Here is a 144179-nt window from a genome sequence, read left to right on the forward strand (position 1 = left end):
TGTTCTGCAGCTCATATGTTTGTAGTTAAGATGAGAAATGTCTCTGGACCACATGTGAAGCTGCGACACAAGTCTAGCATGGGAGGACTGAGGGGAGGGGAGGAAGGATGGATGGAGCAAGGGAGGGAGGGAGGGAGAAGGATAGACGATAGAGAAGATGAATTCCAACGACTTTGCATCATTCATGCTCACACTCACTCTCTTTTTCTCTCCGCACCATTCAACTGCCTTCACAGCACACACCTACACATTGTTCCACACCTACTACAGCACTGAAGACTTTTGACATGTAGTAATCACAAACACACACACACACACACAGACACACACACACACACACACACACACACACACACACACACACACACACACAAACACACAGACTGTGAGGCGCCAGATGAAAGAACACCTACATCAATGGCAGGACTGTGGAAGCGTGTGTTGTAGAGATAAAAGCATTATGCAACACAAGCAAGCCTGTAAGGGCGTCCCACCCGTGGGGGATGTGTATGATGCGACACCCTCACTTAAACAGAAACACAATTTCAGCCATCCCTACTTTTTCCCGTTGTAGATCGATTAATCAGAGAGTACCCCATACACAAAAACCTTTTGGTCAAGTTACATCAATTAAACAGCCTTTCAACCAATCACAGCCATTTGACCAACAGGTCAGGGAAAAATCAGGAATAAATGTTCTAAAATGGTCAGTTCTAGTTCTTCATTATAATTGGCTGGTGTGTGTTCAAAACCGTTGTTTGATACACCACACACCTATGACTGCATTCCCAATTCAGTATCATGCCGTGTCCGAGAAAACCCTCTCACATTAGCTGTTCTCGCTAACGTTGCCCTGAAGCTGCTAACATAGGCAGCTCACTGTCTTGTTAAATTTTACTGCTGTGGTTTAATTTCTGTTGGACAAATATCTAAGTCTACATCAAGACTGAGCTAACTAAGAACTATGGTGTTTGGAGAGGCAGTATGTTTTTAGCTCAACGGTTAGCTTGAAGATGAAGTGTTTCACCGAACCAATGTTAAGAACATACGACTTGGGTAATTTAACGGTAATGCGGCTCTTAGTCTTAAAATTACATGTTTGAACAAAAGTTATTGATTTGGGAACAATGACATGTCTGGATAGTGCTATCGTAAAGTTAGCTAACGTTAGCTCTCCGGTTCATTTGTCAGAGCAATTCTCAGCAATCCTGTCACTCGTCTGAATTCATGTCTATAATACGTTATTTATAATAGAATAAGTTAGGCCTATTTACATAAATGCTCAACACTTATCTTTTTAGGAAAGCTGCTGTGTTCTTATCAACTTCATAACGTACAATGAACAATGTAGCTCAATTTAAATCGTGTGTACCATGCAAATAAGAGAAAAATATGAGAATTAGTGATATTCTTATATGGTATGTGAAAGCTAGCAAATATGGTATATTGGGTGAACACATGGTGCTACACTGTACATTTTTAAAATAATATAGAAATGCATGCTAGTCATTTTGTAAATAGTATGAAAAGTCATATAGAAGACATGCAGTAAAGAACATTAAATGTGACAGTTCTGATAGATTGAAATGGCCTGTAGGTGTTTCCTGAGATGATGGGCAGAAAGACAGTTATTGGCTAAGACGACGCTCAGACTACATCATGATGTAACTAACATATAATGTTGACTAAATATGAGCAAAGAAGTAGGAAAAGAGGAAGAAAAAGGAAATAAAAATAATGCAAAAATAAAGATGTTTACTGTTTTTATCATGAAACAAAATCACTTGATGTTATGCTTGCCGAAGAAGTAAGATGCCACTTTCCACAGCGTGTGAAATGGCGGCCTACAGGTTGACTGACAGTTGTTTTAAACTTTCATTTATCCAAGTCAATGCAGCACAGTTGACCTTTTCCAGCGAGCAGTCTTGCACTGTTGCCCACTGACTGTACAGAGATATTACAGGATACAAGCCCCAGAGCTTAAAGTGAAGCATCATTCTGTCAGAGCCGCATGTCATCTACCCTCCTATGTCACATCAGCCAGCAGTAAATAGAGTGGATAATGAGAAGTAAATCTCCTGGGACAACGTTAGGTCTTGCCTGCAATGACAGTTCCCACTCTGTGTGCTGTGCTATGTGGAGCAAATAAATATTTTTTGCATCATATTGAATAATTTTCTCTGTTTGTATTTGTTTTTTGAGCGGTGGTGGGAGTTGGGGAGTGTTCTGTTCCCTATGCAAATGTGAAAAATACATAAAATATGAAAATAATTATGGCAATAAATCCAAAACTGCTGCCATGCAAGTGCATGCAACATTTCTGTAAAATGTAGCATTCTTTTACAATAAATGTATACTATGTATACTGCCCTACAAAGCCTAACTACAGTAACTACACAAGGGGTGAAACCAGTCTATGGGTGAAACTAAGAAAAACTGCTTTAAATTTTTTCATGACGATTTATTCGACCTTTGACCCAAAAAATGTAGTTACTACTGCAATGGTTTTGCATTGCTGTAAAAACAGAGTGCAGTAACTACAATGTTCTTGTCTTCTTTCAGCTTTTATACTTTGTTTTCAGTAAATAAACATTTTTAAAGTTTTAAGAGTTTAACAAGTCTATTCAAATATTTGTTTATTTTAGACGTAATATTATAAAGTTATGTTATATTTTAGTCTATATATCATTTTTATCTCCCTTTTTTCTGGATTTTGTAGTGAGTACTCTCTCGAGCTCTCAATTACATCACTTTTACCCCTTTGTGACCAATGCGAACCTAGTTCTCATGGTGGGCTGGTGCTGGTTCACAGCTGGTTCATCACCTCAGAACTTGTTTGCTTTTCCACAGGCTAAAGAGCCACATCATTACGTCACTGTATACGGCTCTGCTCTCCACAAGTATAATAACAACTCATCCGGACTACATTTTCTCTTTAGAAATGTTGCTTCTGGCTAATGAGCCTACATTAGCATTCAAAAACAACTGGTACACACATTTGTGCTTCTCTTCTTGAATGCTATGGACGGCGACTACATTCTGATTAACACTGAAAGTAAGATGTTACTGTTACCCTTTGTTATAAGCTAGCCCGCTCCTTATATTTACATAATAGTAGTGGATGGAAACAAGCATTCTTTCACATTTTCTTCTGCTGATTTATAAGAATTTCAGTTAGCATTTGCTATACATTTGGATGGAAACCTGACTAGTGCCACTATTTACCATGAAAAGCAAATTTTCCAAAATGTTGAACTGTTCCTTAAATATAGATTAAGTGCATGAGACAAAATGACCAATCAAAAAAAACAAAAAATATTTTATGCTTAAAGGAGGCGAGCCTGCTTTTGATTCAAGGTCAACTTCAGCCCACTTTGGAGTGTGTCATACAAATCCTCAACTATGTGTGGGACATTTTTGTAGGGAAAAATAGCTTTGGCCTTTAAGGGAGGAAGGAGGAAAAACTCTACTTCACGGGTTTTTAAATAGAAATGATGTTTACATCTGGTGACTGGGGAGGCATGAAGGACACGCAGCATCACTCTGGTGTTTAAATGAATTGTTGAACAGTGTGTGGGGGAATATTATCAGCAAGAATATGCAAACATCTAACTGGCTCCCTAAAATAGTTTGAAGTTCTTGAGCCATTATGCAGAACAATCAAATACATGACAGCTGGCAGACAGAGTGCTGGAGCTGTAAATGTGTCGAGTGTGGAATGATAGATAGGTGAGTCATGAGACCATATTACTGTTTTTAATTGCTCAAGGGTTCAGGTCTGCATCCTTCACATCCATGGATTGATGTATGAACAAGTCTACGAGGCACACATCAGAGGCCCTAGGGGTCAAGGGGCCCCTATAAGTAAGAAACTGTGTGTGAAGTGACTCTTAAGATTTCTCACTGCACAGTGAAATGCCAAAAAGTCCTTCTGGCCCAAACATTCACTTTGAAGTTGTCACAAGAAAGAAGTCATCATGACACCTTCAAAGCGACTGTTTATCCCCTCAGGTTTTCTGTTGGACATTTAGGACTAGTGCTGACATCATAACATATTGGTCCTCCAAGCCGGCAGGGAGAAATCAAGAACCGGTCCTTTTATAATACATGCTCACATCAAAATACATGTTTTTCTAGGAGGAAGATCCAAAAAGCCAGTGGTAGTGTGAGCATTTTGGTTTCTCTATTGAAACTCAACAGAGGCTCAGAGAAATGGCGGAGAATTACACCTCCACAAGAATAGCAATATTGTTATAAAATAGCATCTGTGAGTGTCTATGCAAGAGGGGGAGAATACATCAAGTAAACACCTGATTCAGCGTCTGCCTTTTTGGGGGACTAATGAATGAGTGTTACTGTGATTCCCTTTTTATTGGATTATCAAAAAAAGTCTCAAATAAAACTATAGTTAATTAAAAAGGCTACAGACAAAGTCATAACCAGTCTCTTAGACTGATATAAAGTTATTTTACTTGTTTTTAAAGTTTTTAATGATCTTGCTTCTCCATACATCATCAAGATATTGTTTGAATTGTATCTTGCAGCTAGATCACTTAGTTCCTTTGGTTTTGTTATCATGCCTCGATATTACTCTCTTTGTATTTCTTAAAAGGAAAAGGAAATTAAATTTTTTCTGTCTTTTTATTTGAAATAATATTAAAGCCCCCTTTCAGTTTGAATCATTTGCTTTTATGTTATTTTTATTTTGCCATTTGCTTTATTTAATCCTATTGACTTTTATTCATTAATTTGTATTATTTGATATTTTTGCTGTAATTTTCTTAGTCTTGCAAAATTTGACTTATCTTTTTAATCTGGCTTTTAATTTGAAGAAACAAAGCCTTTGGTTTCAAGTTTTAATCATTTGCTCTACCATTATTGTTATTGGTCTTTGTTTTAATTTATTCTAATGACTTTTATTCATTCATTTATACTCCTTAACATAATTGTTGGAACTTTTTAGGCTTGCAAAATTGTATTTATTGTTGTTTTTTGTCTGTGTTGTTTCAGCTTTGCTCTGTGACGCACTTAGGCTGCGTGGTTGTATGAGAAGTGGTATATAAAGTTGAGTTGGAGTGACATTCTTGACATTCAACTGAGAGGCTTTTCTGTGTGAACACCTTCAAACATGCAAGTGTTTTTTATAGAGGCTTTGAATAAAACACAGTTGTGCTGGGAGACCCTGTATTGTCTGCCACTCACATATTTTTCATATATTGTTGAGAACCAGTTAGAGAAGATGAGTTAGTTTTGAAGTTATGCTTTGTGTGGCTTTAAGAAATGATTCTTTTTCTGTGGGTTATTTGCCCTGATCCACCTTGTAAATGTGTTTTTCGGACTTGTTCAGTGGTTTTTCCACTCTGCACATTAAAGATGTTTTTCCTGAAAGAAACCTATTTGACCTCTTTTGACCTCTTCTTCTTGCCTCACATTGCTTCAGCTCCCATATAAATGTGGTCACATCAGGCCCCCTTTGAAGTCAAAACGTGCCTCTAATTGAAATTTAACTTTGAAGTCAAATTTGGTGTTTGTGCTTTTTATAAACTGTTTCAACATTTAGTTACGCCATACAAATCCATTCAGCACCTCTGGGTCTACTGTCCAAATTAAACATGTGACTATTACTAATTTAATTTATTTGTTGTTACCGGATTAATCAACTGGTTTCATGTTTTCAGAACGTTAATTTTTCTAAAATACAGCCACATAATTCAGTATGATCCATGACAAAATTGTAAACACTGCCCATATTTGTTTATTTTAATTAATGCTAGAGGAAAAGAAAGCCATCTGCCATGTTTTCTTCTTCTGGCAACTGCCACGTTTTAATGACCTCAAAGGACACACAGCTTATATTGTAAAAAAAGAAAAGAAAAAAAAGAAATAAAGAAAATCCACCCTTTTTTTGTCATCTGAGGAATTTAAGGATAAATTCTTTAGCAAAGAGGTGTATAGTCCCGCTGAGGAACAAAAATTACAAAAGCAGGCAGTATTATAATCCCTGTGTATGACAGTGTTTTTTTGAAGTGAATTCATTCCCACAATGCAATCCTCCTCCTGTCTGTCTTTAGGAAGAAAAATGTATAAATCCCCTGCTTTGTCTAAGGAGCGGAGCAGTGCCAAAAAATTCCAAGCTTCCATCAATACACACAAACACACAACACCCAAAACAGCTCCACTCAGTAGCAGAGCACACAGACTCCTGTACAAACTGCCAAGGCTTTTAGCTGCAGGCTAACCAGCAGCTCAATGCCCCCCACCTCCCTCCATGGTGATGATGATGATGATGTGTGTGTGAGCGAAAGACAGAATGAGAAAACAGAGAGACTGACATAGGAAGGGCAAGGATGAAACAAAACAGTATCACAGTGAAAGTGATATGAAGAGAGAGCGTAAGGAAGTGTGTGTTATGTAAACCCCAGGTGGTGCTTGTTGTCCTGGATAGAAGTATCTCCAGGGGGACGACTGCTCCAGCTTAGCAGGTCTCTACACACCTCTCTCTTTCCTTCACAAACACACACACACACCAATAGGATTCAGGAAGAAGGGAATTAAATAAAAGAGGGCAAGGTGAAGGGAGGAGATTATTGAAGGGAAGGGGGAAAAACGATTTAGGGGAGAATATAAGCAGGAGACAGTGGAAATGCATTAAAAAAGCATTTCAGAAATGTCAGTGTGTAGTTTGGGAAAGCACAAACCCTCCACCTGCAGCTGGTTGTTATTCTGTCACGTGTGCAGCTTGGGAGGGTACAATCCATCCCCTCCCTGTGCTGTGTTTTATTTTTTATCTGTTTACTGGTGGTTTCTCTGTACGAAAATGAGCACAATCATGGGAAGAGTCTTTCCGGAGATGCATCTGCATATATCACACACATTTCCACACCCACACAAACACATCTCCCCGAGGAGCTGTTGTCGATAACAGCCTGTACTCCACACCTGATGCATCTGCAGGGATGGTCGTCTTCGTGCTGAAACAGCAGGAAAAGTAGTTGAGCAGAGATGTTTTATGATCCCTGTCTGACTGCTGACTTCAGATGGGCTTCACTGGTCCAAATCCTGACCTCTACTACTGCTGTGGAAATCCCAACTCTGACCCCAGATCAGCACTTAAGACTGAGCAGCAGTGGGAATAGGAAACAGACAACAGGGGTCCAGATCCGGGGCAACACTGCCCCCTAATGGTGCAGGCATGGAGGTGTATCTATTAGAGATGACGTAAGGCCGGGCTGTTAGTGAGCTAACTGGCAAGATGAATGGGTCTGGGGTTTAACTGTGAGCACATGGGACAATTCATTCATTCATTTATTTGATTTTTAAAAAATGTGTTGCATGAAACACTAGTAAATCAAACATGTGACATAATCAAAGGGTCAGTTCAACCTAAAATAGGAACATTTTGGAGTGCACTTACTAACATTTTATTACCTGACCTGTTTGAAAGTAGAATTTTTGTGGAATTACTTTGGAAACTGGCCATAAGTCATACATTATGTATTGCTTAGGCAGGGAAAATGGATTTTTATGAGGGCTAAGAGAGTAGTTAAAAGTCCCTTGTATAATGGCAGCCAACTCTATGGAAGAAGCTGTTTTAAAAAATAAAAAAAAGTCTGTCTAAATATAGATATAAAGTTTGAAAGAGCATGTAGGACATTTTAAGGGTGTATTTGATTTGCAAAGCAAATAGATTTCCAATTTTTACTGACCCAATTTATAGCTATTGATGCTGAAGCAATAACGTTTGGTCATTGCTCAGGGAGGGGAAGATGTTACCACAGTGCCTGAAGGCAGCTCTGCTCCAGGCAGATCTTGCTCGCTAACAACCCCCAGTAGACAGAGAGCACGGAGCTGCAGGAAGATTTATACATCCAGGAAACACTGGAGCTAATGCACACATAAGTAATACATTGCTGACCTTATTACCACCATGGCCATCTGGAGCTTACCGTATGTTACAGCTGTCATAAAACTTACATAAATGTATTTTTACTTTGAGTCAGCACTGATATAGAGCACATTCTTGTAAACTGCTTTTTTTTTTTTACCATCACAGATACTGTAGTTTTTCATGTTACTGATCTGTGCCAGTGTGCTGTTTTTTTATTATTCTATTAAAATGTGAATATTATTATTATTATTATTTTAAACATGGTTTTCAGTTGGGAAATTATGAATTGCAAAATGCATGTTTGTTTGCCGATGTTTCTTTGATGTGCGTAGGTACACAGCAGAGGCTGTTCTTTGTGTTCTGAGTGTGAATTCAAAATGTCCACAGTGGGACATAAACTGGTAGGTGAAATCCCCCACAATGCAAATGCAAAGCAGAGTGGATTGGTCTCACTAAAGCTAGCAGCATTGATATGTGTTTGCTTGTATGAGGCAAGGAATATCATCAGGAATAATCTTTCATTATTGCGGATCATCTTTAAGAGACAATATTGTGTCACACTCCGTCCGTCTTTAAATGATTGTTGATTCAAGATGAGGGCTTCCAATATATTCAAAAACCAACAACAAAATAATCATATAAGAGAAGAAGTGCAGTGATCTAAAAATTCATGCAGCAAATGAACGCTGCAGTGTACTGTACAGTATGTACAATTCGATTATATTTTATTATTCACATCCCTCGATACTGAAGCCATTTTTGCTCTTTCCCCATTTCATTTGTAGCGGCTGGCAGGTAGGGTACCACATCCGTAAGAGTTAACAAATTACATGTTGCCCTTTGAGGACCGCATCTGCTTTGTGTAGAAATAACATTTTCCGCGTCCGCTCCTGCTGGTTGGCATTTGGAGTTCAGGGAACCACGGCAATCAGAACCGGATAAATAATATAATTGAATGCCCGAGGTGAAGTTGGGAGTCAAAGGATAAAAGAATATCAGAAATTTGAAAATAGGCTTTATCATAAGACTGTACTTGAAGTGTTGGCTGTAATCAGAGCTACGTTGCAGCCTGTTTCCTGGGTAATCAGACAAGTGGCTGTGCATACTGAATGGGCTGGCACGCTTGTTTCATCCCACACACTGAACTAAATAAAACTCAACACTACTGAGGGTTGCTTAAGAAAGCAAATGACTGCTCTGTCAAGCTGAGCTGATTAGGCTTTTCTCTGCTTCTCCGGCTTCACTTAGATCTATTAAATGTGATGCAGGAAATGAGATTTGTTAGTTGGATTTGTAGATATTATCCTTAATGCTGAGTTATGTCCCTATTTTACAATTTGTGCCTTGAGGTCTACACAGTTTTATGTTTCCCCTCTTCATCTTCCTTTTGTGTCTGAGAGGGACTGGGCACAATGTCTGTTGACCTTTGGGAGAGAAAAATTTAAAAGGGACTGTTCACCCAATTCACTTTTCTCACATTATCTCGACCGCTTTCTGTCAAATAAATTTTCCCGATTGTCCCATTAAATATCCAGAACACAGGGGACACTGCATTTGGAAATATATTTTGCTCCTCAGTTTTTCAAATCATATTTTCATTGTTTTGAGCAGAATAAATAAACATTTACCTCCATTACACTGAGGTCGCCGCAGAGGGTTCTGAAGCTGATATTTTATTACCACCGCCATAGAGGTTATGTTTTTGGTTCTATTTGTGTATGTGTGCGTGTTTGTCAGAGGGATTATGGAAAAACTTCAGACCCGATTTTCATGAAACTTTGTGGAAGGGTGTAGCGTGGGCCAAAGAAGATACCAATTACATTTTGGAGCAGATCTGAATATACAGATTGTCTGAATAACCAAAAATATTGCCTCATGATCATAATTTATGGCTCACCAGATGTGTTTCTTTTGCTCTTGAACTATAACTTGTTGTTTTAAACACTGACTGAAAAATACAGCACACACTCTCTGTGGCATTAATGTTATTGATTTCTAAAGCTCATAAACACACCATAGTCAGAAGAACAACTTCCCAATTCAGGAAATAGGACATTCAAAGAAGCATGTGAATGGACCCTTGGCCTTGGTTGAGGTCTGCATGTTCTGAGTGTTCTAGTTTCAAATTCAAACCAAGTTTATACCAAGACCTTTTAAAGAAATCTGTCAATCGTGCCTCAAGGACTCAAAAGGCTCAACAATATTCTAAAATATTAATAAATATTCAATTATGGCTGTATCCTAATTAGATGACCAAAAAAGCTACTTCTATTTCAGTGTTTGGGATACAAGCTTTTGGGGTTAAGACAGAATTGTGTGCATAGAAACCTTTTCATGATTAAATTATTTCATGATTTTTGAAAGTTTCTGGTGTCTGACTGAGTGTTGTACCAGATGTTTAGGTCTGTCTGCTGACAGCGAAAGTCACTGAAACCAAATAAGCGTGCATCTTGCCACCTGTTTTCACCCAATTCAAAATGTAGTTGATGAGCTCTTGCCTCTGCAAGAATAACAGAATATTGTTACCAAGTTTATTTATAATATCCTCCAAAGAGAGGTCCAACAGAAGTTTAAAGGTAGCTTTCAGTTAATAAAAACCTCTGAGGCTGTTTTAAGCCCCACACTCTGATTCAGACTTTACAGCTGTGATACTTTTGGCTGTTTATGCGATTTATCAAAGTTCATCCTCTCCGGTCTTCTTTGAATCTTGTAGGAAAGGTTTGATTCATTGTGTGAGGCATCCCTGGGAGGATTTAAAACTTTATAGTATTGATTTTTGTTGCTATTTATACAGTAATCACAGTTGACCCTCGCCAGTCTGTGTTGCATTTTAAAAGTACTGGCTTCATTAACTGTCTCGGGTTTCTTCAGGAGCTTTCGAGGGCAGTGGACACATGATAGGTCTGTGTCTTCATCCTCCTCTTCATCTCTCTTATCATCTGACATACAGCCAGAGGGTAACAGCAGTACACTGTGGTCCAGTCCTCACACACACTTCCCTGTGGATGCAGAGGCAGACAGGCACACACATACATGCACAAACATATACGTAAAAAGCACAAGTACAGACAAAACAAGCAGCAGAAACACGACCACAACAATGAGGTAAAAGCATAAGAAAATATAAACACAGGAAGCCAACCTGTTATTTTATTCTGTAATGTTTTTAAGTTGATTATTTGCTTCCCTGGCAGCTATTGGTGTGTTCAAGAATACTCTAACAATAAATCTTCACTTGCTATTGACAAAAAATGTTTTAGCACTTGAGTGCACACACTTACCCGTATCTTGTACCGCTCCCTGACCCCAACTCGCATTGCAAAGGTGGATCCTGGTAGCAGAGGCAGACACAGACACTCACCATACTGGTGAGCTAAACTCAGGTCTAAACAGCACGGCACAAGAGCCCCGAGAACACCTGCAAGCACAGAGAAGCACAATGTTTGAGCGTTTGAGTGATGTGTGTTAGCTTGTGACAGATAAAAAGATCATATTTAAATATTTCTGTCAGATGCAAGACATAACTTTAAATTATTACATTTTGTGAAAACATTTCATATTATGTTAAGTAAGTTCAAAAGGTGTGTGCTAGCCCTGTGTTTATAAAAATACAGTTCTATTTGTGTTTTCATGTTACATGTAGTCTTGTCTCTGCAGACATCAAACAGGCCGGTGCTCCAGTCTCCTCCCGTCTGTGTGATGGTGGTGATGGTTGTCGTGGTGACTCCGAGGCCGGGCTGTGTGAGTACTGGTTCCGTCGCTGCAGGGACACTGTTTGACCTCACATCTTCTTCACTTCCTGCAGTGAAGCCCCCCATTTCCTCTTCTTGAAACGCTGATGCTGAGGCTTCTGCAACTGACAGCCTTGGTCTGAAATTAGATATTTTTTTCATGAATCCGTTTTTAGATAGTTGGTTAATGAATTCACCACATGCCTACCAGTCAGAGTCGAACTAATACTTAACTGCAGGCTTAATATTAAAGAGTAAATTTAGAAAATGAGCCTCTTTTTTTCCTTTAGAGAAATTTGATTAATTCATTCATTGAGCTAATTTAATTTTTTCTAGAAAAACATGTTTTGTACTCAGCAAGCCTAATGTGAGATTTTAACAGCACGCCACCACAATTACACTAATATCTCACTAATATTATCCCACCACTTTATGTGATACATTTATTCTTGCGTTCAAGTGATTAAAGCCTTTAGCACTGCAAATTTTAGTGAAGGCAAAATGAAAATAAGATAAATATTTAGTAGGAAGAATAGATTTATGAAATGTTCCTGTTTAATTTGTATAATCATATATCATGAAGAGACATAAAAGAAGATTAAGAAGGAACACAGCAGCATAAAAAAGCTGAGTTAGATAAGTGAGCAGTTTGCTGTAATTGTATTGTGCTCTGTGGTGACAACACTGTGCTGGTAGGGCTGAAAGAAAACACTTACTGTTGTGTGACTGTCGTCTGCTCCATGACTAGAAGCTACTGGCACCCAGGGAGGGGTGAGGCGAGGAGACGGGAGAGGAGAGGGTGAGCAGGGAGTCAGCAGGAATGAGGAGGTGGAGGGGGGGCGCAGAGTGACACTTCCCCAGTGAGAGGGTGTGTGTCGGAGCAGATAAACCAGCAGTTGGATGGCTCGGCCAGAAGCTGTGTGACAGAGATAAGTCTTGTAGTTGTCTTCTGTTTGAGACTTTACTGCACCCCCTGCTAATACAGCAAATGCAGAGAGCGCAGATACACATCAGGGTGCATGGACATGAATGTCTGGCCAAAAATAATCAGATGCGAATGAATTCATGTAGTTAACACAAACACACCAGCAGGTCAGAACAGGCTGACATCTTGTAAAAAAAGTCATTATTTATTTACATGATTACTGAGAGTATAATAGATATAAACACCGCACATCCACACATATTAGAAATTAAGCAAACAAAGCAGGATCTATGACACAATGATGGATGCTAAACATAAATCCATGCTCATTATATCAATTCAAAAAGTTTGTTTGACCCATGACATTTAATTACATTATGTATTCAGAAAGAAGTTACACTTACCCGTAAGGCAGAGACACATGCAGTGAAGAGCTGTGAAGTGTAAGATGCATTTAAGAGTCAAAGAAATACTAGTGGTTCATGCATTTCCTGTGCTCTGACATTGACCTTTAAATTTAGACAGATGTACATTGCGTGTGGGTTACCAAAAGAGAGAAGTGAGGGGAGCTTTACGTGGTGAAAAGACATGTAATGAAACTATCGTGGGTTTGGAGGCTCAGACAGTTCACTCACATGCACAATGGGTGCAAGAGAAATATGCAACAGTTCATAGGAAAAGTGGATACTTTTCTCTTGGTTTGGCTCCTTCTTCAAGAAAATGTATCCTTGTCATATTAATTCTTAGTATCACAGTAATATGGCATCAATACAGTTGAATGGGATCTTTGAAATGAAAAGAAATGTTTTTCTGAAAATGTAGCTGTTTTGCGTTTGATTTTTTGCAGTTGTTTGACTAATAGTGATCCCTAATGGAAAAACGTTCTCCAAAAAAGGCTTTGAAGCAGAAAACCACCAGAGACCAACTGGCAGAGCCTAATTCCTCAAACAGAACAGAAAATATAACTGTTTAATTAGAAGTAAAATAAAATATAAATATAATTTAAAGCCTATTTTCAGCTTTAATATCATTAAAAGTTTGGTAGATACATCTGCAACTTAAAATGTAACCTAGCTAACACTAACAACAACTAAAGTGATGGTTTGTGTTAATCCTTTGTGCCAGCATCAAAGCTTACTGAAATATGAGGATTTGATTCACTTACTTGTCAGTTTAGCTCAAGCAAAGGTCCTTTTCTCCGTGTAGTCTAAGTTTTACAGTGTGTTGGTTTCAGCTCTTAGCTCTGTTATCTTTCGGTTTAAAAAAAAATTGTATTTATTTTTTGCTTTCCTGTCGTAAACTAACATTCTCTAGCTAACGTTAGATATACTGGCCAAAACCAGTTGCTAGGCAACCAACCGATTCCGGTAGCTAACTACTTAGAGATAGTTAGATTTTTGTTTATTGTTACTTGCACAAAGGCTATTCGGCAAACTGCATGTCGTCACCCTAATCACCATAATCACCATAATCGCCTAACTCATTTTTTCAAGTTTTGCAGGAAACACAAAAAAACTTCACCAAAAGTGTAGCATATGACAATTATTGATAATTTCACTCAAAAAGGATGTAACAAAGGATGGCTATTGGCATAGTAATAACGTTGTGTGTAAATTATGTAACTTAAGAGACATGACATGACAAGTATCATGAGCATTAATGTTACTTCAATGTGTCATTAATGTTCATGACGCATCCCATGTCATCTTTCTGACAGGCTTGTGTGACTCTTAGGTAGACACATTCAAAATAAAGTGTTACCATATCTTGCTTAAGTCACATTTTATTTTTGACTTAGGCATAATAAAACCACTTAAGTCTCACACTTGACATAGGCCATTATCTTAAAGGGGTAAAATCATATGATCTGATCAACTGAGGATGTATGTGATTTTACCAGAGGTGGCCGGCATCACGAGGAGATGCTTAAGCAAAAAAAAAACAAAAAAACAATTTTGGCAAAAAATGATTTAGGCGATTATTTAAACAGTGTGCCGATGTGTTAATATGTAAGCTTTATCAGGTGCTGGTAGGTTACCTTTGGAAAGAGCAAGGCTAGCTGTTTGCACTGTTTCCACTCTTCGTGCTAAGCTAAGTTAGCAGGCTGCTACTAAGTAGCTTCATATTTTAGCTACATGTGGGCAATATCAATATTCTCATCCAATACTCACCAACAGAGCAAATAAATATATTTCCCCTAAAAACTTATTTTCTATCTTGACTCAAATGATAAGAATTTAACTATGCTAATAATTAATTTATTCACTCAACTAAATAAAGTGTTTGGCTATTCAATCATGTTTGATTAGCACAACTCCAAGTCCCCAATAAAAATAAAAAGTCAACTTAAAGACAACTACAGACATTTTGTTATAAATACGGTCTGTAGGCATCTCGGTGGTTTTCCAACAACCCCTCACAGCTACACATTGTGCCCTCTTCCTCATCAGAGGACTGCTGAGACTGCAGGATTGACCTCACTATTATATACTATAGGGGCAAAGATCCATTGGCTTCACCAAAACCACAACAAACAACTTTTATTCATGTGGGTTACAGTTGTCTTATTATGTCCATCGAAAAAACAAAAAAACACGGAGAGGATAGCGAAAAACAATAAACAAGGAGGCTGAATATTTCATAGGTTTTATTGTTTCTCTGGAAAGCACAAGTCAGACGAGCACCATCCACCGCTAGAAAATAGGAAAGCTGTCTGACAGGCTGACAAAACATGAGGGAATGAAATGCCTCACCTTCAATGTATAAAACACCGCAGACACCATCTATATGAAACAACAGGCATTCCGGAGGATGCAGGAGCAGTCTCACAATGTAATAAAATAAGTAGCTGGGCATTGACAAATAAGACATGTGGCAGATGTTTGTTTGCCACCTACAGAAAAAAAAAAACGATTTAAAAGCTTCATTATACAGATAGTTTATTATTTATTGTGTTTCATATCAAACAGGAAAAAGAGTGGCCCTATAAAGAAAGACTCACGTCAAACAGATGACGAAAAGACAGACAGAATACAAGTTCTGGTGTTATCCTCCCAATCCAAGTCCTTGAGTAAAATGTATATTTTAATAGAGGAATCTAATTAAGTAACAAAGACCCAATAGTCTCAGATTTTTATCAGTGGGATTAAGTTATGAAGACCCTGAACCATCTCGGTTTTGTGCAGACCAGACCTGAAAGTACAGAAACTGTATGTTTTTTGTTTAGACAGAGGAGAGAAGGTCCTAGAAGCTTTTAAGGTCCTATTATTTTCAGATATTCCCTTAGGTTGCATTTAGCAGAGAAAAGGTCCAAAACAATGAGAACCTGCTTGTGTGTCAAATCTAACACCATCTGCAGTAGCAAAAAGGTGCAATACAGAACTATGAATTATAAAAAAATACATCATTTGTGGCATTTTCTTTGCAACATTTCCTGGTGCATTTGAACCTCAAATAATTCACTACTGAATGTGTCCATATGTCTGTCTGTGTGGGAGAATGAATGTTGTACTACTGAACCAGATAAACCAGCGTGTCCCCGATGTCAGCAGTGAGGCCGTTGTCGGCCAGAGTGACCCTCTTCTCCTCTAGATTGACGTTAAACACTGATTTGTTGGAGACAGGCAGTTTGCCCTGTTCCTCCTGTCCCAGGACGGGTACCCGGCGAGGCCCCAGCAGAGGGTCTTCGTACCTCATTAACTTGACTCTGGACAGATCTGGTGGAGGAGAGGCAGGCAGAGTCAGAGGGATCAGAGGTGAGGTGTGTGAGAGAGAAAACAAAAATAGGAAGGAGGGAAAATAAGAGGGGAAGCAGTTGAAGTGAGACACATAGGAGGGATGAAATGACGGCAGGGAAAAAGTGCAGAGAATGTTCAATGTGAGGAGGAGGAGGGAGTGAGGAGCATGGAGGAAGAGGTTAGTTATAGGCAGAAAGGAGAGGAGTAAACAGGCTACAGGAGCAACATGGCTCACATCGTACTGCTCTTACATAAGCTAATGTAAATCATTATTTCAAAGTCTGCCAGCATCTTAAAAAACACAAAAACTGAAAACAAAACACATGAAAAACAATAGATAGCAGCTGAGAAACAACCGCTCAGAGCACCTGGTGTTCTTATAATCTGAGTGGAATTTTTTTTATGAAGTTTCTTATGTTCCTTCTTTCCAATATGACAATGGGTGGGCTTCAATTGTCATTGCATAAAGCACTTAGCTTGGTTTTGGATTTAATGATGATGCTATAACTGCAATATGTAAAGACCTGGGGCCTGTTGAAATTGCTCAAAGAGAGGCACTGAAGACAATAGTGGTAAGTGGCACTTACATTTAAATCACATGATTATAACATACTGGTCTTAATTTTAAGCCGTGCTGCCCAGCTCCAAATATTATGTCAACCACTTTTTGTGAGCGGATCAATAAAAAATGGAAAGATTTCAGTTTCACTGCATCAAGGCCGCTTTATAGACCTATAGACTTTTTCTGGTCCTGTTCACAGCCACTCTGTTCCCCAGTCATTGTGCACAATGATGGCAGATGGGGAAGAATGGAAAAGGATGGAAAGGATAATAATATCAGACAATCGCCCCAGACAAGATTAGACTGTTGGACATCAATTGCATAATTGTCTTAGTTAGCTAAGCCACCAGGACACGTGATATAATTTCTTTAATTAGAAAGATAAATAATCTGAATCTACCCATGTAAACTTTGTTTTCATGAAAAGAGCTCTGAATTGTTGACTAGGTTTGATTGTCATCTATGTATATAAACAGGCCTGTTCGGAGTTCCTCACCATAGTTTATGAATTTCTGCTGGACATCCATTTATCTTACTAACCTTTAATGAGTCTGTTGACCTTGGCTAGGCGACGGATGATGCTGTCTCCGCTGTCCCCCTGCCGGATGTCAACCTTTGTAGAAAACTGGCCGTTGCATGGCTGAGGGTTGACAAGGGTCACACACACTCCCGGCTACAGAAACAGATGCACGACACAAAGGCAAAAATGTAAATGTCAAATTGAGTGAAAAACAAACATTTTTGGAGGGACACGCTTTGACAGAAGGGATGCATCCAATCAAACATCAATATAGAGACAAACACACAACAAACACATAAAAGCTGCTGGTGTCTGACAAATAGGTGAAAAAGAAGCGTGCACCTGTCACACACACACACATGCAGCCTGCTATAAGAGCAGTCAACATGCAGGCACAAGCATTTACCTCGGATCTGAAAACACTAAACGGTTTCCCTGGGCAACAATCCTCTTTCACTTTGTCATCAGCCTCAGATGCAAACAAGACATCGATCTGCTCCAACTGCAAAGGATTGGAAAAAGAAAGATTATAAGCTGATCGGGCCAGATAGTGTGTATACAGGTGTGTTTGATATGCACCCTGGCATACGCTGGTGGTGTTAACCAGGATCCTGCAGAGATCAGAGGTGTTACATCTGGCTTCACGCTAATCTGTCACACATTCCAAATCAGGGATGGTATTTCAGTTTGAGATTGCACAGACTAACAGGATTGTAGACTAGTTAAAAACAAGTAAGAAAAAGTAACAAAGAAGAAAATTGTAACTTTTCAAACTACATCTGCAGCAAAAAGCACTTCTCTGCGGACACTCCAAACCTGCAGTATTGCTTTGTCACAAAAACACATTTAAGATGGAGTATCATTCAAATCAGTTGAACACTGTGAGAGTGTGAGGTAAGTAATACATCAGTCTTTTTCAATCCTACATGATGATGCAAATTCTCCATCATTTTGTCTTTTGTGTGGCAGCTTATTTTTAGCTATGATCTTTCAGAAAACTGGGAATTGGATTCAGGGAATTAGTTTGACGTATAATATGTACAGTTTTCTTTCCGTTGCTAAATCTGTGCTGGTTTCACAAAAGTATCTTAGGGACTTGGGTTTTACTTTTCAACTGGGCTAAGCTTTTGTGCAGACAAAAGTATTAAGGGCTTTTCTGACTGACAACTCAGCTCAGGATTGTCTCAGCTGAGTTTTGCAGAGGTAGCGAAACTCGGCTTTAAAGCTGAGGAAATTTTTGAGGAAACCAAAATGCTGCAACTGCATGATACAGCTTGACATTGTAAAGACAAACAGAGCCTTATCAAGTGAACTTGTTTACTTTATTGTTCACATTTGAGAAAATGCTGAATTATAATATACTTCTATACTTCTTTTTTTGCTGTTCGGGGTTGTTACCTAATCGCAGCAAATTTAGTATTTATACTGCCAGTTTTTAACCCTGGACTCAAAAATGTAGACACCTCAGGTGTGTTTTCAGCTGGACCAGACAGTTTTTGAGTGGGGTCATCTAAAATGTTCCATTTGATTTTAGAAGTGTTGGATAACACAACGTACCTCGAGAGAATTGGTTAAGTAGACCAGATTTTCCATCACAACTGCCCGCTCATCATACTCCAGCTCCAGATCCAAGACCCTGGCCCCGTTCTTCTCAAGGTTCTCCTACAGGACACAAAGTACAACTCAAATAGTCAGAATTCTCTCTCTAATAAGCTCTCTCTAAAAGGTTTCAGTTTGCTGAAATGTAACATCTCTCTTTCTTCGTCTCTTCTTGAAGGTCCTGTAGTGAGCAGCAGTGGGTGGGCTGTCCAGCATGCAGTTAGGCGGTTTAACAGTTAATATGGTTCAACTCTCAATGCACTACAATACAAACAAAACAGGGCCAAGTGTGAAATCGATTGAGAATTATCGAGAAGATTGAAGGAAGGACAGACATGCGGGGCGGCTGTGGCTCAGTCGGTAGAGTCGGTTGGCCTTCAACCGAAGGGTTGGTGGTTCGATCCCTGACCGTCGCAGCCTACATGCCGAAGTATCCTTGAGCAAGATACTGAACCCCGAATTGCTCCCGATGCTGTGTTCATCGGTGTGTGAATGAATTCCCAATGGTGGCAGGTGGGACCGTTTAGGGTAGCCTCTGCCACCAGTATGAATGTGTGTGTGAACGGATGAATGAGCACAGTCTGTACTGCCCTACAAAGTCTAACTGCAGTAACTACGCAAAAGGTAAAACTGACAAAAACTGCTTTAAAGTTTTTTAACTTGTTTTAACTAGCCAGCCAAATGGGTCATAGGTAGATAAGTGATATGACACTTATTTCTACATGTATTAATGATGTCATTTTTATGCTCAAAAATCATGATGATTTATTTGACCTTTGACCCCAAAAATGTAGTTACTGCATTGCTATAAAAGGTATTTTAGACTTAATATTACAAAGAAATGTTATATTTTAGTCTTAATATAATTTTATCTCACTTTTTTACTTCATCACTATCTAGATAATAATTGCCTTTCAAACAAACTTATTATTTATTATTTTATGTTTAAATTAGTATATATATAAGCGTCTTTGTGTATTTTGAAAAGCGCTATATAAAACTGATGCATTATTATTATTATTATTATTATTATATATCCAAATCAGACCATGGTAAGTTACAATTACTGCTTGGTTTTGAGTTAGATTTTGTGGTTTTTATATAATTATTTCTCTGAAATGAAGCAAAATTGAAATCTAAAACTTTTTCACAAGATAAAACAGACATCAAGGAGTTCATTTTTAGTTATAACTCAATTTTGACCAAAAATGTAGTTACTGCAGTTAGACTTTGTAGGGCAGTGTAGTGTAAAGCGCTTTGAGTGGTCGCAAAGCGACTAGAAAAGCGCTATATAAGTGCAGGTCCATTTACCATTTACATGCAGAGACTCTTCCCATTATAGTGAGATAAAAGCGTTGAGGTCTGGAGACCAAGAATTCCACACATTGCTTTGAAATTTCATTGTAGCACTGTTGCTCGAACGCTATTGGCTACAGTTTTGTCATTGTTCAAAACAAAGAGGAATAAAAATGATTAAAAAATAAAAGAGGTTTGGCAAATGGGGACTCCAATCTTTCAACAGAAGCAGAGCTGTGCACAAAACAACAGATAAGTCACCTTATGGACAAGTTGAGTAAACAGCTTCTTAGCTGGTAAACAAACTCAACTTGAACAATGCAGAGAAAAAAAAAATAAACATAAAAAAGGAACTATGAAGGCAAATATGTGGATTGTAGACTGCTGGCACTAAATTCAATATGTGTAATTTAAAAAAAGGAAAAAGAAAAGAAAAGAAAAAGCCCATAAAAAAAGTTTCTATAGATTGTTATACTCTACAGAAGGATGGATGTGTCTTGAGACAGACACACACACACAATGCTACGACACTGTCACCTCTACTCCGCCAGGTTTACCTTGATCATTGCTACAAAAGGCATGACTCTCTTCATGTATTTCTTCAGTTCGGGCAGGGCTCCCAACTCGCTCGCTATCACTTTGTTGTCTGGAAGGGTCCCATTGTTGCTCTGGACAGACGTAAAAAACCAAAAAAACAATGACAGGTAAGACACGCAAACAAACAGGAACAAAGACAAAAAAAAATTGCTTGGTTGCTGCACAGCATTCCTTGCATAATCGTTTAAGATACTAGAGCAGTTATTTCAGTGCATGCCATGGTGCTTTTGCATATAACATGTAATACAATATGTAAAAGACCACCCCGTGTATGAATGTTTCTCACCTTGTAGTGCTTGCCGAGCAGGGATAAGGCACTGTGCTGCCAAGGAGGGTAGCTCTTGGCAACGTAGATGGTGCAGTGGGAGGGCTTGGCTGGGGGCTTTGAGTCACCTTTCTGTTAAGGAAAAAAAAAAGCATAAAAAAGGAGCATTTCAGATTCATCTCATGTAGCCGTACAGTTAGGTACTTTGGACTATGATGGATTTACTTTATTCAGTACACACAGCTACAGCATATACAGTATGTCGGGGGTGGATGGCCTCAATGGGATGCAGACAGCATGTTTGGATTATTCAAGAAGCAAGCTCTGTGTGTGTGTGTGTGTGTGTGTGTGTGTGTGTGTGTGTGTGAGAGAGATGATCTGTGAACTTATTTGATGTGACAGCTGTCAAGCCTACTCTATTTCTGTATAATATGCATGCCTGGATGTGTGTTTCTGCAAATGAGTCTTGATGTGACAGTATTTTTCTATAAATTAAACATAATCAAAAATAGATAAAGATGCTTCATGGGCATATGTAGCAAAGAAAAAAACCATTTGAACTTTAATGTGGCAAGTCAAACAAACTTTACTGTTGCAAAAAAACAAACAAAAAAACTCAGATTCCGGCATCATTCTGGTTACTTGAATTGAGTGTGTACGTTGCATGGTGTTAGTGAAGGAGGGATTTTGAACACAGGTCACATAAAGCATGTGATACTGCTGAAAATCAAACATCACTCTGGGTTTTATTTGTTAATCAATTGCAAAATTATGGTAACATGTCCTCTGAAGGCACAAGCCAGAGAGCAGGGTTATAAACTGAACTCATTTACTGAAAAAAAACATCTATCTGGCTCCTTAACATACATGGAAACATTATTATGATTATGATAAAGAGACAGCCTCTTTAATCCTACTCTGTTTCCTTATTTCCCCATCATGGTTCCATCTTGCCTCCATGGCAACAAAACATTTACAGCAAATCGATAACAGCGGTCTGGAAGCCTGAGATATGGGCTGTCTCAAATCTTGTCAATACTTGTTTTGCTTTTCTCCCAGCTGCCTACAGCCACTTATCGAAGTGCCAAACTGTTAACAAACAATAGACCAACTTTCTTGCTGTGAGCACAACGCAGACTAAAGCCTTCAAGTGCTTTTAAAAAGGGACAGTGAAGTCAAATTTATTTCTATAGCCCAATATAACGAATAACAAACAGACATTGGGTGGCAAAGCCTCGCTTATTTTCAAAGAGGAACCTTTTCATGGGACTGACATACAGAGGCTCTTCCCATTATCGTGATCTTTAAACTCTGAAGACCAAATATTCCATCAATGCTTTGTAATGTAATTGTAGCACTGTTGCTCAAACACTTTTGGCTACAGTTTTGTCATTGTTCAACACAAAGAGGAATAACAATGACTAGAAAAATAAAAAGAAGGTTTGAGAAATGGGGGACTCTACTCTTTCAACAGAAGCAAAGCTGTGCACAAAACAACAGATAAGTCACCTTAACTTGAACAATGCAGAGAAAAACAAACAAAACACAAAAAAGAATATGTGTACTGCAGCATGCTGACATTGAAAATAAGTACAATTAAAAAAAAGAAAGAAGAAAAAGCTTGTAAGAATGACATGTTTCTATTGATTGTTGTACTCTGTACTTATCCAGATTTACCTTGATCAATACTACAAAAAGGCATGAAACTTTCCATAGCAATTTATGAAAAATATAATAAAATGTTAAGGTAGGGCTATCTACTGTATTTACTGTGTCATGTGCAGAGACAAACAAAGCTTTTACCATCAAATAAGAAGACATAAATCATTAAGCAGCCAAGCAAATCCATTAATTTGTCAAATAAATACATGAATGTGTCATATAATTATTTAAAACTTCCCAATTAGCATGCTATAAAGCTACATCCCACATGGTAACAGCTAGTTGGCAAAATCTAGCCCAAGATTACTGTGTACTTTGTGGTAGGATGCTTTCTGATGCTTGTTAACTGAAATATCATTAAAAATACATATGCACTTCAGTGATATAATGAAAGACTACATAAAAGCAGATTGCTCAGACAGTTTGGTTGTGTTCTCAGTTGTGTGTGGGCTGCACATGTGATAAGAGAATGCACTTTGCATGCACACAAAATTATCTGTATATTTGATGGAAGTATTTGCTGTTGAATGCAGTGCATGGTTACAATTCAATTACACAGGCACACTTTTAGGCAAACATTTAACCATAGAAATGGTAATCAACAAATGCTACGTGTTGTACTGTGGAGTACAGATCACTGAGAAGATGAATACCACATATTTTGTATGCAAGGTTCAGTGAAACTGGCCCAGGAAAAGAGAAATTGACTGAATACACGGAGTGAGATTCCAACAGACCTCATTTTTTTGTTCAGAACATTATCTTTATACACAGTCTTGTGAGGTACAATCTATGACAGGCAGAAAACAAGATAACCCTTTCATACTTGAAACTGTTTTTTTTCCTTCTTTATTTCTAGCAAAAAAATGCTGAGATTTGTTAAGCTCCAAGTAAAAAAAAAAAAAAACTAAAACCTTCTCACACTTTTTAATTAGAAAAAGGACAAAAACAAAATCTGGTAATCATTTATCTAAACAACAAAACCTGATCTTTACTACTTGGTTATAGTGAGGCTAATTATTTCTAAAAAAAATTAATAGTTTCCTTAAGTGATTTAAAAGAATTCAGAGTGGATAAGCAGATTGTATTCTGTATTCAAATATAACAAATTGCTGTTAACTCAAGTTTTGGCATGCTGCCTGATGTTTTCCATCTTCTTATTGTGCTGTTTTTATTATTTTCTGCCTCATTGTGCTCCTCATCAAACAACCATGAAACTGTTAAACAACACCTGAGGGAGAAAAAGCTCGACACAACACTGCCTCCGATTTAATTACCAATCTTAATGCACTTGGAGACAAGTGTTGCATTTCATAAAAAAAAAAACTATTAAAAAAGAAAGCAATCAATTCTGCAGTCAATTCATTTTCTGAATTACTTTAAAAAAAAACATTACAGCAGTGAAGCATGTGAAATAACAAGGATTCTTACTTTGCTTTTGGGCGGCTGCATGTACGCTTTGAGTCTTAGTCGGAGGTCGTGTGCGGTCTCCATCAGGTACTGAGATGAACGGATCAGAACCTCGTCTACTGGACCCGCCACAGGCCACGGCCCCTTAATCACAGAGCTGGTCTATAAGGGAGAGAGAGAGAGAGAAAAAGGAAGGGATGTCATGAGTGAAGGGGAAAGACATTTGTTCATGCATGTTGGTATAAAGGAATGTTTTCTGTGGAAAAACAGGTCCACTGGCACTTTAGAATCCTATTATCTACAAAGCCTAGGCACAACCAGGCACACAGCATATTAACTGTGTGTAAGAATGCCAAACTGATGTGTGTAACACTGTTTTTGTGTCCACTGAGTGCCTCTTAGCTCTTTGGCTAGCAGTGCTGAACACATGATAGGAGAAAACACTGGTTGTGGGGCTTTTGTTGTTGCTTAGCGACAACTGAAAAAAAAAAAAACATCTCCGGAGCAGCAGCACTCTTTCATATTCATAAATTCGGGTGTTAAAAATATTCTCGGCTCTCTGTGCTGTTGGGAGCGTGCAACAGTGTGTGCATTCCTTTCATATTGATGAGAAAAAGAAGCCCATAGTGTAAAGACAGGCTCCTGGTGGACATGTACGTCAACAGAAGGAATATGTGTGTGTGTGTGTGTGTGTGTGTGTGTGTGTGTGTGTGTGTGTGTGTGTGTGGGTTAGTCATTTCACACAAGTAAATGAACAGTGAGAAAAGCACTTCTGTAGGCCTACATGAAATACATCTTAGCTTGTTGATCCCACGTGTATTCTTCAATGTAAATGAACACAGGAAGATTAAATGTTCCTCTTATACACTATTTCTGTTTTACTTGCAAGTAAAAGAAGGGGAGAAAAACATACGAGACAGAGGGGATTTGAGGATGAAAGTCACATTTTAACCCAGAGTCAAGGCACGCAGGCAAGTCAGAACATGAAACCCACATTATGATGCCAAATCCATATTTTCTTACCTTGCCAAGCAGACCCCAAGTGTATTCACAAAGGTGTGGACAAATAGGGGCCAGCAGAAGAGTCTGTCTCTCTATGAACTGGAAGACAAGGTCTCTGTGCATGCCCTCGATAGCCAGCTCACGATACTTATCTTTGGCTGCCTGCATACATACACAAAAGCAGTTTAAAAGGTCATCATCGTGTTGTGATTTCTAATCTATACCAGACACTATCTATAATCCAGTGAATGCAACAGAAGCTCAGGATGAATGTGTGTGTACCACAGTCACGGCCACACATTATAGAGCTGATTAATTAATAGATTCTTTATTATAATGTTGTTTTTATAGAATATTCTGAAACACATTTCCGCTGCCGAGGGAAAAGATTGCTTGATCCAATATACCCCCAATATGCTGATGTCCATCTTCGTTATGTATAGTGATAGAAACATATTATAGGACACATGCTGAATCCTTGGCAAAAGTTATGCTCCATCTACTGCAGTAATCATAACATCATCATAAAATGCTTAAGATGAAAAGCATACTTGTCTTTAAGAAATGGAGATTACCAAGTGTGCATTACAAGTGCTTATGGACATTTCATTTACCTGGAACTCAAAGAAGCCACTCTTCAGGGCCTCCTTGTACATCATTCTGTCATAGTGCTGCTCCGTCTTCAGGATGCCTGCATTCATCTCACTAGACAAACAGGACATAAAATCCTTGCAATCAGTCTGCAAAGACAGTTTGCCTTTCACTTTTCAGCACTAAAGAGTACAAAGTCAAAAGGTCAGAAAACTCAGAAAGACTGCCTGACTTCTACTTTCTGATCCATTTCTTACATTTCAGAAATCTTATTTACCAAGAAAAAAATCCATTTGCCTCTGTTCACAAAAGCACACCGTTATGCAACATTATTCTCGAAGAAATTAATATGTCTCTACTGTCCAACCTTGAACGTTTCTGATCAGCGCTACACATGGTGTCAATAGTTTGTTTCTGCTCAGCATAGATTAGAGCTGATATTATATGTGTCTGCCCTGTGATCGCCTGGTGAGCTGTCCACAGAGTTCAGATAAGTCTTTTAGGATAATGGATAAAGGGATAAAATTATTTTTACACCCATTGAGTACTTGGTTGGAAAAAGACTACAATAATTTTAAATAATTTAATTTAATATATGGCATTAACTACAAACATTTTAAGGTTTTCAGTTTCAACAATATGAGCATTTTCAGTATTGCACCACTTCATGTTACTAATAAAAGAAAAAGGGCTTTGGGTTATTCAGACAATAAAAGCAGTTGGAAGATGACACTGTGGTGTCTTACCATGGACATTTGTTTTTACTTATTTAGACAGTGAACAATTGATCATTTAATAATAAAAACTACATTTACGGACTAGTGATTTAAAATTGCTGTGATGTCCTTGACCTTTGACCTCCGAATTCTAATCAGTTCATCCTTATGTCCAATTGGACATCTGTGCCAAATGTAAAGACATTCCCTCAAGGCAATCCTGAGATATCACATTCATAAGAATGGGATAGACATCTAATTTTCTCTTTGTTGTTTTTGATTTAACTCCCAATCCTGACTGTTCAAGTTATTAAAGATGAAATTCAGCTCTGGATTCCCCATGTCCTTCTTCTAAAATCTCATGTATAGAGCCATGCCTAATGCGATATCCTCCATAATTTATGAGAGCTATATATATCTTAGTATCTGCAATACGAACCCATCTTAATGAATTTCTGCTCCTACCTGTCAAAGACCCGGTCGTTAAAGGTGTCTGCAGGTCCTGTCCTCAGGTTGTTCTGGTTGGCAATCATCTCCTTCACCCACTCCACCCAGGTGTAGAGCCGCAGGATGCCAGCGTCAGCCATGGTCTCTACAAAGTTTGCATCCTCCACGGTGTCCCCGGCATCGGCTAGAGCCAGACGCATACCTGAGAGAGGAAACGAATAGGTGTCTTAAAACGGCAGGAAGACAGAAGAGGTGCAATAACGCGTGAAGTTGTAGCTAATGTTTGCATAGCCAAAGCCTCCATTCTCACCACTGATTTTGTGATTGGTTCAAGATAAACATTTCACCTTAATTGTATGTAGAAGTGGGTGATATACAGTCAATGGAAAAAATTATTAGACCATCCTTTTTCTTCAATTTCTTGTTCATTTTAATGCCTGGTACAACTAAAGGTACATTTGTTTGCACAAATATAATGATAAAACCAAAAACAGCTGATATCTAGACATTTTACATGGTTTTCTTGATACTGATTTTGGTTATTATCAAGAAAACCATGGAAAATGGCTAGCTATCAGCTATTTTTGGTGTTATCATTATATTTGTTCAAACAAATGGACCTTTAGTTGGACCAGGAATTAAAATGAACAAGAAATTGAAATAAACAATAAAGGTCTAATAATGTTTTCCACGACCGAATATCATCTACGATAATATCATAAATGTTGTTTTGACGATGTGCAATTTTACATTATCGAGTATTTATAATATCTCAAAAAGAGAACAAACTAAAGGTGTATAGACGGTAGAGGAGAGGTGCATGAAAGTCCCTTTGTTAATATTAAGAAATGATAATGTGCCACTTATTTTCTCATGCTTCTATGCTGTACAATTCACCTCAGGAGAGAGAGCCTGAATGTTTAACCATTTAATGTCTCTACATTGAAATTTAACTGGGAGTCTCTTGAATGTTTAAGTTTAAAGAAAATAAACAAGAGCTGTTGTTCTGAAACATTGTGTCCATCCATTGATGTCCTGGTAAGCAAGAAGAATTTTAACACCTTTTTTTTGGTAAATAAATCACATTTTAAAGGATATTGTCAGATTATCGTTATTGAAAAGAAAAATAAAATAAAATAATCGAGATATATTTTTTGCCCATATCGCCCACCCCTAATTGTACGGCACGCATGCATCTACTAAACATAGCACTTCTTTTTTGCAAAATACTTTGACAACCAGGTGAAGTTCAGACACTTTGTGAAAAATTCCAGTCTGAGAAAACTTCAAATACCGAGCAGACATCCCTCCGAGCTTTTAGACGGGAAGTCAACTTAATACGTCTATCTGCTGTCAGTTCATGACGTTTTTTTTTACTCCCACAGCAGGACAGCTTCAAGAGACACAACAGACACGTCCATCTATAATTCAGCTTGTTCGGAACATAAAACAGAGGGTAGACATAACAACCAAAAATAAACCCAAACAAACAAAAAACAGGATTGATCATCTAATCCTACAGGTATAGTAAGGGCAGGATGTCGATCTATGCCTCTAAAAGGTAGAAATAAAAAGAAAACCTAACATATGCTGATGGACAACACTAATTCTTCAGAATAGATGATCATTATTAATAAATAATGCCTCAAAGACACTCACACATAAAGCTTTTGTTTTAAATTACATTTTCAGAGAAAAATTCTGCCACAGTACATGAGGTCTTATTTTTGGTCTCACAACTCCTCAGTAAAAATCTTCTCATGTTCCAATAAATATTTGATTCAGAGCCGATAATTTTTTTCTTTCTTGTGTATCTTGTTGCCTGCTGGAAAACATACAGGAGGTGCTGCCTTTCTGAAATAGCGATCATGCAATTACGTGATAATTTACCTCTGTCTGCCATAATATCATAAACCTCAATTAGTGGCTTCTGATAGGGAGATCATGAGAAATATACACTGCCCTACTAGTTAGACTTTGATTTAAGCATAAATTATAAATTATTATACAGAAACTCATTACTTACAGTGCAGAATAAGGGATCTGAAACACACAATAGCTCAAAGCACCCAATATCATCAGCTCTGCTATCTTATGAAGATTGGGCGTTTTCCAATTATCTTCAGCACGGCATAAAAACTTATAGTATAATCAAGTGTAATGGCCCGTGCACTATGAAAACACTTTGTAATCTGTTCTAAACGTACACCTTATGTGTTTTGCCTCCCACGTTTCAATGAAACATGACACGGATAAAAGAGTAAACGATCAGAAACAGAACACAGGAGGGAGAGATATCAAGAAGAAAGGGAGTTTACCGTCTGCTGAAAACTTGTCAATGGCTTGGGTGAGAGTGAGGAAGTTTCCAGTTGATTTGGACATCTGGTGAATAGTAAAACAGATGTTAGCAGCCAGAATCTTTCAAGCACGCCCACCCACACAAGTTCATTACAAAGCTTAGTGGAATAAAACCGTTAAGTCGCAGACTGTCTGTGTTTACAATCAACAAAGAAGAAAAACAAGTGCAAATCAACAGCACATACAGTAATTAGAATTCTTAACAGCATCAAACAATGGTTAATTACTGGCACATCAGAAGAGAAGTGTTTAAATAAAAAGGTTTGCTGCATAATATATTAATGTTAATATGGTTACTGAATGTTTCAACAACCCAGACAGAAGACCACATCAGCTCACAGATTTATATGTATTAACACTGATTGATATTTCACTCCATTAATAGATGACACACCTTTTCAGAGTTGAGGAGCAGGTGTCCATTGGCTCTCACTGCTTGTGGCCACTTTCCACTGAAGATGAGAGAGAGAGAGAGAGAGATTTCACCTTAACCATCATCATTATCATCATCATCATCAATAGGGATGCATTGATCTGACTTTTTCAGTCACGAAACACACTGTGATACCTTGGCTGCCAATATGGAACACCACTCCAATACCCATGTTTAATTAGCTGTGTGCCTCACTGTTTGGAAGGGACTGGGATTGTTCTTTTATATCTGCATTACATTACAATGAAAGTATAAACCTTTAAATGCAGCAACAAATTGTTCAAAACTAAAACAGGACTACATTTAAGAATACAATGTGCATAGTATAAAAACATAGAATTGAAGTGAATAGATTGACCCCGTTGTCACAGATACTTAGTCCAGCTATGTGGCGAGTCTGATATTCGATGTCACCATCAATATTGGTGCATTCCTTATCAATACAATCATGTTAACCCTAAACTAGTGCTCACATTTAAAAATATCATTCAATACTTGGTAAGACCTTTTAAATGGAATACCATTTCAACAGCAGAACAATGGACATTAAGACTGCAAGACAGAACGGCTAAAATCATTAGCATCATGTTAATAAAGACATTTTTCTATTATTGTTATACATCTTATTTCCATGTAACAAACAGATGCACTCCTCAGCGAAACTGGGAAGATGAATGATTCTGATGATACCAACGTCACATGACAAAAATTCAGGAATAGTTCAACCTGACCGCAGGCTGTTTACACAGAGCAGAGAGAAGAGACAGGAGATGTTGTAACTAAGGAGAGGTTGTACAAATGTAAATATTTAAATATGTATAGCATACAGAGCCCCCATTTTACCCATTAATGGTTAAACAATATTAGAATTAAGTATTAATTTGAGCAAAACTAGCTTACTTTATCACACCTTGCTAGCATGAATTACTAGGTTAAATTTGATCCAAAAATCTTTACAGTTAAATCTGTTTTTTGTTGTTTTTTTTACAATTGGCAGGGTCAAGTCTCTTTTCGCCCTTTCAAAATAAAAGCATCCGTTATCAAAACAGGCTATTGCATAGTAATGTGTATATATTTTATTTTGCCCATGTATGCATGCAGCAATTAATCGATTTATTGATAGTTAACGTTATGGATAAACAAGTTGACAGGTTTCTTCCAAATGCCCATCCCTAATTCAAATTAATTCAATTTTTTTGTAAAATAATGATTATAGTTGTATGTTTAATGTCTGACTATAATCAAGATATTTTTGAGTTGCCTCTATTTCTAGCCTTGAATGTGCTGTTTCCATAGAGGTGCAGGACTTATATTATATATTGAAGCGAAAAATGAGGCCACCGTGAGTAAAATGTGACAGGAGCAAAAAACGCCCTGAGACTGCTTGGGGTTCAGAGGGTTGATGTAAAATCGTAGGAATATGTTTTAGAATCTTTTCATCGAACTGTCAAACTCTTCCTCAAATAGGCTATAAAACTTGTAGGAAACACCAGCTTGGAGAACTAATATAAATGTCATTACAATTAAAAAAAAAGGTAATTTACACTTTTTTCTTAAAAAAACAGACTCTCTCCCTTAGATCTTAAATAACCTCAGTGCTATGAATTGTAATTTATGCTCGGAAATCCTCATTCATTTGCTTCTACTCTCTCAATCAAGCAGGTGAACTCACTTGTCTTTGGGCCACATGGCCACATGGTTGTACAGGTAGTAAGACAAGTGGTTGGGCACCAGGTCTTTGCCGGACACACGGACGTCCACGGGGTACCAGTACTCAAACTCCCTCCTCAGCTTCTGCAGACTCTCTTTAGGGATGTCTGTCTTGGGGAAAGGAGAGGTCTTAAAGAAGATGAAGTCCCACACCTCTCTGGTCATCTGCTCCGGCCTATGGGAGAAAAGAAAAAGAAAGACAAGAATGTTCAAGGCAATGAGGGATGTGTTGGGTTGAAGCAAGGTGAAGAGATGCAATTGAATGCAGCATTGGAAAGTGTGTTTCACTTCTCTTTGTCATTTTATATTAGTCCTGGGGAGAATATTCGAGGATACTTGAATGAACATTGAGCTATGAATTGATTTTTCTAAACCGTTTCTGAAATGCAGCATTTGTCATTGACTGGACGTTTTATTTATTTATTTTATTTCATGGATGAATACCGAGCAAAAAACTCCACTACGTCTGAAAAGCAACAACTGTCATTTAAAATGATTATATTTAGTTTTGAAATTGAAGTCTTTTCTGCCTCGGGTGAACCTCGTCTACGGGTGTTTGAAGGCAGACAGAGAAGGACGAGGGGAGGAGAGGAGACGGAGTGTATAAGTTAGGGCTTAATCCTTGTGTATTCTGGAGTGCAGGCGTGTGTGTTGTGTTCGTACTTGATGCCCAGTGGTGATGCTCCCTGTCCGTTGAGCACACCTCCCTGGAGGAGGTGGGCTACAGTGTAGTAAGCCATGTAGATGGTGGAGTCTGATAGTGACTCAATCAGCCACTGCTCGTCCCAAGGCAGCCGCGTTCCTATGGTAACCGGGAGGCAAACACACACACACACACACACACACACACAACCACAAATCCAGAGACATACACACACACATGCATGCACACAAAATGGGACAGAGCGCAAAAGAGACACAAAATTATCAACAAGGCAATTGTTGTCTCTTCTGAGCTGACAAAATCTTTTCTTGCATTTGCCATCTTGTCAAGCTGGTTACATTGTGATGCCAAGAAAACACAAACGCAATGGAATAATCCTGGGCTTCATTGTGTAATCCTTGGCAAACAATAACGAACAATATTTTATTGTCAGATGAACTTAACTAAAACAAAACTCAACAAAAATCACAATTTGCCAACCTGCTGCTTTGAAAAACAACAGCAACTTATTTTTCCCCTCCAAGCCAATTTGCCACTTTTCCTCTAAAATTAATTTATTTTAATTTTTTTCAGGAGTGCGTCTTGGGTGAGGAGGGGGTATACTACTTAATCAGCCTTAAATGCACTAAGCTCATGTTTTGTGGTTAAAAACACAAAATTACTGCCAGCCTGGGAAGTAATTAATTTTCACAAGTAGTAGCTACACAAATATGAAATCTGAGCAACATTAAATATAATGTTAATATAATTAAACATAGAATTAATACTCCTATTCCTGCACACACATTTTTTTCATAAATTATAATTTAAACTTCACAGATAGATATAATACTGTCTATATAACACAATTAATTAAAACATTTTCTAAATTATTTTTAACCACGAAGCGATTTTGACAGTGTATTTACTTTGTGAATGGGGTGCAGTCTGTTTCTCTGCATGAAACACACAATCTACATCTCTTTTCCCTGTGATCACTTCATCAAAATACAAACTTTGCATTTGCATCTTTACTTTTCAGGTTTCAGTGTATAAACTTTTTTAAGGGAAACAGTAAAAATATAAAAAGGTTGTCGTTTTTTTACTTCCGCAATTATGACAGAAGTTAAAAAAATCTGCACAACCTTCACCTTGCAGTAAAATAAAGCAGGACAATAGTCTGTCTGGTTTGTGGTTGATGAAACTTGTGCATTGTCTTCTGAAAATTTTGAAAAAGTGTGGGGAGATTGCTAGAGTAGGAGTCTACAACAGGCCTAGACTGTACTGTATGCCAGCTGGCCCCCAGTGTGCATCTATTCCTGTTTGAACAGAAAGGCAGACTGTTGCTAGGTGCTTTATCATCAGTCCTCTGTCTCCATCTATAGACCAAAACATCAGTCACTAGAAAATCTCCAAGCCCTGTTCATCTTCGGCAGGGGATATAAAAACATTTCTTCTGAAATATATAGCTATGCTGGCAGCGAGCAGTCCGGACACAATCAGTCACACACAGAGAGGCAGACGCTCACCAAGTCCGTAGGTTCGAGAGCAGGCGTGCTCCTGTAGCCAGGCCAAAGTTGCCTCAAAGTTTCTCCTGGTCTCCTCACAAAATCTGTTGTGCAAAACAGAGATCATTTAATCACGGGAAGGAAGTTATCAGGTTGATAGATACATGCAATAAAGTCATTAAATTAATTGTCTACACTCCAAATTAGTCGCTCTAGACCTTCACAGGAGCCCTGATAAGCTCAGACAAACCAACAGTAAGGGAAGGGAGCAAGGGAATCATTTCGTATCATGTACCAAGGATTAACTTGTTAAAAAAAACTACCATAAAATTACATAATAATGTTATTTTTCCCACTTTCATTGAGTTCAATCTTTTTACCAACTTCAACCCTCATCATAATTATGAAATATTCATTCATTTTCAGAATTGTAACCCTTTACATGGCAGTTACATGATGCTACTGTTATGAAAAGAAAACAAGGGGGAAAAAAATCTATTTACAAAATGTTCTATTTACATGCAAGGGAGATTTTTTTTTAACAGTGTGGGATATTTCAATGATTTGATGTTTTTTTTCCTGTGTCAGAATAAAGAAATACAATACACTAACAAATAACTCCCATGTCTTAGCTTAGAGGAAAAAATGTCCCCTTCCTAAAATTTGCATAAAAATACTCTGCAAAAAAAAAAAAAACCAGCAGTAACCTTAGTGGATAATGGCATGTATTTAACCCATAGGGCAAACATAAGAAAATGGCTCAATCTTGTGTAAAATAGAAAAAAAAACCTACAATTTATAGTCATTAAATTCATTGTCTACACTCCAAACTAGTTGCTCTAGACCTTCACAGGAGCCCTGACAAGCACAGACAAACTGTGTAACAGAAATCAGAGGTCAGCTTCTTACGTCTCCAGAGACTTGAGAGCTTCGTTGGCCTTCTGCTTCCACTCTGCATCCCCATAGTCCAAATACCTGAAAGGCAGATATGACGATAACATGCTGTTAATCAAAGAAACATTCTACACCTGAAGATACAGACAATCTCCAATCATCTTGGCCGTATTTTGTCAGACTTTTTCGTGTTCAGACGTCATGCAGCACTCACCACTGGTCACAGAGAGCCACCACACACAAGTCAGCTGAACGCGACATGACCTGTTTTTCTGGCTCCATGTAGATCATGGCCTCCCCCTGTGGTGAATTAGTACAGATCCAACATCATACAGGTGAATATAGATCACACATCATGTATGGCATTTAATGAACTCTGAGATGCTCTGCAAAATAACTCAGATATAAAGAGCAACAAATACAAACCAGAAGTAGCAGGAAATATCTAAATTGCAATTTTTCGACCGATTTTTTATTTTTGACATGATACATTATATATGAGGGAATGATCATCTTTTGCATAAATATTCTCATTTTCATTGACAAATATTGATCATAAATAGTATGAGTCTGTGGAATACAAATTGTAGGCCGGGACATCTCTGCAGCACCACAATATATCATTCAGAAGGGTATTTTGACACATATTTGCCTTCATTGTGTCATTTGGATGTTGCACTAGTCCATATTGCAATTTTGATACAATTTTGATTAACTGAATGGACATCAGAGTCAAAATATAAACACTATTTTTTGGGCTGAACTGAATAGTTCGAAAGTTTCAAAGTTTCTTTCTTAACATTTGAATTCTAACTCACAATAGAATGCTGCACAGCTTTTTTTGTGTCTATTCATTCAGTTTAAACCCAGTATTTCTGCACAGCTGCAGATTAAGATTAGACTACATTATCATTATTATTATTATTGTTATTATTATTATTATTATGATAGATTCCATTGTTTCCAACTTGTGTGATCCAAACATTTCCATCAACTCCAGAGCACTGTCAGTCAAAAATAATAATACTTTCTTTTTAATTATTAAAAAGATAGATGTTATCCTATCCCCAAAATTCACGTTTTTATCCGACAAATTATTCTGCTTTCATAAAAAAAAGACCAACAAAATCCCCAATTTGAATAAAGTGATTTGTGTGACAGTATTTTAAATGTATCTTTAGGGTGATGTCATCATCATCTTCAGTCAAAAAAGCTTTGATTGTAAAACAAAATTAAATCTAGTACAGCCCTTCAGATGTTATTTAAATAAACTTTATTTTTACTTGCATTAAATACAAAAACAAAGAATGTCTCACCTTTTCCACCATCATCTTCTGGATGGGTTTTTTCACATCCTGGACCTTCTGCCCCTTGTAGCCATCGACGAGCATGATCTGACACAGGAATTCATTCACAGAAACATTTCATTCATACTGATGCAATTCTTTCACATTTCTGACACATCAGTCAAAAAGAAGTGGGCCATGTCTCAGCAGTGCATTCTACAATCATGAATGTTCATAAACTGCTCAGTGGGGACACATACTCAGTGTACACATGTGACATGCATTCTGTTTGATGTGCTAAATTATTTTTGTATTCAAATGTACAGTCTGCTGACAGTAAAGGCAGCTAAACATTATGACATAACTAATGTATTGTAATGTTGCGTCAGGAGAAATGAGCCAAGCAAAAAAACTGCAAACATTCTATGCCCCATCCTTTTGAGTGTCATGTTGTACAAATCCTGCTTGCTGTTATACTTAGCATAATAGTACACAGAACCAAACTGCCTAAGGGCAAAACATAGCCAACATCCAGGCACAACTCCGACTCCAAAGAAGTTGGAGGCTATGTGAAACATAAATAAAAATCAGAATGCATCAAATTCAGAATAAGTGTATATACAGTCATGGAAAAAATTATTAAACCACCCTTGTTTTCTTCAATTTGTTTTTTAATTTTAATGCCTGGTACAACTAAAGGTACATTTGTTTGGACAAATATTATGATCACAACAAAAATAGCATTTAGATTTTAATTCAAGAGCTGATATCTAGCCATTTTCCATTGTTTTCTTGATAATGATTTTGGTTATTATAAAAAAAAAAAACATGGAAAATGGCGAGATACCAGCTCTTAAATTAAACTCTTATGAGCTTTTTTTGTTGTTATCATTATATGTGTCCAAACAAATGTACCTTTAGTTGTACCAGGCATTAAAAGGAACACAACAGAAATTGAAGAAAAAGGGTGAGCTAATATTTTTTTCCATGGCTGTATTTACAAAAAACAAAAGTTTATCAGTTTGAAAATGATTTACCTTTGGATTATATTCAATTAAATAGTTCCAACTTTTTGGAATCTTGTTTACCTGGGGTTATGTTGAGGTTATGTTTTCGGTTTGGTTTATCAGTCGGTTTGTCAGCAGGATTACAAAAATATTACTAGCCCAATTTTCATGAAAATTGGTGGAAAGGTGTAGCATGGGCCAAGGAAGAACCAATTACATTTTGGAGTGTTTCCAAATCACATTGTGGGGTAAAAACTATTTTTCACTGTGTCATTAACAGGGCATTTAGCCATGACAGATAAATGTCATACTTCTTAAAATCCAGAAGATGGTAGTAAAGTTCAGTAGAGAGAAAACATAGGCATGTCTAGTTACTATGCTGCTTTCATTCCACACTCACAAACATACCGCATTTCATAACAGCTGTTTTTTTCATAATGTCATTTCAGCCTTAGCATTAAAAATGTGTTTATAAGTACATTATAATAAAGTGTTTTCTGGTTTTCACAAATGTGTGTTTATAATGTGAAATCTCTCCAATTCAGGAGTAATGAGAGGATTAAGCTTCTGGCAGGCACATTCATATTGTAACTTCTCTCTAATAGTTCTATCAAGACATATACAGTGATTGCGCTTTCGGATTTGCATATCAGAGAAGACTGGACTGTTGGCCTTGGAGGTCTACGCTTTTCGAGTGCCCTTCTCGTGAATAATTTAGTCTCGCCTTAAGGTGTGAATCACTAAGCTTGTGTCCTGGAGATAAATCACACAAGCTTCAAACCAAAAGTTAAATCCACAGGAGGGTTACATTTTGCTGACCTATGCAGTTGTTTTAAACTTATTAACCACTGAGTCGACTCACCCCTTCATAAAATCCCTTCAGGTAGACTTTCTCCTTGGCCTCAGCCAGCTTTTCCTTGTCATTCTGGCTCTGGATCTTCAGTTCATCACATACCACGGGAGCAGACAGGTTCCCGTAGCCCGGTATGTCTATGATGGGGACCTGACATGTGCACACACAGACACACACGAAACACATTAAGGCTCCATTGAGCAACTCAGATTGATTCTTTTCAAAAGTGTTTGGCAGGTTGAATACATCCTGTCTGAAATCAAAATAACTTTAGCGGAAAAAGCTTACCGGCTCGAAAGGCAACACCATCTTGTCCTCAATTCCATATTTCTCCCGTAGAGCCTATTGGAAAAATCAAATATTAAGAGCCAAATGAATCACATGCAAAAGGTAGTGCATGATTTAAAAAAACAACTCTTAAATGGTCACATTTCTTCCTGAGGAAGTGGGGTTAAGTCCACCTGAATTTCAGCAGATAGCGAAGGAGATCAATATTAAAGCACAATCTGTTAAAATATCTCAAAATCAAAATTTCCAAATTGCACTGGAAGTTTAAAATAGGCTCCATCTTCTGTGGTTTTCTGCAGGTGGCATCAAATAAACTGAATGGCAGCTTGGTAGACTTCTTTAAAGGTCTGGAACATCACCTGTTTTTTCTTGAGGTCTCTGAGAGCAGCGATGTCATCAGGAGCATCAGAAGGCACACTGGTAACAACCCCCGTACCTGAGGAAAAGATAGAGGTCAACACATTAAATGTATTTATGCACACCAGGTTTGTTTGTTATTGCAATTTACATGATACATATTTAATGCGATTGCCCATTGCAATCACATTTCTTTAACTGCAGACCAGGTACACTGCAGCATCTTGCTATGAAAAGAGGGGCAGAACAAATAAACATGAGCTGGAAACTGCTAAATGTCACAGGTCTACCCAGATTCACTCTTGCTGATTGCTTTCCATAACCCTAGGATGACACACTGGGCTCAAGAGAATCCTTCTTATTGAAATTCTGGCATTTCAACTTAGTCATTCAGAAATTCCAATTAAACCTTCTTACAAAAATTCATCAACAGGACATATAAAAACATGCAGACAAACTACACCCCTCAAGCACCGCGGACCAGAAAATAGATAGTACCGACTTTTGAGAAAAAAAAGAGCCACTCTGTGTGCAATTAGATCCATTTTATGTTTACAAATGTTCTCCCTCAGGGCAAAAAAAAGCAGCCATTACTTCTATCTTTTGACATCTGAGAACAACACTTTATAAATTCCATGGTGACCTTTGCCAGCCATTTTAACTAGTAGTTTTCTGTAGTCTCCTCCAAGAATATCTAAGGCAAAGAGGAAAAAGGGATAAAGCTCAGTGCAGATTTGCAGGAATACGTATGGGAATAAATTCTCCTTATCTGAAACACAGAGATATAAATATATTTGCACATTTCAACCAGCTTCTCTTGAACTGTTCACCAACTGTCAGATTACATTTACAGATACATTTCACTCGAGTTTAAGTCGGCACATTAAAAAGAGAGAGTAAAGTGCCTCCACTCAAGGGGGTTCTGACTGCTGTGAGCGGCGCTGGCAAAGTCTTGAAAAGACACCCTGAATAAATGTATCACAACTATTATTCCTAATTTCCTGACTTGTACCTTTGTCCTCCTTGATGGTGAGCATAGGCAGAGCATAGATGATCTTATAGGAGGTCAGAGGAGCACTCAGGGCACTGCCAAGGATATCCTAGGAGACAAAAATGATGCAGTGTCTGATTTATATAGTAAACACATGAGCATCCTTCCTCAACCTAAAAAAATCTGACTTTCTTATTTCTCACTAAAATAGAAAGATAGAGCAGAATAATACATTACAGGAATCAATTTTGCAGGTTGTTTACACCATAGCCATGAAACCTTGTGCCTCAAACTGTCTCTACACTGCTGCTAAGGTTAGTCTCTGATAAGTCTGATATAAATTTCAAATGATTTACAGCTGAAAGCAAGAAACGCACAAAGTTAATACCTGTCCCAGTATTTCCATGGCCACTGGCACTACTCCGTTCTCTTTGGTGAAGCCTTGGTAAGACATGTTCCTGGCAGACCTACTGGTGGAGATGAAGATGTCTCCGCTTGCTGTCTCAAAGGCAACGTACTTCATGTCGGGTCTCACCCAGCAGTTGGTCTGACCGAACATAGTCTCTGGTCTCAGAGTGGCAGCCACCAGGAAGATGTTTTTGCCTTTCATGGCGCTGCGGGGAGGATGGCATTAGTACTTTACTCATGTCCCCAATTAAGAGTTAATAGTGCATGCCTTTATTGAGAGGCGACCTATACTTAAATGCATGTTAAAAAATGTTTGTGGTGTAGTGTCATTTTTTTAAATGTTGGCAGCACAGTGTTCAGTATCTGTAATTTGTTACCTGCTGTAAAAGACCTTGGACTTAAATTTTGCTGTGTACGGCTCAACGATTTTCATCTTGACGAGAGTGTACTCCTGAGGTCCAACTCCCTGCAGGTGAAGAAAAATGATGATTGGAAGAAACAAGAACAAAATTCAGGACTCAAATAAATAATCTCAATTGAAAGTAAGGGACAGTTTTAAAGGTTGTTTTTCTATTTATGCCAAAATCAGTAAAACGAACATTTGCATATTAATAAAGTGGATTTTGCAGGAACAAGCAAGTTGGTAAGTCAAATAAAATCACGAGTGATCACACTATCAAGTGTTTTGGAAGCCAGGTGTAAGGTAGTGTGGTAAATTACAGAACCATCATTGATTGGCAACATTTTTGTGAATGTAGCTTTTTTTAAAAGGTTTGCTGTCAGAATCACAAAAACCATGATAATAATAATATCAAAATTTTGTTTTTCACAACTAATATATTATTTCATTGGGTTAAGCAAGTTTACCTCTCCTGTCTGCCTGTCATGGTCCATGCAGGGCTGTCCATCCTTGGGGGAGAAGATGGTATACCTGCATGAGTCAGACAAAGTCACATTATATTACTGAAAGAACGCACAATGCCAAATGTAAATTAAACTGCCCAGGACTGAAAGGGAAACTTAACGTCAGCTTTCTACCGGTTTCCTCGTTTTAAATATTCTCTTTGCCTTTACCCCATGGGATGAAATGACATTGGTACAGAACACTGATTGTTTCAGGCAAGACAGTTCAACTAATGCTGACAGCAACAAAGGTAAAGTGCAAGACTTTCATGTCGCATACTGTGAGAAACTTCTGACTTTCTTTAGTTGTGCAAGGACAGTGCTGCAGAACAAGTAAAACTGTTGTATAGAAACCTCTAAACCATCTCACCTTTTGCCAAACTTGATCTTTTTCCTCTCCTTCAGTGTGATGAACTGCCACCTGACGAAGGAGTCATAAAAGGGGTTCACATCGGTGGTGATGAATGAACGCCTCCAGTCAACCTGTGAAGTGACAACACAGCGGCACAGTTTACAATTGACTAAAATTCTGGTGAAATCTAGGTATCAGAGGATATTTACATCATGGTAGTATTTCTCACATTCCACTGCATAATGGGTCAGAGGTACTAGACAAAACATAGACAATTATTTGCGAGAGTTATAAGTAGTCACCTTGACTCCCATCATCTTGAGATCTTTGACAGCCAGAGGAGGAAAGTACTCTAGCCAGTGTTCAGCATTGGCAAACCTGCAAATATCATGGTCATTCAGGCCCAAAGACCTCATAATGTCCCACTGGAACGTGGCAGATCCAGATTTGGCCACTGCTTTACTCTAACAGAGGAATTGAAAAAAGACATGAAAATAATGCAAATTGACACACCCTTTGTAAGTGGTGAAAACAAATGTTGATGATGAATCAAATTGCATCAATCTGGTCCTTTAGATCCTGACCTTCTTGCCCTTTGCTTTGTCCTTGATGATGATTTCGTCAGAAGTTTCTGGCTTCTCCTTCTCCTCTTCATCCTCATCCGGAAACTGTGGAGGGTTTCCATACAGCTCCATCTCTCTCTTCAGCTTGTCTGCACAGGCCTAGTGTACATGATGCACAATATAGATGTATGAACATAGGAGGAAGAAAAGGCAGCATGACCAAGGGGGTGATGTCATGGATAAAATACTAAATGTTGATATAGTAGAACATGAGTTAAAATTCAGTATTGTTTAAATGAATACCACATGCCATTTTGTTTCCTATAACAAGCAGGTAAATTAAGAAAACGGCATAGTGACAAAAATGGCGACAGCTTGGATATTGTGTTTGTTGAATTAAAGATGCGAAGATCACTTGGGCAATGCTTACAATTATTATACCTAAAATTACATCCCTTTCTGTTTGTGGCACGGACTGAAAAAAACACACTTACTTTGATTGGCATTCCTGTGCAGTGCAGCCCGAATGGGAAGAGGCATTTCTTTCCTTTCATAGACTGGTAACCAACACCAAACTGCAAGAAAAAAAATGAACAGCAGCAAGTTAGAGACCATAACTTTAATATTTGCATCTCAAGTATCTGTCATGGTGTGGACTGAAGATGCTCCTTCATCTCTGATTTTTAGGCAAACTTACCTCACACTTCGACAAGCTGAATGTGTGACCAAGGTGGAGTCGGCCATTCATGTAAGGGTAGGGGAAGGTAACAAAGTACTTGTTTTTGCTGGAAGGAAAAAAAATGTGAGTCAAATGTGTTTTTCAGTACAAAAGGATTTCATCTGGTATCTTTAGTAGTCTAGGCTGGGGCAACCAATAGTGACAAGGCTCATCTTTTGTATGACAACTGCACAACACAAATTATAGAGCTTCACCAACACTTGCATGGCTTGTTTTGTTTTTTTTCCCCAACGGCAACAACCGACATAACATACCTACTACAACACCTATTAAAACACAAGGTGCTTATTGTTGCATCAGACAGAGATACGTTTAAGGAAGTACATCTGCAAAACCTTCTCTGACATTCCAGCAAACAATGTGAATTGCTTTCTTCAAAGATGGTATTACAAATACATAATGTACTATCCTTGGGTCAAGTGTGTGACAGAGAAAGCACACATGGTCTTTTCTCATGATTGCATTTACTCACTTTGTGCTTTCCCCAACTGTTGTCGGTGCATCCTGCTGAAATGCCTTGTCCTTCTCCCATTTCTCCTGGATCTCTGTCTCAATCTTTCTCAAAAAGTCCAACTTTGCTGTTCCCTTCCGCTCCTGCAATGCAATGACGAGCAAGACGACAGCACGTCAGAGAAAACAGCACAAAAAAACTACAAATTAAATGAATAACAAAAAAATGTAAGGAACTGTTAAGTACCCGAGACAATAGTAGATGTAAATAGAAAATAATAGAAAAACTATACAACACGTGTTAAACCACAACACATTTGCAATCTCTGGTCCAGCTGTGTCAGATTTCTTTCAAGTCTATTTCTGCATATGGCTCGACAACTAGCTTGTGTTAGCTAACTTAGCTAATAGCTACAGTAAGTTAATGAGATACAACGTTAAACTAGCATTAAACATTTTAAAATGTAGATAAATTGAGCTTTGGACCTACCGTCATTTTGACCCAAACTATGAGCAATTAACTATTCTTTTGTTTAGACAGAAGAAACAGTAGAAGTAGTTTCCAGTTTGACAAGGGAAACCCACGCCACCGGTGTCTGGCTGATGACACCCACAATCAGCCTCTCGCATGGTTTTCTGGGAAATGAAGTCCGAATAACTTTTCAGGCGTCGTAGCGTTAGATATCAAGCGAACTATGATTTTTCTTCATGTTGTAATAATTTGGTAAATTTTGCGCACTCTAATGCTTAACGGCAGTGCCACTGTTAATAATTTAATAAATAGCGGTTGAATAACGACACGATATGTTAATAACAGACGTCGACTGGCCTGCGTTACGACAACTCAACTTGTGTTGCCATGCCGTAAAACATTCTAGTCCGACCTGCCAGTGAAGATAGACCAGACAGAAGGCCTTAAAGCTTATAAATTTATAGACGATGAAAGCAGGGTTATCGAAACGCACTTTCATTTTATAGACAGTATTATAGTCTTTCTCACGATGATCATAGAGAATGTTGAAGCCTTGAAGTCGTGGCTGGCAAAACTCCTGGAGCCAATGTGAGTGTTGAATTGAAATGACATTTAGCTTGCATGCTACGTAGCTACGATAGCGAGCTAGCCAGAGGGTTAGCCGGGCATCAATGGGGGACTTGCTAGAATCTGATGGCATATTCTTGCACGAGTTAGCAAACCACCATTGCCGCTAGCTGGCTTTTCACAGCACAGACGGACTGCAGACTTTTTTTTATTCACTAGCATTATAGAAATTAAAATTATGCACGGGGAAGAGGGTTTATCGCACTTTTATTTTAGGCACGTTGTTAGCCCACGATATTGTGACTTTTAACAGCCCTGTAGCAAGCTAACAAGCTGCAACAGATAACTTGTATGTTGCTACTCGAGATTGAAATAGCTTAAGTGTTGAACCTGTTGGGATACACGCAGTGTAACGTGATAAGTTCTGATATATTTATGTTTTATAGACCAATCAAGTTGAGTTACCAACGCTGCACACGCTATTACTTTCTCCCTATCTGTTTTCCTCTCTTACAAATGTAAATAATCACTTTGTTATTACAAGAGGACAGAAACGTTGTCAAAGACCGCACATAAATTTCGTCACCCTGTTAAAATAATCGCCTAACTCATTTTTTTCAAGTTTTGCAGGAAACGCAAAAAACTTTACTGTAACTTAAGAAAAATGAATGACTTAGGCATTTTTTGAACATGCCTTTGTGACTTAAGCAAGATATGGTAACACTTTATTTTGAAGGTGTCTACATAAGAGTCACAAGCCTGTCAGAAACATGACATGACAAGTATCATGAGCATTTATGTTACTTCAATGTGTCATTAATGTTCATGACACATCTCATGTCATGTTTATGACACGCTCATGTCACTCTTATGTAGACACCTTCAAATTAAAGTGTTACCAATATTAGTGTCAACAATAAAACACTGATAAACTAAACTGATAACTAAACAATCTCCCTCTAGCTCTTCTTTGCTGGGTTCTTATCTGATTCCTATGAATGTGGCAAATTGTCAAAGAAGTGATGATCTTAAAGGGGTAAAATCACATGATCTGATCAACTGAGGATGTAGGCGATTTTACCATAGGTGGCCGGCGTCATGAGGAGATGATTTAGGAAAAAAACAAACAATTTTGACAAAAAAATGACTTTGGCGATTATTTTAACAGTGTGATGATATATTTATATGTTTTATAGACCATTAAGTTGACCATTTACATGAGAGAGGAGTTTCTGTATAGGGCACTAGTTGTTACACACAGACACTGCTCACTGATGTCTCACATATTAAGGCATTTTATAAAATAAAATAAAAACATTCTCACTGACATCAGCCTAATGTGCTCATATTCATCTCTAACTCCATAGGTCATTTAAAGAATAATAGAAGTGAAGGAAGTATTGTGAGTTTCAGGTTTTATCCAATACATCAGCCATTTAGTTTTGTAACTAGTTATACATTAGCTTGGAGTTGTCAAGAGTTCTTTGCTGGAGTGGTGCATGCTTGTTACGTTATTGTAAAAGCCCAAGATGGACTTTTAGCTTAGTCTTTTCGCATGCAAATATTTTGTTAAATATAATTCATGTTGGGTGAACTAATTTAGATGCTATTTGAAGTTTTTGTAGCCATGTTGTCCTCTACAGGTATTGTTAGGTTCTCACTGACTATTTTTAGGTTTGTTTTGAAAATGCTTGGATAGTTGGCCACCTTTGGGTGATGCGCCTCACTGACATACAGTATACTGCAGTTAGTTTAATCATTACTCCAATTTGGATTAAGTTTTCTCTTCAAGTTTTGTCTGCTGCTTTTATTTCTCATTTCAGTCATTAGGCAGTTTGAGCAAAGTTTCATTGCTTCTTCATTTTGTCCTGTAATGTTAAAGTAGATCTGGCGTGGCTGAAGATGAGAATGTATATCATTTAACTTACAGATGTGATGCTGACCCCTCTGCGTTAGCCAACTACGTGGTGGCTCTTGTGAAGAAGGACAAACCGGAGAAAGAGCTGAAAGCACTTTGTGCTGATCAGCTTGATGTCTTCCTACAAAAAGGTATGAATGCTACATTTAACTTCTCTGCCAGTGTAGGGGGAATGTAACATGCAGTTTTATATTGACATGAGCTCTTGCTTTTTAAGAAAGTTGTGCAGAAGGTGTTATTCTAGCAGAGATTGCCGTCATTCAGCCAATAAGATGAATTTATTTTGTTGAAGTTACTTAAAGTTATAGATGCAATGAGCTTTACATGATCACCAAGTATTTGTGGAACACCAGTGTGGCCACCAGAGGTTGTATAACATTATTTACGTTTTAACAGTATTTTTCCACCTTGTGTCCCTTGCCTGTATGACATGAAGCATCTACTTATTCAGCTTGAGGAGCTTACTTTATCACATGCTAAAAATTGAGGGCCTAACACAAAAGTTTTGTTATGTGCCCTTGCAACCACATCTTTGATTTTGTTTCAAAACAGCTGATTAAAGTTAAAATCCCCTGAAACAAATATTACCGCACTAAAGGACAGCATAAAGCCGCACACAAATATACTAGGTTTAAAGCTTGTCAGAACTTAACAATCGCAGCTTGTATTCTTTGGAATAACATAGTTAAAGACAGCACTCGAACAAATGGATCAAATAAATTACCTCCTTTTAAATGCCCATTCAATGTTTTTACTGATTGCATTTTCTACTTTATGTCCTTTTTTATTACGTTATCTTTAAATCAAGCAGCCTACACACTGTTTAATCTCTGTGCTGCTTCTGTGTTAGTTATTCATTTGTTGTTTATTAGACTTTGGATATATTTAGTGCAGCTGGGAGCAGAGGATCATTTAGTGTAGTGTGATTCAAGAGGAATGTCAGTACATCACATCCCTGAGGGACGATTTGCTCGTTTGGGGAGAATGGGCAAAACTGCATGTTATTCAGTAAAAGATTAAATCTATTCACATGATTCATGTCGTCTTTGCAGAGACAACGGGATTTGTCGATAAACTTTTTGAATGTCTAACAACAAAGAACTACCTGGGAAATCCTGCTGCCAAGGAAGTTCCTAAAGAAGAGGTCAAACCACCTGCAGTCAAATCTGATGTTGTAGAGGTAAGTTAGAGACGGTTAGAGAGTTGGTCAGAAATATATTGGCTACAATAAGGCTAAAAATATATATTGTGAGACAGTCATGTCACATAATAAAGTGCTTTTGTAGATGGCGGTGGTTACTTTTTGCCCATTTTATCTGAATATGTTTGCATACTGTGATCACTAAACAAGTCTTGGAATTTGATAAATTGGGTATGAATGGAGAGCTGAGATTCTTGTGGATTCAATGGGGCCAATTGTATTCATGTGTAATGATGTTAGTCGCCATTTCATTGTAGTGAGATCATTTTTTGAAACTTGACCACTGTATAAAATTACCTGTTGTGACCTCGATGGTTATCACAACCACATGAAAAATTCCAACCGCAAACAAGAGATCTGGGCATTCAGAGGATGGATTGCTTTCCTTATTATTTCCTTATTTTTACAATAAGGGAGTCTTTGCTGCTGGAAACTCAATTTCCCTGAGGGAGCAATCCCAAGGGATCAATAAAGTTTTATCTTATCTTATCTTATCTCTTTGAGCAGTAGTCCTCACAATCCAATTGGAGGGATTTTTTTGACTATTAAGTCATTAGTGGTCAAAAATAGTCAAATTTAGCACCAAATCTGTGTAACGAATGGTATCAACCCAAAAATTGGTGCAGCAACTTATGAGACATCATTCATCATGGGGATGGCCATCATGTACTCCTGTCATAATATTCTACGCCCTTATACAAACTAAACTTTAAAATCTAAATAGGCACCCGACCAGAACACTGTTATGCTAACACTGCTATGTGTCGTAAACTGTTGACCTGCTGTCACCCCTTAAAGACCCCCAGAACCCCCAACCCCTAGAAATAATGTTAGGTAGGTGGGAGTAGTAAGATGCTAATTGAAGTAACTGTTTTTTCCCTCAAGGCTGAAACTCCAGAGGAGGAGAGAGAAAACAGGCGGAGGAGAAGTCCTCAGAGAAACCGATCTGACTTCGAGTCCAGGTATGGCTGTGTCTCAGGGATATGTTCCAGTTCAGCTTAATGACGAAGCATTATGCATAGGCAGATACTTTTCCCAAATGTGAGAGATATATATTTAATCCAGCTACAACCCTCAGCATAGATCTGTTGGACTCTTGCATTTTCCACAGTTTTAGAGATAATTGCTGTAACATATTCCCTCTAACGCATCAACCACACAGGAGCCGCGATGACAGGAGGCGAGATGAGCGCAAGCGCCGCGACTTCGATCGGCACGGGAAAAGCGGCAGCGACTCTCACCGCGAGCGGGAGCGACACGAGCGTCGCAGGGGCAGCCCCCGCGGGAGGAGCTACAGCCGGAGCCGCAGCAGAAGCCGCAGCCGGAGCAGGAGTGGCAGCCGAGGAAAGAGCAGGGACAGGGAGCACAGAGGAGGCAGAGGTGAGAAAGTCCCCCTCCCACACACACACACACACACACACACAACCAATAACAACAGCACAGGGGATCAGACCCGGGACTGTGGGAGTTCCTGAAGCTCCTGTCGTGCATTAGCGATGCAGACTTGTTGCTGGAGACATCTTGAGTGCACAGAGCAGAGTTCTGGATGTACCGCTTGTATTAGATCCCGTTAGTCAGTGTTGCTGGCAGTTGTTATCGATAAGGAACAATGTGGACAGCTTTGCCTTCACATCAGTGGGGATTCAACAACTGGGCCTGGAATTGGGGTTATCACCTGCATGGTTACGGTAATATACACAGTGTTTAGCGTGATGAGAAAAGTATCTGCTTTTAATTTGCATGGTTTTTATTTCTTCCATAGTCCTTTACCGTTATTCTTGTCCATGTTTTGTTTAAATGCCTGTTTCTGCTTGTCTTTCATAGACTTCAAGTCAAAGTTTGAGTTGGAAAGGAAGGATACAGAGTGCTACAACTCTTCCAACACATCAGGCTCCCAGCAGCAGCACCCGCCGCCTCTCCTGCCTCTGCCCACACCTCCGCACCCCTTTTCTTCCTCGTCGTCCGCTGGAGTCTCAGGAGTTGGAGGCGTTCCCGTAGTTACATCGGCTCACCTGCCCGATAGCACGACAGACAGCTGGTCTGGCTACTATGGCACCCAGAGGCAAGATGGCGTCGTCAAGCCATTCAGCAACAAGAGCGTTTCGCTCAAACAGCGCTGCAGGGATTACGATGGTAGGAACAGAATGAATAATTCCTCCTTACCTTCTCTGACTCCTGTTTTCTATCGGTTTTTTTTTTAGTTCTTTCCCTTCCTCCATGTCTATTTCAAAAATGATGTGGTCATTGTAATATTTGTTGTGTAAACTCTACCATAATCTTCCCATGAGGGTTAATATATGTCTCATCACTAATGACCACTGTTTAGCACTCCTATTTTTCTCCCCAGTGGAAGGCAGGAAAGCAAGCAAGCTCACTCTCACCTCTCCCTAGAGACAGACAAGGTTTTAAACTTACCCACTGTCCCTGAAGCACACTGCTTTCTGTCACAGTGCTCAAACACAGCCACCAGGGACCCACTTTGTTAATGAGACTGTGGGGTAAATGCATGCACAGTATGTCAGAACTGCTTTAGACTTGGTCAAGCTTTCATCTTGTTGTTTTATTCTTATAGCTCCTTTCATTTGTTCTTTTCCACGCGGTCATATTTGTGGGAACTTTGAAGATTTGTACATCTTGCTGCCGAGCAAATGTTTCTTTATACTTTTCTAAACTTCTGAAATACTTGTATATAAATATGACAAAGCTAATTTTTCACGTCTGTCTCTCACACAGAAAAGGGATTTTGTGTCCGTGGTGACCTTTGTCCATTCGACCACGGCAACGACCCTCTAATCGTTGATGATGTCAATCTACCCAACATGATTCCGTTCCCTCCCCCACCTGTTATGCCCCCCGCTGGTCTGCCCATGCCCCCAATCACTGAGCCACCGCCTCCCCTCAGGATGCCTGCGATGCCACCCTATGGCCAGCCACCACCACCGGGTGTCTTCCCCATGCCTGGTGAGTACTACCGCCACACTGGTGCATCAATGACAACTTATAGAAACCACGTATGATGTGCCATTTGATGTGAGAAGCAACATTTTCATTGGATAGTACAATGACTTTTGATTTCTACAAAGTTGATTCTTAAGCACGTGTAACTATTTTCTTTTCTTTTTTCTTTTTATAAAATCATGAACTTAAAATACAAAGTAACTGGTTGAGAATCGTCATACGAGTTCATGGAAATATGTTCTTACTCTCAATTTAGTTTTTTGTTGTTGCTATGCATCAGATGCCAAATATAGTCGTTGTCGTTATCACTTCCTGGCACCTTTCTCTCTTATATTAAAGCAAACCTGTGTGGCATGAAAAATGTTCAGTAGCTGTCATGCCAGTTACATACCTGAGACATTAGCTTGGGCTTGTGTCTCCCTCAGGACCCCCAATGATAGCAACCAGTGGGATTGATACCCCCAACCACCAAACGGCAATCACTTCTTCTCCTCCCATCGGACCACCCGGTGTGGGGCTACCGCCTACTCTTCCTCCTCCTCCTCCACCTCCTCCTTCCTCGTCTTCATCTGTTTCTCTTCGTCCCCAATATGTCCAGTCTGAATGTAAGCAGTGATGCTTTTCCTATTCAGATTGGGAAATGGTGTCCTTTTTTCTTCCCTTGCTCTATTTCCTGCTATCCTGTTTGTGTTTACATGTAGAAGTTATGACTGTACATTTAAAGTTAACATTTGATAACTAGGCTTTTTGTGGACATTTAAGCACCATAAGTTTCTGTGTTCTGTCATAAGCTGGCTCATGTGTGACGTTGTAGTGGATGCAGTGTGTGTGATCCATATTTTTTCAGCCTGCAGTAACAGCTGTTGACCAGAGGGTAGCACTGTTTATTAACCTAAGAAACAACATAGCTGCAAGCAATTAAATTGAGCTTGCTACATCTTATTGTGTTGAGTGCTTTTCCCATAATTCAGCTCATGAATAATTCCAGTTAAACAGAAAAGCTAAGGCTATAGCTCAAATAGAGTGGATCTATTTTTGGTTAATTACAAACCCAAGTTTTTGTCCTTAATTCAACTCCGATTACTAAAATCATTACTGTCATGAAAGGTCATGTTTTGTTACATTTTGCCTTTGTGTTGCAGTAAACATTGGTTAAAAAAAACAACTATCATCTGTTTGTGTTTAATCATGTTAATTATCGGAAAAATGTATATATTTTCTACTATTGTACCTTTTTTTCTCCATTTGTGCATTTGTTTAGATTTTTCCCAATATTATAATTTGTTACTACTGAGAACTGCCTGTAACTACCTCTAAGCCTGTATGTGTTTTATATGTTTGTCTGTTTTTATTTCTACACATTAGATAACTATGATCCAGAGGGCTATAACCCTGAATCACCGGGCCTGACTGCAGCAGGGCGAAACCCGTACCGCCAGTTCATTCCCCGGGTGCAGAGCCAGCGCTCCAACCTCATCGGCCTCACCTCGAGCGAAGGACAAGGCTCCAGAGGTAGCAAGTGTTCGCTTTCTTAGAACTCACACTCTTCCTCACACTAGTTAGACCAATACGATTTGATTGCTAAAGTATGAGTGCTGGTCTAAACATAAACTTTCTGTATGATGTTTATGGACAGCTTCATGGCAGAAATAACAAGCTTTCCTGTTTTTTATTGTTTACCTGTGTCTTTTTTGTCTGTGTGTGTCTCCCAGCTGCCAACATAGTGATTCAGACAGAGCCTGCCACTGCAGCCAGCACTCCTGGAAGTAACGTGTCCCGTTTCAACACAGAGCAGGACAACAGGAAGAGAACCATGGGACCCAGTACAGCTGAGGGTCCAGCTGCTAAAAAACCCTGGATGGAGAAGTAAGGATTTTTAAGACGAGCACATTTTTGAAAGTTATACTTTTGAAATAAGATGTTAAACATCAAAATGGAAAATGTTCGAATGAAGCTTTGGATGTCTGTCATCGTACTTTATGATATTGGCAATCAAGCACTGCAGAGAAAAGGATGTGAAGGTGGATTATGGCCACATTTAGTGAACAGGTAGTATTTCATGAAGACATTTGAAGAAAGTACCTGGCTAGTTGAAATTTGATCAAATAAATCTGTGCCTCCTTCATTTCCTGTTACTGCAATGGGAGCCTTGCTTCAAGCCAAGGTGACTCATAGATCAGGAGCTGCTCTTTTGTATCAGTTGTGGTAAGACTGAGATGCTTCCATTGGCTCAACTTGTAATCCATCTTGAACATCAACTAGGTTGCGTGATTTCCTCTTTTGCGAGTATAACAGTTTTATGACGTGTAGGAACTTCGGTATGAAGGCTGAAACTCGACCCTCAGGTCATCAATCTGGATTCTGTTTCACTGCCCATCTTTGTTAGTGATCCTTTTGCACAAAATGTGGATAAGTTCGTCTGTATCTTCCATTGATTTGCCTTTCAAACTGTGGCAAACTTTCAGATTTCAACATCACGGTCTTGTTCTCGTTTTAGGCCGAGCTTTAACAACCAACATAAGAACACTTTTCCCAAGAGGTATCACTATGTGAACACCAAGTTGGAGGTGCGCAAGATCCCACGCGAGCTCAACAACATCACCAAGCTCAATGAGCACTTCAGCAAGTTTGGAACCATCGTCAATATCCAGGTAAAATGCATAATATGCTGCTTTGAACAAAGCTAACCAGCAAAGGGTTACAGTTCTGATCAAGGGGTCATTTTGTGTCGTAGACAAGAAATCATTTTATTTTTTGACACAGTGTAGGATTCACACAAGTTGCAGGACAAAATGTAATGGGATGTGTGCTTTTTAACATTACTTTTTTAAATGACTTAAAATTGAATTGTTTTTTTGTTTATTTTAGCTCTGCAGATTAATTTAATTCCTCGTAATACACATACCTGATCAGCACGCTCCACTCTTTATCCAGGTGGTGTTTGGTGGAGACCCAGAGGCGGCGTTAATACAGTACACAAAGAATGAAGAGGCCAGACGGGCCATATCCAGCACCGAGGCGGTCCTCAACAACCGCTTCATCCGCGTGTACTGGCACCGCGAGCCCGGCACTAACACCACAGGGCTTCAGCAGCAGGACCAGAGCTCAGGGAGCCAGGGGGCCGGGTCAGTGCCCAGCCAGGGGCCGCAGCACAACACCATGCATAAGGTTAGCATGAAGTGCTTAAACGTATAGAAGTCCTTCATCTTTTCATGCTGTCCTCTTACCATTCTCCTGCAACCCTTTTTTTCCTCCCTCCCTCTTTCTGCTTGCAGGGGATCAAGCAGCACAGTCCAGCTGCCTACGTGTTGAACAAGACTGTAGCCAAGCATCGCCTGCCAGCCTTGCCTGGGATCACAGCTACCACCAAGCCAGAGAGCCTGAACACAAACACAGACGGTGTCACTGTACGTTGTAGTATCTATATATGTGTACATCAGATAATGCTACAGCTGAAATAGCATTTTCTGATAAATGGCTTGTTTAAACAAGCTTGTAATAACACACTATTTAGCAGATAATGTCAGGCACTTTTTGTCTCTCTGAAGAGATGCCTCAAGCTAAATAAGTAGGTCAGCATGCTCACATCCACACAATGACGGTGCTAACCGGCTGATGTTTTAGACGGCATGATGTTAAAGGTACTATGTGGAATTATTTTTGGTTATGTTTTTAATTAAATGAGTGAACTGCAGTCAGCATCCTGTTGCTCACACTCCATAAACATGACATGAATGAATGTGATTGACTCTGATGTCATGTTCATGAATCATCATGTTGATCTATGATACTAACTAGCTTTCCATTTGCAAATTACTTCAGCTAATGTTACGAAGCATCTTGGGCCAGATCAATGCTGCATAGTTAACTTACAGTTAGCTGGTTAACCTGAGCTTAGCTAAGGTTACTGGTTTGCTAGTTGGCTCTCTCTGCCTTGCATCACTCTTAAATAGAACTACATAATTATCAGTTAAACACCTTTGCTTTGTGCTGATATATTATTTATTGTTTACTAAAACACTGTTAGGCTTCACACTGGTGTAGTGGTTAGCACTCTCTTGCCTCAAAGCAAGAGGTTTGCTGGTTCAATTTCGGCCTGCGGCTCTTCTGTGTGGAGTTTGCATGTTCTCCCCGTGTCATCGTGGGTTCTCACCGGGTACTCCGGCTTCCTCCCACAGTCCAAAAACATGCACTGCTATAGTCTGGAGACCTGTCCAGGGTGTACCCCACCTCTCGGCCAATGTTAAGCGGTTAAGGATAATGAATGAATGAATGAATGAATTCTTGCTTGTGTCTGTTGCAGTTGTATACAAGCTCATTCTGATGACCTAAATGTGTCTCTCTCTCTGTCTCTCTGTCTCTCTGTCTCTCTGTCTCTCTGTCTCTGTCTCTCTGTCTCTGTCTCTCTGTCTATGTGTGTGTGTGCCACTTAGGTGGCGCCTGCACTGACGAACACCCAGAAGGGCCCCTACACTTCCACAGCCCTGAAGTCGTCCTCAAAGAGCTTTGGGAGAACGGGAAAAGCACTAGAAGCACAGGAAGTCCTCAAGAAGAAACAGGCACGTGGCTTAATGTTTAATACGTATTTTGACTGGTACGAGAATAGCTGAGCTGGGATCCGCCATTTGTTCCCTCAGGGGCCACCAGTGAGAGGCTCGCTGCCATTGAGAAATGCACAGCAAATATTCTGTTATCCGACCCAATGTCAATTTTATTTATTGCCTTTTTCCATGTAGGAGGCATTAAAACTCCAGCAGGACATGAGAAAGAAGAAGCAAGAGATGTTAAAGACACAAATTGACTGCCAGAAGGTAAGACTGGCTTCAACACCTGTCCATTTACCCCGTCCTTCTCCTCATCCTTGTTTCTTATGCTTTCCTTACACCTTGCTTTTCTTTGATGTTCACTCAATTCTCCTCGCCCGCTCTTCCTTCTTCCTCCAGGCCCTGATAAACCGCCTGGAGAAGAACCGAGGGATGAAACCTGAGGAGCGAGCCAACATCATGAAGACCCTGAAGGAGCTGACGGAGAAGATCGCACAGCTGCAGAATGATATGAACCCCGCCTCCCAGGTATCCACTGCAAAATCCAACCACGGCCAGTCCAAGACCAAGACTGATGTAAGTGCGGGCCGGTTTGGTCGGGAGCATGATGTAGTGCATCATCTCCCTTTACACAGAGACAGCCAAGTGGTGTTCTAGCCTATCATGCATTTTAAACTGTTCACCAGATGCATTAGAGTAATGAAAAACTGACAGTTTTCTATTTTTTTTATCATGATCAGGCCCAGAAGGAATTGCTGGATGCTGAGCTGGACTTTCACAAGAAGATGAGCTCTGGAGAGGATACAACAGACCTCAAGAGAAAACTGGGACAGCTACAGGTGGAGGTAATACACGCCCACACACCAACAGAGTAAATATATACAGGCCACGATCTGAAAGATAGCGCAAACTGCCACAAACAGTGTTATCTCTGTGTGTGGTGTGCCTTTGTAGACCTGACAGCATTTTGAATCAGCGGTACTTTTTTCGCACTGAACTTGAGGATGTGATACCAAGAAATGTCTTAGAGGATGTCAGCAAGAAAGATAGTAGTCACACAAACAAAAAGTACATAAATGTGCAAGTCTGAGGCTGTTGATCAGAATTTTATCGTGTTATATTTATTATTTTGTATTTATATTTATTAAAATACCTTTTGGTTTGCTTGAAGCTGCATCCAAGGCTGTAAGTCAGGTCAGACTTGGCCCAGATCTCCTCTTTCCTCTAAACTATCAGCGCACACAAACACAGACGAGGTCGGCTGTGTCACAAGATCAGCCTAACAAGAACATAGCTTTTGTTAGGAACACCCTGCCGAGCATGTTTTTTTTTCTCCCCCCTTCTACCCCTGTGGGTCCTAAATTAGTTAGTTATTAAAAATGCATATCCACCCCATCCATCCATCCAAACCCAACCCTCTTTCTGCACATTAAACTGCAGCCACTTAAGCAAGCCCAGAGGAACAGCCGCTAACGAAGCCAAATCAGACACAGGTCTTACACTGATGGAGCCCCGTCTCATTAAAGTTTGAGGCCGCTGGTCCTTGTAAGAAAATCGCGGGATGACAATTAGAGGGAGTTGTGAGCGAGGGACAAATGGATGAGAGTGGTTGTGAGGTTGCGGAGTGGTTATGAAGCGAGGAGATGTCACTTTAAAAATGGAGGAGTGACAACTAATGGTAAAGGGCAAAGAGTGACAATGGAGGCCAGAGTCAAGTGAAGCTCCAAGGGTAATGTTTAATATTTGTGCTGTATGGGATTTTTATTATCGTGTTATGATAACCTTGTTTATTGTGTGAATTAAGATTAGATTTCTTATGCTAGATGTATAGATGTTTATCAATTTATTTTAGACGCAGACGATAAATACACTGTCGTTTCCTGCCATGTTTGCTTTCACATAAACAGCCCAACACCAAGGGGCACATCTGGAATTGTTCTCAACATCTGTTTGTAATGATTATTTTAACACACCCAGGTGGCGCATACAGTCATGGAAAAAAATATTAGATCACCCTTGTTTTCTTCAGTTTCTTGTTCATTTTAATGCCTGGTACAACCAAAGGTACATTTGTTTGGAAAAATATAATGAATACAACAAAACTGGCTCATAAGAGTTTAATTTAAGAGCTGATATCTAGACATTTTTTCATGGGTTTTCTTGATAATGATTTTGGTTATTATCAAGATAACCATGGAAAATGTGTAGATATCAGCTCTTAAATTAAACTCTTATGAGCCATTTTTGTTATATTTGTCTAAACAAATGTACCTTTAGTTGTACCAGGCATTAAAATGAACAAGAAATTGAAGAAAACAATGGTCTAAAAAATTTTTCCATGACTGTATATTCCCATCTGTGTATTGAAAAAAGCAGCAGCCAGTTAGTCGTTGATTAACCTTAAACCTCCCTGACTGTGCTTTAGGCGACTCGGTTGGGTCTGATCCGGCCTCCAGCGGGTCGAGGTCGGGGTCGTGGGAAGATGGCGCTGGAGCCCGGTTCGGTGCACGCAGGACGTGGCAGGGGTCGAAGCCGGGAGATGATGGCTCGCAGCGGGGCCGTAAACCGCATGGTGGTCGACCACAGGCCCAGATCCCTGGCTATTCTAGGGGTTACTCAGGAGGAGAAGGAGGAGCTAATGCCGCACTTTGTGGTGAGGACATTTTTTTTATATTACTTAGTTACAGCTTCAGTAGTTGTATAAATAACTGTTACAGATAATTTGATTATGGAACAATTACAATGCAGTGCTTACTGGGTTTTTTCCTTAGAAATTTGGTGAGGTCGAGGATGTCCGTGACCAAGACGCCAACACTGTTGTCATGACCTTCAAAACACGAAGCGAAGCAGAGAATGTAAGTCGCATGACTTTAAATTTCTCCAGTCCCTCCCTGCCCTTTTCTCACTCTCTCCTTGTCTTCCTTGCTCCCTCTAGTTACCTCAAATTCAATAATAGTCCAATATAAAAGGAATAACTTGCAAGCGTCTTCCTGTTTTGTTTTCTAGGCAGCAAATCAGGGAGCTAAGTTCAAAGGTCGTGTGCTGCAGATTTCCTGGCACAAGCCCAAGACGCCCTCTGTTACAACGGAGCCGGAGGAGGAGGAGGCTAAAGATGAGGATAATACGGTACGACACATCACACACAAACCCCGCTGGCGCTTAATGTACATTATAGCATTATAGCAAGTAGTAACATGCAGCCACCCAGAAACCAGGACAGGAAGTCGGTGAACAGTTAAACTTGAAAATTGTAAGTGGGGAAACTTTTTAAAGTTTTAGTTATATTCACAGATTATACTTGTACATTTCTTTCCAGTGCTTCTAAATTTTTCACTGCTAATCCCAATGGAAAATCAGGGCAAGCCTCTCAGTACTAAGAGCATTTTAGCCCTTTGAGTAAAACTGCATTACTGTCAGGTGAAATCCTCATACTGTATTTTTATGTTTTTTTCTTGGGTTTTTGAGGTTGCAGTCTTCCTTGTGTGCAAATAAGTTTTGTGACCCCAGGGGCTGGCTTTTAGTGTTACAGGCCTGCAAAATGATTCAACAGACATCCTATTGATAAATGGAGTCACTAGGCCTATATCTCATAACCTCTCATAACCTGTCAGATGGTTTGTTACACAGATCCATCTGCAGAGCCGTGTTTGGAAACAGGCACTTTAAAATCACAACATTGCATCAATCGTTGTTTTGAATTGTCTTATATATTTACTGGTCTTCACACATACCTGAAGGGAAAATCTGCCACCTTTTTTTTGTCGATGTCCAATCAGTGTTGACAGGAAATGTAGTCCATTGAAGTAATACATTCCTCAGGTTTTGCTGTAGTGACTAAGGTAGCAGAGTGCTCCTGCTCATGGAGCTGTTGGCTTTGCCTACGTTTACCATGATGCATTTTGTGCAAGCACCACATTTTCTACTTTACACAAGCTCTCTTAGGCTTAAGATACACTCTCAACATTTCAAGAATGTAAATATTGTTACACCTGCACAGAAATCCCACCATACCCCCTCTGAATTCAAGTTCCTCTCTCACCAACAAAGACAAGCGTGTTTACCTTGTTGATTCATTGGTAAACCCACTTCATTTAAACTTGACAGAAACAAACTAATCTTAGTCTTACTGCTGTTTCAACAATCACCATAAAAATGAATATGGTGCACTGGCTTTGTGTTTGAGTCAAGGACAGCAATCACTAGTCGTGCTTCTATCAACACAGTTCTATGTGCATTTTCAAGATTCGCATGAGAAAAGCTCGATGGAAACACCAAAATTCAATACAAAGTTATGCTTGCTTAAGGTGGTTTTTGTCTTTTTCGAAAAAAGTGTAATGTGTTAAATGAGAGAGGGAAGCAGCTGTTTCCACTCTGCCAGTCAAGACATTGATAACATGACAAAACAATTACAAGTTACCCAATTGAATCCAATTCATGAAGACTTCTCTCCATTTTTCTCTCATGGGTGCCCAAAGTTTTCTGATTAGCAACCTCTTTGTTGTTTTTTAATCTCTTGCGTAATCTCTTCTTTGACTGTTTACTGACGGATTAGCATACAGCAATACATTACACTGCCATCTTCTGACCAAAGTGTGTTTGTGCAGCTTTGTTTATTCGCTCTAAACCAGATGATGGAAGCGTTTCTTATTCACATTTTCTTTAATGCTTTAATTTTGCTTCAAAATTTGATTAGACTTTAATAGAGACACAGCGAGAGTTTGCTCTTTGCAGCTGCGGGTAACGGCCTTTGCCTTTCTCCAGCTGAATAAGTAATAAATATACAAGTCAACAAAAACACTGTAAAATGTTACCTGTAAAGAATTCCCCTCCAAAACATCCTCTGCAGTCATATTTTATGATGCCATTTTTGCTGTTGGAATTGTGGCCAGTTGGCAAACAAGAAGTGGCATTGCACCCCACACTGAAATATCACCCTGTAGTTCTTCCTAGATCCCAAATACATTGCTTCAAATTATGTATCTGTGATCCAGAAAAAACAAAAAAAAATTTGCATCCACCCTCCAGAATGACTGGTACATGATTTACTTTCATCAGCAATATTATGTTCTGCTCTTGCAGGATGTGAACATGGAATCAATAATTTACAGCACCCTCATTCTCACCTCTTGGTGTCGGCCCATCCAAGTGCTTTCCACATTCCAAAACCTTGTCACATGTGATATAGCTTTAAGTAATGATATAGATAAGTGCTTCTGCTCTTTGACTAAAACCCCCTCACAAATATGTGACACAATGTTAAAAACCATCATCAGTATAAGTGTATAAAACCATAGATGTGTTGTTGGTTTTTTTTTTTTATTCGAACAGAAGGAAGCTAGCTCTTACTTGCCTGGTGAGGAGGAAGAGGAAGAGGAGGAGGACGACGATGAAGATGACGAGTACGAGAGCCGATCTTGGAGACGATGAAAGCCTCTGATTCGTCATGAACTGATCTCTAGCAGAACTGGTCGTTACTTTTCCCCCACATTGTGATAAAATCAATACAACGGAACTCAATTTTCTTTTTTGTCTTTCCAGTATTTTCAAAGTAATTTTAGACTCTAATCAAAGTAAAAACGTCTCTACTTTACTGTACATCAAAAGAAGTTCAGAGGGCCGACAGTTTTTGTATCCCTCGACTGAACAATTATTTAAAACATCTCACTTTTGCTGAGAAAGGTAAATGTTAAGTTGTTCTTATAGATAGGAAATCCTATGTAAGTTTCAGTGTGCATACCAGATGATTAATATCAGTAATGCACAACATTTGTGTCAACTGTGAATAGGTATTTTTATACATACTGTATTTAAGCTTTTTTCTCACCAGTTTTTTGAAAAATCTTGTCCTCAGTTCAGGGACAGCCATTCCTTCACCAAGAGAACGTTCTCTGTTGCTACCAGAGAGATATTTATTTATTTTTCCACTGCTAAATGCACTGTGCCGTACCTATATTGGCACAGTATGGTATGGTTTTCCATTTCACTTTGCTCAGTTTGTTTTGGTATAAAGTATACAAGTAAAAAATGTCAAAGAAAACAATTATTTTTGAGAGTGACTCACTGTGTTGGCATGAATACATGCTACTTAACACTTTTGATTCTGAATAAACAGAGCCACCCCTGCCCAGCACCTTAAGGTGTTAATACTGTACCATAACCATATTAGAGCCAGTGCAGGTACAGAAGGATAGCAGTGCAATAGAAAAACCTAAACTATGTTTACAAATTGCCGTGTCCATGCACGTCAGATAAAGTCTGGTAGTAAATCTACAAATTTTCCCAACTTTGTGTTTTGTTGTTTTTGCTAAATGTCCAGTGCCACTCTATGTAAATATAAACGCCCACACGGGTGTTCTACATTTTCTAAGAGTGTGTAACATTTTTCACTTGTTTTATTCTGTCTTCTGGTCTGTCAAAGGGCCTGGAAGGACAAGAATTAGATCACCCATTTAAAAATGTGAGATCCATAGACAGGTGTTTGAATGTAATACTGAACAGTTGATTTTAAAATATATATATATATATATCTATATATATATATATAGATAGATATATATATATATAATTTCTTTGCCTTACACAATCAGCGGATGGCTGAATTTTTACAAGATTTGTGATTTACTTTTGTAAATTTTGTAAATGCTTGAAAGAGAAATTACTGTTTTGTTTTTTTGTTTTTTTTTAGTTTCTTTAACTGTCATTTTAAACACATGACAAGGTTCAGTCAGGTAGAAAAGGTCAAGCAAGAGTGCTCAGAGTCTCTGCTTGCTCACAAGACTTTGTCATTTGTGTTAAACCAGTCCACGTTTTTTCACTAAATTTGTCAGCACATTTGTTTTAACACAATAAATGAGCTGTGGAAAACACTCAGTTGATGGGCAGAGAAAGTCATGCACTTCAGAATATTATTTGTGCATTAGTGCAACTGTCTGACAGTCAGACAGTCCACTAAACACACTCTACAAGTGCAAACACAATATGCACCATTCATGGAAAAAAAAAAAAAGCTTATTTTGCCTTCTTTGCAAATACTGTATTCTAGAATCCTCAGGGTGGGAGGAACGACAGTCATTATAGTTCACATAGAAATGTGCTCAATGCAAGAAAATACCTTGTTGACAATTTTTACTTTTGTTGCTTCCCTGAAACAAGAACCACATGTTTACATGCATCCTAATGAAGTGTTGTTTGACGTATGCTTATCATAACTCAACTGATCATATCTAGTAAAGCAACCGGTCAGATTGAAACACCAAAACAAAGGGGGGGGGGGTGGTAACTTATTAGTTAACTGTAGCAGTCTCACTACTTTCCACAAACATGCAGATAGAGATCTTGTTTGAAACCCATTACATGATTTCCTCCCACCTACAACGTCAGTAGCGCTCTTGTTTGAATTGCATATCTCATTTTTGACCGATAACTCAGAAGCCGCCTGCCAGTGACCTCATTGTCCCATTCAAACTTTTGAGTTCTGTGGAGGTCAGAATTGGGTTTCAGATGTGCAATGGCAAGCTGAAGCTTCTCTCTTTGGCACTTAGTACTACAATATATGCTCATGATAATTTTTTTTTAGTATGAGGTCACTGGCAGGGTTCCCGTCTGTGTGAGGATTCAAGGAAGGTCTCCCACTTTTTGTACTTCTTCTGTATGCTACTATCACAATGGTGTAAAAAAAAATGTAAAATGTTTATTGGATAATAGTTTTGGATTTGTTACTGTTTATATTTGCAGGATGTGGATGTATTTTCTTCATGTATTTTGTTTGTAAAAAATGGATTTCTAATTTACTAGCATGTTTGCTTTTGCCAATAAAGATAGAGGAATGGGGTGCTTGAAAGATGATCAAAAAAAAAAGAAAAAGAAAAGAAAAAAATATAATTTGAATTGGATCTGGGAAAAGAAAAAAAGAACATATTGAGATAAAAGAAGAATAAAAGAAAAGTCAACATTTGGAAGGGGAAAAAATGCAAGCAAAAGCATTCCAGAAAATATTACCTTAAACTATTGTGTGGACTCTTTCATTTCACATCTTTTATCATATCAATATATTGATTCATACATTTGCTGACATGAAGTAATAACACAATACCAACTAGGCCGAACCCACTGAGTCTGAGACGAGGTGCCTTTTTTATGTTAAAAAATAATGGTCCCCACCTCATTCACTATTTTCATATAATGATGTGCACTGTTGCACGTATACCATGGCAGCTTACCTGTGTTGCTGTGCTCAGATTACCATTTATTACTTGCCGGTCGGTTAAAGCCATGATGAGGTAGGATTCATCAGTGAGTTTTTTTTTCCTGCCAGTCAATCAGAGATGTGGCCACGGCATAATAAAATACCACCCAGCAACCAATCCAGGACTTCAAATATTTCTCAAAATGCAGATGCTTTTGTTACCGTTGTTATATAATTTTATAGGTGGTTGGACAAAATAAATTAGCCTATAAAATAAGGCTGATCTACCTAAGTATTCAACATAATTTAACCCTCTGTTGTCACCAACAGCGCCAGCGCATTACTTGTTGATGAACTAAAAACAAGGCAGCGTTGAGCCCTACTGTAAATTTACCTCTAAAGAACTGGCTTGAAACTTCATGCCAGTTTTAGTTTGATGATGATATACCAAGTGGAGATAAGGTCACATATATTTTGTATAAAAATATAGAACTGGATACAACCCTCTTTTATGTTATATTTGCAACCTTTGTTCACATTTGCAACATTTAAAATTCTCCATTGAGCTTTATCTTGTGAATGTTGTTTTTTCTTTGTTTCTTTTGGGTTCAAAATGTTGATCCAGTAAGTCAGGATGAAAAAATTATTATCAGGTCATATAGGTGAGGTTGTGCTGAAAAAAACATACCAACATGGCATTTAAACATTTTTATTTGGTGTAGGATTAAAATGATTCAAATATGGACAAAATAGCCCAAGACTCCATTGACTTCATAGCTGCTATTGGGTCCACTTCACTGGGATTAAGCCAATCATCGCTCCAGAAGCTTAGACTTCCACGCCCACAAACAAATCACCACTACGTCACAGTGCAGACTGGCCTCGCGCTGTTTAATTACTGCAGCAAGCGACTACGACATATTAAAATATCCCTGAATAATGCACGACGTTTCTTACTTTAGGATGTAAAAACACTCAGAGTCTGCTTAGTTCAACGCAGGAGCTCTCGGCTCTCCCGGGGGGAGGGATTTCAAACTGCGGCCTGAACGGCGCGCTACTCCGGCCAGAAGCAGCAGCAGCGGCCCGCTGATGAAGGAACCGGCACTAATATCACTGAGCTCTATGGAGGCCAAATACTGCCAGAACAGTTTGACACAAGTATGAATACAAAAATAACAAGCATTAGAGTGATTACTTTATGTAATATTATGGCATAGTAGGCTTACGATCACAGCATACCATTTTTAATTATTAACATTAAGTTTGTTTATACAGTAATAATAAGTAACTAATAGCTAATGGATATAATACTCATCAAGTACCCATTGACAAATGTAATTTCTTAACATTTATTGACGGTTAACATGTTAATTAAGGTACTACTTAATATTAGTAAATGCTGATAAAGATATTAATTAATATGCATTTCACAGAGTTCACAGCCATGTCATTTCATTGAGAGTGAACTGGCCGCTTTTATAAATAAATATTTACGAGAATGATTGCCCGCGGTATTTGGTATAAGATCACTCCATGGCCATATATTAATTATCTTTGTCTTACTTATTGCAAAGTTAATAACAAGCGATAACAGCAATATATATAGGATATATATATATATATATATATATATATATATATATATACACACAAATATATATATATCCTAAATATATTGCTGTATATATCCTCATATTTTATTTTTTTATTAACTTTGCAATAATCAGCCAAACTGTTATTTTGATAAGATAACTTGGTATTTGGTATAAGATCAGTGGACACACTCCATGGCCATATATTAATTATGTTTGTCTTACTTATTGCAAAGTTAATAACAAGCGATAACAGCAATATATAGGAGATATGTGTGTGTGTGGGTGTGTATATATATATATATATATATATATATATATATATATATATATATATATATATATATATATAGTGTATTAACTTTGCAATAATCAGCCAAACTGTTGTTTTGATAAGATAACTTAGACTTTTTCCCATATCATGTATTTCATTGTGCATGTATGCATGTACTATTTATTTTAGTATATATATTTTAGAATAACTTTTATCTGTTATTGCAAATAAAATAATAGACTTTCTTAATCAGGCCCATTTCTTAAAGTTTGTATTAAAAGTACTCACCACTGTGGCTAAAGGAATGCATGCTGTGACTGCAGCAGTCAGGGCATCTGGCAGAGTGCATGCAGGCCAGATGGGGGTGAGTAGAATAGAGCTGCTGTTACATTTGGCCACAATATGACAACACTCTTCATAAAACATGTCAGATTCAGTCTTCAGAATATGAAATAGCACAGAGATGACAGAGTTGTAAACAATGGCCACTAAATTATAAATGGCCCCAGCTATATAACAGCTATTACAGGGAAGAAAGGGGGAAGGGTGATGTGAGGGTGAGAAAAGCCACTTCAGGCTTTACTCACTAACATCTTATAAATTCAGGGGAACCATACATACATACATACAAGATCTCACATACATACATACATACATACATACATACAGCTTTCTTGCAGCTTCTCAGATGTATTTATAGGACACTAAGATTTTCTTTCTTCCACTTTAACATCTTTTTCTTTCTTTCTTTCTTTCTTTCTTTCTTTCTTTCTTTCTTTCTTTCTTTCTTTCTTTTTAAATATTCTTAAAATAAATAGCCTACTTTTTTAAACATATCTCCATCTGCAAACTGCACCAAATCGAGTTAACTGTCTTTCTCCCATGCAGCTCTTGTAGTTTGGCTCCCCAGCCTGCAACAGGTTTGCATGGTGAGAAAAGACATCGGCTGTTTTAATCTGTGTAATGAATAAGAACATGCCAGCGTGGTAATGGATGCCTGCCACCGTGCGGCTAAATTATTCAGAGTCTGGGGAACCAGAGAGGCGGCCGACAGGATCGGATGGTCCCGCTGTGTCATCGGCCGTCCTCTGCCCGCATGGCTCCTCTTTCGGGCCTGTGCGCCCCGGCTCCGGGAGTTCAGACCAGGCAGCCACATGAGAAGGCTGTGAAGCTGCAGGACGTTCACATGGGCCGAGGCTCTCGGGTCAACTGTGCAGAGACTTTAGTTTTTCATACATTTACATTTTATTAAATATACCCATATAGAGTTGGATGCAAGGAACACTTTCAGCACCATGGAGAGCGCTGGTGCAACCTGCAGCCTCAGTGGTGCTGTCCATGGTGCTGAAATAAATGCACCATTATAATGGTTGAATCCATTTTATTTTGTCATATCATTATTATTAAAACTTGGCAAAATGCCATATCATCATAATCCCAATCTCATTAATGAAAAAAGCTTTATTAGCGTATAAATTATGTTTTTTTTTTTTTATTGGGTTTATTTGACGCCTGCGCACAGAGGCCAACATTTTGCAACTTGTAAGTTGAGCAGGTGGGAGGGGAGGAGGGAGGCTGAAAGAGGAGGAGGGGGTGGAGGGGAGGCAGTGGGACAGAGGGATGCCGGGAGGCGCCGCCTGATGTGAACAGCTCAGTCTTGGTGCAGGAGAGCAGAGGAGCTCTGTAGCTGCCGTCCGCTCCCAGAGCTTTTCATGTCAGGGGCCACACTGCTCGCGAGGTGCTCGCAGGGAGGAGGATGATGACCATGAACGGCAAGCAGCATTTCTCCATGCACCCGGCTCTGCACGAGCCCAAGTATCCCGGCCTGCACTCAGGCTCGGAGGGCATGCGCAGAGTCTGTCTGCCCGCCCCGCAGGTACGTCCAGGTGGAAGGGGGGAGAGAGTGAGAGAATGGTATACTGGGTGAGAGGAGGGAAAATATCACACTGGAAATGTCTGTAAAGGTGATTTGACAGGACTTTGTTCTATCTGCTATCTCTCTCTCCCTCTCCTCTCTCTGTGTCCCCTCTCCCCCTCCCAACCCTCCCACCTCCTCCCCCCCTCTCATCCACATGTCTTTTCAAGCAATGCTCTTGCTTTCATATTAATTTTTATGACCTGCGCTTTGAGGAGGGTTCTCTCCTCTCCTCGGCGCTGCTTGCCTTTGGAAAATGTTTTTTAGATCCTGAGAGCTGCCTGACAGAATTCCCCACTGACTCCAGTATGCGCACTCTTGCTTGCAGCTGCAGGGCAATATATTCGGAGGCTTTGATGAGAGCCTGCTGGCACGGGCAGAGGCTCTGGCGGCTGCTGACAGCATTGTCTCTCACGGCAAGAGTCACCCGTTCAAACCAGACGTGACTTACCATACCATGAGCAGTGTCCCCTGCACCTCAGCCTCCTCTTCTTCCTCCACCACCGTGCCCATCTCCCACGTCCCCTCCACCATCGCCTCCCACCACCATCACCACCACCTCGGACAGACCCTGGAGGCCGGGGACCTCCTGGACCACCTCTCCACCAGCCTGGCCGTGAGCGGGATGGGGGCTCCGGAGCCTCCCGGGATGACCACGACGGCGCACCACCACCAGCACTCTCACCACCACCTGCAGACCATGGGGCAGCTGCACCAGGCGATGGCCAACATGGCCCACCCTCACTCCCTGTCCGTGCACGGCGGCATGGCGTGCGTCAACGACGTGGAGTCGGATCCAAGGGAGCTGGAAGCGTTTGCGGAGAGGTTCAAGCAGAGGAGGATCAAACTCGGAGTGACCCAGGCGGACGTCGGGTCGGCGCTGGCTAACCTCAAGATCCCCGGAGTGGGCTCTTTGAGCCAGAGCACCATCTGCAGGTTCGAGTCCCTCACCTTGTCCCACAACAACATGATCGCGCTCAAGCCGGTTCTCCAGGCCTGGCTGGAGGAGGCGGAGGCTGCGTACCGGGAGAAAAGCAGCAAGCCGGACCTTTTCAACGGGAACGAGAGGAAAAGAAAGCGCACCTCCATCGCCGCGCCGGAGAAGCGCTCTTTGGAGGCGTACTTTGCCATCCAGCCTCGGCCCTCCTCGGAAAAAATCGCGGCCATCGCCGAAAAACTGGACCTGAAAAAGAACGTGGTTCGAGTGTGGTTTTGCAACCAGCGGCAAAAACAGAAACGAATGAAATACTCTGCGGTGCACTGACTTTCACACATCATGAATAAAATAGCCTACTACATTTTTGATCGAGTGATTAATAATAGCCTAAGTAGCCTAACTAACAGGGATTTATCAACACGTCTCATCTGGGATTATATCCAAAAAGACTTCTTCATTTCGTCTCACTCACTCTTCGTTGTTGCACTTTTTTTTCTCATTAATATGGGACTCATAAATAGATTTATTATGTATGGTATAGTTTTAATATGTATGTTGCACACGCTAAATGTGAACTTTCATCAGACCCACCCTGACAGTTTGTCACATTCAGGGATATTCACTCACTTTTTTTTTTAAATGCTACATTATGGGATGTTTAATTGTCAGAGGTGTTAAACTGAAGATTTTGATGATATCGTGAAAAGTTGATGGATTTCTCTGTAATGTTGGTTGAGTTTCTCCTCCACATCACTGGCTCACATGTGCAGACGTACACCATGCTATCTTGAACTGTGTTCACTTTATTTTTAATCTTTGAATTCAGATGATAATGCGAGTTCAATGATGAGAGGTTAAAGTCACCTTTTAAATCTTTTTTTTTGCAAACTTCGTAAACTGTTTGATGGTCTTTTACGCACAAATATGAGTAATTACAGTGATGTAATTTCACAAGGTATGAAACACTGTTTAGAAATGGAAACGACACCGTCCTATATGAAGCACATCCTGCTGCTATATTTGAGTATTTTGATGTGAACATGTTTTGGAGCATTACAGGTGAGCTATGTATTTATTATGTAGCCCGTATATATATACAGTATCACTTCATTTAAGTATTTATTTATTTTTCTCCTCACTCTTAATTTCACTTGAAAATAATGTGTGAAGTTTAAGCTTAATAAATTATTGGTTATTTTCTAAAAAAAAAAAAAAAAAAAAAAAAGAATCGGAGACAGCGACTTTATTTTTGTGCTTTATTTTTATTTATCAATTTTGGGCTTTACTAAGAAATATTTTTTTATATCGAAGCCTATAAATGCGACATTTAAATTGTGTTACTACAGACTTAATATATATATATATATATATATATATATATATATATATATATATATATATATATATATATAACAAAATTTGTATCCATACATCCTGAGCTGCACCAAAGGTTGATAAAATCTTTGTTTGTTTTATAGGAACTCTCCCAACTGTTTTATTTATGACTCCCCAAACCTCTGCTGGGATTAAATATGTATTGTCGTACATGATATAAGCGCCACAGAAAAATAAAGGGCCTTCATTTTCACAGTAATTTTCACACCGCGGAGTGCAGAATGCGCGTCTTCTCTTCCTCCTCTCATTAGTGCGCTGTTAATTATGGATGCCCGCGTGTCACCGGGTTATGTCGTGCATGGGGTTTGAAATTATTAAGTAATGACGATGCAATATTAATTATATATTGGTATATAACGAAGTAATGTGGAGGAGTTGGGAGTAGAAGTCTGAGTGGGAACTCTAGGGAGAGACCAACTGGATACACAACAGGTGGACCGCGGAAACAGGGACAGTAAAATAGTTTGTTTTGTTTTTTACTCGTTTGACTGTAAGTACTATTACTCTTTTATTATGTTCATTTTTATTTCTTGTTTTGTTTCAATGAATAGGGGCGGTATTAATTTTTTTTCTTTGTTATTATCCATTGAACAAAGACACTCTAAATTGTATTATAATTATTATTAATATTATGGTTAAAAGTAAACGCGACTTTTGACTGCATTTACGTTGTTTTTCTCCGTTTTTTAATAAGTCTCTTTTATACAAATTGCTTTAATTAAAATGTACTTATAATCCCGGATTTATTCTTTGCGTAATTTCCGCTCCAAACGATTGCCACTTTTTCTTAATATTAACCAAACATTTATTTAAAAAATAAATAAAGTCATAATTATATTTAAAAAAGCTTCAAGTGGATTCCAACATGGCCTGCGGTTGTGTGATTTTCCCAGTGAGACTATCGGCCTCGGCGGGTTGCTTCAGCCATGCAGGGGATCAATACTGCGTAATTACGCGGAAACGTTTGTGGCCCTGATTAATATTCTCTTTGATGCTGAGAGGTGATTAATAACAGTCTGTAATTTATGGTGTTGAATATGATTTATTTTAAAGGGGGAAGCAGGATAAAATGTAAACATTAATGAGTGTCATTAATAAGCCTCTTTTTTTTCTATTTGGAAATATTTGATATGTTTCAGCTCATGTTTCGTCATTATGAAATATCTAAGAATGATTCCGATTAGGCCTCAAACGCGTCACGTCTTTTTTGCGTTTCTGACGTAAATGTAAAGGTTAAGAAAAGGAGCGTGGCCGTGTGAATAATTGATCTCTGTAATACCCGTATTGATATCATAACTACTCGCTATGTGGTAAGTTGAGCTTAAGGCTTGTAAGCGTTAGCGGCATGTGGCGACTGAGGGCACCTCAATTATTCAGCAGCACCTCAAAGGTATATTACAGTTTCTCATGCAATAATGGAGGTGCGTGTGCTGGCCCCAATTTGTGCATTTAATAGGAAAAAAATCATGTGAAAGCAACCATTGTGCAAGGTGATTTATAGTTAAAACCGCCACGAATACGTATAATTGAATAGCTGGTGTTTGGGATGGAAGGGAAATACAAAAAAAAAAAAAAGAAGAGGTGAACAAAGAAACAAAAATATTAAAAACAAGAGGAAGAGAGGAGAGTGAGAGAGATAGAGAAAGTGTATTTGCTTGAGATGTTTCCATGCAGGGAAAAACCTTTTTTGACAGAATGAGGATGAAAGCTGTGTTTAATTGCTGAAGAATACACACACACACACACACACACATACACACACACAGGGTGGCTGTCATCTCTGGGAGCAGAGTGAGGGAATGCAAAGAGGAGGGGAGGGGAGGAGAAGGGGAGGGGTGGGAGCCAAGACACCCCAAACTCAATAATTCATCCAGTGCCAGTGGCAACAAATGAGAATGTGACCGGAGCGAAGGGAGACAGCTACCTCTGCGCTCTCTATTAGTCACCTTCTATTATCATCACAAGCCAAAGAAGCTCGGGACCAACCTACAAGTCTACACGCATACCTTTGTGCAGCACACACACACACACACACACACACACATGCACACACACAAATACACACAGTGAGATATAGTGTTACTCTCTGGAAACTTGAGTCCAGGGGGATGGATGTCTTCAGCAGGAGATGCTGTCCATCTGAAGCTCCAGTTCCTTTCTTTGCTGTGTGAATGCACATTACTGTGTGTTTCTCTTCAGTTAAAGGCAAACAGAATGCGTATTGTATCTATAGTGTGGTGGGAAATAACTCATTACATCCACTAGATTAAACTTTAATTTTAACTTGATGCTACTTTATATTTCCGCTGCATAAAATTGAAGCCAAGCACCGCTTTTTTACTTTTTACTTTAAAGATAAAAATCTATACCAGGCATATAAAGTACAATGCAATGTTATACAGTAAATTAAACTACCCAACAGTATTTAAACTAATTAATAAACTCCACTTAAACCAGCAGCAACATTAAAATGCTGCTCACACTTAAAGCATCAGTTATTATTCAATGATGGAATTTCATTTTTTAAATTTCATTTTGTCTACAAACTTCAAACTTTTACTGAGAAATTTAAAATTTTCTGATAAAAAACATATTTTTTGAATGCACAACCATGACTTGTGATGGATCATTTTGTACGTATATTTTAGTAATACTTTGAATACTTTAGGCAGCACTGATAGAGATGTAAGGAAAAACAAAAAAAGGATGGACTGACGTCATAATGTCTCTGGAGAAATTATTAGTAACTTTATCTGTAAGCCCATAGACAGAAAATTAATTAATAACGTTGATAAGTCCTTTTTATAACCTAACATCTTGAAAGTGGGTTTCCTTTGTTACATCATTGTAAATGAAGATTTTGGGGGGATTAATTACTAGTTAGCTAATTTTAGGACATCCTTTTTGTCTTGAGGAAAAGCCGGTGATTGTCATTTAAAAAAAAAAATTCTAAACTAATCCATAACCATTTAATTTAAAACACATTCAACATATAATAAATGGAAATCAAGACTTTTCCCCACTGTATTCTTTAAGTAAAACCTTGGCCCATGTTACTACTTACAGTTGATTTATTATTAAATATCATTATTATTTCTCAAATAAAACCAAATACATGATTTATGAGTTAATTGTCTAAGAAATGAAATATCAACTCTCTCTCTTCAAACAAGGCTATTAATCTGAAGTTGCACTGAGCTCTGTGTGAAACATTTAGAGTCTCATGGTCTGTGTGTGAGGTCAAGCCGTCTGCTAACTAACACACTATGCATTATGCAGAGACTATTGAGACACACACACACACACACACACACACACACACACACACACACACACACACACACACACACACACAGAGCGAGGTGCTTCTTCTAGCCGTGATGAGGAATGAGAGAGACAGTTGTGAGATCTATATTTAAGCACACATTAATAGAGATTTGTCATTTTACTCGTGTTTTCTTCACGACTGAATATGTTTGTTCCATTTCCAAAAATACAAAATAAAAGCATGGGATTGAAAGGACAAAGGAAGGGTGCAGGGCTCTATATTAGAGACACTCACAGAAACTCACTTATAGTCACTTGCTTAATTCATTCAGCGGGCCTGAAGAACAGTATTATACACCCCATTCATTATTCAAGTCTTCTCCATTATCAAAGTGCCCAGAGAAATAAGATTAACCCAGCCAGAAATAACTCACTGTGGCGTGATTTTTTTTTCTACAAAGCACTTAGCTGGTCAGGTGCAGATCTGCACACAAACTCAGATTAGAGTATGTGAACATATAATCACCATACAGTCTGCTGAACATAATAATCCTCTCCAAGAAAATATTGATGGAGTGTAGGAAGACGGAGGGAATGGGGAAGAAGGGAAGAGGAGTGGAAAAGGGGAGGAAAGAATTGTTCAAGGGAGGCATGAGTCGAAGAAGAGGGAAGGAAAGTGATCACAGCCAGGAAGGGAAGATTAAAGACAAAGAAAAAAGAAGGGATAGAAGACTGGAAGGTGGAAAGGAAGGAGGAAGATGTGTAAAAGAAAGAGAGAAATGACGTGAATGGAAATAGGGGAAAACATATGAAAAGAACGAAAGAAAAGCACTAAGTCCCTAACGTCTGTCATCCTGACGGTCTGGATTTAGTTCTCTTCATTTCCAAGTTGATCATGTCAAGGTGAGTGCGTCCCTGCTGGCCCAAACAGTCTGACACTAAACTTGTGTGACAGCAGGAGCACCCAGAGGACCCACAACCAGGAGGAGAGGAGCTATACGAGGGGGCTACACGCTCCTGCACAGGAGGGACCATCCAATCCAAAGACAGGTCCATTTACACAGCCTGGTCATTAGCATCACTACTCCTGTTTTATGTTCAATTTCAGATTGTGCACAGAAGAATATAAATACCAGGTACTACTGTTTTATATTTGGCTTCCATATTGTATAAAAGAGAGAAAGGTCTTTATTTAAAAAAATAAAACATGTTGAGAACTGCTTCTTCTTCTTTTTATTTCATTTCCAAACATGTAGATGTAGAATTGTATCGCAGCTTAACCAATCTAAAAAACAACAAAAAAAGCCCTTTAAAAACATATATTTTTTAAAATTTAATTTCTTTTTTTATCCAGGCCTAAATGAAAAAAATACTAAATACAAACGTAAAAATCTTTTTTTTTTTTTTTTGGATAGGCCTACTGTATAGGCCTTTCAGAAAATATATACTATTTAAATAAATACTTTTTATTTTTATCTTCCATAAGATGGAAAGAACCTATTAAATATGGTGGACCAAGTGTTACAAATGATTTGCATGCTTTTTGAAGAAAAAAAAAAGCATAATCGTTCAGAATATTAATTAAAAAATGAAATGTAAATATATAAATAAATAAATAAAAATACAAAAAAATATATTATTGCAACTTGAAAAAATCTGCAGACACACATGACCACAAAAGCTACTGGAGTGTGTTTTTATTTGGTAAACCAAGTTCAATAATTATGTTTATATGAATAATAATCCTGCTGCTAGTAAAATATATACACATCAGAACTTTGCCGGAAAATATCAACTAAAATAATTGAAAATAATGCTTAAAAAGCCGTAACACTACATGTACTGTTTACATTCTCTATTTCTGATAGCCTTGAGCGTGAGAAACATGTAAACAAGAAAATAAAAAGGCAGCTCGGTGTTGACATGCTCCGCCACCTCAGACCCGTATACAGACTGAGGGCACATGGGAAAATAACAATGGCAGCACCACTGTCTCCCCCCATCTCTCTCTCTCTCCACAGGGCTGTGCTTTTGAAGACAGACATGAAAACCAAGCCAGGCCACAGTGGGGCCCCTGAAGGAGGTCCCCTAGCAGATGCAGCCACCCGCCCTCCCCCCGTCTGCTCCCACTGGCCCCAGGCCCTGAAGACAGCCCCGAGGCTAATCGACCAGGAACGCAATAAAGAAGCAGCAGAGGCAGCCGTACGTCTGATGTGTGTGTACAGATCAAGAGGAAGATCGTCATATTTATCAAGCCACTATACATATAAACAATGCTCCTGACCCACGCGGCCTTTTACACACATGTCTGCATGCTGCTGATCATTTGAACTCAAGTTGTAAGACATTTGATGCAGTGAGTGTCCTTCAGTTGACAGCGTTATTCCGCCTGGATCCCATCAGATCAGGTAGAAGAATAAAGATGGTGTGATATGGGTGAATAACGGTCAGGTTATATTGCCTTGGGGTGATTCCAGCTCATTTGCATACTTTCAAGCATTCCCACATGGGGTTTTATTTGGATTGGTAGCCATGATAACAGGTCCAAACGAATCTACAACAAATTTGAAAAAGAATAAACCGACATCAGTTTAACTGATATTCCTTTGAGTGCATTATGAAAAAACACACTTTTGAAAAGGAAAAAAAAAGAAAAATAAATATTTCGGAAAATAAATATTCTCAGTACATTTGGATTTTTAGGTAGTGTAGGCCACTTAAATGCAATTTTGAGGTATTTCTACTGCTTTATCCAAAAAAGTATTGAGATTGCCACATAAAAAGCAATGTATTTTAATATAAAAATTACTTTAAAGTAGAAATAGTTGTTTAAATTCACTTCCTCTTGACCTATTACAACATTAAAATGCTGCTTACATGTTAGTGTATAAGTAACTACAAGGGCACTTAGAGAAAGCAGCACCATGCCCTATCTCGCAATGGTAATACAAGTGAAAAAATATTTAGTATATCCACATTGTGATTCAAGTCCACTCTAATTGGATTGAATGGGTTCTTCCTTGACACATACTACACTCTACTGCCGAAATTCATGAAAATCTGGCCAGTATTTTTCCCATAATCCAGTTGACAAACCGACCCTAAACATAACCTCCTTGATGGAGATAATTATAATTCATTCTATAAAAGGAAAAAAAGAAAAACTTTATTATGCTGCTAATAAAGGACTTGTACTTAACATTGTAATGTGTTTTTCTATCATTGCTGCAACTTTAAGCTTTAAATAGTTTTGTTTATCAGTCTCAGGTCTACATTAAAAGGACCATACAGTACAGCGACACACTGATCATGTAGAGGTTTATTTATATAATGTTAAACTGATCTAAGTTTATTTGTCCCTTAAAGTCCTTCAAGAAAAGCATGGGAGGGAAGGTTATAAAGTATTGGGAATATTCCAACAGTTCTATAAAAAGCACTGTTGAAAAGGAGAGTGATTCTGTTTATTTAGTAATGAGGGAGCCACGGTTCAGTAGCGCACATACACACCGCTGAGCGCCACACAGAGACCCAACCACCACCAAGAGCAAGCCTCCCCAAAGCTCTCACATTGCATCAAGTCACTGAGTGACGGGTACATTGTCCAAGGCAAGGGGGAAAAGAGTGGTGAAAAATGTTTCTCTCAGAGAGCTCCTCAGTCAGTCAGGCAACCAGCTCACCGCAGCCAGGCCGAGAGCAACGACACAAATGTATTTCTGGGGCACGCCGATTGGTTGAGTGCACTCCACGAAAACAGGGTTCTTCAGAAGTTCTAGGGGGGCTGAATGATTTACAGATTCATTAATATTTGAGCAATCATTTGAACTTCTAAACGTTTCTCCATTGCTATTTCGACGCACACATAAATAACAAATAACTTTTATTGAGTGGTTCCCCCTGGTCCTGTTGAAAGGTAAACGATCAGCTGAACACAGTTTCAAGGAAGCTGTCTTATTTCTACTTTGTTGACTATTTATCATCATTTTGGTGAAATCAACAACACTTGAGACTTTTTTGCTCTCCAGTTTCCTTAATTGCCAATTGACACAACACAAATGTGTAGACTAACAAACAGGGCAATATCTACTGTTGTTGTAATTATTTTAGATTAAATATGTTAAAATGTTAATGTTTTTAGGCCAGAAAGGTCACAAATTATAATATAAAGGATTGAGTATTCTACATCAGAATTACTGGCACTGTAAAGGGATTAAAACTACAATTAGACCACAAAGAAAGGCAATAGGGTTTTTAAGGTTTTCTCATTTCCTGAGAGCAAAATTCTGTTGGTAGGTAAAACTGTAACAACAAAATTTCCTTTGCACAGCCCAGCAACACAACCAACAAAGTTTCAAAACGACAACAGCCTACCTTACAGCTGTCGATGCCTTAAGTCAGATGAAATACACCTTCCACAAAGAGTTCCTGCATCACATATTAGATTAATGAGTGGTTAATACGATGAAGCAAGAAAACTTTATTAGAAGTCATCAGCCATATATTCTGAAGAGGTTTTTAGTGAATAATAGACGTATAATAATAGAGAGATATCAGCATCATCTGTTGACTATACCAGAAACAAAATAATTTAAGCAATCACTGACAGTCACCAGAGACTAATTCAGCAGTCATAAGTCACAATTTAATTTAAGTCATAAAAATTCTGCTGTGGGGTACAGTTGACTTTTATACAAAGAATAAACAGGCTCTACGTTCTAACTTCATTAAATATATCAGGAATGATTGTTAGAATATTATCATATGAAGATGATATTACTCTTATCACACATACAGTCCTTACAATATCATTATATGCAGACAATTGTACTCTTTTCCTATCAGATGCAGTGTTTCCCCAAACATTATATTAGGGGCAAAAAGCTAAACTGTGACTAACGACCTGAATTACTTCCTGTCGCTAAACACATGCAGCTTTCAGAATAAGAGCACAGTGTGTTAACGGAATCCACCACAAAATTTACAAGAGACTGTCAAAATAAGATGCCTTAAACAACACATACAATAACCTTTATTCTCCTTTACAATATTTTTAAGAAAATATGCAATGATTAAGATCAGTGTATATGGTGGAATAGTGGCTTTAGAATCTGCGAGAGGTCACCAAATTTCGGCTTTTTATGGAAAAAATACCATATATATATTCTGCGGGGGGATGGTGCATGCCCCTGGACCCCCCTAGGCAGCTTTTTTTCCACACTGGCCGGCTACTCCATGTCAGAGTGGAAGGCCCTGTTAACAGTAACACAGTAGGATAACAATAAACATTCTATGTCCCAGTATCTTCCGACTGTGAAAAATGTTGTGTGAGGTGTTTTCTCACATTTAGCTCTCAAAGTGCACAAGATTGAGGCATTTTTCTTAAAAATGTACAAAATTATCTCCATGATTTAATCAACCAATAACACCAAGTTTTATTGAAGTTTTGTATTTTGATTGGTCAGTGGGCGTCTCCTCTGTATACTATTGTATGTGCGTGCCCATGGTAGGTTGAATCGCACCCAGTCATACACATATTTTGATTGTTTATTGTAATTATATTCAATTTTCATACAATGTTGATGTGATAATGCATATATGCTCCCGTGTAATGTAGCGACACTATTTACACTGTCATAAATGCTTACTGGTATTCAATCCAATGTACAGAAAGTGCATAGATCATGCTAGTTAGCTTAGCATGCTAGGTGGCTAATTTGCTTTTATCAATATGTGATTAGGATGACTGGATGTGTGCGCTGTGCAGGATCACTAAAATGTCATCATATGCAGATGATATTACTCTTTACTTATCAGATAAATAACAAAATATACTCATCACACATAATCATCACAATCTTCATTTCCATCAAAATGAAACATACATAAATAACTTACTCATGATTTAGCATCAGGCAGCATCTTATGAAACAGAAGATTTCTATCTAAACCTTTTTTTTTTTTTTTATAAAGTCAAGACAAATTTAGAAAGTTTTTTCCTGCCAGTAGATATCAAAATGTCCATAATTCTGATCTGAGATCTGATTTGATAATTTACAATCATCATGATCACTGTAGGCCACATGACATTGGAAATAAAGCAAGGTAATCTCTATGTCAAACTGTTCACAAAGAAAGTCTGCTTCCATGATTATGCAACATTAACATTTGACCTGTGTAAGCTCCACTTGATGCTGGTTTTCCCAGATGTATAGGTAATCAGACATCATTTTATGCCACTAATAGCCAGATTAACCCACTAGGGGGCCTCCAAACCCCATTCTTCCCACTCGTGTCTACCCAGTTGCTTTGAAGTGACCACATGTCAACCTCAATTTATTTCGCCAAGATTCTCAGATACGCAACAGTGTCATATTGTAAGGATAGCAATCAAGACAGGGTGCAGAACAAGCTATTGAACCTGAATTTTATTTTCATTATTTAATATGCATTAAAGAATTGATAGCTTACATTTTAGAGCTATGCTATTATAGCTATTATATTTGTTAGTTGGCAAAAAAAACCTTTAGCATTGAATGCTGGTGTACAGTCATAAATGGGACATGATCCACTGGTCATAAAGTTAAATTAACTTTTTTGTAAATGTATTAATTATTTTTAACATTTTAACATTCAGGCTACAGAGGAAAAGTGATAGTAGTTACCTCTCAGCGTGTGTTGTTCTGTAAAAGATATTTCCACATATTGAGTGTGGTTCCCCACTAGTCATATAGAAGAGGAAATGAAAAAGAAATCAAATGGATGAGCGGCCAGACCTCCACAAACTTGAAGAGTCATTTGTTTTTTGCTTTTGTTGTTTTTATTTATGAATTCTGTGGTACTTTTCGGAAAATGATTACACACATATTCATATAATCTGTCTTACAATCAGCAAGTTCAATTTCAATACCAAATGCTACAAAGTTGATACATTCAAAGAAATGAAAAATGAACAAATAAAGATAAATTAATTCCCAGCACACAAAAATCTGAAACTGAACTGAATTTGGGACTATAGATACAGGTTAAGCTATAGTTGTCAACGCTGATAAATATGCTGTATGATATTATTACAATAAATAATAAGTTATGTTAAATAGAATGAAAAAATAAAATACAGGTGTATTTGAAAGTGCTCAGATCTGAGCTTAGATTATTAGGTCACTACAATGGCTGCTGTGCTAATCTTAAAGCTAGTCGGACAGTTAATATCTGGTGAAATACTGTTTATTGCATTGTGTTGTAGTTTACTGTTGTGCTGGCTGTGCATTGTGCCTGAAGGTAACTTAATATCAGACAATATTTGTAATTTAAAAAAAAAAATAACAGAAGAAAAACAACAAAAACAGAAACAACTTGCTTTTTCTTTTAAACAAGACCAAACCCATAAAATAAACTATTAGATAAACAATTCAATATTTCTGATCACGTCCCCCAATAATTCGCTCTTTGTTATTATCAATCAATGCCAAGTTTGTGAAAATCAAATTTTTGAGTACTTTAAAGACAAAAAAACAACTCAACGACTTGAATGATCCACTGATGACTTGAATGATCTGGGTCGCACTTCTGTGAGGCATTCAGGTCTTTCAGGTCATTCAGGGTTTGGGCATAAGGAGGTTTTTCTGACGGATACAAGCGGCGAGGCTGTCCACGAGAGCGGAGATTGGTTTGGTTATGCCTGTAGGTTTAATGTCCTTTATCAGCTCTGTACAGGATTCCTGAAAGAAAATAAATCAAGTTGGTTCAGTGCATTACCTTTCATTAATGTTCCTAAACAGTTACTCTGAATATTCTTTACACAGATTGGATCTTCTCATTTTGCATTTGTGATGACAAAGGGAATTCTTACATTTTTGGCAACAATATACATCTTCAAGTTTCTCTCCATATTCCTCATTTTGGGCCTCTGTGCTGCTCCGGAGTGCTTTTCCAGATGCTTGTGCAGGATATCATGGACTTTGCAGAAGAACTTGTGCTATATGGAACAAAAGCAAGAATACACGAGTTTTAAAAAATAAAGCAGGCACACATATTCAAGTTATAAGGTGTAAATGTCTTTTTCAGTAATGGTTTATGGGGCCAAACAGATGTTTGACTAACACAAATACAGTTTAAAAAAGTACTGGTGCTACAATCTAATTGCAACAATTACAATAGATATGTCACAAATCACGGCACTCGAAATAAAAGCAACACTCACCTCACATACAGGGGCACCCAGAGGTTCCACATCTTCTACATAGTCCTGCAAAACAACAAATATACAATATTAATGAAATAATCTTACTTCAAGCTGTTTACACGAACAAGATAATGCACCAATAAATGCCTGCAACAACAACAGCATAAACTTGTTTTTAGATTAAGATTTCTTACCTTAGCGAGAGATTCGTTGTATTCTTTGGCCAGGTCAATTATCTTGTTTAGATTTTCAGAACTGCCAGGGGTAGGATTGGCGAGAGCTGGACTGACCAGCAGCACCGCAGCAGATACCAGCAGGAACATCATCATGTTATGATACTAGCTTGTTGGCTGTCAACCTTTAGAAGAAGCGATCTGAAGAGTCTGTGAATTGATCACTCAACTGTCAGCTTGCAGCTTGTTCTGAAGTCTTGGCTGAGAACTTAAGATTTATACTGTGCTGTGCCCACGCCTTTGCTACGTTTCCCCCCTCTCATTACAGATTTTTTTTATTTTATTCTTTGAGTCTGCAGTTTGTGTGAGATAAGACTTGCTGCTGAGGTTGATGAGCAACATCACTACAACTGAGATAACTTTCCGAGAATCGAATATGTTGTATCTTCAACATCAGTGAATCCTTGCATCACAACTGGTCCTACAAAGTCAGTGAGGAAGAACCTAACCAACCTATCAACACATTGAACTTTTGTATGCGCTTATGAAACTATTTATTTGTATTTTGCTACATTTCTGATAATGAAGCTATTCAGAGAGCAACATTACTGCAGGTAGTTGTGTTAGATTAAAAAAAAACCTTCTAACAGGCATTTAGTGAAAAAAAGACAATCGACCCATTTCCTTCACAAGAGATTTAATGACAGAACGTTAGGCTTACAAAGTGCAAAGTTGGAATTTTCAACTGTAAACTGCAATATAGCCCCCAGTTTTGAAGCAGAACAGATCTCTCTGTGACCAGCAGATGGCTACTGTGAACTTCATAAAACTAAAAACACCAGTGCAAGACTCTATTTAAAAAAGTCAAGGTCCATTGTATGGAAGCTGTTCATTCTGTTGATTAGGATCCAATTACTTATTAAATGTTTTTGATTTGTGATTTTATCAAAATAACATTTAAACAAGAAACAGAGACAGGGTACATTTAGGAAGTTATAAATAAATTGACTTTTTGCAGGCACTTCAACTAGTACTTTCCTGGTGAAATGGAGGAGTTAGTGTAGTGTAGAGCACAGATGAAGTTTATGTTATTGAATGTTTTATTTATATAGGAACATTATCAACACAGTTTGCTTCCAAGGAATTTCAAGAAATGTCTTTCCAGCTGGAAGAAGAAAAAGGCCGGACAGAGACTGGCCTTTGTGTTGAGGTGATAAACTAAAATAAAGGCTGATCAAAATATTGTATTATGTATATTTGAAATTGTCTTTGGTTTTGGTAGGTTAATTATTGTGCAAAGTTCACTTCCCAGCCAGTTAATAGAAGGAGTCACTTGAAAGTGGATTTTCAACAAAAAATGTACAATAACTGTTGTTTAAACTCATTAGGACTGAAATGAGAGCAAGACGCTCAAGGATTACAAAGGATCTGAAAGAGTTTTTATTCTGCTCAGTGGAGATAGGATGAGAGGGAGGTGATGCTGCACTTTGTGATCTCAGAGTTCTGGTCCTGGTTCTTACGGATGCGGTAGAAGTGCTCGATGTAGCTGGACCGCCCCAGCAGCTCCACGAAGTCCTCATCGTGGGTGATGATGAGCAGCTGGAAGTTGCGCTGCCGAGAGCGACTTTTAATGATTCTGAGGCGAGGGGGAGAGATAAAGAAGTACATAAAGGTCAAATAATTCCCACTGTACTAATACAATATACAGCAAAGCTTTTATCAGTCAATCAGTTTATCAGTAATAACGGCCTTATAGACAAAGAAAGGATGGTGACGTGGTGGAAGTCGGTTTTTAGTCAGTGCGGGATCTCACTGAGTTTCAGATCTATTCCCTTGAGAGTGACAACATTTAAGACTTGGGTATGTGTAATGCGTCATCAATGAGGTTCCTTACAAGGTTAAAGGTAAAAGCATTGTTTGTGTGTGTGTGTGTGTGTGTGTGTGTGTGTGTGTGTGTGTGTACTGACTCTACGAGGGCGTGTGCCAGTGACTCAATGTTCTCTCGGTCCAAGTTGGTGGTGGGCTCATCCAGAGCCAGGATCCCACAGTTCAGACAGAAAGTCTCTGCCAGAGCTAGACGGATGATCAGGGATGCCAACACCTAAACACACACGCAGCCAGATTTAGGGAAAATAAAAAAAATAAAAAATCCAAATGAACTCGAGATAGTTTTTCTCGTACTCTACTTACTCACATCATGATTAGAGGTGAACCAGTTCTACAAATGCACAGATTGATTTAGAGCTCTTTTTTAAGATATGGTTTGCTTTTTTTGGTGGTGGATGAAACTCAAGAAGAAAAAAAAAGAAAAAGAAAAAAAAAAGTTTTTTATTATATCACACTTTAAGAACATTAAATAACAGAGGTAGTAACTTTATATATGAACTTCACAGAATGTAACTAAATAAAGAGAACCATTCTATACATTGCTGACAAATAACTTGGTCTGTACGTGAAGTTAGAAACTGAAATCACAAATGGCCCATTTGTAACATGTTCCACATTGTCCCTGAGCAAGGCAATACTTGAACAGACAGACGGACAGATATTTTCAATCCCAGGGGAAGATTTTACTTTGAGCATCGAGTTGTTAAATCAGAGGACGGTGTTCTGTAAACTACCACTGCAGAGAATATGAAAAGAAACTGGTGGTTAACAGTTTGATATACAGTAACGGTAATGTGCCTGGTGTTGCACCACCCATTTCTGACAAGCATCGCGATCCCTTCAACCTCCCATCCTTTCTTGCTAATGCTCCTCCAGAGGTCTCTGTCTGAAAGCCGGTGATGGTCATATCTGCATGCAGAATAGTAGCATGTAGCAGAATAGTAGCATGTAACACAGACTTTCCCCATTGTGGGCCTAATAAGGGAATCTTAATCTTAATGAGACAGTGACACAGAAGAGGGAACTGTGACACCACATCCGTAGAGGTTGTGAAAGCAGTTTTCAGTCTCAGACGCATTATTCACTTGAAAATGCTGCAAGAGTTTTATGTGATACACTAGGGATGGGCGCTTTGAAGAAACCTGTCAACTCGATTATCTATAACGTTAATCAATTAATCGATTAATTGCTGCATGCACACATGGCCAAAATAATAGATATATATACAGTACTATGCAAAAACCTGTTTTGATAACGGACGCTTTTATTTTGAAAAGACGAAAAAGACTTGATCCTATCAATTGTAAAACTAAATCAACTGAGATTAAACTGTAAAGATAATGTCAACGAGTTCAATGTTTTATGTTTTAGCCCCCAAAGAGGTGCGAGGTTAGGTTTTACAGTAATCTTGCATATTTAAATGTGTTTTGTGTTTAAATAAGTTTTGGATCAAATTAAACCTAGTAATTCATTCTAGCAAGGTCACGTTTATTTGTAGAGCACCTTATACACAACCAAGGTCGACCAAAGTGCTTTACATAAATGAATAACAAAAATTCCAAAAGATACAGAAATGAATAACAATAAAATCAAAGATAAAATTAAAAAAGACAATTACATCAAGTAATGTATGATATGAGATATACAATACAGCACACAAAAACAACTCTGTTCTCACACAGGTTCGAAAGCCTGGGAGAAAACGTGAGTTTTAAGAGAATATTTAAAAATGTCCAAAGTCTCTGACGACCAGATATGATACAGTAAGCTAGTTTTGCTCAAATTAATACTTTTGTATTTCTGTGTGTTTTATAATGGTTGTTGCAACTTTCAGTTTGAAAACTGTCGCTTTATCCAACTTCATTCTCAGCTCATTGGCTTATTCACATGCAGCTGAACCGAACGCTCGGCCACGTTTCAGTTCAGTGAGTACTGATATGCAGTCATAGATAAAATGAAAATGAAAAAAATACATCGATTAAAAATCCCATGTGATCGACCAAATTCTTAACAACCATTAATCGATCTTTGATTAATTATTCCAATCCCTAATATACATGCCAATAGGGAAAATATTTCTTCAGTACCTTCTGACCGGCGCTGCAGCGTCCTCTCATATCCAAAGGTGTGTCTCCTTTCACCATTACTACTCTGTAGTTGTAAACCCTCCGCCTCACTCCAGCGGATGAGTTTTCGTCCACATCCGACCTGATCTCCACGTACTCAATGTCTGGAGAGGGAGACGAAACACAACACGGAGCAGAGGGGGGGATGAGGGAGGAGAACTATGTATGTACAAATAATACACAAAAACCAAAGGATGAACAGCGTGATGCACCTTGACCCCTGTAGGTGCTGCGCCACAGCTCTCTGATGATCTTGTTGATCTCATCCATCTTCATGCTGTGGAACTTCATGATGGTTCTGAAGAAAACAGAAAGCAAACAAAGCTGATAATACACTAGATACAATGCTTAACACCATTTTGTTGGACATCTCAATTTACCCAAGTGTCATTTCTGTTTTGACACAATGTTTATCAAAGCATTTGATATTTTAGTAGTAAATTAATGTCTATCCATCACAGCACATGGGCTTTTTCTCTGACTGTACTTGGTAATGGGCCCTTAAAAGCTGATTAAACCATATGCTAATATTTGAACTAACACAAATGCATAACCACTATGAAGATGAATGTAGTTGCACATATGACCCGACGGAGCTATATTCATACTTTTTTTTCTTTTCACAAAATGATAGGGACGGCAATAATTAATCTCATATTGATACATGAAGAAGATATATGCTGCTATAAAAGATAAGAAGGCAGCAAAATTGATGTTGCTTTCCGGCATAACAAGAAGCATGTTGTCTATAATCTTGCAAACTGAAGGAGACAATGTGGTTGAAAAAAAAAACAGCATAACTAACAGAGTTTCTTCTGACGCCCATATATGGTGAATAAATCGACAAATCATGACTAGAGGAAGAAAAGAGACAGAGCAATGCTTATCCATCAATCTGACCCGGTATTTACACTGTGCACAAAAGGAACTCATGGCTTTTGACTTCCTATTGCAAGGGTATGAAACTTCTAGGAAACACAAAATATAACATAGTCAGCACTATAGATAAGAGGGATTTTTATATTTTGAGATTTACCATATTGCTGCTGAAGCACCCTATAATGTGATCATTTCCTGATATAATCCTGATTTCCTGATGTAATAATGCCTGAGAATGTAATACAATTTGCACTTAACTAGATCAAAAATGTAATAAACCCATAATGTAATAACTTCACCAATAATGTAATAAAATATCCTGATTGATATTTGGTTATTTTATCACTTTCAATGTCAAACTGACATCTTTCTCTATGTCAAGTGACATAGTGGTCCGCTGACATATTGTCATACTTGTAGTATATTATGAGATTTACTTGTATAAATAAAGATTAAATGAAAATGTTATCAAAATGACAAGACTTGTTTTTAAAGTCCTCTTTCTGGGTTTATACAGAGTTTCTTAAGTTGTATGTTTTTCTAAGCTTAAAGATTTAAATCCCATTTTATTGACGTCACATAATTTCTGCAACAGTATCTGCTGGTAATGTCAGTAACATAATTATATTGGATTTTCCATTATACAGTCACTAATTTTGGGCCGATTCTTGAAGCCGATATTGCCTTTTCTCCCTCCATTTACATGATACATGCCTGTTACATGCCTGGTGTTGGCTCAGTGAAATGGGCTAATTGATCAGCGAACACATGCACGTATCGGCTGATGCAAGTAAAAAACGCAAATATCGGCCGATCTCCAAATAAAACATTTAACCATTTAAACGGACATGCTTCAAATGCACTCCTTGCATTGTGCAAAAATATATCCAAAGTTTATAAGAAGTTAGTTAATACAACCCTGTTTCCAGAAAATATGGGGTGCTGTGTGACACATAAATAAAAACAGAATGGAGCAAATTCAGAGTGAGTGCATGCATTCATTTTTTTAACCTGTTTTAACATTAGATATGTTGTCTTTGTACTGTATTCAATTAAATGTAGGTTGCAAAGGATTCACAAGTTGTTGCATTCTGTTTTTATTACGTTTTCACAACCTTTTTTGTAATTGGGGTTACATGAGGCTTTATCAGTCTGAGTTAATCAAATCAAGTGGAAACAGAACGTTCTCCTTCTTTAAACACGTTTACAACTGAGTCAACTTAAGGCTTACAACTTAAGGCTTGAACTTATGCGTAGTTAAGACACAGTCAGTTTGAGTGACAGGTGGGTGCTCTCACAGGCGGCTGGCCAGCACCCGGACTTCATTCAGCCTGTCTCAGTTCACACACTCTTCACCTTTTTGCCCTGTTTTGGATTAGCTGGAAATGAGGCACTGCCAAGATGGGGAAAGCGAGATTCACCAAGCCTCAAATTCCATGTTTCATACAGTCTGAGTGTCACCTGGTAATGTTCAGGTGTGAAAATATATACCTGTGTAAACGGGGTGCTCCAGAAGAACAAAGTATATTTTCATGGTAAGGTTCTCTGGATGAAATGAAATTAGAATGTGGGTCACGTCAGTGTTGCAATGTTACGAAGTAATGCTAACAATTTGTATTTTAATGAAAACAAAAAATAAATACATTTTTGAACAAACTGCACCCGGGACACCTTTGCTAAACATCTTAACTTGGACACATCTTCACTCAATATGCTTTTAAACCAGTTTACTGCAAAAACCAGATGGCAATGTTGTCCAATGTTTTCATAAGCTATGTTTTGTGATTATATTTAAGTGGTCAAGAAATTCAAGACAGCAGACACAATATTTGATCCACACACCTACAGTGACTGCACTCTGTGACCCACTAGCCTGGCAGCCTTCTTAAAGACACTTTCAATACCCTGAATGAACCCGAGCATCAATATTCACATGGATTCTGTTTCAGCATCATGTGGGATGTATGAAGAGCTGTACACTTGATGTATCAAACAATTATTCCCAAAAAAATATTGATTTTTGCTTAAAACTAGATAAACAGAAAGCTAGAGGCTACTGTCTGTTGCTTGTATTAAGGTTAAGAGTTTTAACATAATCTCTTTAGTTTTAGTTATAAGTTTCAGTTATTACATATTGTTATATAATATTATATATAATAACTTCTGTTTTGGTTTTTCTGCAGATCTCTGAATATATTTCACAATCACTTATGACCTTGTAGTTTTATCTGGTGTTTATCCACCAAACTACTGCCGCCATGTTTTGGAAATGTGTTGACTGTGGAACATTAACTTCAACACTGATTCCAAAAAAGTTGGGATTTTGACTAAATAATACAGGGTGCGATAATTTGCTAATCCTTTGACATATATCCAATTAAAAAAACTGTACATAGATAATATATTTTAATGCTCAAACATTAAAAAAAAAAAAAAAAAATACACCATTTTCTATTTTATCGTCGTTCAACACAGCGTCCCAACTCTTTTGGAGTCCGGGTTGTACTTGACACTGCAGGTCTTCAGGGTTTGATCAATTCTGCACACACATCCATTTGTTGCACAGTGAGTGACACATTGAGTTTCATTATGGTTTTTTTCCGCTCCCAAATCAAAACATCTCACCGAGAAACCATTTTCTGTGTATTCAGACAGAAACTGTGACCTGGCTGTATGGTCGGCTGGAAGGCTGCTCAGGCTCGCTTTCAATCTTGATAGCAGACACTGCATCGGTGCAGACACTGAAGCCTTAACCCACACAGCCTCTTCTCAGATGGTATCTGAGACAGTGAGCTCACACTTCCTTACTGTCTCTCACAGTTGCCTTTATAGTTAGTGTCTATTATTCATACATCCAATAATAAAAAACAAATGGGTTGCCACCGCGACTGCATATTGATTTTGAATACATTTCAGAGGAATGATAGAATGGTTTTTGGGGAAAAAATTAAACTAAAAAGAAGCAGACCATGCTTGTGTGTATAGCTTATGTGTATAAATCATGTTTTTTCTCTATATGCTGAATATGGTCAAAATGACGCAATCTGGTGGAAAGTAGTAAAAATGATCACTTCCAAGGCCAAAGACCAGACTGACACCGAGATTTAATAAAATGCACATAGTATGCTTTAACGTAAGTGAGATCACTGGCACATTTTAAGCACTCAACCTTAAGAGTGTAAGTATTGTTTAAAATAACAAGATCAAATAAAAATACACAATAAAAATTCATGCCAAATGCAAAAACACAGCAAAAACTATAAAAAAGTGAAAGAATGAAAAGTGTGTAAAATGCGCTCAACCTGCCCTGAGGGAATAATGAGCAAAGGTGTGGAGGCCCGTCCTTATAGAACCTTTTGGTGCTTCGTTTGGGATCAAGTTGTTGAAACATTTCCCACACTGTTCTGCAACATTTGAAGACATGCCTCCTCATGCAATGCTGCTGAGCTGATCTTTTTCCAATGAATTGCAAATGTTTATCGCAGAAATCAACACAGCCAGTGCAAACCTGATGCCACACTGCAATGATGCTAATCATATGCCAATTATGTGGTCATATTACAGGAATCAAAGTTGATAGTTTTGTGCTTGCAAGGCATTGGGGTGTTTTCTTGATGATTTCTACAGACAGATAAAGTCAATTTTCAAACTTTATTCATTTTATGTATCAGGGTTTTTTTCCCCATAGATTCTCATACATATAGTCATATTATTAGACCAACCATTGTTTTCTTCAATTTCTTGTTCATTTTAATGCCTGCTACAAATAAAGGTACATTTGTTCGGACAAATATAATGATGACAACAAAAATAGATAGCAAGGGTTTACTTTAAGAACTGATATGTAGCCATTTTCCATGGTTTTCTTAACAATGATTATGGCTATTATCAAGAAAACCATGGAAAATGTCTAGATATCAGCTCTTATAATAAACTCTTATCAGCTATTTTTGTTGTTATCATTATATTTGTCCAAACAAATGTACCTTTTTTTGTTTAAACTATTAATCAATCATTATAATTTTCCTTCTGGTTGACTAACCGATTAATGTCTCAATCGATTCAGCTGTAAAATGCATTAAAATATGCTGGTTGAATGTGATATTGCTCCAAGGGATAAACAAACACATTAGTCATTTACTGCAACACTAGTGCATTATAAGATAAAGCACAAAATTCATGACTAATGCTAATGACGTGTCTTGCTGCACAGACTTTTATCCACCTTCAGAGGAAAGTCAACTTCTGCAGCACATAATCTCTCAGCCACAAATGTCGTCACTGCTCTGCTTTATTTACTGACGTTGAATGTGCAACACCTGTTCTAGAGGATGTGGAGGGAAATGCCTTGATATTCTGTGTTTCTATGTTCCTGCTCAGCATGCATTCATAAGCTAAGCTTAAACTTGATCCTTAGGAACAAGACTTGTGGTGCCTCTGACCACTTGAGTTTAGATGTTTCAGTTATGTTGACAGGTTGACCATATAAGCTGACACACACCGGATAAATACATTACGTGTGTTGACAACTTTACTATGTAAGCACAATGTGAAGCAACTTTTCATGTACCCCGAATATCTTGCACTGAGACACGACTGTATGAATTGCCTCAGCATCCTTGTACTTGTATTCATTCTGCTGCGTGAGAGATGAATCTGACGTTGTGTGCAATAAATCACATGCATTGAACTCCACTTCTTCGACTATCTTCTCCTTTCAACCACATCTAGAAAAATGCATCAGATCATGCCTTAAGAATTTAGATGAATCACAGAATAACCACTTTTATCTTCCATCAAGGTTTAAAGCAGCCGTTCTTACGGTTTGTATATTTGACCAACTGCACCTATAACAAAGCTGTATCTGCGACGGAAGATTAAAAATGAGGCAGTTGTTTGTATGTCCACAGTGCAAATACATATATTTACCCAACCACTGACTGTAATCTGTCAACAGTACTAGTATCTTTGCACATAATCTACCCTTACTTATATTTGTTTAAATATCTGATCTTAATTTTCCTGGTCGTATTCTTTTCTCACATTTCTTTTCTTTTTTTTTTGCAGTACTGACACGTAAAGTAAAACAAAATTCTTGTACACATGTTCTTGGTGAATAAAGTCTGATTTTGATTCAGAGAAGCACTTAATCACAAGTGGGCAATTTAACTCAGTCGGCTAGGCTGAGATGGCTAAAATGTAATTTATTTGTCTTAAAATGTCATATGGCTGAACTATTGAGGAGCATGTATGTTTTGTTTATAATTAAGTAATATTAAAGTTGCTATGGTTTCAATAACAAAAAAATAATAATTTGGACCGAATCAAATTATTGGTATGTAGTAGATGCAGTCAACAGTGGCATTATACAGTGGCAAGAAAAGGTATGTGAACCCTTTGAAATTACCTAGTTTTCTGCATTGATTTTGCAGTATAGACAAACACAATGTGCTATACCCTAATACCACACAAACAATTATAATATTTTGTGTCTTTATTGAACACATCCATGAAACATTCATTATGCTGGTTGAAAAAGTGTGTGAACCCTTAGGCTAATGACGCCAACAACAGCTAAGTCAGAAGTTAGCAAACCAGGAGTCCAATCAATGAGATAAGATCTGAGTGAAGTGTAGAGCTACTTTGACCTAAAAAAAAAAGCCCACTCAAACTTTTTCAGTTTTCTTTTCACAAGAAGCATCTGCTGATGTGAACCATGCCACGCAAAAAAGAAAGGGGTCACTTCCGTTTTTCTTCTTTTCCACTGTATTTAATAATCAAAGCAGCATATTTGGCCATTTATGGCAATAATGACAACTGCTAATGAATCAAGTCTCTGGTTGGTTTAAATTCAGAGTTTTAAAATTATGATATAATTTCTTTAAAACTAAATTTTAATATGCAAAGAATTTAACAAAACTCTGCCAGTTGGCTGGTTTGAATTCAGTTTGAATACTTGCTGTGAGGTGACACTGCATCAGTGTGCATCTCATTATTAAATAGTATGATCTATAGTCAATAGTCAATAATCAATTATAAAGTTTGTCTGTAGAACCTTTCAGCTGAGACATTTCTAACTGTCTGGAGGAGTTGCAAGAGAACTGACATCACTCTTCAGACTCTTCGTTTCCCGACCATGATGCAAGTGACTTTTTACCTAACAACCTAAAAACTCTGTGGGTTTGAACGCTGAACTTCAAAAGGGGCCTGATGAGGACGACACCGGTGGTTGCGTCATAACAGGGAAACTATGAGAACAAGCTCAAATGCTGAGCGTAGATGTTAAAGTTTCTATGAAATCTTATTCTGCAGGGCTGTTCTTATTTATGAATTGATTTTAAAGCTGTTTTTAGGCCTTTTCACATGTGGTCAGATTTGTCTCTGAAGTTTACCGCTGATATTATTCTTTCAGATACGTGTCCGTTTGTACCATTGTATACATAGATAACCACTTTCCCAGGCTAAGTAAATGTTTCTGAAACTCCTACCACCCCCTCATACTTGTGAGAAACAAGGTTAACTAACCGGATGATATTGTTGTGATAATAATATAGGGCAGTCTAGCAACTGGCCCAGTCTCAAAATTCTGGGTTTGTAACTTCAGAAAGCAAATTGTTGATTATAATTCACATTAAAAAATGTATGCACACTTATACTGCTTAGGACAAAAAAAGTGCTCCTAAAATCAGGCTATAAAAATATTATACATTATGATATTCTACTTTCATTGTACTGATATTTTTTTCCCTACATCTGACCAAATTTTTTATATCAAACACTAATTGATTTTGAATATTATAACCCTTTGTATGGCAGGTTTGTGTCATGATGCCACCATTTTTATAGACCTGGCTGCAATTGCAATTGTGTATATAATTGTTTTTAACTCTCTAGGTGGCTGCATCTTTGATGTGATTCAAGATGATCCAATTTTTTTTTATTTGAAGCAGACCATGCTTGTGTGTATGGCTTATGTGTATAAATAATGTTTTTTCTCTATATGCTGAATACGGTCAAAATGACGCAATCTGGTGGAAAGTAGTAAAAATGATCACTTCCAAGGCCAAAGCCCAGACTGACACCGAGATTTAATAAAATGCACATAGTATGCTTTAACGTAAGTGAGATCACTGTCACATTTTAAGCACTCAACCTTAAGAGTGTAACTACTGTTTACAATAACAAGATCAAATAAAAATACACAATCAAAATTCATGCCAAATGCATAAACACAGCCAAAACTATAAAAAGTGAAAGAATGAAAAGCGTGTAAAATGCGCTCAACCTGCCCTGAGGGTTACTACTGATGCACCATTGGAATCCTTGATTAGTTTTTTAATACTACTACTTTGTGGCTAATACCTGCTGTAAGTGTGCACATGTTCACTCACTGATCGAGGGCCTTGTAGTAGAGATCCAGGTCTTTAATAACCAGCTCTGTCGTCCTCATTATGATCATCTTATTTTTGTAGCGCTCATCAGCTTTGTCATACTGATCTTCTCGCAACTCTTTTCTGCAAATGATCAGTTCAAAAAGAGAAGTTAATTTCAAGAAAAATAATATTAATAATAAAAAGCAGTGTGCATGTGTAGCGAAACGTCTGGATAGGCCAGTGAAACAACTACCTGTGTTTCTGTTGCTTTATTATTATTATTATTATTATTATTAAGTGATGAAAATGTTAACAGGAAAACACTATTTTCTCAGCACTATAGTTGAAGTGACATGTGTCAGCTTTGATATCAAGAGTGGCATAAAAATGAGCATCTCATCTGAATCCAGTTAACCTCTGTGCTGTGTAAATCCAACAATAGATCTACAAATCTCACCTGTAATGCAGTATCTCCTCCTCGAAGCCTTTTTGCCGACCGACTGCAATACTGCGGTTCTTCTTCAAGTCTTCCAACTTGCGTTCAGATTCACGTCGTTCTCTGGACAACCACAGAAAAGTGATTATGTGAAAACATTGCAGCTAACTTCTAATATTACTACCAGTCTGAAATGACAAAAGAGATTAAAGATGACATGAAGAGTTACACTCTGTGCAGCTTGCTTCCCTTCAGTCACTCTATCAAATGTATTGACCTTACAGATGATTAATAAAGGTGTAGTGCTCTTACTGGCGAAGCTCGAAGACTTGCATGTTGCCCATGTCTTTCATAAGAACCTCACGCTTAGCCACAACCTCCTTCAGCTCCTCAACACGTTTCCTCAAGGTCAGGTTATCCTGCAGCCAGCGCTCCTGGACCTAAGATTTTTTTTTTTTTTTAAAGAAAAAGTTATTTTTTTTAATGTTTTGCAGGTAGAGGCCTACTTATCTTCAGTTCCAACAGTGTACAACAGTAGAGGAGCTGAGTAAGTCTTCAGGGTTTAAGAAGGCCACAAGCCCATGTGTTACAGTTACAATACATACAGTGCTGGTTGCAACATCAACAGTTAAGGTAAATAACTAAGGCCTTATTTGCACCAACCAGTACAAAAGTGGATTGAACTTAAAGAAAAGATGCAAAGAGATGAGAATGAAGACATAATGACTCTGGACGCTGTACCTTTTGGGTGTCTATGTCCTGACGGATGTTTCCCATCTCCTTGTTGATCTTCTCTTTATACTTCTCTGCCTCGTGGAGCTGAGTGTTGGTTTCTTGAAGCTCCGACTCTTTTTGCTGCAGCAACAACAACAACAGACAATGTCAATAAAGTTGTTTAGTACTTGTTTATTAAAAATGAATAATCCAACAGAACAAACAAACTTCTACAGCTAAAAAAAGAAAGAAAACAATGACAAAACAAAAGTTATTCAAAGAAAAAAGAAAGCTGGCGTGTCAAAAAGAATGAAAACAGTCTACATTTACCTTTTATAATAACAATGTGTATGCAATGTCCATCACAAGATGAACAATGGAGGTGTGATAGTGAAAAACATATTACCTCTTTGTACTCGTCTTTGCCATCATCGACATATTTGGTTACGTCTCTTTCCAAGGTGCTGATCGCCTTCACTTTGTCTTTAATGGCATTAATCTGTCGGAGGCAAAGTGTTTATAAAGATTAGGATACATCATAAGCAGCAAAAGTTATTTAAAACTGATTTTAGTACATCCCTTTTAGTCATCCATTATTTCTTGTAGAAATGCTTTTACTGATCATTATCAATAAATGTTACTTTGTTTATATTAACTATGTTAGCTGTTACATTTTTTTAACTGTGGTGCCACTTGTTACTTTATTAGGTACACCTTTGCAACTGCTTTTTAATTCAAATTGAGTCTGTAACTGTGTGGGCTTTTTAAAATATTGCCGATTCACTTTTGAATATTAATGTTTCACTATTAAATATATAGGAAATGGAAACTGAAAATAAACAGGAAGCACAGAAAAGGGACATCTTTAGCCGTTCCTGTTCCTGTTCGAGAGCTAGAGGAAGTAATACTAAAAGAAGAAAGAGATAACAAGAAGAGGAGGATATAATTTACCCTGTTCATTACCATGTGAGTGAAACCACAGTTTGTTGTTAGATTTCTGCTGAGTTTTCATTACAGAGAAAGAGTACAGTGACAAAGAGACAAAAGTGAGAATGTGTCCACCTTCTCCTGCCCCTCTTCCTGCTTCTGCCTCTTGCGCTCCACCAGCTCCTGCTTCTCCTGTTGCAGCTTCTCCAGAGCAGCAGACAAAGGGGACAGCTGTTCCTTTGCTTCCTGATTTGACATAAGGTAAGAGAAAAAGGGACATCATGGTATATTAAGAGAGACTTACTTTTACTTTTTTACTTTTCTAACCATCCAAAAAGAAAGAATGAAAATGCAGAAATGTGTGTTTGGAATAGAGATCTGCAAAATGTGCATCACACTCTCATTAAGCTTAATTTAGAATGAAAATAGATACCGCCATTTGAAACAATGTTAAAGGTGTATCTCAATAAATTAGAATATCATGGAAAAGTCCATTTCCAATGGTCAAATACACCCAACCAGGTATTGAGTGCATATAGATGGACATACTTTTCAGAGGCCAACATTTCCATATTAAACATACTTTTTTTAAATTGGTCTTTTGTAATATTACATTTTTTTTGACACACTGAATTTTAGGTCTTCATTTAATGTAAGCCATTATCATTATAATTAGAAAAAATAAATAAATTAAGACAGGAAATGTTTCATTCTATGTGTAATGGATCTATATAATGTGTTATTTCCACTTTTTGAATTGAATTACTGACACAAATAAACTTTTCTATGATATTCTATTTTTTTGGGATGCACCTGTATGTTGGCATGGAAGTGAATCAACATATCCACTAGAGGGCAGGGCAGCTGAGGGACAGAAGTTTATAATGACCGATTTCCGGTGGGGCTGCTCCGTTCATGTGTGTCCCTAAGCTATCAGAAAAAGTGCACAAATATGGCCGAAAAGAATGCAAAGAACGGGCAAAAGGCTCTGTCCGTATCTAACGTTATAAATTAGCCTTAAGCACTCAAACACTACAAAAAATGTTGTGCCTTGGATATTTTGTGTGATCTACAATATTTTAGTGTCTCTTCATCAACATCTTCCAAGAACCAGAACAATAAAATGTACCCTGATGTCCCTGGTGAAGGCCTGTATCTCAGTGGTGAACTCGACACACTGCTCCTCCAGCTGCTGCTGTTTCTGCATATCACTGTTCAGCTGGAGTTTCTCTGCTCTCGTCTCATTCACAGCACTTTTCAGCATCTGAATCTGATCCTGCTGGTCCTGGATCAGCTTACGTTTCAGCTCCATCTTGCTGGAGGCTGCAGGTCACCAAAAAAAAAGAGAAAAAGAAAAGAAAAATGTTTTAGTTGAAACTGTTTAAGAGGTGTTAATTAGACTTGATGATCATTTTGGAGGATGTAGTTTGTGGTAGTGGTAAACTTTTAAGTTGAGAGTGTTTACGAGAAGATTGAAGCAATACATTCCTAAATGTGTGCTACAACGACCAAAAAGGCTGCTGCAAGATGTTTTGTTTTGTTGTTGACTGCACTTTTTGGACATTTTTAGTTGAATGCTGTCTTCAGTCCCGAGAAATCCCATGTGTGCATTACTACGCATTAAAGTTTTATTCCTCACTTGGACTTCAGAATGGAAAAGACAACCAGGACAGCAGGGCAGAGAGGGCAGATGACCATTAAGTGAGTATTTTTGTCACAAAAACACTGAATATTGGGTGTCAGACATTTGTGTGCAATGCATCCTGGTACATGTAGGGTCTGACAGCATGGCTGTGTGAGCAGAAGGAGTCAGCTTTCCTCAGTCAATAAAGGACACACCGAGAAATGCATTGCTTCAACTGACTAGTTACCATCAACACAGACGATTTAAGATGAGTCAAATAACAGTGGTGGCAAAACTGCAACATAAGAAATGGGTATGGCTATCTAATGGCATCTTACTGGTGTCTAGCTTGTGCTGAGTTTCTTGTTTCTCCTGACTGACTTGCTGGATGGTTCTGGTCAGGTCTACTCCCTGAAGTTTGGCTGCCTGCTGAGCTATTTTCCTCTCCAGCTCTTTAAGATCCATCTGGAAAAAACAGTAAGGTGAAGAAAGACTTGAGGAAGACAGAGATGCACAGACATTTTGGAAAGATCAGCCAGGAACTGACTGCGATCAAAAAGAGTGAGAAGGACGTTACCAGGTATCTGTCCATGAGAGATATGTCCTGCAGACACGCCTTGGCTGTTTCCTCCTCTGACATCAGGGTACGAAGCAGAGTCTCCTGCTCTTCCACGCCGCCCTTCAGTCTCTCGATGTCTCTGTTCACAGTCTGCAGGCGGTTTCTCAACTCAGGCAACTCCTTTTCCTGAACCTGCACAATGGACTGCCTGGAAGCCATGAAAGAGAGGAGAGATACAATTTGAAATGTATCTGTATTTAACTGCTTTAAATAAAGCAGAGAATAAAAGGTGGATGCTACATTTACTGTCATCCAACTTCTCTCTTGTTTGACTCCCTGCTGTTATTCAGGGAAGTTTCCTCTGAAACCTCCTGTGGATGCCCCCACCACAAGCTTCAACACCAAGATATTTGATAATTGTCTAAGATTTGATATCCTAAAAGGTACACCTAATCTAAAAGGCTCAAAGAAGGCCTAATTAATGAAAATAGACATGGACTGCAACCCTGAACTTATCTAGACATTACCCAGAGGAGCTGTATGTGAAAATGCAAACAACTGAATTAATTGCACTGGACATTAAACAGATTTTACAACAGCTCCTTGGTACAAAGTCAGTCTAATGTCTGTATGAAAAGAGCAGGTCTCTGTATGGAGAATTTACAGCGAGCAATTGGGCATGTTTATGACATTTCTATAATGCGACTGGAAGGAAAATGGAAGGATATAAAACAACTGAGGTCATTTCAACAAGAAACAACAAGATTTGGGAATTTCTGTCAGTGAGGGCCAAAGCCAAAATCGTCAATAATAAATATAAATATATAATTCAAGCAACGACAAAATACTATTTTTAATTAGGATTGACTGATCAACCAGCTCTGCGGCTGCAGTGTTATCTGCATCCTGGGCACCACCCCTTGCCTGAAGCAAATGTGGTACTTCCAGTATGTGTATATCTTCATCGATTTTACAGATTAACAGAAAGTGATAACAAACAGCGAAACCGTAAACCATGGCAACTAAATAATCTAAATCCGCTGATAAAAGCCACAAAAAGGAAACTAGAAAAAAAAAGAGTTGGTCTTGTGATAAGATATTTTGTTGATAGAAAATTACATAATATGTTTAACGTAAGCTTTCTAGGTCCCCGAGTACACCATACTCCAAATATACAATGTGGTTGCAGGCATTTTTGGTCCGCTCAGTCAATTAAATCCACATTTATGCTTTGTACTTTATATATTAGTTTCTTCTGAATGAGCTTTCCCTCTACAATTTTAACTGGTTCTCCAATCTGAATGATGGGGTTCTGCTCAGGTTATGAAAAGCCAGTGGAGAAAACCAGCGATAAAATCTCTGTCATGTAAGAAACTGGCTCCATCTAGTGGGATAAAGGTCATAAAACCTCTGCTCTACTCCTTGGAAAAGCACATGGGAAGTTTACTCATATGCTCCTAATCAAAAAGCAAACATTTTATCCAAAGTAATATGAAAATTTCATATGATTTGTCCATAATTCTTGTTCTTGATGGTGCAAATATATGAAATCAAATCAAGGAGAATATGAATAACTGAATGAAAACACAGATGGAGTATCTGTGTTATTCAAATTCTCCTTGATTTGCCAGAAAAGGCGTTTTAAGAAAAACATGTTATGGAAAACACAGAAAACAAACTCTGACTTGTCCAAATGGCAGTAGTAGACTTATTTTGATGCCAACCCTCTTAATTTATTTTTAATGACTTATTTATTTCATGACTCAAATTCAGTATAACAATCTTGTGGTACAGAGCCCCGGTGGGCTGCTGAGAACTCTACATGCCGTACTGCGTGAATGAACACAGATGAATGTCTATTATTAGTGTGACGAGTCTACAGTCTGTTGTGTGTGTACAATTGGGCGCCTGGATGTATTCATCAGGGATTTTTGTTTACTATTTTAAATTGCCTTGATGATGTGTAATTCATGTATCTGGAAGATTCTCCAATGGGGAATCAAATTTATTGATGAAGATGATTCTCAAGCTGATTTAAAATGTATTTCTGGGCATAACAGAAGGAAGACAATCCTGAACACACCGGACATGTCTGAATATATAACACCACTGCTTAGTGCCGGTTTTTAATTTTTTGCTTTGAGGACCTTAAGAAGAACGTAATAATGCCTTTTTAATTATGCTGTAATTATTGAATTCATTGATGAAGCACAACTGCCCCACATTCATTGGTTTCAGCTTCTTTGATGTAAGGATTTGGTGCTTCTCTGTGTGATAGCACTGTAAATTGAATACATTTAAGGGTAAACAAAACAATCAATTTCAAGCTGTCACCCGTGAGCTCTGTCAAATTGTGTATTTTTTTTATTTTAAAGCCCAACCAATTAATAAATTGCATAAGAAATAAGCATATTTTCAGCATATTCTAGATTTGTTTTGTTAGCTTTGTTTTCAGCTTTTAGAAAATCTAAAATGCAACTTGGCCAACCAACCACAGGTTATTTGAGAGAGAGGCCGTTCCTTTGGACTGTTCTACAAATGCAAATGTGCATACATGCCCCTTCAGATGGTGATAGCCTGATTCAAAAGTGTAAAATCCTGCGAAATGTTACTATTCCAGCACAAAGAGCAACTCTGGACCTGATTCTCTGGTTGTCGTCAGGAGTTCATATGAGAAAATGACATTAATGTCCAAAACAGTTCAATAAATCTCAGCTGAATGACTTTGATATTAGTGAAATAAGTCTCCTCTACATGATGATTCATCATCTTCATTGCTTTTACAGATAAACAGAAACTCATGACTAAGAAACAACTAAACCGTCCCCATGACAACCAAACAATCTCAATCTGCTGATCTCTCAACTGGCCACAAAATCGCTACATTTCTGCAATCTTATCCACATCATGTCTTGCCTTGCACGCTCTACCCAGGCGCCACACCTCGCCTATATGAAATGTTATATTTCCAATAAGTGACAACAGAACAGAAAGCATCAGTAACAACCCCTTACAGTGCAATGCAACAACAAAAAAAGAAAGACAGACTTGTCAGAGATTTAGAGAAAATGTTGCTCATAGCTTAGCCTTCTGGTAACCATAGATTTAAAAAAAATCATGTTTATGTAGCTTGCTAGAGCCTAGAATCACATGCTGTCATCCCAAAGGGCTTTACAGGCCCACACATTGGCAAAAAGTGGTGTTGCACTCACAAAAAGCAACAGAAGTAGTCCTGGGAGGATGGAGAAAAAAAAGCATTATGCTTTGTGTGTATGCCAAAAAGCTTTTGATATTCCTGAGAGTCCAGAACACTTGTTGCACTATTACACAATCTCTGTCTGGCTGCCTTTCTGCATACCTGACAGGTCTGAGAGCTGTCATCTCATCTCTCTTCTTCTCCTTCCTCTTCAGGTCATGTTCTGTGTTTTTCAGCTTTTCTGGCACCAGGCGGAGTTTAGACTGCATGTCACTAATAACTTCCTGCAGTTCAGGCTCCGAGGGGAACGTCCGCTGGCACACGGGGCAGCAGGGCTCTCCCTTCTCTGTCAGCTGACTGATGAACTGAGTGTACACTGCTGTGGCTCCAGCTAGCATGGCTGTAAACACACAGGTGGAGAAAGAGAGAAAAAGTGTATTATATCTTCATTTATACGACTTCTACCACCTGGACCACTGTTACACAGTACAGTCATTTGTTTCGGGGTAGCGACGCTTCCAATACTAAAGCCAGATACAACAGAAAGTTGTTGGGGTTTACATACACACAGAATACCTTAATGTACAGTATACCCCAAGGAAATCTTGGAAAGGGAAATGGATACTGCCCAAGCCTATTCACCTCTGTTTTTGGAGATCTTCTCCAGATCTTCTCGCAGTTTGCCCAGGTCCTGCTCCAGATCCTGACTGCCACACACGTTGAAGAACTTCTCTTCATCGTTGGCTAACTGCTGCTCCTTCTTCCGCACCTCAGAAGCAATGTGGCTTTTATTCTGCTCACTTGATGCCAGGTCCTTACTGAGAATAATTAAAATCATAATGCTTGTGATCACTTCCACTATTTCTTATTTTCTTATGTGTGGACTCTAATGTAAATAACTACTCACTTGAGCTTGGCAAGTTTGTCTCTGGTATTGTTGATTTCCTTGGACTTGGCGTAGATCCAGTCCTCCAGCTCTCTCTTGTTGGGAAAGTGGCCAAGCAAAGACACCAGATCCTCGCTGTGACGAGATTTGATCTTACGAACCTGCTCCTCCTTCTCTGTCTGGAGGAACGAAGAGGAAAGATGAGAGGTGATTCTGGCTCAAGTCTGAGAACAGCGAGGAAGAGAATGTTCAACACCAGCTGCATTACAGGGACCTTAGGTTACACATTACCTTGTCCTTTTTCAGCATGTCCACCTGCGTGCGTGCTGTGGTGTGTGTGTTGAGCACCCCCATCTCTTGATCGAGCTGTCGCTGTGTGCGGTCGAGTTCAGCCTTTTCTTTCTGGAGCTCCACAACCTCGGCCTTCAGCTCGTCCACATTGGAGCTCTGAACTGCGCTCTGCAGCTCACGCTCCTGAGGATGTAAACATACACACATACACACACTCTTATTCTTCATTATAGCATTTAAGGCACTCTATACAATTCTTACTTAAGTTAGTTAAGCAATTTGAAAGAGAACATTTATGTTTCAGGCTCCTTCAGACTGGAAAAACTTTTCTTCATGGTTTGTCTTTTAAATAGTTAAACTGTATATGTTTCAGATGATGCTACACTCTAACTACAATTCATTGAATATTCTATACTTTTTCTGATATATATTTATATTTGTTCAAAGCCTCTCTGGAGCCATCAAGTGGTTGTTTTCATTCTTTTTAATTTGGCTTTTACCTGAACCAATTTTAGAGATTTTTTTGCTCATGCATCTTCGTGTTATAACATCTTCTCTTTTATTAATTGATTTATTTGCTACTATTTATTAGTCTATTTGTATATATATATATATATATATATATACATATATTATCATGCTCTATTTCTTAATGATTCATTTATTGTTTTAGCTATTTTATCTAGGTTGTTTTTGTTTTTTTTAACTTTCCATTGTTATAATTGACTTTTATTTTTTTAATTATTTTTTTATTATTATATATATATATATATATTTTTATCTTATTTTATTTTATTTTATCTTACTTTATTTCTAACCTGCCTCCAGTGTTTCCTCACTGCTCCATGTTGAGATGGCGCTTCCTCAGTTCCTCAGTTTGTGCTTTTTTTTCTAATAGGAAGGGTGGGATGGAGGGTTGGGCGGAGGGTGTTTGCTTGTTTCTATGTTTCGTTATCTTTTTATTATTATTATTGTTATTTTCTCCTTTTTTATGTAAAGCGCTTTGTGTTGCATCTCTCTTGTATGAAAAGTGCTATACAAATAAAGTCTGATTGATTGACTGATTCATATACTCTTCTTTTTGATGTTGATGATTATCTCAGTTGTAGTGAGTTGGTTCAGTTGTTGTCTTGTATTGCTTTTGCATTTTCATGTCTTGTAAAGATCACTTTATCATAGCCGTTGTGTGTGCACCCACCGCTTTAGCCAGATCATTTTCCAGTTGTTGCAGTCGGCTAGACGAGCCCTCCAGCCTCTGCAGCTCGGCCTTGATGTTCCTCAGTTCTTGCTGCTTCTTTCCCTGCAGGTCCCTCTTCAACTCCACGGTTCTCTCCAGGCCTGTCTTCTTATCTCTCATTTCATCAATGGCCTGCTGCTTCTGCTGTTCTTTTTCCTGCAGGTTCGTCTGAAAGGAGAGAATAATAAGAGGAGGAATCAGGCATGAGCCCACATCATCTCTGTGGTGTCAAATATAAACAGTGTGGGTAGTGAAATGTTGTGACCTTTTTCGTCTTTAAAAAAAACCCCCAAATAATTTCTTACCATAGCCTGACTGAGGGTCTCCTTTTCCTGCTCCAGTCTCTGTGTGACGTGACGATTAAAACTCTCGAGCTGAAGAGTGGTGAAGGGTGGACGGTCATAACCCTCCATCTCCAGATAGGACGACAGAGAGCGAACCTAAGAAAGAGACATGGGAGTACTTGCATCAAACATATTTAAAAGTGATAGAGATTTTTTTTATTTTATAACGCATCGAAGCATCCACGTGTGTCAGAGGGTGTGCTTTACATTACATTCATTTGGCAGTAACCATTGTCCCAAGTGACATACAATAAGTCTATTTGACTGCCACGGGAACAAGAGCTAGATGTCATCAAAAATGTAAGTGCATCTGTTCCAAACTGACAGCTAAGAGTGCGTTCAATGCCGCAGTACAAGTGCATAGAGGTAGATTTTTCCCTCTCACCTGAGTGTCTCGGTTCTTGATGTTTTGAGTCTGGCGGTCAGCCTCTAGCTGTAGACGACCTGGGAAAGAGAGTGGGATTTCAGCAGCTGATCTAGTTTTCAGGAGATGCCTCTCTTAATCCAAATGTCTGTCCATCCTTCCTTGTATCCATCATTGATTTTGTTCTATTTTTTGTGTGGTTTTTTTTTTAACAGCAGAGTATTTCAAGTCCTTCTCGGACTTGTTTCTAGGATTGATTCTGACATTCTGCCAGTGCACTCGGGGATGCATGCTACTAAATAATGCTGCACCAAAAATACACCAAGAACGGAAAACATTTAGTTATAAATATGGATGTAAGGTGTGCTTGAAAAGTCAGGCAAACTGCTATTTTGCAAAAAGTTTTTAGAAGTTTCTTAGTGAGCCTGATGCATAGACTGTGACATGTGTGCCGTTGTGTGTACCTTGTTCTACCAGGAGATCAGCCTTGACTCTGTTGAGTCTCTGACACTCCCGACCAGCCCGCTCCAGCTCCTTCTGGCAGTCTGTCAGCCTCCGCTCCTTCTCCCTCACCGTCCTCTGGTGGTTCTGGTAAATCTCCTGCAGCTGCTCATCTGAACCCTGGAACACCTGCAACATACACAGTTGACTGGCTTAGAGTGGCTCTGAAGCTCAATGAGTACAGCTTAGCAAACTGTCAGGGTCGGCGGTTTGACTCCACTGTGGCCCCTCCATCATGAAAATATATGCACCAATGGATCTTTGAAAGCAACGCTCTCAAGAAGACATGGGAAAGTCATCTCAATTTGACATTGGATGATGAGGAGTGGGATAGGATTTGTAAGAACATACAAGAATGCAAGGGTGTGTGTCATTGAGTTTGTTTTCAACTTGGATTAAAATACAGTCATGGGGGGGGGGGGGATTAGACCACCTTTGTTTTCTCTAATTTCTTGTTCATTTTAATGCCTGGTACAACTAAAGGTACATTTGTTTGGACAAATATAATGATAACAGCAAAAATAGAGTATAATTTAAGAGCTGATATCTAGCCATTTTCCGTGGTTTTCTTGACAATGAGTTTGGTTATTATCAAGCAATCTGATGTTATCATTATATTTTTCCAAACAAAGTAGTTGTATCAGGCATTAAAATGAACAAGAAATTGAAGAAAATGGTCTAAGAATTTTCTCCACGACTGTATATACTAAACTAAAGAAGGTCATCTAACTTATGTTTTATGGTCCTGTGATAAAGGGCTAGGATATATGATTATTAGTGAGATTTTTAGGTCCAAATTCCATAGTATTCCATATCGATCTATCTATCTATTACTATATACTTATGTACCTCAAGTCACTCACAAAAAAATGCAGCAACACATACGCAAAAGGGCACTCATTTGCTGGTATTTTCCCTCTCTCAGACAAAAACAAACACTCTTCAAACACAACTGAGAAACACAGACAGATGGAGGAATTCCCATCTCCTGTAAAGCAGAGGAGCAGAACCATCCCACAGTCGAAAAAGACATTCATATCAATGCAGGCCAGTGATGAGCAGGAATGTGATTACAGAATTACAACCTCATTCACCATCTGCAGTGTTTCTGTTAGGTTCCCTTTATGTTAATGATACTTACTGAATGGAGGCTGGGGTGTTATAAAGCAGGTGTTAAGCAAAATAAACCCTCAGATAGAGACAGTGTTTTCCTTTTTTCAACCTTTTTATATTCATTCATGCATGCATTTCAGTTTCTATCTCACCTTATTTTTATTTATTTTTTTAAATAAATCCATCCTTAAATATTTTTAAGCATCTTGTCAAGTTTCCAAAAACATTTTAGCCAATGCGATGTGTTCACAACTAGTGTTATCTGTGGAGTGTGAGCGGTGATTTAAGTGTTGGAACCAGTGTTTCCTCCCTTTCTCTTTCCTAAATAAACTTGCATCCAGGCATTGAACTCTAGCTTTTTTCTTCAGTGAGTTTAATAGTCTTTAGCTCTGACATACATTAGCAAAGTCTAATTTTTTACATCATAAAAACAAAAACCTTGTGTTTACATGCGTGTATATACTACATATTTCTGTTACCTGTTCCATTGTTTCCTCCAGCTCCTTGTTGTCCTCCTCCATCTGTTTCTTCCTGCTGTCTAAAGCTTTGATGTCGTTGTCCAACTTCATCACTTTCCCAAGTTTTGTGTCAATATCCGTCAGTCGATTCTGAAAATTGATATTCAAATTAACAAATTAAGAGGTGCCACTGTTAAAATTACTTCTTGTAATTGTTGACTTTCATCTGACTTGTATTGCTAAGCACTTTGGGCTGCATGTCTGCATGAAATGTGCTATATAAATAAAGCTATTATTATTATTATATATATTATTATATCAACCAACATCTAGTGGATCAATCTGGTTCTCTATCTGTTGGACGCTCTCTCTAGAGGCCATCAGTTGAGCCTCCTTGGTGGCCACGGTCTCTCTGATCTGCTGGGCTTTCTCCTTGTTCTGCTTCAGGTAGCGCAGCTCCACCTGACACTCTTTGACTGTTTGACTCTGTTTGAGACGTAATTGACGCATTGTCTCCAGAGCTTTGATATACCTTGGAGAAACACAAAGAGATGGTAATGAAGAGTTTCCCTTCTAATAGCAGTATCTGAATAGCATATGCAGGTTACAATTTTTGCTTTAGAATAATTTGAGGTAATATGATGCTAAATTTGAAAAAAAAAAATGACACAAAAGTCTAAGAATGAGTGGTCTTTACTTGGTTGCAGCGAAGATGGAGTCAAACTTGTCTTTGAGTGCTTTGCCTTCACAAAGTGGCCAGTTGGACTCTTCTTGGTGACAAAAGATGACATTATTCAGCACAGGCTTTGACACACCCAGTGCAGAAATCATCTCCCGATCCAGTTCGCCGCACTTTGACGACAAGCTCACCTTCTCACCATCTCTGGATGAATGATGATGGAGGTCACGTGTAAAGAAAAGGGGTCATTTCACATTATTGTCAGTTACAAACAATAAACAACTAAAGAAAGTACTAAAGAAACGTGCGACCCTGGCTTACTTCATTCTGGTAATGACCTGCTCCAAGCTTTTGAAGGAGTAGTTCTTTGCCTTCTGAGTGCAGGACATGGAGCGATGGATAGTCACTTTCTCTCCGTTGACATCGGTGAATAACAGTCGAATCTGTGCTCTCACATCCGTTTCATGGGCATCCTGGAATAAACACAGCATGAATTCACTTTAACAAAGCACATGCCTCAGCAATCCTCATCTGACAGCGGCTTTAGACAGGAATTGTGAGGTTTGGATAAAAATATTAAGGACAGTAAAAAAACATAGAAACAAATTTGCCCATTTGCCCATCATTGAAATAGTAAAATTCCTAGATTGATTAGCTAAAATATCCAAATTTATAATCTTGATAGTACATGTTATGATAGCTAGGTAGATAAAAACAATTTACTTCAGAAAACATTTCTTTTTATAATATTTTCAGTGTTAATGAGACTACACATTATTGTGAGAAAAGTATATTTTCAGTGTTAAAAGAATACTAGTACTCAGTCAACCGGTGGAAATTATATCATATATGATGTCTGCATAATTAGTAGTAAAGTTCAAGAAAGCGACTTCACCTTTGGATCATGAACAAATGCACCTCCTTTAGACCCAGGTGGAAGTTCTCCTGATGTTGCATACTTAAGGCACTCAATAATAGTCTGGAAACAGAAAACAAAAGGGTCATATTGTACAAGAATCAAAACATGAGAGGTGTAGTTATCCTTTTTAAATATTCCTTTCGCTTCACCGCTACTTCAAAAATATGAAAAGGGGAGCACAAACCACCAGACCAGCTAGCCTAATCCCAATGCATACTGTCAACTTTCTTGTTCATGCTCTGCAGGTCATGCTTCACAGTCAACCTTTGCTCTTGTCAAAGTGTGCTCTCATACCGTTTTTCCTGCTCCATTGGGTCCAACCAGCACAGTCAGGGGAGTGAAGAAAGAGATGACTTGTTTGTCTTTATCCTCAATCCCGAAGCTCCTCACCCCGAGGATGCTCATCTTGTCTATCTTTGACATTGTTGCTATCCGAAAGAGAAAGAAAAAGAAAAAGAGAGACAGGGAATTCAAATCAGACTGAACTGAAAAGCATATACAACATTTGCAATTTGCAATGGCATATAAAAATGAATCTGCAACTACAGTGTATCATGACTATCGCGGTCACCAGTGGTATCAGTTGATCTGCCAACTGAGGCAATTCGTTTTGACGTTGCTGTCAGTTTACCATTCCTTATCATGCAAGATATGAAGAAGTAACATACTGAAAACTTAAACAAAACATTGACTGTGTCATCAAAAAGACATTTGAATCTTAGAAAAGTCTTAATCTAATCTAATGTAAGCATTTTTAAGCTGTTTATTACATATTTATAAACTTTACTGTATATACACACTGTACGGTATACTGATCATTTCTATTCAGTATTCTATTTCTATCTAAAGAACAAAAAACATGTTTAGTGATAGCGTTCTACAAAAAGTTGACAGATTAAAGGAAAACAAGTTTCACGTTTCAAACTGTCACTTGTTTGTAACATAGTCTAGGCCCCTATATAACCTAAATTTCAAACAGTCTCTTGGTTTAGTCGTTAACTGCACAGTTTCGTTACGTTAATACAAATAATTCTGGAAAGCTATCTGATTCATAGATGTCAAAAAACTATAATTTATCGTTACAAACAAATATCGTAACAAACTTACTTTACGAACTCCACTAAAATTAAAGATTTATTATAGAAAAACTCAGTGTTCAGCTTATTGATGTTCAGCAAATTAACACTATTTAATGTGTTGAGTTTATTGGGTTAAATAAAACAGTTTATTGTAAGCAAGAGCAACCTGTGCAATTATTATTATTTTTATTTTTTTAAAACTTTATTAAAGCAACATGGTGCAATACAAGACAATACACCAACAAAACGCTGTCAGGTTGTTTCAACAATACAGAGGCAAGCTTTCATACAAAAACATTGTAAAGTGTACATAAATTCAAAGTTTTTATAGCTTTCATGTTGGTAGATTTCCTAATAGACTTAATATATTGTTTGGTTTCATTTTCAAACACAAGAAAGAGAGGTTTTTGATTAATATAACGACATTTATGGATATGCCATTTGGCATATATTTTGCATGTATGGATATGCCATTTGGCATATCTTTTGGAAAAGGAAAGTCAGTGAAACCAAACAGTATATGTTCAAAGCACAGGGACAAATGAGGTTCAATCGAAAGGTAAATCAGGTTACAAATATCTTCCCATAATTTAGTTGAGAAAGAGCAAGACCAAAATAAATGAAAAACATCTTCACAGAAAGAGCAGTTTAAGTCTATGTCTTTCTTAAATCGTTGTTAAAAAAAAAAAACTTTAGATGGGTAAATTCTGTGAATTATCTTAAAAGATAGTTCTTTGACCTTATTATTGATTATATATCTAGCAGGGAAATTCCAGATCTTTTTCCAGTTAAGGTTATTCCAATAGGTTGTTACATATGGAGTTGATATGACTTCTTTCTGAAATAAAGAGCGTATATTACGGTTACTATTGCGTGGAGAGGAGAAACAAATTTGGCCGGTTTCAAGTTTGGTTGGATCAAAGGGCAATAATGATAGACTTTGTATGGGTGACACGTTATGGGAAGCTAACATTACAGCGGCTAATGCAGCTAGCTAACAACGTTTGGCTTTCTGCTACGTTGTAGTCTCTGACAGCTAGCGACTCCCTGTCCAACAGAGTGCACCTCCATGCAGTACAACAAAAAATATTTTCACGAGTTGCAGTGGTCTCCAGTCGTGTATATGCTACGAATTCAGCTCACCTCAGTGTTGTTATGGTCCAGGCATGAAAGTAGTTTTCGCGCTGTGGGAAATGTGACTTGGCGACGTCTGACGACTTCCGGTAGTGGGAACTACAACATATAGAGCGGTAATCCGACCTCGACGAATATGTAGCTTTTTTTGTCATCGAGTGTGTGCACTGTAAATGCTTATTTACCCTTTCAATTCATCAATTTTGTAATGGAAATCATTTTAACTGCACAAAAAGGAGCAAATGATTACCAATATGCAGCTTTAAGATAAGAGCGTCATCTATTCATTCTATTTCTATGATCAAAGGTCGGCTCAGGTCAGTCAATGATGATCTTTATCTCTCACGCAGTCTGTTCTGTTAAAATTACACTTATATACGACTATTTGCTGCTTTTATTTTTTTTGTACCTATTATAATGTACGGTGTATAGTTTGTTTAATTGTCTTGTTTTGTTTATTTGTTGTTGGGGTTTGTATCACTAAGCAATTTCCATTTTTTTTTAGGTAGATACAGTTTATACAGTAATAAAGTTTGTGCTCTAGTGCAGTCATTCTGTGAAAGTTTTCAGATTCATTCATTTTAATTATTATATCAATACATATGTTCCCATACTCATTGCAATGAAACGTCATGGTCAAACAAATAAACAAACAAACAAAAACTCTTAGAGGAAGACATGCAGTTTCTCCACGAAATCTGTTTACAATGCACTTTGTTGCTTTCTTCTTTTATGGATACACCAATTTTTCTACCTCAGCCAAGCATGCAAATTATGGGGGGCGTTTCCACTCTTTTATGCGCAAATGCAAAACAGGTTGCTGGGAACACACCTCAGTTGGGCGTGTTTTTAATAGTTTCTGGACACAGTTAATGTCTACAGCACACTTTGACGTGTTTTCTCAGGGTTTGACTACACAAACAATACTTGTTAAAGATGTATCTTAAAGAGCTCTGGGCATCACGTGACTCATCTTGATTACTCTCATTTCTGCAGGTGTATGAGCACAATTAACGCCGCCAGCCAGAATTAATTTTAAGCAGCCAGTGGTTACTGCGCACCATAAGTCAAAGAATATTGAAGCTTACTTGATTCCTATGGTCTGTGTCTAGTACCATCAGGTTGAATGCACAATGTAAGTCGCTTTGGACAAAAGCATCTGCTAAATGACATGTAATGTAATGTAATACAATGTAATGAACCTATATTCTACAACTTGTTGGATTTAACACTACGGGCCGTTATAATGCCCCCAGGGTGATTTTCACAAGTATTTTAACAGACAGAACTGTCAACTTACACATCTACAGTTAGTCTACCTGTTCAGCTTTCTCTCATCCTACTCTGGAGAGTCCCTGACAATCCACAAAAGCCTTGAGGGGGATACATGGACGGAATCTGGATTTGTGAATAATAACAAGCTTTGGAGACTACCAGCTAAAACTGCTTGTCATTAGCAGAAGGGTAAGTGTCACCTCAGTGAAATGTAGTCAGTTGAAGCCATGGTTGGTGGTCAGGACTGATGGGGTTGTGTTAGGACCATAATACAAGTCAGTTAAATAAGCATTGTGTTCAGTACCTGATATGAAATCTGTGAATTTGTGAGTTCCTGTCACTCAGTTTTTCTCATTTCAACTCCAGCTCTTTTTGCTGTAGTACATTAATCATATCTGACTATTTCATAGGGCTGGGCGATATGGGTATTTCCTAATGCTAATAAAAAATTAAATGGCACACTCATTCAATCTGAGATCAAATGTGATTCATCAACATTTTCTCATGGGTAAGAACAGGCTTTTGTGCACATTTCATGAATCCTATGTAGGATTTTCCAATTTTCCTCTTATTACATTGTGTTAGGGCTGGGCAATATGGACCAAAAGTCATATCCCGATATATTTAGGCTGAATATTGATATACATAATATATATCGATATTTTTATCACAAAGTGAGAGCAAATGTTTAGTCAAAGTCAAAGCAAAATATGACATTTCAAAAATCAAAGCTCCATAAAGCATAAAAACATTTAAATGAATAAAAAAATCTTAAATAAAAATAGCCTATGAAATAAAATAGTAATCTTTTTCTGAAATAAATATAGTTATATTACAAAAGAATAACAAACATTACAAAATAACTAAATATGACAAACCCCAGTAAGGGGAGCATTTATATATAAAGAAAGGAAAAAAAATTGAACTATATCGATATATGCGATATAGTCTAATTCCATATCACATTTAAACATATATTGGTATTTTTTTATATTGATTTTTCGCTCAGCCCTACTCTTTCAGGATCTTTTAAGAATCTGATAAAATAATTTACATTTCACTTCCCCAATTGTTCTGGCATAATGCACAACAGCTATTCACCATTGCAAACTGCTGTTGTTGTCACACGAAAAGATACTCAACCCTGAAACACAGGTATAAAAATGATGAGGCAAGACAAGAGCAGTTCAATCAGTTATTTTTTTTATGTAAAGCTCAGCTCATGCATCTAAAAGTTGATTTAAAAGCTGAAGATGCGTTATACTGGAGCATCCTGGTGACCTCGGGGTTACACTGTCAACCATGACCTGTGATGTGGCTGGGGACCTTTTTGCATGTTGCCCACCCCTCTCCACTCATTTCCTGCCATCTTTTTACGTCATACACTAATAAACATATAAAACATCACCTTCTTTCAGAAATATTAATATCAGTATATATTTCTGCTGATATGTGGAAAGAAAATATGGAAGAAGAAATTCAAAAACAAGTGTTTTTTTCCCCCAGCTGACTGAAAAAGCTTGTTGCATCTTATTTGGCAACATCACAGCAAAACAGACAGTTTATTGTTTAACTGTACACACAAAGCAGTATTTAGGGTTTATTAAATCTCAGTGCATTCTGAGGAGCTAATTGTTTTTCAGTTGTTGTCAGTAGCTAAAGAAAAAAAGAGACAGAGGCACAAGACATCAACATCAGCACAAGCCACTGCATGGAAACACCAGCTGGGGACCTAGAGGGACTGAGACAGAGGAAGTGACATTAGTATATTAGGTAACTTTGTATTATCAAAATATCTTAAAGACCCAGAAAATCAACCTCAGTGAAGATGAAACTTTCTGCCAAGGTTTTCAAATATTTCTAATAGGAAATATCTGCTTTTTTTGTTTTCTCCCTGATATGAAGCAGGCAGGGCTCAGCTGGAATAACATGATGTCACCGACCTTTGAGCACCATTTAGAAATAAGCAAAATTTGAATGTAAATCAAAGCTGTGGTGTTGTTTGCTAATGCTGTCTGTGCTGTCAATCAATTCTGACCAAACCACATCCACATACAAGGAAAAATGTCCCCTTACATCTTCCAATTTAGGTCATGTAAAATGATATGGTCAGTGGCGGTTCTACACAGGGGACTAAAGGGGCCACTGCCCCTGTGGAGAAGCCCTTGGCCCATGCTGTGTCAAATTAATAATAAAATGATCAATTTATAATGATGAAAAACTGAGCAATTCTTACCTATTTTATTTCAAAGAATATCTCATTGTTTATTGTATAATAGTTTAATTGTGCAATAAAAGATTGTGTATATAAAAATATTATTATTTATTTTTATTATCTACTGCCCTTTCAAAATAAAAGTAATTGTGCACAAAAATGAGAAATGTCATTGTCGTAAAAAATAATTGCTGTTGTTGGTAAGTCTCATTGTTTCAATCAATGTATTTGTATCTTCCAAATGTACTTAAATAAGATTTTTAAATAAGCTAAAATAAAGGTTTTGAATGCTTAAATATCATCTTTGCCGTTTTAATGTGCCCCTCTGATTAAACACTGGCCCCTCCTAGGCCCCCGCGGTAAGATTGGTCTAGAACCACCACTGGATATGATCTTCCTATGTAACATTCAAAGACATCATGATTCCAAGTTAACAGTTAATAATCACAGCATTGAGCAAAAAAAATTGTTTTAAAGAAAATGTCTTACCGTGAAAAGCTGTAACAGTTGTGTGTGCTTTTCACTTGTAGGTGGTTCAACACGATCACAGTATAGCTAGACTCATATTCGTGATCTTCTACTGTTTGTTCTTCCACCACAGTGAACACTTCAGCTGGAGATAAGAGTGCCGTACCGTTGTTTTCACTGCAAATGTCTCCCAGGTTCACAAAGAAGCAAGAAGTGATATTAAAGACAGCTAGTCCATCAAAATCGTGAAATTGCTTTAGCTCACTGTAGCTCAACTGTGCTTTGGTGAATCTCCCAAATCTCACCGTTGAGCCCTTTTGTACTGTGTATGTTTCTTCTTTGAGCAGATGCACAGTCTTGCACTCCTTTTTCTTCGGTTTCAGCAGTAACATTGAATCCATGAGCAGGAAGTGGAGGGCCTTGAAATCAAAGTGGTCTTCGTAGGTGTGAACGTTTGCACCCTGCGTCCCTACTGCATCGTCAAAGGTTTTTGAAAACTCATCCCCACTAGCGTACGCCAAAAGAGCAGTAGTATGGTTTTCTGTTCCTCCAGGGATCACTTTTGAACACTGGGGATTTACTTCCCATGCTTGTTGGAATCCCTTGCTGCTGTTTAGCTCTTGTTTTAACAGGCCTGCATGGATAAACTTCTCCAAGGCCTCTTTACGGCACCCATCGAACTGGTCGTCTACAGCATCGGGGGCCATGTCCAGCTTTTCACTTGTTACCTTTAAGTGGGTATGGAATTAATACTTACAAGAGGAGAGAATGTTTTTCCTAACATAGCATCATCACGTTATGAATGTCTATTTGTCAGAGAAATAATACTTACTTTGTAGCTGAGAGCTGTGAAAACGATTGCAGCAACAAGCAGTTTTCTCCTGTCACACATTTTTAAAAGCTTTCCTTCTTGTACCTCCACAGAGCACTGAAACAGAAATAACATAATAAAAATAAGTGTGCCCCCCAGACCCAGCATGGTGTGTGTTTTAGATAGATAGATAGTGCGTCTGGACGCGTGTGCCAGATGCACAGAGCCGTAAAACAGCAATTTTGAACACTTCATGCTGTTTAGTTATTTTTTTTAGTTAATTTTCGTTTCTTTTGGATTTTTGTGCGTATTATGGAGCCGTTTTGGTCCATGTTTGTGTGTGATTAAAAAGCACCACGGTCTGCTTCCCGTTCACGCATCGCCTCCTTCAGATGCTGGGACTTTGTGTTTATTAGTTTTAAAACATGAAAAATGCAAAAACAGGAGCCGGTCGGACTACTGAAGACCCAGCTGTAGTGCTCACGGTTCGCCACTGCTATGTACCATGCTCACGCTGTAATGTATAAATACAGCAGGCAAAGAACCTAGAAGCTGGCAGTCCTTTACTGCCAGTATGTCCCTTGTTTTGATTTTTGAGTGATTTCATGATGTCAGCTGCCGGAGTTGGTTCTGATTTTTTTCATGGGATTTGGCAATGATATATAAAATAGGATTACAAAACTGTTTAAACTTTTCTTATCTTTCAATACCTGTTCCTTTATTGCATTAGAATAGCTGGAATGTGGTTGTGCTTGTATTGTATCTACATTTATCTGTTTTCAAGATCAATTTGGCATACAGGCGACATGAAGGATGTGTTTCCAAAGTCTAGAACTGATCCTACCAGTCCATACCTAAAGCACTGTTACCATTCAAGCAGGCCTTGTCGTCTGTATTCCTGACAATATCCCATCTCAGAACATTTGCCACAAGAGGACAGTATTTCCCTGTGGAAAAGCCATTGCTGCCAAATCTCACAGATATCACACATCATAGCCTCTCTCCTCTCCTCTCCTCTCCTCTCCTCTCCTCTCCTCTCCTCTCCTCTCCTCTCCTCTCCTCTCCTCTATAGTATCATATTATGTCTGAGTTATAAGAATGTAGTTTGTCTATTTTGTTTAGTTTCTAGAGATGTAACAACTCATTAATCTGTATTGATAAAATGATCAACAACCCAGTATTGTGAATGAAAGCTAGGTGGAATTCCCATCTTTATATTTATTTTTTATATTACAGAGAATAGTTTTTTTTTTTTTAATTTAAATGTCTGGAAAAGGTCAGAGAATCGAATCATGGCTGACTTTTATCAGGAAATATTGCATTGAGTGAGAGTTTAAATATAATGTATTGGTGAAACCTGTGATTTTTCTCCCCAAGTAGTTTCCATGAATTATAAATTCCAAAAAATTGCAAGCCCAAATTTAAAAACTTTACAAAGTAGGAGAATTTTGTATGCATTCACATTAACAAAGAAAATTAATTCTTCCACATTCCAGTACTTGAGCAAAACTGCATAAATAACAGATGGCAAGAGTAAGAACATCAAAGCTCCAAGACAACGGAGAAACAGTGTATGTATGTGTGTGTGTGTGTGTGTGTGTGTGTGAACAAGGGACAGAGAATACATTTAATTGGGATAACGGGCTATGAGTTATTTTGAGCCTGTGTTTGGGGTATGAAGAACAGTTTGCGGACGTCCACAGGGACCTGCAGGACTGGTGTTCACCACCTGAAGCTAACCCCCTAAAAACCTGAGAACATCATCTCTGACTTCCTCTCTGTTCTCTCCCCCTTGAAATAATACACACACACACACACACACACACACACACACACACACACACACACACACACACACACTCTTCCACAACCCGCCTTCTGCTTTCAGCCCACTGATTCAGTCTGTCTGTGTTATCAGCCCACTGACTCATTGTGCCTCAGTTTGTCCAGCTCATGGCCCTCTTTCTATTTCCAGCCTGTCCCAACATGAAAATGCCATGACCTTGTGCCTTGTGTTGGACCACTGGAGGTATATGTGCATGTGTTTTGTTATGTTTACGTGTTTGAGTGTGAAAGCCTAATCCCACACGCCCACGGTTACCCTCCCTGTCTAAATGGCTAATGGAATTGGTTTACCTGGCGTTTGTTGATAATCGCAAGGATGAATAGGGAACCAGCTGGTTCTCTCAGCTGCTTTTCCACAAAATATGGCAGCAGAGCAAGTGAGGATAGAGCAGAAACAACAAGGTAACATGAAATAACAGCAGAGAAAGTGGTTGTTTAGAAAAAACTATATTTTCCTCCTTAATAAATAAATGAGCTGCTGTGGAGTGACAGTCAACAGCAGTCGTCAGCTGTGCTCCCAGAAGCAGAACAGACAGATTTACCTTTGACTGAACCGTCTGTTTTTTCCACATTTTATAAACTCCTTTCACAAAAATTGCAGCGCCAATATTTTATTAAATCCTGAGGGACTGCTTTGATGGCAAATCGGCCTCGCTCGCTGGAAAACCTCTCACTCTCTCTCTCAAGGGGGAGTGATTTGAAAGAGGAAGAAAAGCCTATTGATTTGATGCATCAGAGGGTGCTCTCTGGATCCAAGTGCCGTGTGATGGATTGAAATGATACATTTTGTGGCAAATTACACATTTCACACCAACAGAAATAATCCTTTAAAGTGATTTTTTTCCAAGACAATCTTTGTTATTCAGTGTATTCCTGGACTTGGTTTCTTCCCAACTGAGTGCTCTGAGTAGGGCCAGTGGCCTTAAGATGGTTCTAGCCAAAAATAGAGATGGATTGAGTTCTCAAAAGCAACATTTTGCCCTCATTTCCCCTGCATCCAAATAATAGTAACTTGTCCTCTTCTTGCCACCCTCAGCTCTGCTTTCTCTGCTGTCTTTTTTTTAACATCCTGTTTGATCCCAGAGATTGCCCTTGTGTAAGGACTTCTGGACCAGCTTCCCACTAAGAGGTCAGATTCCTTTTTCCTGGGAATATTATCTCAGCAGGTATTTTGGGAACCTATAATTAAAGCTGGTGGTGAGGAGACACGCCTTCTGACTGCCTTGGTCCGGACACCTATCCTGCTTCCTGCAGAGAGGCACCTGTTGAGAAACCCTGGAATACAGATGCCACACTGGCCACGCCCGTTTAATGGCAGCGCTCCTCTTATTGATCTGTGCACTTGGAATTTGCTAGATTAATTTTAGTGGCTGTGAAAATAAGCCTCAAGGAGAGTTAAAATTTATTTGGCTAGGGTAACCAATAAAAACCTAGTTATTACACACCACCTTTTAATACCAAAAGATTAAAAAATCTAAGGTCCACTACTTCACTTTTAAATGCAATTGAAAATTTATTGATAGTATAGTAAGGTGCAAGCTTACAGCAAAAATTTATTTCAAAGTGATTACTTAAAATATTCAAAAATCTCAATAATAAAATGATTATAATCTACTTAATGTCTTACCATGATATCCTAACTGCCTGTGTTGAATGAAGCTGTAGCTGGGTATTAAACTCGAAGGTTTTGGAGAAGGAGACGTGAGAGTTGTCTGGCCAAGAAACTCTTCTGCAATGCCAGGCTGCAGGCCTCAGCTGTGACTCTCCCCTCTGGCCAGAGTTGGAGCGATCCTGGACTGGTCCCTGGGTCCTGGCTTCAGTGAGAACTTGGAAAGAAGACTTCTTTAATCGATCATCGACTGGCGTTGGAATGGTCACCCTTCTTTTCACTCGTCTCTCGTCTTCACCGGTCAGATTGGAATCTTCTTTCTTGATGTGGGCGTCCTCACTCTGTCTTCTTCTTGATTGTAGAACTGGAGTCTTTTTCCCCCGATGTGGTCGATCAGGCGTCGTCTTCAGCTCTTGAGAGTCGGTTGAAGAGTCTTGCAGCTCCCCGAGAAGGATGACAAAGATTATTTCCTATGTTACAGCTTCTATACTCTGCTGCTCATTCTTTCAGAGCACTTCCTCCTTGCCACTCCTCACCAGTCCTCTCATTGGTTACATCTCTCTTCTGGTTTCCACTGTTGCCATGGCACGATCTCTCGGACCGTCCCTCTCCCCTCTTCTTCACCTGTCTCCTTCGGCCCAACACGTTCCGCACGTACACCATGTCTTGGCTCGATCCTTCCTCTTTTGAGTTCCCCTTTGTCTACTGGCTTCGCCCTGTCTCAATCACCTTATTACCACATTTCTTATTATTATTACCACACGTTCTGATACAAACTGACCTCTACTGACCTTATTGCATTCATTACACAGTTTTTCCATCAAATCACATCAACATTGTAACTCATCATTTTACATACAATCATCATCAACTTTCCATTAGCATCTTTTTCACAATAATCATACTAAATCATACTAGATCAACATCAATCATTACAGTGCCATTTGTGCATCACATTATTTATTATGAAAGCGCCCAACTGTCACCAACTGTTGTTACCCTGCTGGTAAGCCCCTGATTTCCACAGCCTTATTCTGCTTAGCTGGTATGTGGCGAGTAGATCTCAACTCACTTGACAATCCATTTCCTATGTTATAGGACAATAAGGCTGAAATCCTTTTAACTACACAAGAACGTCCAAAAAAAGGAACGACGACATCATTTCAATTGAACCTCACATATGGGTGGAATGCCTCTGAAATAAGCACACATAAATCTATGTATGAATCATCTTCCATTATGCGATCTACAGCAGATTCTAGTGCTTTCATGAGGACTTTCATTCCCTTTTCTTGGCTTTGTGATTTTCCTCCATCAGAGTGACATTTTCATCTGTTTGACTTTACTTTTATGCTGCCGGGCCTTAAAGTATAAGCACTGGAATGTTTTAATTTTGTCTGCTCCTATCTCGCGCAGTACCTCCCACAGAGTTAAGATATGTCAAAATGAGTTCGACTTGGAGTGGAGGAGGCTGTCTTGTCAAACAGCACTTGATAGGTTTAATTTTAGGGAAAAAGGAAATAAAAATAGAACTGGAACAAATAGGTTTTTTCTTCCCACCACATAAAAAAGGACAATCAAAATATCGCTTGCATTTTTCCGTAAGAGCACTTAATAATACTGAAGGGACAAAATTAATGATAAAAAACAAAAATAACTTCTCTCTAATATACATTCCTGTTGCATCTTTCCCTCCTTTGTAAACTTTTTTGACCTCACTTTATTCCCATCAGTTTATATGAACAGAAGTACTCCCTTGGCTTTGCCTTTACCAGGCAGTTTTTTTTAATCCACTTTCAGTGTGCTCTTCAGTAAAGACTCGAGCTCTTTGTCTTCATGCATGGCTACACATTTATTTACTCAGTTTGGGTCAAAAAGGCAGCCAAGGACATGACTGATGACAATATTAAATATTATGTAAGATAAAGACAGGATGCATGTAGACTGTCCCCAGCTGAGTCTGCCGTGTGCAGTAAATGTTGATGGCAATAGTGATGCACACATAATTTTTCAAATTCTGTAACTTGCAGAAAAGAATTACAATCAGACATTTACAACCACCTCTAGGGTGTCCTTGTTAATGGTTCCATAAGATGTCCTTTCATTGGGGAAAACATAATGTACAGTGTCCTCCCGAGTCTCCTTAAATGTAGATAATGCATTCTAGGGGGTCTTCCCAGCGGAAAAAATGTGAAGAAAGGCCATAGAGTCTGAAAATGTGAAACGGTGCCATCATAGACTGTACATAAATAATGTCGATAGTCACTGTGACATCACCAGTTGGTTTGTGAACTGCCAGCTTGAAGCACCGAGTTCTGGGCTATGGCTGCTGCCATCTTGCTTTACATAGGTCACTGTCTTTGTTTTTTAAAACCATATTTAGACGAAGGAGGATGTAGACGGATGTTTCTCAAAAAACGCTAAAACAAAATGTACGCTACTTACTGGAAAAATTGAACAGCCTTGGAGTGTCTGTTAGTAAAAACAAACGCTGAAAGACATTTTTAAAGGACCAAAATGTTCAAATAAACTTTGAACTGAAAACACACGGTGAAAGGTTCAAAGTTGTGAGAAAATGGACAATGACAAATAAGTTTGCAGCTGTTTTAGATGTACACAGTGCCATGGATACGCAGGTTTGCTTTTGCAACTGATGCTGTTGACCCCCATTGGACTTTTGAAAAATTGCAGGCTTTAGGCACTTCTGCATTTGCTTCAGTGCTCAGACCAGGAGGTGGCCACCTATAGGACCTATAGGCTGCCCTACACGCTAGAAAACGTTCTACATACACCCCTCCCCATGCAGCCGGTGCCATATTCTTTTTTTTTTTTTGCCCAGACCTCTCAGACAGCCTAAGTCCGCCACTGACCTCTCTCATTGTTTTGGCTTTTCACCAAAAGTGTGGCTTACTAAGCAACTGCTTATCGGCTTGCAGCTGACTTGCCTGCTTCTATGCCCAGTGGGCGTGTCCAGTCCTGGTGACTTTCTAATCAGTGAAGAGGAGAAATGGATACTACTGCCTTTAAACCAGGCAACTATGAGAAGGTGGAAAGAAAAAGTTTGGAGAATATAAGCAAGTGAAATGGGTTGAGAGGAGGGAAATAATGAATACACAGGTCTTGGTTGTGAATGGCATTAATGAGATCATTGAAGTATGCTCTTTTTTTGTCTCTGCATGTCCAGTTGCCAGGCTGTCTTTATTCCACTCTGTGTGTGCTACATAACATTAATAACAATGTAACCTGAAATCCACATGGACTGTATAATAGGCAGCTGCAAGCAAAAAATAATAATGATGGGTATGCTTGATTTAAGTGAGCCAATTATCTGTAATTGCTTGACAATGCAGTTGAGTATTGTCAGTGCTTGCATATTGGCACACCTGAATCACATGACATTATTATTCATCTTATTAGCTGCAGCTGTGCTTCTGACACTTCTGTGAAAAGGGTCTGTCTGTAAGCCATTCTGTGGTCTTACAGTACATTTTGAATATGACCCTGGTGCCAAAGCTATTGGCTTTACTCTCACCTGCATGAATAGACTCTCAAACATTATAATTCAACTTCATAACATTAACCCTCTGTGGGATCATTTTCTGTGGGCCTGGGTCAGCTGTGACACTGTTGTAAAACATTCAACATAGTGCGAAATACACCTAGCCTACTTACTTACTTTGTTGCTTAAAGTTAGAGGCAGCCAGTGGCCAGCAAACAATGTAGTTATTTTATGTTTCTGCATACCACAGATGCATTAATCTCCATTGTTGTTTTTGTCCAGTGAAGAAGCAATGTGCTGTTAAACCTGTAGCTGTGCAGATGGAATAACCAAGTGGTTATGATGCCAAACCTGAACGTAAGTTGTAAAAGTATTTTCACAGTGTTTAAAAACAGCGCCACGTCTTGAAAGCAGTTATGGTCAAGCTTACAATGTGTTGTAGCTGTTGCATGTTTGCTATGTGTTTAAGCAGCAGTCTCAATAAAACAGGTTGCAGCGGCTCTAAAACTTTCTTATTCAACATATTTGTGGATCAAAAATGTAGCGTTATCTGTGGGATGCAGAAATGCCATGTCCAATGCCATGATGAGTCGAATAACTGTATCTCCATGCTTCTCATCATAGCTGACTAGCTTCATAAACATCCATCCATCCATTCATTATCCTCAGACGCTTATCCAAACTCACAGCGCGGGGGGCTGGAGCCGATCCCAGCTGATATTGGGCGAGAGGCGGGGTACACCCTGGACAGGTCACCAGACTATCGCAAGGCTGACACATAGAGACAGACATTCACGCTCACATTCACACCTACAGGCAATTTAGAGTCACCAATTAAATCTAAGCTGCCTGTAAGCCAGAGGACCTGGAGAGAACATGCTGACACGTGGGAAAAATGCTAACTCCATAAGCCAGATTCATAGATCAATGAATTTTTATGTATATTTTAGAGATTTGCATGAGAAAAGCTTGATGGAAACACAGCTGGTAAACCCAGAAGAAGAAGAAGAAGAAGAAGAAGAAGAAGAAGAAGAAGAAGAAGAAGAAGCTGTTTCCACTGTCTTCCTGGAGACCGTTTTCTCTCTCGGGTGGCTAAAATTGTTTGATTTGCAACCTCTTTTTCATTGTTGTTTTCTCTCTCGCACAATCTCTACTTCTTCTCCCGTTTACTGAGGATTAGCCTTCAGCAATACATTATACTGCCAAAGTACATTTAAGCAGCTTTGTGTATTCACTCCAAACCAGTTGATGGAAACGTCCCTAATTCGCATTTTCTTTAATGCGACATTTCAAAATTAAGCTTCAGGTTCATTTCAACATTAATGGAAACACGGCTAATATTCTCATCTAATACTTGAGAAAGAAATCAAAAGGTTTTATTTACCAAAATATTGCATCTATAGAGCAGAAAAAAGACAAAATTATATTTAACTAAACACAGGGTGTCCGTGGGCGGCTTCATTAAGCAGGAATACCTCTAAATTATGACAACCACCAAAACACCAAATGTTTTTCATACCATAGCTACAGGCATTATTTGATGTAGATTTGCCACCTGGCCTATCAATACACAAAGCTAATTATTTAGTACAATTACATGATCCTGTTGATTTGGTTGGTGGGGTTTGTTTGTGTGTATCAGCTGGCAGCTCACAGTACTGTGTGCACTGTGTTCTTATTTATTTATCAGACAGTGAACATTTCAAGTAATACATTTACATAATACACAATGCACAATAAACACAATACACAATTCACAAAACACACCAGCTACCTGTAAACCAGACTTGAAGGATCAAATAATTGCTATTCTCAGATGTAATGTATTTCTAAAACAGAAACGGAGAAAGCCAAACAGCACAGAGCGTTGGGGCCACAGATATTTTCCTCCACTTCACTTCTAATAACAGTAAAGGTGGAGGTGACAGAAGTGGCTGCTGGGAAGAAGGAAAATAAATTGATTCTGAATGACATCCTCAATTACCAAACGTCAGTAGATATATTCTGTCTTATCACAGGTGTAACTAATGCATCTTCAGAATGACAGATTGATTTATGGAAAATTGAGCCAACAGTGCAAACAGTACTCCAAAATGCTGCTACAGATCCTCCCTAAACACCACTCCAATTCTAATGGAAAAATAAAATAAAATATGACATTGTACATAGGTAGTGTAGGCACAGTAGAAACACATAATCTTGAAAAAATAAAATGTTTTAAATAGTTATGGTCAGGCAGTTTTCTGACAGACCCTTATGTATTTGTTATATTCTCCTCCTCCTTCTCTTCATAAATATTTGTGTGAGGCCTCCTGTGATTTTTCAGTTTCTCTGTGTAGCTCAACACAATCATGCAATTCTTTTGGTGCCAAGGTTGTGATTCAAGACCAGTATGATGTAAAATAAACATGGTAATACCTACTCGGGCATTGTGGCCATGTGGATTTGAAAAAAATACTTCTATAATGATAACTTTAGTTCTGCTGACAGACCTTCCTGTATTTGCCATTTGTCTTCCTTTTTTTGACTCAAGTAATATAATTTACACCTGCATTTTTTTTCAATGTCAAAATATTTCCTGTGAAATATGCCTTGAAGTTGCACAGCCAAATGGAATGCAGCCATCATTAATGTTGTTAGTCACACCTGAGTTAACATGTCCTCCATGAGGAAGGCCTATTGTCGCAGCACCTGAGTGAATTACAGCTCTGCAATAATTACATTTATGCATGGCAAACTGCCCAAAAGATCAAGGTCAGTACAATTATGATAATATACACATAACTTCTTGAAAAAGACAAACAACAGGTAGACACACATATTACATGTGTAAATACAAACACACACTGGTCTCACAGCTTTTGTGGCACCAAATACTCACACAGTGAGAGATAGAGCTAGTGAAGCAGGAACACACAAAGCTGATGAGAGAGGGGGGACATGCGCTAGGCCTGGAAATGGGAGATAAATAAGCCTCCCTCGGCGAAGGCGTAGTAGTGTCAGCATCGATGGCACAACAGTGAGCAAGCAGACCAGTGCAACAAAGGAAAAATGGGAGGTAGGGAAAGGGAAAAGACAGCAGAGAAATTTGAATCTGCTCTGAAAGACTTGCATTACGTGACATGTTACAGCATCAGCACAGTTTTTAATCTGATTTTTGTAAAACATTTTACATAAGCACCATTTTCTGCAAAGTATCTTATGGTTTTAATATGCTTGAAACTCGCCCGGCCGTTCAGGCAGCCTCTAGCCTCTATTTATTTCAGCACATTGTGAAATGGAATGACAATGACTTGAAATGTGCTTGAGCGCAGTAATCTTTGTAAACATTATTCATTATTGGCACAGTTTCAGCTGCCTTGATTAAAACGTGTGAGCCCTGTGGTTACATCTTGTACCAAGCATGCATTTGGCTACAATGAACTGTTAAAGGTCCAGCTTGTGAGTCTGGAGAAAGATCGTTGATTGCTGAGTCTCATTCAAGAAACGACACTTTGGGTTGATACGTGTCATGGTATGCCAACCCAAAGTGTTTGTGGTATTTGACAACTGTGGAATAGGATTCAGGAACTATAAAATCATCCAAATAAATCCGGTATATTGATATTAGGCCTGCAAGTGACAATTATTTTCATTATCAGTCTATCTGCCAATTGTTTTCTTGATTAACCACTCAATTGTTTGGTCTATAAAATGTCAGAAGTTAGTAAAAAAATGTTCACTCCAGTTGCTCAAAGTCCAAATGTGGTGTTTTGTTAGTCTAAATCTCAACTGTTGTTAATCATACATGTGGCAAATAACCACAATCAGCCAGAATGATTACTTTATAACTGTCTCACAATACAGTAGATCACTGCCTACCATCTCAGCTATTTGTGGACAATATTTTAGTACTTTAACAGCTGAGCTGTCTACCCAGGTTTCTCTTCACACTCTTCTGAATTCCAGCTCCTGCAGACAGTGTTTGTTTGAAGAGAGATATGGATGCTTCAGGGCCCATTGATGGAATCTGTTGCCGTATTGTTTGTTCATGTCATCTTATCTCTGCTGCAAGCTCGATGCTTCACTTTGATGGAACTTGCATGATGGAAAATGAGCTGGTGCGTAAAATCAGCAGAAATAAAGTTGCCAAGTGAATTCACCCAAGACAGCTAGATAGAAAGGGAGCAATTATTCTGAACAAGAGAGGTGACTAGGCTGTCTGGCTCTTACTTCTGATCTAAGGCACTCATTTGTTCCTTTTGTTGCCATTCAGTGAATGAAATGATGTGTGTAGTATGTTTATATACAGTAATTTGCAGGAGACAGGGTTGCACACACCACCTTGTTTTGTGTGTAGAAGTAACCATAACAATGATTTCTAATTGTGTTAATAATAGTTTATTTTCCAGTATTTAGAAAAACATTGAAGTTGCAACCCTTCCCTTTGTCTCAAACTGAGCATGCACATTTGAGAAAAGTAACAAATTATAGAAGTGTGCATAAAGCACTGCTTTTACATCAAATAAGGAAAAATGCCATGTTTTATGTTTTATAGGAAAATATAAATATAGGGTGTTAACAAAAATAGTGACAGTAATTATGATTAAACTAAAGAAGTTTAGGGTCACCACAAAATGCCACAGGAGGTCTTTTCGAGGTGGCCATCAAACTGTATTACTCCTCCTCTTTCTGCAGGAGGAACTGACTGATGTTAACATTGTGTGCAATACACTTTTCATATATATATATATATATATATATTTATATATATATATATCTGCACACATTTAAATGTAACTTAAAACATATTAACCACAGATATAGAGAGCTAGAGATATAAACGTCTGTTGAATTTAACCATGTTTTAAAGACCCTGAACGAGAGAAATTGATCATTTTCAGTTGCAGACACCTGAAAAATGGTTTAATTTGTAAAGAGATGTTTTTTAATAGAAGTTATGACATGTCAAGGTGATAATGCAATGCTTTTCAATTTGGCTTGGTGTTTTACCTGGAAAGAGAAAGTAAAAATGTAACAGTATGTAGCAGTTATGTTTGCACTGGAAAGAAGAGCCTCACTCTCAGTCAAACTCGCCCTGAATAGATATAGGTGAATAAAACAACAACATGTAGTATAAACTGATGTCACTACAACATTTTGCACCATAGTTGTGAAAAGAATAGACATACAGTTAAAGCTAATATACATGTTTATCTTCCATACATTGTTCTTTGTTGCATGAAATCACTGCCTGTTGCTCACCACCTCTCTTGCATGCATTATTATCTTATGGTGAAGAAATGCATTTTTCCTCATGTATCAGCAATGAGCATGTATTTAAAGTGCACTTATTCAAGTGATTACACTGATTATTGGAATTTGTGAAACCAAGCTGTCAGCCAGCTAACATGATTCATCATGCTACGATGATGTCACTCTTTGTATCCAGCAGCACACAGCTACTTTCTCCACTGATTTTGTTTTTACCAACATATTTGTTTGCCTTTCGTATCAATCTTCCCTCCTGAGCGTGTAGGTGTTGTCAGTTCCTGTGAAGTGTTATTAAAGACAATATTCTAGGACATACTGTGATGCTGGTATCACAGTGACAACAGCATTGATGAAAGTCTTACCTTCTGGCAGCGGATGAAAACAGCCGTATTGATGTCTTTCTGAGTGATGTTTTGATCTTCAGAGACCAGCCAGGTTCACTCCCTTCCCTGGATTCAGTTCAGACCAGATGAGAAACAAAAGTAACCTGTGATGGATGAATGCATAGGAATGACTAGTTCCCTTAAATATCGTCAGATCAGTTGAGATGGTTACTGGAAAATATATTTGTAATAAAGATGCTCTCTTGATATTGAAGAGGAACTTTTATACACATTTTTACATACATACTAGTATTTTGGGTTTCTATTGGAACATGTTTCCATGCTCTAATTTGCAAAAAAACACTTTATTTTTTGTCATACTGCCCAAGGCGTCTGATTGGCTTACCCTGCTATACTTACTCTTACCTTAACCCATCTCATTCCTCAGAGATAAACCTAAACAGTCCAAACCAATGACAGAAAGAGGCATTTTGTCATTCAAGATAATAAAATGAGGGAATGACTATGGAGCAATGTACTTTTTACCATGAAAGTGTACCAAAAAAATCTTTATAACACAAAAAACTAAACAATTGAATTTGTTCTGTGATTAATTTGATCCAACATACAGATACAGATAAAATAATTGATTATCGCAGCAGCACTTTTCTGTACAAACGCTTCAAAACCAAATACTACAGAATCCAAAATGTTGCAATCTGAAGCAGGATTGTGATCTGAAATGGGGAGAAATTAACATCTGCAAGCAAAATCACAGGTTTCCCTGACATTAACAAAGCAATAGAGTGGCTCAAGCAGATTATTTTATATAGAAATCCTACACAAGATTATGTTAGCTCAATCTGACAGTAGAAAAAACGTAATGGTCCCGGTTGTGTAGAATTATAAAGTTCAAACTAAATGCAGAGAAGTTGTTTAAAGCCTTTGTTTATTTAAATTTGACTTAATGTTGGCTATCACCTAAATCCGATATGAGACCAAAGCTTTGCTCATGCACTTAAAACTGCATGACAATATTTTGAAATGATTGTGTGCCTTATTATTTCTTTTCTTGGTTAAATTTTTATACACTCACTATGTCATTTTGAATCAGTCCAACAGTGACCTACCTGTGTGTGTTGTAATGATGTGTGTGTAATGACAGCATCCAGATGTATTCTGTGGTCCTGCAGAGGAGCAGATTCCAGCTTGTTTCTAAAGCTCATTTGCTCCTCTAGTTACCAGCCGAGAGTTTCACATGCAATTACTCTCTCCCTCTGATACACTTCCAGCTCCTAATGGCACAAGTCGCTTCCATTTTGTCATTGCGATAAACTATCATTTGGGATAATCATCTTTGGAAAAGTTATTCCCACATTGTGCGTTTCCAATTCAGCATTTTTCAGAGAAATGTCTGCCCAATGTTGCCTTTTCTCCTTTCACTGCTTATTGCTGATTATACCCCCGGGCTGCTTCTCCCACAGCCCCAGAGAGGCACACATTTCAGTTTTATAGCCAGAGGCCACAGCGCAGGATCCTTATTAGAAAGAAACATATTAAGCTTGTCAAGAAGGGAAAGCTTTCAACAGAACCAGAGTGTTAAGATGCTTCATTCATCATCATTTTCCGTGTAATGCCTTGTTTCACGCCACTGCAGGCTTGTCTCCCTCATTACTGCTGCTGTAAAGAACAACACACGCACACACCACTAAAAGCAGAATAGCTTGGAATTAAGTGAGATTGAACTTTTTGTGTTTATTCCACAGTAGGATGCACTGTAAGCTGCACTCGCTCACAGTTAAAAGCCGTGCGCACTTAGGCTGAGCTGTAAAGCCTTCTTGATAAAAAGGATGCAATACTTTGTGAGTGTGTCTGGTGGGTATCCTACTGTGTATGTGTGTGTGTGTGTCTCTGTGTGTGTGAATGTGAGACACAGACTTGGAAAAAAAGATAAAAATGTGTCATGCAGAAATAAATTAATTCCCTTTAGCAATTGAAATGTATAAAGAAGGCAATACAATTTGCAAAAGATTAAAAAAAAAGAGTCAGTTATGTCCTGCCAGGCTGCCACAGCAAGATCAAGACAAAAAAGCTTTTCCCGAGTTGTCTGATGCTGTTGTGAAGTCTACCGACATATGGTGTGCCTTTGGACATGCCTCAGACAAACTTACTGAAAATAGTTATTAAAGACACAAAACATTTTTGGTTGAACTAAAATACACCGTCACATTTTCCGTTCAAAATGTCTTTCATTCAAATCACACAAATCAAACAAAACCAATTTGTGGACAATTGTGTAAAGGGAAATGAATAATACTTTTTAATAATCATATTTAGTTCAGTTCATTATGTTTTTGGGCTTGTGATAAAAAAAACATTATATCTGAACAAAGCAGTGCCATCAGGGAGGTCTCTGTCAGAGATTTGAAAGCAGAAAAGATAATTACTATGAAAGGGTTTGGCAATTAAATATTTCTCAGAAGCAGTACTTTGAACACAATTGTGACATTTGAAAGATAAGACATTTTCTGTTTCTGTAGCACTTGAGAAAAAAACTATTAGAGTAAGGAACATTGAATACAATTTAAAACACTTTAGTATAATCCGATTGTAATGTAATGCTTTTACATGGGTTGTCTTCCTGAATAATTTGCACAAGCTGAAAAAAATTTATCTCTAATAGCCAGGTTGCGATTCCACTGATTGCTGATAGTATAGAAGTCTATGAGAAAATGACATGACGTCTCACATGATTTATTAATTCAGTAAAGTTAATAGAGTTAATGGTGTCAATTGTTAGCTTCAAGTCTTCTTCCATACAGCATGATGTTCATTTTGTGAATTATGGTCCAATAGAGACAGAGCAGGACACGTGATACTCTGAAGATCATGCCCCCTGGAGGGGAAAATATAATAAAAAAAATATGCAACAGTAGCAACCAAGGGATGAAATGATAGCAACATGTCTGTATCTGGCTAAAAACACAAGATTTAAACATATCAAATAATTATTTAAGCACTCAATGTCTACCAGTGGACAAATTAGCTGGTATCTGATCATCAGATACCAGATGTGTTTGGATGAAAATTCATTGTACACTCCTGGCTCCCAAAAAAAGAAAAAACAACCAAAAATAAATTTGGTTGGATAACTCAAAAGCAAACATGCAATATAAATCTGTTGGAAAGTGATAGTTTACTCTATATAGTTGTAGTATAAAAATAGAGATAGATGGATGGCGTGTGTATTTGGTTGTGTGTTTGTGTCATTATATTTGGAGATTGACCTTTCGTGTGACTGGTGCCTCCACTTCTTTATAAACCTACTTTATCAAATGAAATTGCAGACAGATGGTCCAAATATCATCAACCGCTCTGGATTTATTATCTGCGGGAACAAAAGCAAGAGACAAGTGAGGATGAGAGGAAGAAAGGGAGATAAAACCATAAGCGCTTGTCAGTCTGTACGTGCCTAACTGAAAACTGCAGAGATTAAACAAATGTTACAAAACTACCACATATTGAATGGTGCCACCAAACTAAAGCTGTTTTTAAAAAGATGTAAAACATTTGAATGTAATGTCGTTCTGTAAATGTATGATTCATTTTATCTGGAGGATCTGACTAAACTGGACCATTTTAATGCCACAGCCACTGTTGAAAAGATTCTTTTATCCCGATCATTTCCTGTCATCTTTTTACTTTCACGTGATGTCTCCACCTGTTCCCATTATAATAGTGTTAATAAATATCCTTTTAGCTCTTAGTGAATTCAAGAAAAACACTAATTAACCTAATGGTTAAATGAGGTCACTTAGAGATCCTTTTGGAAGCAGCAATAAGCAATCTCATGAAAAGCTGCCACATTCTGCAAAGTGCAGTGGCCCTGAAGGTCAAAACATAATATTTCATTCATCGACATTTCAGAAAACATAAAAGCCAAAGAAAAACGCGTCCAGATACACAGTTAAGGATACTGAATGAACAACAAAAGAGAATACACATCGATTTCCGTTGGACCCAAACCGAAAAAGTGGCTGTTTGGATGTCAGCTACAAGTTTCTTTTTCTTTGGTCTATCCAGCAGACTGGATGCCTTGCAGCACATTGTTGCCTCTCACAGGTTGGAACTTTAGCATAAAATGTATCCTGAGGGAAACTGCTTTGCAGAAGTTGCAATACAAAGTGAGGGAATGTATATTCTCTTTTGCTGTGGTGTTTTCTGAAGTGCTGCTGTGTTTTCAAAAGTGTTTTTCCTTCAGGGCCATCATAAAAAAGACCAAAAACATGTGTGACAACACATGCATCATACAGCATGCTTTCATTGTGTTTTATCTATTCATTGTCATGAAAGTTGTTGTGTGTGTGTCAGATGGTAAATCTCAGTGGAAGGATTAGCTCACAACATTTCCTTCTTGCTGGTTGTCTGAAGTTTGGAGGCCCACAACAACAACCTGAGACCTGATGGATGTCACACTGACAAAGAGGATTTGGAAGAGGGAAGAGAGAGTGTGTACTGTACTGTGAGTGTGTGTGGGTGAGGGGGGACACATCTTTTCTGTGGATTAGTCCCCTATTCATCCCTGGCCCTTTCTCACTCTCACGCACACACACAGACGTGCACTTTGCAACATGTCAGTAAAATATTATAAAAGCATGACTCAGTGATGTCTGACAGTTCTTGTTTTTTAATGCTATTTTCATACGGTCATTTCACAGAGAATAATCGAATGCTGTTGACAGGCTTGAAAAACGGTGTCATCTCACAGCGATCACCTCGATAGAAGTCTCATAAATGTCCACTGATGTTTTATTATCACTGTTCACTGTAAATTAGATTTCTTGTACACAGAAAAACAAGTGTGCCTTTAAAAAGCAATCTGTCCTGACAGCAAACATCAAATCTCAGAAGAGGCGTTTTTTACTTTTTAAACGACTTTGTTGACCTATGGTGTGGCAAAAATAATTTTAAGTGTGCTATTGGTTGTTTTACTCTCTTAGCTTTGGTTTAAGCTCTCAACCATCCTCACAATGAGGCCATTTTACCGAACCGCCCGGATATACATATCTACATATTTTTCATGTAGTGCTATTCACCAATCAAGATGTTTTTGGGTTGAGGTACCGAGTGTTGGTGGTATCATCAGTTGAGATGTTGGCATTCTCTTGAATATAACACTGAAAACAATAATAATATAGGTGTAATATAGGTCAACATGTCAAACGGATTACAGGGCTGCAGGTATTCTGGTTCAGGCTGACATCTGTCCACCCAGAACCTCGATTCAGCTTGAGGTTTCTACAAATTTATAGAGGAATGTTGGTTACTGTCATTTTTAAAGTCTATACCGTCTCTATATGAAAAGGGTCTTGAGACAACTTGTGAAATGATTTAACACAATGAATAAAATGAATTGTAATTAAGTTAATTATTTTGCTACAATTTGATGGCAACAGTTAAACTATCCCCAACTTTTAGTTTAGTCACACTTTGGTGCAAAAGCATAATGCAGCAGTTTGCTGAGCTTGGAGCAACAGCTGGAGCTTTGCTAAGCTGTTCCCTTTTTGAGACTATTACATTTTTTTCAGAGGGAGAAAATTAATTGATAACAGATATGATGGCTGATAAAGTCATTTTTGGAGCTGGAATGAAAATAGTAAATAGAAAGCATAATAAATATATATTTTTTTATGTGGACTGTGCAACCATTTTCCCCACTCTGCAAAGGCACACAGATAGCTACCTTCTCAAACATAAAACATATTTAACATTGTCATAAAAAAAGTTTTCATAACGGCACATACCGGACAGCATGTATGTTGATAATATCGGTCAACAGATATATCTGTCGGCTCTAGTTTTTTGTGTAATGAAAGTAGATGGTACTTGGCTTGTGTTGATCAAATAGCCTAAAAATACTATTTCTAATAGAAATCATGACCCGGTTACTCAAGCTAATCCACAGACCTTGTTACTTAAAAGAAAATGAAACTGCTCACTACACAGTCTTTGGATTAGCTTGAGTAACCGGGTCCTGATTTCTGGAAAGAGACATTGAGTTTTTCAAATTTATTTTCTTCTGCGCTTTGACTGCCGCAAGCAAAGTGCCATACTTGAGAGAAGGCAGACAACTCTACAGCCAATAACTCCCAACACTCGACAACTCGCACTAAAAAAAATCTAGACTGATAAATAACAACAGCTAAGAGGAAACATATGTATTTTTAATTTTGGGGTGAGCTATCTATTTTAATTGTTTTAAACATTAAGTTATCTAATTAACCATATTACTGAAACAGATGATTGGATATTGACATTGATTCCAAACATTTACTGTGCCATTCCCAATACACTTAGGCTGATAGAATTTCTAGACAGATCTATATGACAGGAAGCTAAGTATTCACTGTTTTTTTTAGTTAATTGCCCCACTTATTGAAGAAGAAAATAAATATGCTCCAGCTAATGAGTAATGAAGGCTGCCTCTGGTAAGTGTCATAAAAAGCTATAATTTTAATTGGTTCCTGCATTAACTGCTGTAAATTTACTGCACCATATTTGAATTTCAAATGAAGGCAGCCACCTAACATTTGGTATATGTTGTGATGGGAAAATAGCTTTGTTTTAATTTAGGAACTTCATATAGTTTCATCTGTGCGACGCTGAATGATGCATCTTGGCTCCACACACCCCTTCTGGCAGTAGTTATCCTTTATGATAGTATTGATATATATATATGTATATGCGAGTAGATCATCACTGTCTAAGCCTTATTCAACGTTCAAGTGTATGATGAAACTTGTGCCAAGAATTAATCTTTGAGCTGTCCCCTGCAGTTTTTGGCCCCCTGACAGCCTTTAATCTTTGGTATTTCCATATCAGCTTGAATGGTTAAATCTCTGCTTGTGGTAATACTTAAAAATTGGACTGGTTTTAGGTTGAATCCCTGAAAAATTAAAGATGCTCCCCCCACAGAGATTACCAGTCCCAGACATAATATAAAGAATGAAAAGGTCTGTTTAGTGTCTGTGGGAGTGGTGGTGGAAGGATCAAACAAACTCTTGACTCAACCTGCGTAACCACTTCCAGTATTTAAGTGTTAAAGTAGTTATTTTTCAGCCCAACCCTCTTTTATCACCCTAACCCTTGTCAGGTGATTTTATTGTCTAAAAAATTGTTTCCTGTGAATACAGTTTATTTTGAAAAACCAAGCATCGGTATCACATGCAGAGGACCATGACAAAGCATCTGTTTCTGATGAGTTAGATGAGTTAAAATTACTGACATTTTGCTAGTGTTGGCTAACATTACACCCTCCGCTAGCAACTACCTGATTGGTACTGTGCATGCTAGACTCTCAATAGAAATGAAAAAGAAGCTTGGTTGCTACCTCCATTATTATTTTTTGGTCAATGCAACCACTTTTTTAAGGAGTAGATAATGTAAGTAGAAGTGAGTGTTGGATTTGGGCAGCGAGTGTCACGTTGTTTTTGTTTTCCTTTGTAGTGTAAATGAGCTGATAATAAAATGATAACAGGGTCTGTGTTCGGTGACTGGCCCACTCGCCGATACCTAATCCAGCCTTTTAGGCAGTATCGGAGGCATTTCCAATACTGGTATCATTTCATAATGACTCTAAACATTCACTACGTTTTTGTTTTTATTTTTATCTTTTTTTTAATGTAGATTACCACATGGGAAAGCGAATACAATAGTGACTATAAAGTCTTGATTTGAAATATTCAAGGATAAATGAAACATCTGACCCATATATGTATGTGGCAAAAAGTCATCCCAAAAAGACATTTCTATTCTATTCCATTCTATTCTATTTTGTTTGCTTTTTGGAGCAGACATAAATTACCCTGCATGGCTGGTTGTGTGTGCGTGCGTGAGTGAGTGAGCGAGCCTGTGTGTGTGTGTTTTTCTGTGTGTGACGTGGTCTTGGTTTGAACTTTGTCGGCTGCACGCACACCCTGGCTCTGTGCTACAGGGAAATGTGGGCGTTGTGTCTGCCAGGCCTCTTACACTTGGCTTGTCTACATGCATTACTCACACACACACACACACACACACACACACACACACACACACTCACACATGTATACACAACATGCAGACATGCTCAGTCATAGATGCACATGTACTAAGTCAGACACGCATGCATAATAACACACACACACACACACACACACACACGGGGACAGAGTCCATTGAGGATTTCATCTAGCTAAATAGTTAATATTCAAACTGGCCAGGCCTGCCAGGCAGCTAACGGCATGATAGCATTAGCTTCTTTAATTCACATCTAACCACAAACACACACACACACACACACACACACACACACACATATCTCAACACTCACTGTCTCTCTTACTTCATGGGTCTTCCTGCTGCTGTGGCTCATGGGATTCTAATCTAATTCAGAGTTGTTCAGTCATGTTTATTGAGGTGACGTTAATGCAACAGCGCTGCAGCTCACTCTCGGCTCCCACTTCCACATAATCTCCCACAATCTTGCATCCAGTAGATGGCCTCATTGTGCCTCAGTATGCATGCCTGCTGGCTACAAGTTCATGTCAGGACATCAAGGCACCTTCATTTTTAGCTCCTCATCTCTTTTTGGGACTTTACAGCAGCAATATTACTCCAGTTTCTGTCAGTGTGGGTCATGTGTAATATAAAGTGCAAACAGATAAAGGGTATTCCATTATTACTGTTAATGTAGAAAACAGTAACTTTATCATGTATTGTTGAATGGAAAAGTCACCAAAATCTTAAACCAACCAGAGTTCAGCTAGAAATGTACATATTTTGAGAAACATAAAATGATCCTTATTCTATGCATTTATAATAAATCTTATGTCCATAAATTTAGGTCATACTGATTATATGTGGCTCAAGTCTTTATTAAACAATAATAGTGCTGTATGGTGTATATTTGGGTGGCTTTAGCCTTCTTAGCCTCCCTGGATAGATTGTGGCAAAGACCGTGGCGCACAGCAGCAGCAGGCTGCAGCTGAGCGGAGAGAGAGGAGCGCGCATGAGAACGGGTCTTGGACAGACCACAGTCATTCCCATCACTCTCCGCCGGCCAGTCAGCACGCAGACACATCACAGGGTATCTGAATGTTGCACAACAGAGGATGACCCTAAAAAGAGAAGCATAAGGACTGATAAAAAACAAAAACAAAAAAACACCTGAGGACCGTCGCAACAGGGGAGCGTGACTGGCTTCCCATGGAGGAGTGCGCAGAGAGGGTGAGCTCCTTCTCCTTCACTTGGTACCAAGATACAAGTTGGATATATGCCGAAGAGATGTGTGGATTTTGCCGGAATGTTTTATTTTTTTTTTTCAATTACTCCGCTTAATTAGTTAAATTTTGGAGTCGACCCCAGATGGTGCTACGGGTCCTGAGCTGTCCAAATCCACGGAGCGCACGCAAGATTTAGGAAATAAGAAATAAACTGTTTCAAAGACGTCAACCCAGGGATTTCACTGCCAGAGATACTTTAGGTGGGTGGCCAATAAACACTCTTGAATGTTTCTGAAAGCTGAGCGCCCGTTTTGCTGCGTCCACAAAAATGGACACGCGAACTAAACCAAAAGAGAAAAAAATAACCTCGCCTCTGGATTACAGCGACATGGCAGCATTAAAGAGCTGTGATACGGATGTTCTTTCCTACATGTGATGAAATAGACATTTAATATACATGTCCCTTATATTAAAATGTACTGTAGAGAATTTTGAATGCTGTTTTCAGCCTAATTTTTTTGGCTCGGCACTCAGGTGGAAATGTCTGGAGACTGTTCTAACAGGGAACTGTATTCAAAGAAATAGAAACACCTAGTAGCTGGGCTGGATCAGCGTAGATACAGGCACCAATATAATCACACGGACACGCCTCGAGGATCATTAGACAAATCAGATAAACGCAGCGCGAAACCCATCAATACAAGTTATTGATGAGGTGGTATATAAGGCTAATGATTGGCCGAGCCTCTGTTTACTCAACAGCTCGGCAACAATATGGTGTGAAAGTTTCGCTTGACGGCTGAGGCATCCAGAGAGAGGAGAAAAAGGAACAAGGACTTTTAAAAAATATATATTATTGCTGCTTTATGCCGTTTCCTGACTACAGTGCTGACTGGAAAATAACTGCAAACAACGGCTGGAATATTCCTCCTCCACTTAAAACTAGAATGTCTGCTGCCTGTGCTGCAGGAATTTATGAAGCAGGCATTTTTGGGGGGCACATTTCCAAAGAGACCTTTTTGAAATATTTATAGTGTGCAAGGATGGTGGTTGTGACAAGAAGCCTATGGATGACCCAGTCTGTGGGAGAGCTGGTGCCGAGACAATTGACCTCTCCACCAGCGACGCCGTCCGTCTAAAACTCCTCCCCAGAGAGGCACAGCTGCTGCAGGCTGGGGATGTGATGGGGTGACTGCTGACACCCCCCTCACCCACCCCCTATCTCACTTTATTAGCAGTGTAAAATAAACAATGGATCAGAATTTCTCAACGGTTCGAGATGGAAAGCAGCTGCTACAGGAGAGGGACTCGTCCAAACGTGTTCTGACAGGATGCTTCCTCTCGCTCCTCATCTTCACCACGCTGCTAGGCAACACACTCGTGTGTGCCGCCGTCACCAAGTTCCGACACCTGAGGTCGAAGGTCACCAACTTCTTCGTCATCTCGCTGGCCATCTCCGACCTTCTGGTGGCTATCTTGGTAATGCCGTGGAAGGCGGCAACTGAGATTGTGGGGTTCTGGCCATTTGGTGCGTTCTGCAACGTCTGGGTGGCGTTTGACATCATGTGCTCCACTGCCTCCATCTTGAACCTGTGTGTGATTAGTGTAGACCGTTACTGGGCCATCTCGAGCCCGTTCCGCTATGAACGCAAGATGACCCCCAAGGTGGCATGTCTGATGATCAGTGTGGCGTGGACCCTGTCAGTCCTCATCTCCTTCATTCCTGTTCAGCTTAACTGGCACAAAGCTCAGACCATCAGCTACGCAGAGCTAAATGGAACATACCCCGGCGATCTGCCCCCTGACAACTGCGACTCCAGCCTTAACAGGACCTACGCCATCTCCTCCTCTCTTATCAGCTTCTATATCCCCGTGGCTATTATGATCGTCACCTACACCCGGATCTACCGCATCGCCCAGAAGCAGATACGGAGAATATCTGCACTGGAGCGGGCGGCGGAGAGTGCCAAAAACCGCCACAGCAGCATGGGGAATAGTTCGAACATGGAGAGCGAGAGCTCGTTCAAAATGTCGTTCAAACGAGAAACCAAAGTCTTAAAGACGCTCTCAGTCATCATGGGGGTGTTTGTGTGCTGCTGGTTGCCCTTCTTCATCCTTAACTGCATGGTTCCGTTCTGCGAGCCCAACCTGCCGGACGGCGCCACGGAATTCTTCTGCATCAGCCCCACCACTTTCGACGTGTTTGTGTGGTTTGGCTGGGCAAACTCCTCGCTCAACCCCATCATCTATGCCTTCAACGCCGACTTCCGTAAGGCCTTCTCCATCCTCCTGGGCTGCCACCGGCTCTGCCCGGGGAGCAACGCCATCGAGATAGTCAGTATTAACAATAACATGGGCGCCCCTACCTCGAACCCCAACTGTCAGTATCAGCCCAAGAGTCACATCCCAAAGGAGGGCAACCATTCAGCCAGCTACGTGATCCCCCACAGCATCCTGTGTCAGGAGGAGGAGTTACAGAAGAAGGACGGATGCGGAGGGGAGATGGAGGTGGGCATGGTAAACAACGCGATGGAACAACTCTCCCCAGCCATCTCTGGGAATTTAGACAGCGATACTGAGGTCACACTGGAAAAGATCAATCCCATAACACAGAACGGACAGCATAAAACCGTGTCAGGTTGAGAAAAGATGGATCCGAGTACACCGAGGCATGTATGTATGCACAAAAGCAAGGAAAGCTTACACAGGAGGACAGAAAAAGTAACAAAAGAGACAGATATCTGTGAGTGGGATATACAGGACCTTAGGACTGTCAACAAAACTCCACATGGAAAAACCTACAGAATGTTTTAAAGTAAAGGCACTTTATCCTGGATATAACTATCTGCAAAATACTCTCAGCATTTATTGATGAAATTGACACATTTGATGATAAATGTTGATAATGTGAATATTAAAGCAGAACACGAGCTACGTGCACATGTATACATTTTTCTTTAACATTTACAAAGATGTATACATGTGCATGTGTATACTGTACAGTACTGACACAATCCTGGAAGGACTTAAACACAGTATATACAGTGGAGGAAGATGTAGTAACTATTAGCAAAATGTCTTGTAGGTAGGTGCTTTGTATCTGTTTCATGGAAGAGAGAGCAATGTGGGTTTGGGTGCAGTATAATTAGTTTATTGCAGTTATTTCTCTTCAGTACATTTCTAATGACAGTTTTGTTGCAGAATCAAAACACCTGTAATGCAGTGGTAATTTATTGTAGTTAAAACTACTTCAGACACCAAAGTGAAAATTCAGTCTGAAACAGGCAGGGGGCAGATAACTGAGTGCAATGCAAAGTTGTCATATAATCATAAATATTTTATTTTTACATCTTGCTACCCATGGTATCTTGCAGTATCTCCAAAACGAATCAGTCCTATGATCTACTTTCCTTCCCTAGTATCCTATCCTGATCCATCCTCAGTCTTGCCCACCTGGGACCGATCAGACTGGCTCATCTGAAGTTCTTCTCCTCAATCCCTGTTTTCATTAGCTTTGTCTTCCCTCTCTGTCGTTCTTCAGCAATCCCTCTCTGGGGCCCTACAGTCTCCTCTCCTTTCCATTTTCCTGCTCCCCTTTCCTCTGTCAGCAAAGTCCCTTCCTACCTCACGCTGCCCTTATTTCTCCAGTATTGTCAACCCCCACCATTTCCCTCAGTCAGCATAGTCCTCTACACCTGCACCATTCCTTCCTTTTTATGTTCTCCTTTCCCTGTCTGCCTCCTCCTCACCATTTCCTCTGGCAGCCCTCCATTTTAATTTTTTGCCCTATGCCATCAGTCCATAATTGAAAAAGAATGTAAATGTGTAAACTAAAATTCCCGCGCTTGGGCAGAGGAGGCAGCAGCAGCAGCAGAAGAGTTCACTCAGCCGTAATGCAAGTGACACTTAGTGACCTTTTGCAAACTTGCAGATATCTGATTTTGTAAATTGCTCATGCTGGGAGCCATGCTGTGCTGTAGTGGTGATGTGGAGTATGCAGTGTGACAGTAGCTCTGTTTGCAGGGGGTGGAGTCCAAGAGAACCACCACAATGTGGATTACCTTCAAGATATCAGACATATTTTTATTGTCACTTCTCAAACAGTAATTTGTTTTAACCCTGAAGCATTTAAAAATATAGAAAAATGACAATTTTAGTGTTGGAATTAGTCTAAATAAAGTCCCTATGATGAAATGATTTTCTACGTTTAAAAAACTACATTTAAAATATATGTATTTTTAACAGTGCTCAAACAAGCCTTTTCAAATGTCATGCTTGTTTTCAGCTGCACAGATTGCATTAATATTTAAGAGTAAGTTTGCAAAAGATCTTTATTTTGTTGATTAGTTTATTTAGGGACAAGTACAGAGAAAAATTGACAGTTGCTGAAGCAGTCTAATATACAGTACACATTTATATAGTTAAAGATATAATTAAAGCAGTCCCTTGATGTGCATTAATAGTTCAAATTATCAGAAAATGTTTCATGTTATGTTATGTCAAAATGTTAAAATCAAGGCAAATGATAATCAAAAACAAGAACAACATTTATAGAGAAATACATTAACTCAAGTTCACAAATACTGACTGGGTAGTTTCACATTCATTTTGAGTTTAAAGTAAGACTATGTAATATCTGCTAACATTGTACTGTGATAAGTAATCACATACATGATAAGTACTTAAAGTACATTCAACTCTGTAATGTCCATTAAAAAGCTAACCTATAGTTTGCTTACATTAGCCACCAAGCTACTGATCACACAAGGCCAAGTAAAGCTCTAGCAGCAAAACCTAGTCAGCAATAGTCTGTCTTCGATCATGAATTTAACTTTTTAACAAGTAAAACAAGAATTGTGTTGTCTTCTTTCAAAGTTACATAGTTTTGCTTTGAGTTTGAGTTTTATGTATTTGCACCTTTTAAATCGAACAGGGAGAGGCCATAAGAATATGAATGGGGGAAAAAAAGCTCTATTCATTATCTCTACCTAACAGAAATCATACTGTCGAATATATGTAGTTCTGTTCTTTTTTATAGGTTGAATTAAATTCATTTTTTTAGAGTTCAAAGTCTATGCATGGCGCTTATAATTATCAGACATAATTAGCTCTTTAATCAGAGCCTATTCAGATGGTTTCCTGTTCACTGTTGCTGTGGGGAGAATGCTTAATAACAGCATGCTCTCAGACACTGTAAGCCGAGCATCCACTGTGTGCTTTTTGTGTGTCCATGAAGGCGTGAAACTGTTGCGCATCAGAGAAAGGAAGAGCTGATCCAATAGAAAGCAATTGGTCTTGAACGAAGCATTTGATTTTCCTGCTCTGGAAAATCCAATGCCATCTAGATGGCAACAAAGCAGGGTGTGTGTGTGTGTGTGTAGGGGGGGGGGGGGGGGGGGGGGGGGGGGGGGGGGGTGCTTTTAGCTCAATATGTGACTTGGCTTGTGACACAAAAGCTACTCATTGTCCTCTCTGTCTCCCTGTCCTCAGCTATAGCTAGCTGCTGCTGCTCCATCACTTTAAAACAGACATTTTCTAACTTGAAATTGGATTAGCCGTGTTTAATTATGAATTAATTACATTTTCCAAGTGATCAAATTTCAAATGCCACAGTATACTCCAACATTCCCTTTTCATTATGCTACTATCCTTTGCCTTTTATTTTGTGGAAATTCTTAACCATATCAGCTCAGTGATCCTCCCGATTTCTCTCTTCATCAGTTCCTCTTAATTTACTCCCTAATTATTTCCAAACACAAGCCAGCTCAAACATGCGATAAAATGTGGACTGCACATAATCTGTCAGGATTGGACATGGAGGAGAACTGCCTTCGGAGAGATTTGCCCCCCTCCCTCCCTCTACCCTCCTTCTCCTCCCTCTATCTCTTTTTCTTTTCTCTTGGCTGCCTCTGTCGACTTGATGAGCATTCCCGATGTTAACACAGATTGAATTTATTATTAAACAGACAGGGCCTACTGTTTCCCTTCTGTAGTTGAATCGCTGAATCAAAGCCCCAACTGGACGTTTCGTTATTATTACTATTATTATGATATTATTATTATTATTGTTGCCAAAATTACTATTTTGGCTGAATGTGGCTGTACTGTAGCTTATGCTGTGATTTAACCAGTGTTTTATAAGCTGATGGTGTAGGGGTATTCTTAATGATATAGAGATTAATCTGCCATTTGTTGTGACATAATTGGCATTTACAAGGTTTACCAGATGTTTTTTCGTATATGCTGTATGTACACATTTATAGAAACATACCTCCAGCTGTGAGTTGAAATGATCTCTGCTGTATTTCGGCTCTATGTTTAAAAAAAAAGAAAAAAAGAAAAATCCCCCCGAGCCCTCACCTTGTCAACTCGGTGAGTCATCTTTCCAGATGCCACTGCTTTGATTTAGGAGAAGGGCGATGTCAGGCAACAGTCCCACAAGCAAAATGTTTTGTTTGATCCGGAGCATTTCCTTCAGGCTGCCCTACATGTTGCTTTGGGGGAGCTATGGTGACAGTACACGGTGTCTCAATCAGTGTAGCTACATGACGTATGACAACTTAAGCAAATCTGACAGTGCAGAAGCCCTCTGCTCCCTCCGATGGCGGGCCAAAGGGACGAAGCAGGGCCTGACTACACTCCCAGGAAAAGTAGTGATGTTTCAGCTTACTTCAAACTGTCCAGGATAATTACGAAGTCCCTACCTCGACATCAATTCAAGCTTCATGTACAAAAATAAAAATTGCAGTATTTTAGGGTTGGGGAGCGCAGGGATAGAGTATTGTACAATGATGTTCAAAAATGTAGTCGTGATGAACACAAGTGCTTTTTATCTTCAAAAATCCTTAATGTGTGTAGCAAACTTACATGCTGTATGTTCTCTCCAGTGTGGGACTCTAATTTACAGTAAGATGCAGCAGTCACTGACTATTTATATATTTATTTATTTACATGTCTCTGGTGTTCATTCATGAACGTGATGTCAAAGATTATAACCCTCAATAATTACAGTATTTAGTTTACAGTTTGTACAAAAAAAATGTGCCCTTCTTGTAAAATAAACATGTATGTATTTTTTTTTCATCAGCGCTCACTGAGTTGTGTTTATTTGAGAGGTGGGGGTGGGGGGTGGATGTGAGTGGTGCTGTACCGCTGACACTGTGGCTATTGGAAGATCATGTCGCTGCAGTGGATCGATGGAGATTGATTTTGAACGGTGACGCATATTTTTTTTCCAGCTCCCTGAGTGTGGTGTCCTCGCTGTGTTCCTGCCTTCGCCCCGCATTTACATAACCTGACAGCCACTTGACAGTTGACACGTCCTCTTCCTCTGCTCTCTCACCCGCCTCATTTGTTAACTTAAATGTGGGCACAAACGCACGCAGACTCAAATGCACACACAGGAACATTTCAAGAGCTTAAACCCACTACATTAAAGGAAAAATACACATTTATAGCTTTGTTACAGATGCATTTGTGAGTTATTCTCATATGCTGATGCTGAAAACAATGTACCTAATTCTCCTCACAGCTTTGGATGAGTGATTTACAATATATATAAGTGTCTGAAATGGATTTGGCCCACAGCTACGAGTCCTCCACCTTTTTATTGAGGCTTTGAAGGGCCTGACATGATCAATAATCTTATTTCAGCTTACTTGGTTTGAGCTTGTTTAATTAGCTTTTCACCTAAAGGCAAAAAAAAGAAATCTAAATCATTGTAACTTGACAAAACCCTTGACCTCAAAGTTAAGCTGGAGTTATACTTCAAAGCATTGCTTATTCTATCTCTGACAGTTAAGAATCAACCGTTTGCACATTAGTCTGGTGCTTAATCTCATTTCACACATCTGCGCATTAGCTTAGATTAGGTTCGGGTCAATATACTGAAATTGGGAAATGCACCTCAACATAAGTCTCACTTTCCAATTTGTTTAGTCTTTTGGCAGTCTACCGTGTGGTTCGATAAAGTCGTGAGAAAAATTACAGAAGCAGAAGTGCAGCATCCCCTTGGCTGACTGCTTTGTAGCTGCCAGTGAAGCTTTAACTAACATCTGTTTGATTTTGTCTCTCTCTCTCTCTCTCTCTCACACACACACACACACACAGACCTTTTGGAATAACTTCAAAATGAAATTGGATCAAGACAGTACAGCTTGTGCAGTCAGGATTGAAATCAGAAGCTGTTAGTTTACTGAAGAGAAGAATAAACAATTTAATCTCCTGCTGTTTGTATTATAATATAATAAATATAAAGTGTCCGTCTGTATATGACACATAGTGTGCATAATGTAAATATTTCAACATATCCTCATACAATGGTCTATTTAACATTGTCAAATGGTCCCATGGACACAGTTAAAACAAACATTTATTGTTGTAAAATTGAACTACTTGGTTAGGTTTAGGCACCAAAACTGCTTGGTTATATTTTGAAGATAGTTTGGTAAATTAGGAACTTAAGTAGATTTCACAGGGGACACAAACAGTGGTCCCCTAGGTGAAAGTTTTTTGGCCGGTCCTCCCTTTGCAGACTTTCTCACCTGACTTCCTCCTTTGCTCCGTCATAATTACTATGACCTCTTGAGGTCAATGCACAGTGCATGCAGTATATACACAATGCAGTG

The 144179-nt window shown here is 38.6% G+C and overlaps 7 protein-coding genes across 11 annotated transcripts; 3 read left to right on the forward strand and 4 right to left on the reverse strand.

Annotated features, from left to right (window-relative positions):
* Nucleotides 1–10405: 10405 nt before the first annotated feature.
* On the reverse strand, nucleotides 10406–13930 carry plac8l1 (PLAC8 like 1). Of its 4 annotated transcripts, none has more exons than XM_059351962.1 (6): nucleotides 13710–13930; nucleotides 12949–12978; nucleotides 12336–12535; nucleotides 11526–11758; nucleotides 11170–11306; nucleotides 10406–10887 (listed from the first exon to the last, which is right to left on the reverse strand). In XM_059351962.1, exons 3-6 carry the CDS (start codon nucleotides 12359–12361, stop codon nucleotides 10756–10758), a joined length of 528 nt encoding a protein of 175 aa, XP_059207945.1. In that variant the 5' UTR covers nucleotides 12362–12535; nucleotides 12949–12978; nucleotides 13710–13930; the 3' UTR covers nucleotides 10406–10755. The 4 variants fall into 4 exon arrangements, with proteins under 4 accessions (XP_059207945.1, XP_059207946.1, XP_059207947.1 ...); XM_059351963.1 differs by having other exon boundaries at nucleotides 12336–12592; XM_059351964.1 differs by having other exon boundaries at nucleotides 11526–11714; nucleotides 12406–12595.
* Nucleotides 13931–15174: 1244 nt separating this feature from the next.
* Nucleotides 15175–43406, reverse strand: lars1b (leucyl-tRNA synthetase 1b). Its single transcript, XM_059352421.1, has 32 exons — nucleotides 43182–43406; nucleotides 42714–42835; nucleotides 42200–42287; nucleotides 41997–42077; nucleotides 41524–41661; nucleotides 41242–41403; nucleotides 40958–41070; nucleotides 40552–40615; nucleotides 40062–40150; nucleotides 39665–39890; nucleotides 39298–39385; nucleotides 38288–38364; nucleotides 37929–37982; nucleotides 37650–37790; nucleotides 35811–35888; nucleotides 34709–34794; nucleotides 34510–34575; nucleotides 33622–33704; nucleotides 32113–32251; nucleotides 31412–31624; nucleotides 29701–29758; nucleotides 29267–29330; nucleotides 26967–27150; nucleotides 25809–25899; nucleotides 25216–25356; nucleotides 24214–24354; nucleotides 21142–21252; nucleotides 20816–20926; nucleotides 18921–19025; nucleotides 17770–17865; nucleotides 17384–17516; nucleotides 15175–16260 (listed from the first exon to the last, which is right to left on the reverse strand). The coding sequence occupies exons 1-32, from the start codon at nucleotides 43185–43187 to the stop codon at nucleotides 16055–16057; spliced, it is 3555 nt and encodes a 1184-aa protein (XP_059208404.1). The 5' UTR covers nucleotides 43188–43406; the 3' UTR covers nucleotides 15175–16054.
* Nucleotides 43407–43494: 88 nt separating this feature from the next.
* rbm27 (RNA binding motif protein 27) lies at nucleotides 43495–61941 on the forward strand. Of its 2 annotated transcripts, none has more exons than XM_059352422.1 (21): nucleotides 43495–43751; nucleotides 45661–45779; nucleotides 46701–46828; nucleotides 47735–47811; nucleotides 48012–48229; nucleotides 48674–48982; nucleotides 49583–49810; nucleotides 50233–50412; nucleotides 51173–51319; nucleotides 51520–51673; nucleotides 52305–52458; nucleotides 52742–52975; nucleotides 53083–53214; nucleotides 54241–54366; nucleotides 54544–54618; nucleotides 54751–54927; nucleotides 55092–55196; nucleotides 56777–57004; nucleotides 57123–57206; nucleotides 57358–57477; nucleotides 59680–61941. In XM_059352422.1, the coding sequence occupies exons 1-21, from the start codon at nucleotides 43693–43695 to the stop codon at nucleotides 59776–59778; spliced, it is 3153 nt and encodes a 1050-aa protein (XP_059208405.1). In that variant the 5' UTR covers nucleotides 43495–43692; the 3' UTR covers nucleotides 59779–61941. The 2 variants fall into 2 exon arrangements, with proteins under 2 accessions (XP_059208405.1, XP_059208406.1); XM_059352423.1 differs by having other exon boundaries at nucleotides 54751–54879.
* Nucleotides 61942–65965: 4024 nt separating this feature from the next.
* On the forward strand, nucleotides 65966–68345 carry pou4f3 (POU class 4 homeobox 3). The gene is made up of 2 exons (XM_059352425.1): nucleotides 65966–66278; nucleotides 66646–68345. The coding sequence occupies exons 1-2, from the start codon at nucleotides 66159–66161 to the stop codon at nucleotides 67579–67581; spliced, it is 1056 nt and encodes a 351-aa protein (XP_059208408.1). The 5' UTR covers nucleotides 65966–66158; the 3' UTR covers nucleotides 67582–68345.
* Nucleotides 68346–80954: 12609 nt separating this feature from the next.
* rad50 (RAD50 homolog, double strand break repair protein) lies at nucleotides 80955–109095 on the reverse strand. Its single transcript, XM_059352420.1, has 28 exons — nucleotides 109004–109095; nucleotides 107076–107209; nucleotides 106758–106841; nucleotides 106184–106335; nucleotides 105881–106066; nucleotides 105511–105715; nucleotides 105205–105333; nucleotides 103576–103741; nucleotides 103133–103191; nucleotides 102709–102843; nucleotides 102365–102571; nucleotides 101167–101349; nucleotides 100897–101054; nucleotides 100632–100807; nucleotides 100152–100389; nucleotides 96812–97001; nucleotides 96573–96699; nucleotides 95740–95933; nucleotides 94746–94856; nucleotides 94090–94182; nucleotides 93711–93824; nucleotides 93282–93409; nucleotides 92991–93092; nucleotides 92552–92674; nucleotides 84494–84579; nucleotides 84243–84385; nucleotides 82236–82369; nucleotides 80955–81904 (listed from the first exon to the last, which is right to left on the reverse strand). Exons 2-28 carry the CDS (start codon nucleotides 107202–107204, stop codon nucleotides 81718–81720), a joined length of 3939 nt encoding a protein of 1312 aa, XP_059208403.1. The 5' UTR covers nucleotides 107205–107209; nucleotides 109004–109095; the 3' UTR covers nucleotides 80955–81717.
* Nucleotides 109096–111559: 2464 nt separating this feature from the next.
* LOC131987078 (ecto-ADP-ribosyltransferase 4-like) lies at nucleotides 111560–117731 on the reverse strand. The gene is made up of 4 exons (XM_059352230.1): nucleotides 117236–117731; nucleotides 113785–113880; nucleotides 112974–113680; nucleotides 111560–112010 (listed from the first exon to the last, which is right to left on the reverse strand). Exons 1-4 carry the CDS (start codon nucleotides 117236–117238, stop codon nucleotides 111926–111928), a joined length of 891 nt encoding a protein of 296 aa, XP_059208213.1. The 5' UTR covers nucleotides 117239–117731; the 3' UTR covers nucleotides 111560–111925.
* A 17737-nt stretch (nucleotides 117732–135468) lies between these two features.
* Nucleotides 135469–138439, forward strand: drd1b (dopamine receptor D1b). Its single transcript, XM_059351812.1, has one exon. It carries the CDS (start codon nucleotides 136804–136806, stop codon nucleotides 138193–138195), a length of 1392 nt encoding a protein of 463 aa, XP_059207795.1. The 5' UTR covers nucleotides 135469–136803; the 3' UTR covers nucleotides 138196–138439.
* The last annotated feature ends 5740 nt before the right edge of the window (nucleotides 138440–144179 follow it).

The sequence above is a fragment of the Centropristis striata genome, chromosome 15 (genome assembly GCF_030273125.1).
Source record: "Centropristis striata isolate RG_2023a ecotype Rhode Island chromosome 15, C.striata_1.0, whole genome shotgun sequence".
In the NCBI taxonomy this organism is placed as follows: domain Eukaryota; kingdom Metazoa; phylum Chordata; class Actinopteri; order Perciformes; family Serranidae; genus Centropristis; species Centropristis striata.

What these genes read in the sequence shown, in the direction of transcription:
- plac8l1 (XM_059351962.1), bottom strand. Translation starts at nt 12,361, where the DNA reads ATGGAGCAGACGACAGTCACACAACA. An exon ending in CAGACGACAGTCACACAACA is followed by an intron (nt 11,759 to 12,335) that starts GTAAGTGTTTTC and finishes ATCTAATTTCAG; the next exon opens with ACCAAGGCTGTCAGTTGCAG. An exon ending in CTGCAGAGACAAGACTACAT is followed by an intron (nt 11,307 to 11,525) that starts GTAACATGAAAA and finishes CTGTGCTTGCAG; the next exon opens with GTGTTCTCGGGGCTCTTGTG.
- lars1b (XM_059352421.1), bottom strand. An exon ending in TCCAAGGTCTTTTACAGCAG is followed by an intron (nt 39,891 to 40,061) that starts GTAACAAATTAC and finishes TCCTCCCCGCAG; the next exon opens with CGCCATGAAAGGCAAAAACA. An exon ending in TGCAGCCGCCCAAAAGCAAA is followed by an intron (nt 21,253 to 24,213) that starts GTAAGAATCCTT and finishes TTTCCTTAACAG; the next exon opens with AAAGGTGACTCAAAGCCCCC.
- rbm27 (XM_059352422.1), top strand. Translation starts at nt 43,693, where the DNA reads ATGATCATAGAGAATGTTGAAGCCTTGAAGTCGTGGCTGGCAAAACTC. An exon ending in GCAAAACTCCTGGAGCCAAT is followed by an intron (nt 43,752 to 45,660) that starts GTGAGTGTTGAA and finishes TTTAACTTACAG; the next exon opens with ATGTGATGCTGACCCCTCTG. An exon ending in TCAAATCTGATGTTGTAGAG is followed by an intron (nt 46,829 to 47,734) that starts GTAAGTTAGAGA and finishes TTTTCCCTCAAG; the next exon opens with GCTGAAACTCCAGAGGAGGA.
- pou4f3 (XM_059352425.1), top strand. Translation starts at nt 66,159, where the DNA reads ATGATGACCATGAACGGCAAGCAGCATTTCTCCATGCACCCGGCTCTG. An exon ending in TCTGTCTGCCCGCCCCGCAG is followed by an intron (nt 66,279 to 66,645) that starts GTACGTCCAGGT and finishes TCTTGCTTGCAG; the next exon opens with CTGCAGGGCAATATATTCGG.
- rad50 (XM_059352420.1), bottom strand. Translation starts at nt 107,204, where the DNA reads ATGTCAAAGATAGACAAGATGAGCATCCTCGGGGTGAGGAGCTTCGGG. An exon ending in CAGGTCATTACCAGAATGAA is followed by an intron (nt 106,067 to 106,183) that starts GTAAGCCAGGGT and finishes TCATTCATCCAG; the next exon opens with AGATGGTGAGAAGGTGAGCT. An exon ending in GACAAACTTGCCAAGCTCAA is followed by an intron (nt 100,808 to 100,896) that starts GTGAGTAGTTAT and finishes AATTATTCTCAG; the next exon opens with TAAGGACCTGGCATCAAGTG.
- LOC131987078 (XM_059352230.1), bottom strand. An exon ending in TCACAGCTCTCAGCTACAAA is followed by an intron (nt 113,681 to 113,784) that starts GTAAGTATTATT and finishes ACCCACTTAAAG; the next exon opens with GTAACAAGTGAAAAGCTGGA. An exon ending in AACTGTTACAGCTTTTCACG is followed by an intron (nt 112,011 to 112,973) that starts GTAAGACATTTT and finishes CCTCTGTCTCAG; the next exon opens with TCCCTCTAGGTCCCCAGCTG.
- drd1b (XM_059351812.1), top strand. Translation starts at nt 136,804, where the DNA reads ATGGATCAGAATTTCTCAACGGTTCGAGATGGAAAGCAGCTGCTACAG.